The 144,179-nt window shown below is 40.0% G+C and overlaps 7 protein-coding genes and 1 long non-coding RNA gene across 10 annotated transcripts; 6 read left to right on the plus strand and 2 right to left on the minus strand.

Moving 5' to 3' along the window:
- The first annotated feature begins 1,757 nt into the window (after positions 1 to 1,757).
- Positions 1,758 to 10,637, plus strand: LOC106091205 (hepatic leukemia factor). The gene is made up of 5 exons (XM_059369713.1): positions 1,758 to 1,769; positions 1,911 to 1,982; positions 7,704 to 7,769; positions 7,829 to 7,885; positions 9,824 to 10,637. The coding sequence occupies exons 1-5, from the start codon at positions 1,758 to 1,760 to the stop codon at positions 10,607 to 10,609; spliced, it is 993 nt and encodes a 330-aa protein (XP_059225696.1). The 3' UTR covers positions 10,610 to 10,637.
- A 5,313-nt stretch (positions 10,638 to 15,950) lies between these two features.
- LOC106091214 (lysozyme 2-like) lies at positions 15,951 to 16,379 on the plus strand. The gene has a single exon (XM_013257685.2). The coding sequence runs from the start codon at positions 15,951 to 15,953 to the stop codon at positions 16,377 to 16,379; it is 429 nt and encodes a 142-aa protein (XP_013113139.1).
- A 3,279-nt stretch (positions 16,380 to 19,658) lies between these two features.
- LOC106091212 (lysozyme 2-like) lies at positions 19,659 to 20,137 on the minus strand. Its single transcript, XM_013257683.2, has one exon. The coding sequence runs from the start codon at positions 20,115 to 20,117 to the stop codon at positions 19,689 to 19,691; it is 429 nt and encodes a 142-aa protein (XP_013113137.1). The 5' UTR covers positions 20,118 to 20,137; the 3' UTR covers positions 19,659 to 19,688.
- A 2,214-nt stretch (positions 20,138 to 22,351) lies between these two features.
- Positions 22,352 to 22,814, plus strand: LOC106091215 (lysozyme 2). Its single transcript, XM_013257686.2, has one exon. The coding sequence runs from the start codon at positions 22,377 to 22,379 to the stop codon at positions 22,803 to 22,805; it is 429 nt and encodes a 142-aa protein (XP_013113140.1). The 5' UTR covers positions 22,352 to 22,376; the 3' UTR covers positions 22,806 to 22,814.
- A 3,744-nt stretch (positions 22,815 to 26,558) lies between these two features.
- Positions 26,559 to 33,076, plus strand: LOC106091220 (nuclear pore complex protein Nup75). Its single transcript, XM_013257693.2, has 8 exons — positions 26,559 to 26,679; positions 26,819 to 27,526; positions 28,526 to 28,998; positions 29,063 to 29,175; positions 29,243 to 29,475; positions 29,539 to 29,729; positions 32,381 to 32,537; positions 32,636 to 33,076. The coding sequence occupies exons 1-8, from the start codon at positions 26,653 to 26,655 to the stop codon at positions 32,759 to 32,761; spliced, it is 2,028 nt and encodes a 675-aa protein (XP_013113147.2). The 5' UTR covers positions 26,559 to 26,652; the 3' UTR covers positions 32,762 to 33,076.
- Positions 33,077 to 44,116: 11,040 nt separating this feature from the next.
- LOC106091219 (CTTNBP2 N-terminal-like protein) lies at positions 44,117 to 55,537 on the minus strand. Of its 3 annotated transcripts, none has more exons than XM_013257692.2 (4): positions 54,331 to 55,537; positions 50,177 to 50,363; positions 49,972 to 50,108; positions 44,117 to 45,256 (listed from the first exon to the last, which is right to left on the minus strand). In XM_013257692.2, the coding sequence occupies exons 1-4, from the start codon at positions 55,160 to 55,162 to the stop codon at positions 44,607 to 44,609; spliced, it is 1,806 nt and encodes a 601-aa protein (XP_013113146.1). In that variant the 5' UTR covers positions 55,163 to 55,537; the 3' UTR covers positions 44,117 to 44,606. The 3 variants fall into 3 exon arrangements, with proteins under 3 accessions (XP_013113146.1, XP_013113145.1, XP_013113144.1); XM_013257691.2 differs by having other exon boundaries at positions 44,117 to 45,259; XM_013257690.2 differs by having other exon boundaries at positions 44,117 to 45,262.
- Positions 55,538 to 58,135: 2,598 nt separating this feature from the next.
- Positions 58,136 to 65,698, plus strand: LOC106091221 (pre-mRNA-splicing factor syf1 homolog). Its single transcript, XM_013257695.2, has 4 exons — positions 58,136 to 58,291; positions 58,355 to 59,052; positions 59,125 to 60,457; positions 65,088 to 65,698. Exons 1-4 carry the CDS (start codon positions 58,247 to 58,249, stop codon positions 65,667 to 65,669), a joined length of 2,658 nt encoding a protein of 885 aa, XP_013113149.1. The 5' UTR covers positions 58,136 to 58,246; the 3' UTR covers positions 65,670 to 65,698.
- A 65,159-nt stretch (positions 65,699 to 130,857) lies between these two features.
- LOC106094028 (uncharacterized) lies at positions 130,858 to 131,711 on the plus strand. Its single transcript, XR_001222447.2, has 2 exons — positions 130,858 to 131,062; positions 131,124 to 131,711. It is a non-coding gene; the product is annotated as an uncharacterized LOC106094028 (long non-coding RNA).
- Positions 131,712 to 144,179: the final 12,468 nt, after the last annotated feature.

Genomic DNA, 144,179 nt, shown 5'->3' on the forward strand with positions numbered 1-144,179 from the left:
GGAAGATAAAATGTTTTCGATCGAATACCTGAGACGACACTTGAGGTCGAGTGCGAGGCACTGCTCGCAGCGGCAGTCTTGGACTGACGGAATCCTAAAATTGCCGCCTGGAAGATCATGTTATACGGATGGATTAAAGCTAGGGGACAGAGTGGGCCTGGGAGTCTGGGAGATTGGCCGACCATAATACGGACCAGCGGGCGGAGATCCGGGCAATCACGGAATGTGTGAGGTGGTGTGGTACTAACGGGAGAGTGTCGAGTGTGAACATCTTTACGAACAGTACAATTTATGGAAATTGGCAATAACAACCAGGAGGTTAAGATCACGAACAGTCTTGCAGTGTGAGAAGGAGATAAACGCCTTCTCTGAAGACGGCACAATCTGCATAGTTTGGGTGCCGGGCCATAACAGATTAAGGGGGAATGACAAACGATTTGTCGGTGCAGGCCGGAGAACTGCCGTCGATTAACTAGGTTAACCGGATGCCTTTCAGGTCGACTCAGTCTGAGTTAAGGGCGCGTGTAACACTGTGGAGCAGCAAAACAATCGGTAGGACGGCGAAAATTCAATGGGGTCATCCGGATCGTGAGAGAACAAAGCTATTACTGAAAGGAAGTAAGAAGGAGGTCAAATTAGCTTTTGGTGTCATAACGGGACCCATAAGACTACGAGCTCACTTATGCAAAATCGGTGCGGCAAGTGATAGCATGTGTTGGGCATATGGGAAAGCTGACGAGACGTTGGAGCATTTCCTATGTGATTGTGGGGCTTTCGCGGCTGACAGACAAAGGTACTTAGGTGGGGACACGATACCAGACATGAACCAACTTAGGGGAGTGGCATGGAAAACAAAGATTTTGTAAGTAGCACGGAATTCCCAATTTAACACTTCGGGAGATTTGATTCTCTTTCCAGCTTCCTTTGAAGAGCTTGGAATTTCAGTTCTATCCCTATCTGCATCCTTTCACCCGGATTGCTTTCTCGGTCTTGTTGTGAGCTTAGCGAAGCCATGCTCACTACTGCCGTCATCCCACTGTCCTCATATCTCGATTCGGCTGCGATGACTTTTTCATTGACATTGTCGCTGTCTGAATCTCAATGGAAAACGCCACCTTTACTTAAAGCCTGAGGACGAACTGCGCATCCTTGTGGCTTATCCGTCTCTTCCTCGTTCATTAATCTGACGACTGGTTGTGCGCTTGAAGCATTACTCTCGACTACAGTTGCAGGGACGCACACACCTATAGGAGGGCCGGAAATCATGCTAGAGTCTTATGCCACCACCGCGTCTGTTGAGTCTTTGGAGTCTTTTTTGAGCCTACTTCTGAAAGGATTTACAATTTTGTCGTAATAAGTAATACCTGTTCTGATATATAGATATATACAGATATCGTACGCGCAAAAAAATAATTCGTTGTACAAAAAGGCATTTTTTGCCAAGTAACTTCTTCTTTTCTGTAAAACGTTGGAATTAGTTTACGATAAAAGTACATGTTTTTTTGCAGTAAATTCTTACAAAAATGTGTGACAAGTATAAAGATATTTTAACCTGACAATACCTATCATTCTTCACATACAGAATATGTGTACCTAAGAGCTGCTCAATAAACTGACTGATCTTTCGTCAGTCAAAACAAATAGAAAAAAGTTATGTATGAGTCTATATGTGTCACTACCAGTGACGAGCACACAATTGCAATCATGTACAAGCTCATGGGCTTGCTTGGGATTATTTAATGTGTACGCTCACGGTAATGTGCAATAGTGTGAGTAGTTTTGCCCATCACTGGTCTAAAGGCTCAAAACCTCACCTTATTTCTATAGTAGGAGAGACACAGGACAATAATTATTGATACAGTTAACAAATAATCATTTGTGGCTATCAAAACTCTTTTGTCATTAAAAAGTTTTTGGTTTCACAACAAAAGAAAGGTCCTTTCAATGTAGGCGAAGCTGCTGGAATATTCACAATAAACAAAGTTAGTAATGCCCATCAATGCACCGTATATGGCTAACTTTTGGTATGTTGAAGCGAAACGTTATATAGTTAAAATAAAGGAAAAATGTTGTAATAAAAGTATTTTGTTTGCCGTAAATATGTCCCAATAATTTTATCTCTTTTGGGTGTACATTAGCGTAAAATGGCAAAGCAATTTACATATTATAGCAAGCACTGCAAAGTCCGAAAACATGTATTTTGTAGACAGGTCTATCACTCTAAAAACAACTGTCCTGAATCTGTGTTATATTACCTGAACATTATTATAACTTTTTTAACTTATAAAAGTTTTATTATGCCCTCATTTCATTACATGGATTATCTAGCGAAGGACAAACAATAGTAGTGTGTATTAAGAATTCCTTTACATGTACCTCAGCACATACCCATTATTATTATTACTATCAAATTATTTTCTAACTCTTATTACTTTTTTCTATTTCTACTACAACACAATCAATAAACTATTACCCTCACACACACCAAAAAGCAGAACTTGCAATATGGAATGGTGACTCCCTTTCACCACAAATGATAATGTCCTTTCATTTGTTGTAACCAGTTATATGAAGTCCTTATAATCAACTATGACATTACACATGCCAGAAACTAAAAACGTATGTATTATAAATATAGTTAGAGGTAAGTATATCACAGACTGACAATGACAATATTCAACATACACACGTTTACAAATATCCTTACTAGTATATACATATGTACATATATGTGCAAGTTTGTGTATGTAGCAAAGTGTCATGTAATTTACGTGGCAATTACCAGTCAACATTGCGTGATTGGTTGAATCAAAGCCTCTAATAGTTGGGGGTAGTAAACAACAAAAACATATAGAACACCATTCACATATCCCGTCCGACATTTTTACTTGTAAGCCAGTACGCAATGTTTTTGCCCTCCCTCCCAATCGACTATTGAAATCTAAATATGGTGGAGGATATTGTTTTTTAAGGACTTTGTTAGCTTAGAAATGTGTTAGTTATTGTTTAGACGTGATTTGTAATGGTAACATTCTCGCTTGGTGGCTTAGAAACTTTCGTGTGATAATAACGGATATTTGGAATTTCAATTTTATCAGCCTACTTAAAACAAAATGTGCAATACCTCGCTACATCAAAGGAATTTTAACAATTTAGTGGAACCATTTTCATTTTCAACATTTCACTTTCTGAGAACAAGAAATCGTCTTATGTTACCTCCGAACACAGGTAGAGTTCGAAGTTTGGTGAGGTGAAAGATTTTCAAATTGATGTACTTAGTAATCAACAAAGAACGTTTACCGTTATACTTGAAAGAAAATTTGAATTGAAAAGAATTTTAAAGTATATGAAATATGCAATTTTAGTGGAGGAAAAGATCGTGGACCTACCTATTCAAATCGTAAAAAGGTTTCTGTTTAGTGAACTCTTTGTATATAATCAATGGAATTCTTGTGAATACGGATGTTTTTATACCCACCACCGTAGGATAGGGGGTATATTCATTTAGTCATACCGTTTGAAATATATCGAAATATCAATTTCCGACCCTACAGAGTATATATATTGCGGATCGTAGTAAAATTCTAAGACGATTTAACGATGTTCGTGTGTCTGTCCGTCCGTCTGTTGTAATCACTCTAGAGCCTTCAAAAATTGAGATATTGGGCTGAAATTTGGCACAGATACGTCTTTTTGATGCACGCTGGTTAAGTTCTTGAATGGGCCAAATCGGAGCATTTTTGGATATAGGTGCTATATAGACCGATCTCCCGATAAAACTTTATTTTTCATCTGATTTTGCTGAAATTTAAAACAGTGAGTAATTTAAGGCTTCCCGACAACTGATAAAAATATGGTTCAGATCGGACGATATTTAGATATAGCTACCATATAGACCGATCTCCCGATAAAGGGTCTGAAGACCATAAAAGCTTTATTTATTACCCGATTTCGCAGAAATTTGCATCAGTGGGTTATTTTAAGCCTCCCGACATCTGACCTAAATATGGATTAGATCGGTCCATATTTGAATATAGCTGCTATATAGACCGATCTCCCGACAAAGGGTCTGAAGACCATAAAAACTTTATTTATTACCCGATTTCGCAGAAATTTGCATCAGTGGGTTTTTTTAAGCCTCCCGACATCTGATCTAAATATGGATTAGATCGGTCCATATTTGGATGTAGCTGCTATATAGACCGATCTCCCGATAAAGGGTCTGAGCTTCATAAAGGCTTTCACTGAAATTTGAAACACTGGGTTATTTTAAGCCTCCCGATATCTCACGTAAATATGGTTCAGATCGGACTATATTTAGATATAGCTGTCATATAGAACGATCTCTTGATAAAGGGTCTGAGGGCCATAAAACCTTTAATTTTTATCCGATTTCGCTGAAATTTGACACAGTGAGTTATTCTTAGCCTCCTGACACCGGCCTAAATATGGTGCAGATCGGACTATATTTAGATATAGCTGTCATATAGACCGATCTCCCGATAAAGGGTCTGAAGGCCATAAAAGCTTTAATTTTTTATCCGATTTCGCTGAAATTTGGAAAAGTGCGCAGATTAAAGTCTCCCAACATCCGACCAGATCGGACTATATTTAGATATAGCTGTCATATGGACCGATCTGCCGATAGAGGGTCTGAAGGCCATAAAAATTTTATTTTTTAATCGATTTCGCTAAAATTTGAAACAGTGAGTTATTCGTAGCCTTGACACCCGACCTAAATATGGTTCAGATAGGACTATATTTAGATATAGCTGCCATATAGACCGATCTGCCGATAAGGGGTCTGAAGCCAATAAAAGCTTTATTTATTGCCCGATTTCGCTGAAATTTAAAACAGTGAGTAGGTTAAGACCTCCCAACATCCGACCTACATATGGTTCTGATCGGACTATATTCAGATATAGCTGCCATATAAACCGATCTGCCGATAAGGGGACTGAAGCTCATAAAAGCATTATTTATTACCCGATTTCGCTGAAATTTTAAACAGTGAGTATTTCTGAACTTCGTGATATCCAACCTTAATATGGTTCAAATCGGTTTATAATTGGATATATCTGCCAAAAAGACCAATATTTTGTTCTACAAAATTGAATAGTGACATATATATTAGACCACTCAATGTCCGTGTCGAATTTGGGTGCATAAGTTATCCAATTTTCACCGGATTAAGACGAAAGGGGATTTATTTATATACTCGAGGTGCTGGGTATCCAAAGCTCGGCCCGGCCGAACTTAATGCATTTTTAATTGTTTTAATAAAAGTTGACCGGTGAGGTACAATTTTGTGGGTCACCCAAAATGAGTTTAAAATATCACTTCAAATTATGAACAAAACATTATAGTTCGCATAATATGTGTGAAAACGTATAAACTCATCACCATGGATCGCAATAACCTAATTTTAGAGGTCAAGAAGTCAAACCAAGGACTCGGTTTACAAAAGAATATCAAATTTTGGGGCTACGTAGACCAAATTTACTAAAGGGTGATTTTTTTGAGGTTAGGATTTTCATGCATTAGTATTTGACAGATCACGTGGGATTTCAGACATGGTGTCAAAGAGAAAGATGCTCAGTATGCTTTGACATTTCATCATGAATAGACTTACTAACGAGCAACGCTTGCAAATCATTGAATTTTATTACCAAAATCAGTGTTCGGTTCGAAATGTGTTCATTCACCGTAACGTTGCGTCCAACAGCATCTTTGAAAAAATACGGTCCAATGATTCCACCAGCGTACAAACCACACCAAACAGTGCATTTTCGGGATGCATGGGCAGTTCTTGAACGGCTTCTGGTTGCTCTTCACTCCAAATGCGGCAATTTTGCTTATTTACGTAGCCATTCAACCAGAAATGAGCCTCATCGCTGAACGGTGAATGAACACATTTCGAACCGAACACTGATTTTGGTAATAAAATTCAATGATTTGCAAGCGTTGCTCGTTAGTAAGTCTATTCATGATGAAATGTCAAAGCATACTGAGCATCTTTCTCTTTGACACCATGTCTGAAATCCCACGTGATCTGTCAAATACTAATGCATGAAAATCCTAACCTCAAAAAAATCACCCTTTATTAAGATAAGTCCACCATCACCCCCATTTACTACAAAGCAAACCATGTACGGATTCCAATTCTTTCTTTTACATTTGGACCTATTTGCACCCCTTGGTGCGAGGCTGAGCACCATCTAAAAATCCATTTGCTTTATGGGTCGCAGAATACCGACAATTTCTTCAACTTGAAATCCAACATTGTGGAATAATGTTAGATTCTAAGGGCAAACAATGTGTATGTTGGCAAATACAAGGTGCTACAACCGCGTGCTGTATAATGTACTCCTCATGCCTAGAGATGGGTTTCTACCGGGTAAAAATTCAACGCTTGGTCTAATAGTCCAATCTGGTCCACATTCCCAATCTGGACGATACTCAACAAAAAGGTTTAGATGATTACCAAAACGCACTGTTTCAAATTTCATCAAAATCGGATGAAAAATGCTCCTTTTGTGAGCTCAATACTCTATATCGAGAAATCGGTCTATGTGGCAGCTATATTCAAATATGGTCCTATCTGAATCACACTTGAAAGGAATGGGAAAGGGTCTACCAAAACACACTGTGCCAAATTTCATCGAATTCGGTAATAAATGGATCTTTTATAGCCTCAATACCCTATATCGGGCGGTCGGTCTGTAGGGCAGCTATATCCAAATATTGTCCGATCTGAACCACACTTCACAGATATGGGTAGGGGTCTACCAGAACTCACTGTGCCATTGATTGATTTCATTGATATCGGATGAAAAATTACCAATTTATTGCCTCAAGACTTTAAGTCTGGAGATCGGTCCATATAGCGGCTATATATAACTTAAATCTGAATTTATGAGATCAGAAGGTCAGGTTTATATACAAATACAAATATAAATACCCAGCTTTTGGGTATAAATGGGTAAATACCTGGGTATTTACCCAATTTACCGGGTTAATACCTTTTGGGTATTTACCCATCACCCATCTGTACTCATGCCTATAATACTAAATATTTATATTTATAATAAATATTTATAATAAATATTTATATTTATATGGGTTGGTTTTTTTGGAGGCCACCGTAGCGCAGAGGTTAGCATGACCGCCTATGACGCTGAACGCCTGGGTTCGAATCCTGGCGAGACCATCACAAAATAAATTTCAGCGGTGGTTTTCCCCTCCTAATCCAGGCAACATTTGTGAGGTACTAAGCCTTGTAAAACTTCTCTCCAAAGACGTGTCGCACTGCCGTACGCCGTTCGGACTCGGCTATAAAAAGGAGGTCGATTATCATTGAGCTTAAACTTGAATCGGACTGCACTCATTGATATGTGAGAAGTTTGCCCCTGTTCCTTAGTGGAATGTTCATGGGCAAAATTAGCAATATGGGTTGGTTTTTTGGTGGACTGCACCTAAAAAATCCACCAACTGTTCAATACGCAGGCGGATTCAAAGGATGGCGTCCCAATCACACAGCCGCCGACACTATCTGATATACTGAATTTAGTGCTACACTTATTGTCTCTGGACATTTTGTCTAAACAAATTGCTGCGATCACTGTTGTGAGGGTAAGACAACTTTCACTTTGCTTAGATTAAAGTAACAATTTGTAATCAGACTCTTTAATCGAATACTACAGTCGACTCATTCAAACTACAACCAGAACTGGACAGGATCTTCGCTCGATACACACCATGGGAATCAGGTAGCTTTCTTGCTATGCTCAATCCTAGTTCTTTAGAGTATAGACACATGGTCATCTAGTCTGAACAGTTCTGTTTATTAAAAACTGTCTCAGAGAGTATACAATTGACACCACCTTGAATTTCGGGCATTGTATCAATGATAGCACAGTTAATGGAGATGCCAAATTTCTGCATTACGACCAAAGAAAAAGCTTCCTTAACCTCCAACATGTGGTTTGAATAGGTCTATAACCTAATATAGCTCCCATATTCCTTGGTAGCTAGAAAACCTTCTCTGCAGTCATAAAAGGCTGCTTCTGTGGACTTGACCTTGTTATAGGCTTGCTGTTGTCGAAACAGGCGATCTCTACGAATATTCGCCCTAAGATACTTCTCTAGAGTCTGACAGAATACAGATTTATAGCACGGACATTTTTGGATTTCGTATAGCACGGGTTTCCTGCTTTAAGTCTAGTACTAAGTTCGACTTTTAGTCCGAACAACAGTCAAAACGGATTATAAAACTAAGTTTGGCTGGGCCGAATCTGATATACCCTTCACCATGGATCACATTTGTCAAGTTCTTTGGACGATTTTTCTTTATAGCCAGAAACTAAAAAAGGATTTATGGATTTTTTATATGTTTGGATAAGAATTGCGCCTTTTAGAGGATCAAGAAGTATATTCGGGAGATCGGAATTTTTGAGAGATATATCTAGTTTTGGACTGATTGGAACCAAACTCCATACATATGTTGGAGGTCATAGGATAGGTTCTGGTTCAATATTTCAGCCAAAGCGGATAAAAAATTCGCCCTCTAGTGGCCCAAGAAGTACATTCGGGAGATCGGTTTCTATGAAAGCTATATCAGGTTTTAAACCGATTGAAATTATACTCGGTACATCTATTGGAGATCAAAGGCAAAGTCGCCTTGCAAAAGTTCAGCAAAATCGGATAAGAATGGCGCCCTCTAGTGGCTCAAGAAGTTTATTCGGGAGATCGGTTTATATGGGAGCTAGCTATTCCAACCGATCTACATTAATAAGAAGTAATTATGCAAAATTTCAAGCGCCTAGCTCTACTCCTTCTTAAACTAAGGTGCTTTCGACAGAAGGACGGACGAACGGACTGACGGACGGACATGGCTAGATCGACATAAAATGTCATGACGATCAAGAATATATATACTTTATGGTGAAATTAGTATAACTTCATCCAATGGAGGAGCGTATAAAATTGGTGACAAAGAAAATGCGAATACATTATCTAGAAGTAGTACTGAGTTATATGAGCAAAATATACGCTCCGTCAATACATCTTTCGCTTCAACTAATTTCCATTAATAGACAATTTTCGATCAAATGAGCTAGTACTATGCTTTAAGAATGAAAATTACCTTTGTCTCCCTTCATCCTCCTTCATTCGAGATACTTATCTCGTCCTGATGATTTAAGGAGTCGTAATATTGATCGCCCAAAGAATTCTTGACTCAACACATTTTTTCAACAATTCCCGACGAAGTGACAACTTTTTCCGGCGGCACGTTGTTCATTGGAGGGTTTCGTGAGTAATGTGTGAACACGAATAGTTCTAGAGCTTCCTCACTAGACGTTGCCCATACATTCTAGAACTTATCAATGTACCCAATCGTAATAGGTGTGGAGAATAAAATCTTCTGTAGTTTAGATGTCTGGAATGTATCTTCAACGGAGTATTGCAATACTCCGTCCAGGATTTGTTCAGAGGCTTTTCAGCTTGCCCTTATGTTATCCTAATACTGTCTTATAGATGTCCCAGTCCTGTGATGCCCTTTCCACCTTATTGAAGAGTTTTCTACAACCTTTCATTAGACCAACCAGTTATATGGACCATCTGTCCTAGGAAATGCAGGACCCGCATATATGAACGAAGCTTGTAATTTATGATCATCTGTCATTTTTCGACACACTCTTAGAGTATGTGAACTTGTATGTCACTAGAGGCGTACCCACAGATTTCAGTTCTCTTGTAGCATATTTAATGTAATATTCCTTTTTGAAAACAAGAAAAACAATTACCTTTAGACAAAACATAGACTTTCAACCTTCACATTTTTAACATTTTAGATCCTTCACCTTACTACAACCTGCTAAAAGACAATCCACAAATCAATCCTCAATTGGACCCAATTCTACATCACAACTATGAGACAGCAAAAACTCCTCCCACCTCGCCCATATTGGATGTCATGGACAATTCCACATTGGAACAAATACCAATTGAACTGGAAAACACCATGGGATGCCCAAGTCAAAACGAAACAAGTTCGGAAAAATCGCTAAATGTTTCAAAAACTCAAGATTCTTTAATGGATGAAGCAAATCTATTGCAAACAGTTTCTCCGGCAGGTTTGACTTTACCCAACATCAATATCCTACCCCTGCCTGGTTCTTCTGCTGCTCTTTTAAATAGTACTTCGCAACCAGCACTACCAGCTTTTGAATATCTAACACCGGCAGCTCGAAATCTAAGCCCTGTAGATTTCCCCCTGATGGAATTGAATCGTGTGGGTAGCATGTTTCCTGCTTTTTTGCATCGTCGACCTCGTGGTGAAAAGAGACCCATTCCCGAGGAGCAGAAAGATGATAAATACTATGAGCGTAGAAAACGCAACAATGAGGCAGCCAAGAAATCTCGTGATGCCCGAAAGATACGAGAGGATCGTATAGCATTTCGCGCTGCCTTTTTGGAACAGGAAAACTCTTTGTTGAGAGCCCAAGTTCTAGCTTTGCGCGATGAACTGCAAACAATGAGGCAGATATTAAGTCGTAATAATCACAATCAGACAACTGTAATGGGCAGAAGTGCTGGTTTGATGTAGATACAGCATGAAATACATTGCAGAAGGCAATGATGTGATTTTGCTTTGTGATTTTCTTAAGTGTTTCTATTTCATGTGTTCTAATGTTGTTCAATGTACATACTTTGCTTTAACTAAATAGTGAAATATTGTAGAATAAAAATATTTAATATCAAGGTGAGTGGAGACTATTCTACAGGGCGAGGGTACGACGTATATAGGAGTCTATCGATGCTAAGATGTTGTTATTGTAGCAGTGTGTTGTGTTGTGTTGTATCCTTCGTCTGCTTGGTTCCGAGATAAAGGGTCTGAGTTTTGAGATCAAGAAATTCTGGGTCTGGCTGGTCAATTAAATAGGTAACGTGTGGTCCCAGGATACAAGCGGGACACACATCCTGCACGTTGTCATCAACCCTTGCTCTGTAAGAGTTGATGCAACTGCATCTGCTGGATGAGGTAATTGATCCAGAACTACTCTGGTTAGCTGGGAGAGGTCACTTTTCTTAGGTGCGATAGGTAGCGGTAATTCTTCAAGAAAAACATTCACCCATTAGCTATTCACCGCATATACTAACGTGCATGCATGAGACCAGCTTTGTATGCCGCTTCATATAGAGGTTCTCTCTTGTAGCGCTGACTCTCTCGCTCTAGATCAAGAAGATCCACCTTGAGGGCGGCGAATACCTATCCACAAGATGATAATTGAGATGGTCCCTGCGATAACAGTCCAGAAAGTATTGCTTGGGCAGCATGTAGTTAGGTCTTCGGAGGGGAAGGATCTTCGTCTCATGGTGGAGTTGGTTCACGTGAGAACTGAGGAGACTACCCTTCACAGTTCGAAAAGCGGCATTCTGCCAGATCCACCGTGTGTCACATAGCTGATGAGTTCACATTGGCGGGCTGCATAACTTACCACTGACCGGCGAAATGCTTTGTACGTGGTCAACAAGGTTCTTTGTCTGTACCGCAAGTACAGCCTGCAAGTTACTTGAGGACCTTGTTTCTACTTTTGACCTTAACCCAAATTGCAGTGGAATGGGGGGAGAATATGTATGGGCTGTCAAATGTGACAATAAGTATTTTGGGACACTTGAAGGTGGGATTGTCACTTCATCGTCAATCCCTTTCAGCTGCCTAGGCACCTCATGCATGTTTATAGTGACCAATGTGACTGAAGATTTGGTAGCAGCTGCCTACGCACCTCATGCATGTTTATAGTGAACAATGTGACTGAAGATTTGGTGGCAGAAATCTGCAGATCTCTTGCAGCTGCAAATGCAAATTTGCCCATAGACATTCCATTAAAGAATAGGGGCAAACTTCTCACTTATCAATGAGTGCTGTCCGATTCCCGTTTTAAGCTCAATGATAAAGGATCTCCTTTTTATAACCGAGTCCGAACGGCGTGCCGCAGAGCGACACCTCTTTGGGGAGAAGTTTTTACAGGGCAAAGTACCTCACAAATGTCGTCAGCATTAGGAGGGCATAACCATAGCTGAAAAATTTTCTGTTTTATGTTTCTGCCAGAATTTGAACCCAGGCGTTCAGCGTCAGAGGCGGACATTCAAACCTCTGCGCTACGGTGGCCTCCTCTCTTGCTGCTACATAAGCAGTTAGTTCGTTGAGGTAGACGTTTAATCAATCGTAGATGTCAACAATGGGTGGGAGGCTTGACGCCATGATCGTACAATCGTCTGCGTATCATACGATCTCTATGCCGTCCGGAGGGGCCGGAGATATCACCTAGCCATGCGGAGCTCCCTTTTTACACCCTACACCACAACTGTAGTACAGGGTATAAAAACGTTGTGGATTTGTTTGAAACGCTAAGAAGCAGAAGATCTAGATCCATTGATAACTATACCGATCGAATTAGAACCACTTCCTGATTCGATTTAGCTCTGTTCGTCTGTCCTTCTATCTGTCTGTCCATGTATTCTTGTGATCTAGGTGCAGTTCGCATTTATTGTACGATTGCAACAAAATTTTGCACATGTCACTTCTTTGGCCCAAGTATAAACGCTATTGGTTTTGAACAAAATCGGTTCAGATTAAGAAATAGTTCGGATATATATATTTCATCCGATATGGGCTTTTGAAGCTGTAGCAGCCGAAATTTTGGTCAGATCTTAACAAGATTTGGCACGAGGTGTTTTAATTGACGTCCCAATACGTATGCGAATGGAAATTCTCCAACGAGGCTCGGGAGGAGTAGTCCCTCAAGCGTCTTGGGCTACTAGTGAGAGAAGGGAGATCGGTCTGTACCACTCCCCATTACTCGGGTCTTTCCCAGGCTTTAGTAGCGGGATCACTCTGCCCATCTTCTAGACATCGTGTAGTGTAAGAGAGTTCAAAGACAGGTGGGGCCAATTGCAAGGTACTCGACTCCAGAAAGATTCAGATTCGTCAGCATCAGCGATTCCGTTGGGGCCAAACGCCTTGGATGGCATGACGCCACAAATGCCACTCGTAACTTCGTTCACGCTAAATTGTAATGGCTGTCCATCAGACCAGGGATACGACGAATGGCTCTTCTCCTAAACTTGTCACTCGTGAGATGGTTAAAAAATTGACGGTTGAATAACCTGGCAAATCTCTTGTGGTCAGTCACAGTTACTTCGCCAAAAATAATTGAGGTCCTGTCATCCCTTCTACCGGGGTTCGAGAGTGACTTGACAGAAGACCAGAGGTTGCCTAAACCGGTACTTGAGTTATGTTGCTCGAAATGTTCCAGCCACTAATTCCGCTTATGTTCCTTGACTACCCTGTTTATCTTCAAATTCAGCTCCCTGCTTCTGGGGTCCGTGCAAAGAATCCCATCACGCTCGTTTGCGTTACCGCTGCCTGCTCCGGAAAATTAGGCCGTACTTGGGTTATTCGAACGTTATACGATATAAAGCAAGTGGCTGCTGCGTTAATGATGTCGGTAGGACGACGAAAATCCTATGGGGAGATCCAGATTATCAGAAGTTTACGCTATTACTGAAAGGAAGTAAGAAGGAGGTCAGTATAGCTTTAGATATCATAACGGGATACATAGGACCACGAGCTCACTTATACAAAAATCGGTGCGGCAAGTGATAGCATGTCGGTAGGATGATGAGCTTTGGAGCATTTCTTATGTTATTGCCCGGCTTCACGCCTAACATACACCGGCACTTAGATGGGGACATAATACCAGACATGAACATGAACCAATTTAGGGGCATGGTATGGAAAAAATGGATTACTATCCGCATCCTCTTTTCAATCTAACCTTACCTAATGATGTCTTTGAATTTCCTCTCGTCAACTAGCACATTTGAGGGAGGTGTCAGCTTATTGCAGCTGCGATTCTCTCTAAAGCCGAACCAATTGGCCTTCTTCTGATTGAAAAACGGGGAAAAACGGGGCTAAGAGATTTTATAGTCGCGTGGTCGGTCGATGGTGAGTATTATCGGGAAGTGGTCTAATCCCAAAGTAACTACGGTTTGCCAATATACGTCAGGGCATGCAATGGAGATGTCTGGCGAGCTGCTGCACCTCCTTGTTATTCTAATGGGAGCATCCTCATTCATCGAGTAGAGAGTGGAGCCTCCAATCTGATCTGTCAATGGTATGACCCACTGGACGTTACCTAGGGGAAAATGCCATGAAACGTGATGCGCATTAAAGTGTCCTCGAAACAGGTGATTAAAGCCAGGCGGTAGGCCACTGATGTCGAGCCTGCAAACTTGGCCATTAACTGGGTCACAACAACCAACCAGCGGTATTTACACGTGTCACTAAGATGTAAATATTGGCAGTGAACATTGACATTTTTTATACCGTCCACCATAGGATGGAGGTATACTAATTTAGTCTTTTTGTTTGTAACACCTCAAAATATGTGTCCCAAGACCCCATAAATTATATATATTCTTGATCGTCATGACATTTTAAGTCGATCTAGCCATGTCCGTCCGTCTGCCTGTCGAAAGCACTCTAACTTACAAAGGAGCCAAGCTAGGCGCTTGAAATTTTGCACAAATACTTTTTATTAGTGTAGGTCGGTTGGAATTGTAACTGGGCCAAATCGGTCCATGTTTTGATATAGCTGCCATATAAACCGATCTTGGGTCTTGACTTCTTGAGCCTGTAGAGGGCGCTTCGTACGTGGTGTTTTGATATCACTTCCAACAACTGTGCTAAGTATGGTTTAAATCGGTTCATAACCTGGAATAGCTGCCATATAAACCGATTATGGGTATTGACTTCTTCAGCCACTAGAGGGCGTAATTCTTATCCGATTTGACTGAAATTTTGCATGAGGTGCTATGTTATGGCTTCCAACAACTGTGCTTAATATGGCGCAAATCGGTATATAACCTGATGTTATTCTTTGTTTGCCTAAAAAGAGATACCGCGCAAAAGAACTCTACAAATGCGATCCATGGTGGAGGGTATATAAGATTCGGCCTGGCCGAACTTAGATTCCCCTAATTTTTTTTTTATTTCATCTACGGGGGCATTCAACAATGTCAGCACCAATACATGTACAGAGATTGTATATCCCACGTGCCAGTTTCATGCTATATAGGTAAGAGACTGTTTATCGTAGAGTATGCAGCAAATATTTTATGAGGGTCCTTTGGCTGAATAATATTAACTTTTAAGGACTCGTGCTTAACAGGGATTTAAGCCAGTTTGGTATGAATAGAATTTATTTAACTTCAAGAAGGAAACGATCCAAATTGTCTTGAGAGGGTCTTGTGACACCTGATATGCCCGTCCATATCAGCGTCTTAACTTGATGTTACATTGAAAATTGGACTTATGTGCATTATGTTTACCACAGTTGACGAACTAATACAACTCGGCATCTTAAATGAACTCGGCATCTTAAAATGAATTTTAAGAAAAATAAGCCTTCTTTTCATTTAAGAAATAAAATCGGGATATCGTTCCATATAAAAGCCATATAAGCTTTTTGTACCATGTAGTGTAGAGGGAAAACTAAGATAAAAATCATACGATGAATAAAACTTCGCCTTTCATAAAAAAAAAATATTTTGAATGGAGTGATAACAAGTTTTCAATTACACTCCATAATTATAATTTCCACGAATATATTCCTTCTTTTTAATAACCAAAAAAAATATAACCATCCATCATAGTTTAAATTTTATGCTATCACTAAGCTTAAACTTGAATCGGACAGCACTCATTGATATCTGAGAGGTTTGTCCCTTTTTGCATTTGCTATCACCAACCGATAAAACGGCACCCGACCTAAAACGTTTTTTAACCATTTAATGATAAGAGTTTTTCATTTGGAAAACTGGTATAAAAGCCACAATAGAGACGCCAAAAAATTACAGTCGTTAACGTTTCAAAACACAAAATGTTCAAGTTCACTCTCGCTATTTTGGCCGCCGTCCTTTTGGTCGCCCCTGCCTTCGCCGAGGTCTACACTCGTTGCTCCTTGGCCAAGGAGATGTACAAATTGGGTGTACCCAAGGATCAATTGGCACGTTGGACTTGCATTGCCCAACATGAATCCTCCTACAACACCAAGGCTGTTGGCTCCTTGAACTCCAATGGCTCTCGCGACTATGGTATCTTCCAGATCAACAACTACTACTGGTGCTCTCCTCCCTCTGGTGCCTTCTCCTACGATGAGTGCAAGATCAAGTGTGAAGATTTCTTGGTTGACAGCATTGAACCCGCCGTCAAGTGCGCCCAATTGGTGTTGAAACAACAAGGCTGGACTGCCTGGTCCACCTGGAAGTACTGTGATGGTACCTTGCCCAGCATTGATGACTGCTTCTAAATTGGTTTTTGATTAATAAATATACATAAAGTTTAATTTGTCTAAGGTGTTTTTAGTTTTTTAAACTCCATTTCATAAGGGAAGACTGTGGGGTATAGATAAGCATATACGCCTATTTTCCTGAATCCCAGTCTTAGTATCGATTCTTTTACGGTGCTGATTTCCCACCACCAGCTGCTGACGATATTTAGAAGTATTTAATCATTTTAAAACTTATCTACAACAGAGTTGGTATTCTTCCGCAGTTCTCTAAAATCTACGGTCAAAAACCAATAACTTCACATCTGGCGGGAAGTTTTTACTTCTGTTAAAAGGCGATTGCATACCAGGATCAAATCTATGTTATGAAAATTTAGAAGTAGGTTTCGACACAGTGAAACCTTTTAGGAAAATTGCTGAAAGTTTACCTCTATTAGAATTTATCGATTTTCTATCATGAGCAAATTAAAAAGTTTATAAATTTACCGTTCAACTGATCTTACTTCTTGAGGACATATGTAGAAAATGCATTTGTATAACCACCACCGAAAGATGTCATTGCATTTATAACACATCGAAATATCCATTTCCGATCCTACGATATGTATACAGTGAGCGTCATAAGAAGGTGTGCAAAAGCATTTGTTTTTTACTTTGTATACTAAATACAAAAATAAAAGAAATATCTTTCCCGAACAAAGTTCTGTTTAGTAATGAATGTATGTTTAAGGTATTTGGCCAGAAAAAACTGTAAAATTATGTCTTATGTAAATTTTGTTGACGCTCACTGTATATATTGGGTTGCCCAAAAAGTAATTGTGAATTTTTCATATAGTCTGCGATGACAAATTTTTTCACAGCTTGTGACTCTGTAATTGCATTCTTTCTTCTGTCAGTTATCAGCTGTTACTTTTAGCTTGCTTTAGAAAAAAAGTGTAAAAAAGTATATTTGATTAAAGTTCATTCTAAGTTTTATTAAAAATGCATTTACTTTCTTTTAAAAAATCCGCAATTACTTTTTGGACAACCCAATATTTAATCATTAAAAAAAAGTTGTTATTCTTCCGCAGTATCAAATCTATGTTTTTAAAATTTAGAAGTAGGTTTAGACACAGTGAAACCTTTTAGGAAAATTGCTGAAAGTTTACCTCTATTAGAATTTATCGATTTGCTTTCATGAGCAATTTAAAAAGTTTATAAATTTACCGTTCCACTGATTTTACTTCTTGAGGACATATGTAGAAAATGCATTTTTATAACCACCACCGAAAGATGTCATTGCATTTATAACACATCGAAATATCCATTTCCGACCCTACGATATGTATACAGTGAGCGTCATAAGGTGTGCAAAAGCATTTGTTTTTTACTTTGTATACTAAGTACGAAAATAAAAGAAATGTCTTTCCCGAACAAAGTTTTGTTTAGCAATGGAGGTATGTTTGAGGTATTTGACCAGAAAAAAACCTGTAAAATTATGTCTTATGAAAAATTTTTTGACGCTCACTGTATATTATTGATTATCATAAAATTCTAAGCGGATATTGCCTTTCGTCCTTGTCGAAGTAGCCACATATTTATAAGAAGAGATAGCAATTCCCGTCAAACTCCATAGGTGAGCAAGTTTATTCCAGCCCATAAGAGCGATCACCACGGGAATGTTATAACCATTCGTTATTTAAAGCCGCCAATAACTCGGCTCGTCATATTGGGTATCACCGGCACTTAGTATTTAAGCAAGAACCGGTGTCGCCCGGCCTCTCACAGAGATTCTCCAGTCGATACCGCTGATTGTCCGCGACTGCGGCTACTACGTATACGGAGCATTCCAACTATCCGCAACCTGAGCACGCACCCAGTAACTCTCAGCTGAGCTTCCCTTGATGACGATGAAACTCAGAATTCCAACATGCAAGCCCAAAGATCGGAGATTTTCTTTATAAATGAAAAAGGAAAGCCAGAGATAGCAACACACAACAACCACTTTTGGATGCGTTTCGTCATTGGTTAGAAGACTTTTCAATTATGTGAGGTATGATGGCTTCAAGGGCCGTGTGTTGGTATGTTGTATTTGAATCGTATTAATTGCGAAAATGCTTCTATGATACAATTACCACATTAACCACGCTCGACAACCCTGTCTATAAGATGTACTTTTTCCCAATGCATGTGTTTTTGTGTAATTACAGACTTTTTTCTGCGACAATTACACTACTTCCGTGGTACACATGATTTTGTGCATCTGTTGGAAGTTGTATTGATGGCTTCGAACGCTAGACAATGGCAACGGCTCTCGCTGTTGCTCCGTTTGCCCAGGTTCGAATCCCGGCCGGGCTTCGAACGCTAGACATCGGCAACGGCTTTCACTCAATTGGATAAAGGGCAATCATTTTGCTTAAAATTCCATTTGTATTTTTAACTGAATTGTATCTTCAACAAATGAAATGTACCTCTTACCACCGCTTTTCTCTCTGCTGGCTTTTGGGAAACTTCTTACATTTGTGGGAGTTCCAAAAACGAATACAGTCCACTTTTAAGATTTATCTCGTAATTGTACAATTGGATTGGAAATTTGAAGCAATGGGTTGTATTTGATTACCACACATGCTTTGCTCGCAAGATCCAGATTGGACCATATTTGGATACATCTGCCATATAGACGTAGTTTCAATTTAAGGTAATTGGCCCATAAAATGCGGATTCGCTGAAATTTCGAGCAGGGAGTTTAACAAGATTCCTCAATATCAGCGCATTCAGACCTAACCATATTTGTATAGTTGCCATATAGATCTATCTTCCGATATATGTCCTGGCCACTAAATCGTGAATTTATAACCCGATTTCGCTGACATTTTGTGCCAAATATGGCATACAAAGATCAAAATTTTGGTATTGCTGATGGCTGAACGCCTGGGTTTGAATTCTGGCGAGAAGATCAGAAAAAATTTTCAAAGGTGATCATCCCATCCTAATACAGGTGACATTTTTGAGGTACTTTGCCATGTAAAAACTTCTTCCAAAACAGGTATCGTGTTGCGGCACACCGTTCGGACTCGGCTATTAAAAGGAGCCCCCTTATTATTTAGCTTAAACTGGAATCGGACAGTACTCATTGATGTGTCAGAAGTTTGCCCCTGTTCCTTAATGAAATGTTCATGGACAAATTTGCATTGTACTCTAACCTAACCTTTTACCAAACATAAATTTCATATTCAAGTTAGGTTTCAACTACCTGCTAATCCCTATTAAAATTTGGGGAAAACCTAAAACAATCCATTTTTTAAATATGTGTAATTTTTTTATTAATCGAAAATCCTGTCAAAAACCATTTTAGAAGCAGTCATCAATGCTGGGCAAGGTACCATCACAGTACTTCCAGGTAGACCAGGCAGTCCAGCCTTGTTGTTTCAATACCAATTGGGCGCACTTGACAGCGGGTTCAATGCTATCAACCAAGAAATCTTCGCACTTGATCTTGCACTCATCGTAAGAGAAGGCACCAGAGGGAGGAGAACACCAGTAGTAGTTGTTGATCTGGAAGATACCATAGTCGCGAGAGCCATTAGAGTTCAAGGAGCCAACAGCCTTGGTGTTGTAGGAGGATTCATGTTGGGCAATACAAGTCCAGCGAGCCAATTGATCCTTGGGTACACCCAATTTGTACATCTCCTTGGCCAAGGAGCAACGAGTGTAGACCTCGGCGAAGGCAGGGGCGACCAAAAGGACGGCGGCCAAAATAGCAAGAGTGAACTTGAACATGTTGTGCTTTGTTACGATTATAACTGAGCTATTTGGCCAACTCTCACAGGTTTTTATACAAATTTCTCGAATGTTAAATTCTTATCATTATTAAATAAAAAAAATACGATAGAAACGTATTAAGGTTTGATGTCGTCAATATCGATTGCTAATATCAGTTGTTATTTAATATGATGGATGATATTTAGGGTATTTGGACAATTTTATTAATATAAGATATATCAGTTTATAAGATATACATAAGTAATTGTTTGTTCTTTGTCTGTTATACCTATAAACAAGTAAAAGCATGCTAAGTTCGGCCTGGACGGACAAGAATTGAAGCTTTTAAGGACTCAAGAAGTCAAATCAGAAAATCGGTTTATATGGAAGCTATATCAGGTTATAGACGGATTTGGACCGTACTAGACACAGTTGTTGAAAGTCAAAACAGAACACTACATGCAAAATTTCGGCCAAATCGATCAAATATTGCGGCTTCTATGGGCTTAAGAAGTCAAATCGGAAGATCGGTTTATATGGGTGCTATATCAGGTTATAGACCGACTTGGACCGTACTAGACGCAGTTATTGAAAGTCATAACAGAACACTTCATGCAAAATTTCAGCCAAATCGGACAAAAATTGCGGCTTGTAAGGGCTCAAGGAGTCAAATCGGGAGATCGGTTTATATGGGAGCTATATCAGGTTATAGACCGATTTGGACCGTACTAGACACAGTTGTTGAAAGTCAAAACAGAACACTACATGCAAAATTTCAGCCAAATCATACAAAAATTGCGGCTTATAAGGGCTCAAGAAGTCAAATCGAGAGATCGGTTTATATGGGAGCTATATCAGGTTATTAACCGATTTGGACCGTACTAGGTATAATTGTTGAAAGTCATGGCGGAACACCACGTCCAAAATTTCAACCAAATCGAACAAAAATTGCTGCTAGTAAGGGCTCAAGAAGTCAAATCGGGAGATCGGTTTATATGGGGGCTATATCGGGTTAAAGACCGATTTGGATCTTACTTGGCACAGTTGTTTAAAGTCATAGCAGAACACTACATACAAAATTTCAACCAAATCGGACAAAAATTTGGGGCTGCCAGGGGCTCAAGAAGCTAAATTGGGAGATCGGTATATATGGGAGCTATATCAGGTAATAGACGGTTTTGGACCGTATTAAGCACAGTTATTGGATGTCGTAACAGAACACCGCATGCAAAATTCCAGCCAAATCGGACAAAATTGCGGCTTCCAGGGGCTCAAGAAGTCAAATTGGGAGGTCGGTATACATATATGGTAGCTATATCAGTTAATAAACCGATTTTAACCGTACTTGACCCAGTACGGTTGAAATCCGATCGGGAGATCGGTTTTATGGGAGCTATATCAGGTTATGGTTTATATGGGGCTGTATCAATTTAAAGACCGATTTGGATCGTACTTGGCACAGTTGTTGGAAGTCATAGCAGAACACTACATGCAAGAAGACAAATCGAGAGATCAGTTTATATGGGAGCTACATCTAAATCTGAACCGATATGGCCTATTTGCCCAACGACCTACATCTATTGGGTTGCCCAAAAAGTAGTTGCGGATTTTTCATATAGTCGGCGTTGACAAATTTTTTCACAGCTTGTGACTCTGTAATTGCATTCTTTCTTCTGTCAGTTATCAGCTGTTACTTTTAGCTTGCTTTAGAAAAAAGTGTAAAAAAAGTATATTTGATTAAAGTTCATTCTAAGTTTTATTAAAAATGCATTTACTTTCTTTTAAAAAAATCCGCAATTACTTTTTGGGCAACCCAATATACTAAGTATCTGTGCAAAATTTCAAACGGCTAGCTTTACGCGTTCGACCGCTATCGTGATTTCGACATACGGACGGACAGACAGACGGACATGGAATCAATTGCATCAAAAATCGATAACAAAATAAGATTAAAAACACATTTGTTTACGTTTTCTTCACAATCTTATATCTTTTCAAAGACAGTTTGAAAACAATTATCAAAGCTAGGTAAGGTACCAGTTTACCACACAGTCCACCTTTATTGTTTCAATAGCAATAAGGCTCACTTATGTGCCTTATCACTATGTAATCCAACTTCCAACTGAAAATTAAATAAAAAATCATTGTGTCTAAACCACCCATCCATCATAAATTATCTTTGATATGTTTCGGAAACGCTTCTCTTTTATTTTGCTATAAAAGGGTTCATTTTGCTGAAGAATAGCATAGTTTTTCTTTTACTACAATTAAAGCAAAATGTTCAAGCTTACTTTCGCTGTTTTGGCTGCCGTCCTTTTGGTGGCTCCCGCCTTTGCTGAGGTCTACACTCGTTGCTCCTTGGCCAAGGAGATGTACAAATTGGGTGTGCCCAAGAATCAATTGGCTCGTTGGACTTGCATTGCCCAACATGAATCCTCCTACAACACCAAGGCTGTGGGCTCTCTGAACTCTAATGGCTCCCGCGACTATGGTATCTTCCAAATCAACAACTACTACTGGTGCTCTCCTCCCTCTGGTGCCTTCTCCTACAACGAATGTAAGATCAAGTGTGACGATTTCTTGGTTGACAGCATTGAACCCGCCGTCAAGTGCGCCCAATTGGTATTGAAACAACAAGGCTGGACTGCCTGGTCCACCTGGAAGTACTGCGACGGTACCTTGCCCAGCATTGATGACTGCTTTTAAATTGGTTTTTGAGTAAATTAAAGATTGAAAAGAAAATTTGAAGAATTGCGTTTTGTTCCACTACTACGGTATAGGGGGCTATAACTAAGTGCATTTGTTTGTAACTCCCATAAACAAGAGAGATAGACCTATTGATAGGTATGAGGATCGAATCAGAATCACTTTCGGATTCGATCTAGCCATGTCCATCTGTCCATGTAATTTGTAATCAAAGTACAGATCGCAATATCCATTCGGTCATTTTTAAATTTTGCACATACTTTCCTTGCCTATTGTAAAGGAAAGAAATCGTTTCAGATTTAGATACATGAAGCTTCAATCCCGTTTACACGGCTCTTTAAATCCGGATTTAATGGCTCGATAATCTGCTTTCCCTTTATAAAATGAGCTGACGAGAGCCATAAATCCGGATGTAATGAGCAGTGTAAACGGGGTTTTCCATATGTTCATCCGTTTTAGTCTAATATTGCAATATTGTGATCATGTTTCAACAGATCCTAACGTTATTTAGGACGAATGATTCACTAGGACTGTTTGAATTACTGATGAATTTCATAGAAATCGGTTCAGATTTACATATCATTCCCGTATATTGGGTTGCCCAAAAAGTAATTGCGGATTTTTCATATAGTCGGCGTTGACAAATTTTTTCACAGCTTGTGACTCTGTAGTTGCATTCTTTCTTCTGTCAGTTATAAGCTGTTACTTTTAGCTTGCTTTAGAAAAAAGTGTAGAAAAAGTGTATTTGATTAAAGTTCATTCTAAGTTTTATTAAAAATGCATTTGCTTTCTTTTAAAAAATCAGCAATTACTTTTTGGTCAACCCAATATATGTACATATGTATCTATCTTCCAATTTTCACTTCTAGAGCCTTTGTAAGCAGATTTATTAACAAATCCTCGCAAAATTTTGGGCAATGTCTTCTTCTATGACTTCCACTATGGAAAGATCACCCCTCTCGCCAAAAATCTTTTCAAGAGGGCATGTAGACCCATCAGCACAATATGGTTGTGTTCCAAGACAATGATAATGACGAAGATGGAGCAATTTCAGAAGGAGCTGCAAAGCCACAAGTAGAGTCGGAAACTGATGACAGCGAAAGTTGCGATAGTGATGACATGAACGCATAATAACCACGATTCAAAAGGCGACAGTGTAGCTTAGGTTAAGTTGTATCAGATAATAGCCTGGCAAAGGACATCAGAAAAAATTGTCAGCAGTGGTTATCCCCTCCCAATGCTGGCGACATTTGTGAGGTGCTACGCCATGTAAAAACTTCCCCCCAAAGAGGTGTCGCACTGCGGCACTCCGTTCGGACTCGGCTATAAAAATGAGGTCCCTTATTATTGAGCTCCGAAGCGAAAATGTCAACGCCTACTTGAAGTCTGCCCTTTTTAACTTCTTTCGGATGGGAATACTAAATAAATATAACACCCAGGTTTAATCTAAGCCCCTTCCCTCTGACTGTATAAAGCTAACAGACAAAATCTCAAACGAGTTGTTGTTGTAGCAGTTGCCGTGTTCTATCTTTCGTCTGCTTGATTCTGTTGAGTGTTAAGACCCAGGAACTCTGCGACTAAAATGGGGTGCATCCACAGGGATCTCGGTCTGAGTAGAGTGGGTCTGACCGGGCAGTTAAACAGGTGACGTGTATCGTGTGGTCCCTGGTTACAATCGGGACATACATCTTGCATCAATTCTTGCTCTGTAGAAGTTGAGGCGGCTGCATCCGCCGGAACGTAATTGAGCCAGAACTACTATGGTTTGCCGGCGGAGGTCAATTTCTTCAGGTGCAATGGGAGGTGTTCGTTCTCCAAGGACTATATTCACCCGGTAGCTAATAACCACATCTGCTAACGTGTCTGCATGAATGTTGTCTAGACCTGCTTGACACGCTTGATTTAGAGGTTCTCTCTTGTAGCGCTGAATCTCACGCTCTAGATCATGTAGATCTTCCTTAAGGCTTCTGGGCGGTGGATATCTATACACAAGATAGATATCCACCGCCGAATGGGTCTACCCAGTTGAAATTCTTCGTAGTTGAATCTTTTACAATCCTTTTTTACACATCACCATAGAATAAGGGGTACTCCTTCCATCCATCTGTCGAAATAACGATAGCGGTCGAACGCATAAAGCTATCCGCTTGAAAGCGCAGATACTTCTTACTGATGTAGGTCGTTGAGGATTGTCAAGGGGGCTATATTGGTTCTGATTTGTATATTGCTCCCATATAAAATGGTCCTTCGACTTGACTTTTTGAGTCCCCACAGTCCGCAATTCCAACCCATTTGTTGCTCAGAGAGTTCCAACCCATGTGTTTCTCATAGCCATCCTGTACGCCCGAACTCTCACTGGGACTCTCCGCTCGATACCGCTGATTGTCCGCGACTGCCGTTGCAGCTACTCCGTATGGAGCATTCCACTATTCGCAACCTGTGGACGTTAGCTTCTCGTGATAGCAATGAACCCCACACAGATCGGACCTCAATGTTCCGGCCTGTGTGGTGCTCCCAGCTATCCCTTGCCGGGCTGCCGATGTTCTCGTGATGACGATGAACACTACACAAATCAGTTCTGAGGGATACAACCCGTGTGCTGCTTCTAGCCATCCCGTGCCGGGCAAATTTCTTCCCTGTTTTGTAGTGCATCTTTATTTGGTGTTGTCGTGATTTCAATGAAATCAGCCGCGTACTTTCCGCAGGTGCATAAACATTTCCTTTCGTATATTTCAGGTGTATATTTGCAAATCATGATCCCTAAAACGTTTGTGGAAGTCGCCTAGTTCTAGTATTATGTGTAACGTTGCTTCTAGGTAGTGTCTACTCAAATTAACTAACATACAACGGCTCTTCGTAGGCATGGATACATGTACAGTCCACTGCATGATCTAACATCGAGAGTAGTGAATTTGCTAGGGAATATGGACAATTACATAGCCACTGTGTATTTCGAAATCAATGTCCATCAGCATTCCCATGGCCGCTGGTTGTACGAACCGGACAACAAAACACTGCTACAACAACAACCAAGGTACAAGGTACACAGACATCCATCCCATCCTCTATGGACCATCATGCCAATGCTTTTACCTATTATGGCTTCTCTGAAGTACAAAACTTTCTTCTACCAAAAACTTTATTGCGCATTAACCTAAGGCATATGATTTTTCATATTGGAAAGATCATCAAATTCCACGTACCTTTATTTCCGTTTCCTATTTTCACGGGTTTTATGCCTCTAATTTGCACTTCAATTCCACTTTACACATGTTTACACAAACAATTCTTGTAGTAAATATAAATATCACAAAATAATGTATTTTTAATCAACAAAACCATTTTCAGCAACAGGTGTATGTAGTTCTTTTATCAATTCAACTTGCAAACTATTGGCTTCCTTGAATTTTGCGCTTATTTTGAATACAAAACCTATTTACACAGCATGCAATCTAAAGTGAGTCTTGCGACACATCTTAATTTAAGTTGCAAGACGCTGCATTTCGACAAATGAAAGAACTAAATGTGTATACAAATATATCATAACCTCAGTAGAATTATTTGAGGTTGTTTAATGCCTTTTTTCTTCGCTTTTTGTTGCATTTAGAAACATATAAAAGGACTTTCACATTGCTCAAGTTCTCCATTTGCCATATAGAAAACATATGTATATGTACGCCATCAATTAGGTAAAATTCACTAACCATTTCCAGGGTTGTTTACATCTGTCACTTTGCTTTTGAACATCTCTGCTTTTATAATTAGCAAAGCGCCGGTAGAGCGATTGAGGTTTTGTGTTGTTTTGTATTGGTATTTATCAAAGAATTAATAAAATTGCGAAACTACAATGGAGGATGAACAAACTGCTATCTTTGTAAGTATATTAAAGGCAAACACCGCCACAACATATAATAATTGTTGACAGAAAGGTGCTCTCACCTCAAAAACATTTGCCCTCTGTGATTGCACGTTTTTGTTTACACTACCTTTGTAATGCCAATTTTTTTTTGCAGGGAATTGTTGATCCTCTAAGCACCCGCTTTGGCAACACATTGGCGGGCAAATTTGTGCGAGGCAATAAAATTGCCGTCCATCCTTTTCGACCCATCACATCCAGCACACGCGATAATCCCACTGAATATGCAGGCAAAGATCCTGTGCATATTCAAATGCTACAACCCGAATTCATATTCGATGATCCCATACTGAGAAGTCTCATAGCCGAAGCGAATGCCACCTTTGTCACCCTACAGGCACTTAAGCGGAAGGGCTCCAAGACCGACTACACCAAAATTTCACGTACTTATCGCAGTATTATAAGAGCCTGTTTGGAGAAATTACAGGATGCTGCTGTTCTGGCCGATGAAGATACCGCTGAAAAGGAAATGTATCAGCAGTATATATCCATATTTTATTCCATCGAATGTGTTTGGCATCTAAGTGAAATATTGTTCTTGGATCAAACTCCTTCGAATGTGGTGGTGCCACAATTATTGGAATGGGTACGTTTTCATTTTCCCGCCTCGGAACGTATGGCCACTGATTTGCTGTTGATGGGTCGTGATGCCAGCGATAGTGAGGAGTATTGGCCTGCTTTAAAAGGTTTGGTGCTGCAAGGACAAGTGGATGTGGCACGAGCACTTTTGCAATTACATCCGCAGACGGAAAGTGCCGCATTTAAGATGACCGAGCAGATACTGAAGGCAATGCCAACATTTAATGTAAGTTGAGAGAAGTGAAAACTATGTGGTTGTTGTAACTACATATTTATATGGGGAGGTAGCGATACTCGTCAAACTCACATATGAGAGCTAGCTCATTCCGGTCCTTAGGACGCTAGGTTATTAAAAGGCGCCAATAACTCGCCTTGTCATAGAGTATCACAGGCATTTAGTATTTAAGCAAGAAGCGGTGCCGGCCGGCCTCTCACTGAGACTCTCCACTTGATGTCGCTGATAGTCCACAACTGCCGTTGGAGCTACTCATAACGGACCCACTATCCGCAACCTGTTGTTGGTGTTGTTGTTGTAGCCGCATTTTCATATGGAGGTGGCGATCCTCGTCAAGCTCCTGTAGGTGAGCACGCTCGTTCTGGTCCAAAAGACTGATCGCCGCAGGAACATGGTGGCCATTGGTTTTTTAAAGGCGCCAATAACCCGACTTGTCATATCGAGCTTCATAGGCACTCAGTATTTGTGCCAGAGTCGGTGCCGCCCGGCCTCTCACTGAGGCTCTCGACTCGATACCGCTGATTGTCCGCGACTGCCGTTGCAGCTACTCCGTATTGAGCATTCCACAACCCGTAACCTGTGGATCCTCCGGTAGCTCGCACCTAAGCTTGTTGGGACAGCAATGAAAACCACACAGATCCAGGCTGTGTGGTGGTCACAGCCATCCCGTGCCAGGATCCGCAACCTCTGGACAATGAACACCAAACAAATCGGAGCTCAAAGTTCCAAACTGTAGTAATCCGGTGCCATGCAAAACTATTCTAAATTTCTGTAACTATGATTGTCAAAAAAAATTGTCAAATATCGTTATCTCCTCTTACTAGAAAGTGTCTTCCATAACAACTACAGTACTACTGATATGGGTATACAATCAAAGTGTTTTTTTGGGCGTTCGAAAATCAAAAAAGTTTGTATGCCCCCCTTTTAACCTTCTTACCATGTACCCTTTCGAAAGAATATTTATTTGATTTTCTATTTTCCACTTCACAGGTATATGGTGGCTTCTCAATACAAAAATTCCGTTCCCAATGGCAATATTGGATAACCGACACCGAACGTAAGCTTACCGCCAATATTTTATCAATTGAACCTTCTTTGGAGGAACTTGTACAACTTATCATTGGCGATACTCAAACATGGAATACACATATACACAACTCCGACTATTGGTATGAGTACCTGCCGGGCTATTTATTTTATACCAATCCGGCGTGTAAACATTTTGAATTGGGAACAGCAGCCAATTCATGGCTAGATCGTTGGGCCCGCATGAAGACACAACAGGGAAAGGAGCCACAATTGAAACATTTGGATAAGGTTATATTGAGTTTGATGGAGAATGATATGCATCAGGTGATACATGCCATTCAACTTATGGCCGATAATCAATGGTTTGTAACACATCTAACAGATTTGCTGTACAATTGTGGGCAGCTGCAAGTGGTGGGAGAACATCAAATGAAGTAGGTTGCACGATTTCCCTAACAAAAACCAAAAGACTTATAACTTGTTGTTCATTAATTTTAGTGACTGTATAAAACTTAGAGATTCCTTGCTTTATGAATTTGGCAGTAATCTTATGACTCGCAGTTCTTTATGGCAACTGGGCATGGATTACCTACAATACTGTTCAGAAGAAGGTAAAAACCAACCTTGCTTTTACATTCCAAACATATTTCGATTAAAATTTATTTTTAATATCTCTAGGAGTTGCTGCCTTGGAATTGTGCTTAACAAAAATTCCCATTAAAACTGAACGCCAAGCTATTAAAATTTTAGAAATCTGCAATAAAATGGGTTTTTATAATGCAGAACAAGAAATCTGCAAAGTACAAGCAAAACAGTCTTTAGATGAGGAACGCTATGGCAATGCATTGGAATGGGCAATACGTTCAAAGGATACAATTTATGTAACCTCTATAGCAGATTTCCTTCTAAAGGTAAGTAATCTTTATAAAAGCAACTATTTTATTGTAGTGCTGTATTAAATTTGATTATTTTAGCATTATTCGAAAACTGGTGACATGCTGTGTCCGGATATTATTGCCAATATTGGTGCCAAAATGTTTATCTCACCAAGATTGGTATTCTTAGTAAAATATTTTGATTTCTACCAATTCTATAGGAAACGAGATTTTCTGCCAGCCGCCGAACTGCTTGTGAACTTATTGGATTCCAAAATAACGCCAGAATAGTAAGTATCAACATAAACTGGAAGTGTTAATCAGTAAAGGTTAAAAGGGAAAACTTTTCTGTTACCTACGTGTGCTACCAGAGTCTTGTTATATCAAAATTCCTTATAGATATGGAACTTTGGAAAGAAGTTTCATCAACATTTCGCATAGAAATAAAATTGAGGCCCCACACTTATCCGATACAGATTGTACCATACTCGGAGAACGTGTTAATCTTCGTATGCTATAATGGTCAAGTCTAATAATAAGAAGAGATCATTCGTTTTCCTCTCATATTGGTTTTGTTGTTGTTTTAGGAGCCACATTTGCATGTGGAGGTAGCGATCCTTTTCAAGCGTCAAGTCCATAGTACCGATCGCTGTGGGAACATGGTGGCCATTGGTTATTTAAAGGCGGCAATAACGTTATGGCATATCGAGCATCACAGGCTCTCAGTATTTAAGCAAAAGCCGGTTCCGCACGGCCGATATGGCTAAATGTCCGCGGTCACTCCGTATATGAAGAATTCCACTATCCGCAACTTGTGAACTCGCCCATCCGCTCTCAACTGTTTGTTGAGTGCGTTTGAACAAAGATCGCACTTAGACTGAGGATTTCAAGTACCTGGCGCCTTTTTCATTTAGACCTTCTTCTGTTCTGCCGGTGGATTGAGATGCATCGTGGCGGCATGCTTTGTGGGACCTTTTGTATACACGGGCCTAAAATGGATGCGGGCACCGGGACAGTAGTCTTCATGGAATTCCTTGAATCCAGAAATCGGGCCGAATCTTATATACACTCCAACATGGATCGCATTTGCTCTTTGCCCGATATCTCTTTGTAGCAAAAACAAAGAATAATGGATAAGAATGGTTTTGCTATTGGAGCTATATTAGGGTATGAACGGATTTGGGCTATACTTGGCTTTGATGTTGGAGACTATAATAGATGCCATTGTGCAACCATACTTAGCATGTCTGTTGAAGGTCATAGAAAAAGTCATTGTTCAAAATTTCAGACAAATCGCATATGAATTAGATTATGAACCGAGTTGGACCATACTTGGAAGTTTTAGGAAGTTAAAATAAAACACTTCATGCTAAATTCAGCCAAACCGGATAACAATTACGCCCCCTAGAGGCTCAAGAAGTCAGGATCCAAGATCGGTTTATATGACAGCTATATCAGGTTGGGAACCGATTTGAACCATACTTGGCGTAGTAGTCCGAATTTAGAACAAAATACTTTATGCAAAATTTCAGCCAAATCAGATAGAAATAGCGCCCTCTAGAGGCTTAAGAAGCCTACATCGGAGATCGATTCATATGGGAGCTATATCAGTTTTTAAACCAAATTAGACCATACTTGGCGCAGTTATTGGAAGTTAAAATAAGCCACTTCATGCAAAATGCCAGCCAATTCAGATGAAAATTTCGTCCTTAGCGGCTCAAGAAGTCAAGATCCGAGATCGGTTGATATGACAGGTATATCAGGTTATGAACCGATGTAACCGTACTTGGTACAGTTTTTGGAGGTTAAAATAAACCACTTCTTGCAAAATGTCAGCCAAATTAAATAATAATTGCGCCCTCTAGGGGCTCAAGAAGATCCTAAATTGGTTTGTATGGAAGCTATATAAGGTTATGAACCGATTTGGAACATACTTGGCACAATTTTTAAAATTTAAAACAATACACTTCATGTTAAATTTCACCCAAATCAGATAATAATTGCGCCCTCTAGCGGCTCAACAAGTCAATATCCGAAATTGGTTTATATGGGAGCTATATCAGGTTATGAACTGATTTGGACCATAGTTGGCACAGTTTTGGAAGTTAAAATAAAACACTTCATGCAAAATTTCAGCCAAACCGGATAATAATTACGCCCTCTAGCGGCTCAAGAACCGATATCGGTTTATATGGGAGCTATCTCAGGTTATGAACCGATTTGGACCATACTTGGCACAGTTTTTGGAAGTTAAAACAAAACACTTCATGCTAAATCTCAACCAAACCGGATAATAATAGCGCCCTCTAGCGGCTCAAGAAGTCAAGATCCGAGATCGGTTTATATGGGAGCTATATCAGGTAATGAACCAATTTGGACCATACTTGGCGGAGTTATTGCAAGTTAAAATAAACCACTTTATGTAAAATTTCAGATAAATCAGATAATAATTGCGCCCTCTGGCGGCTCAAGAACTCAAGATCCGAAATTGGTTTATATGAGAACTATATCAGGTTACGAACCGATGTAGACCATCGTTGCCATAGTTATTGGCAGATAAAACGAAGCACTTTAGCAAAATCGGATAATTGAGCCCTCTAGATGCTCAAGTAGTCAAGATCCCAGATTGGTTTATATGACAGCTATATTAGGTCATGGGCCGATTTAAACCATACTTCACACAGCTGTTAAGAAGTCAAGATCCAAGATCGGTTTATATGACAGATATATCAAAATATGAACCGATATGGCCCATTTACAATCCCAACCGACCTACACTAAAATTTCTAGCGCCTAGCTTTACTTCTTCAAAAGTTAGCGACCTTTCGACAGACAGACGGACGAATGTCATGACGATCAGATAGAACACAATAAACTGCTACAACAACAACAACCATATTTTCAAAATGTTTTATTAATATTCTCTATCTTCCCATTTCAGTTTTTGGCCATCACTGCTGATAGACACCATTCCCCTTTTGGAATCTAAAGACCCCAAAATTCTATCCAAAGAAACTTGTGCCATTCTTCATCATTTAGAATCCGAGCTTGTGCCGCTGATTGAAAAGAAAAAGAAACGTTTGCAAAAGTTTCCGGATGTAAGTCTAAGCTAGACATTAAGATGCAAAATGTCTATCAAAAAAACGCGAACTAATATTTGAAAGCAACATTCATTGTTTTCTTGGTTTTCTTTCAGGAACCCGTCAACATTTTAAAAGATTATCGCATTGAGAATATTGAGGAAATTATAAATCTGCTGCGCTTGGCTTGCGCCCGAAATCTATCGCGGGCGATTATAATTGAAAATACCATGATGGGTTAAATATCTAGATGACATTTTTATCATAAGTTTTTTTTTATTAATTTATACTTTAGGTATTCATTCTTTTTTTTAATAATGATGTATTTGTTTGTTTTTCATTAAATTCTCCTTTTTGGGCTAATAAATTGTCACAAAATGTTTACAATGTACTTGTGTGTGTCTGTGTTATTTCCTGGTGTACACATACATTTATAATTTTCTTTTTGAAAAACAAAGAGGATATTATCAGAGAATACACTGGCGTTCAAAACTCATTACACATTTTATGATCATTTTTGTAGTACAAGGTTGATTTTATTTTTTTCTTTAGTCAACAATTTTTAATTCTACATGAAACTGTTCCTTTGGATTTTTTTTGGGGTAACTGCCTTTATAAAATTCTATACATTTATTTGAAATTTCATTTTATAGTCCTTTAATCTTGTTTTTATTTTTCATATTACTTTGTTTAATGGTTTTTTCTTTTTGTCTTGGTAGGTATATTTAGTTTTTTTAAATAGGAAATAGCAAAAGATAGACATTTTCTCAAATCATTTATGTATGAATGTATGTATATTGGCGTTCTGTTGCTCATTCTATAGAAAAGTTCCTCTAATGTCCTCCTAAAACAATAATCTATAAATATTTTTTTTTATTGTTTATTTACCCCTGTTTCAAGGTATTGGAAAATCCTAGTTTTTAGTTTTTTTTTTATTTCTTTTTTATGAAGAAATCATGTTTTGTTGTTTGATTTATTAAAAAAAAAAATAAAATACGTTTCGTTTTCAAATTAAACACGATTTTCTACAATAGGGGGAATATGAACTAGAGATTAAAAAAAAATTTTCATTTATAATACAAAAAACATATCACTAATGTACTGAATAATTGAAAAATTGTATTTATTCATTTTTTAAACAATACACAGGGGATGTCCCCTATGTATGCTGTACATTCTGCTGGCGAAGTTAGGTATGGGAAGAAGGAAAGAAAAAGAAGTAGTTATTGACATTCGTCTTAAATTTCTGGATGTCATAGTTTGTGGGAAAGACATCAGCCGGAAATCGATTCCACATACGAACAGGGGGAAAAAGAATTAGACCTATAGTGCATGGTGCAGTCAGCTGGCCAATCAAATACAAACGGTTGTGAATTCCTGGAAAGTCTTGTATTTCTGACAAACATCCTTATGTCAGTAATAAGAAGGCGTATATCAGTGTAACACACACCATGAAAGTATTGATAGAACAGTGCCACGCATCCTAAACATTCCAACGTTGTTGAATACCAAACTTTCCGCTTTCAATTTTCATCACTCTTCTTAGGGCAAGGTCGAGTATATCCAAGGATGCTTTGGGAGCACCTGCCCATAAATGTGAGTTATATTCCGGCGTGATGTAGGCAATATAGTCATTGAGAAAATCGTGCACCGCTTAAGAAAGCCCGAGCATTTGGATGCTGCTTTCGACTACATGTTGTATTTTCAATCCCAGAACAACAAGAGCGTACTATAACTCAATATCCATACCGTCCATAGATATTGATGATTGTGAAGAGGCCGCGAATCGTTTGTGGGACAACAAACAGCACCCATAGCAGGCAGCTATATTGAAATATGTTCCGATTTGGACCAAATTCGGCACGGACATTGAGTGGTCTAATAAATTCAAGTCAATGTTCAATTTTAGTTCAATATTGGTCTTTTTGGCAGCTGTATTCGACCGATCTGGACCAGACACTGTTGTCGAAAAGTCTAACATGGTCACTGTTCTAAATTTCATCGAAATCGGACAATAAATGCGCCTTTTATGGGGCCAAGACCTTATTTCGAAAGATCGATCTATATGGGAGCTATATCCAAATTTGGACCGATCTGGGCCGACTTCAAGAACGATGTCGAGGGGCCTAAAACAACTCACTGTCCCAAATATCAGCGAAACCGGACAAAAAAGTGCGCCTTTTATGGTCTCAACACCCTAAATCGAGAGATCGGACTATATGGCAGCTATATCCAAATTTGGGCCGATCTGGGCCAAATTGAAAAAATATGTTGAAGATCCTAACACAATGCATTGTCCCAAATATCAGCGAAATCGACCAATAAGTACGACTTTTATGGTCCCAAGACCCTAAATCGAGAGATTGGACTATATAGCAGCTACCTTCAATTCTGGACCGATCTGGGCTATATTGAAATAAAATTTGTTGAAGGACCTAACTCCCAAATTTTAGCGAAATCGGACAAAAAATGGGCCTTCTATGGGCCCAAGACCTTAAATCGAGGGATCAGACTATATGACAGCTATATCCAAATCTGGACCGATGTGGGCCAAATTGATAAAAGATGTTGAAGGGCTCACTCTCAAATTTCAGCAAAATCGGATAATAAATGTGGCATTTATGGACCTAAGATCTTAAATCGGCAGATCGGTCTATATGGCAGCTATTTTCAAATTTGAACCGATCTGAGTCGTCTTCAAGAAGGATATCGAGGGGCTTAACACAACTCAATATCCCAAATATCAGCGAAATCGACCAATAAATACGACTTTTATGGTCCCAAGACCTTAAATCGAGAGATTGGACTATATAGCAGCTACTTCAAATTCGGGACCGATCTAGGCTATATTTGAAATAAAATATGTTGAAGGGCCTAACACAACTCACTGTCCCAAATTTAGTAATCGGACAAAAAATGCGCCTATAATGGTCCCAAGACCATAAATCGAGAGATCGGTTTATATGGAAGCTATATCGAAATCTGGACCGATCTGGGTCGTCTTGAAGAAGCATATCGAGGGGCCTAACATAACTCACTGTGTCCTAAGTTTCAGCGAAATCGGACAATAAGTGCGCCTTCTATGGGCCCAAGACCTTAAATCGAGGGATCAGACTATTGTAAAGGGTGATTTTTTTGAGGTTAGGATTTTCATGCATTAGTATTTGACAGATCACGTGGGATTTCAGACATGGTGTCAAAGAGAAAGATGCTCAGTATGCTTTGACATTTCATCATGAATAGACTTACTAACGAGCAACGCTTGCAAATCATTGAATTTTATTACCAAAATCAGTGTTCGGTTCGAAATGTGTTCATTCACCGTAACGTTGCGTCCAACAGCATCTTTGAAAAAATACGGTCCAATGATTCCACCAGCGTACAAACCACACCAAACAGTGCATTTTTCGGGATGCATGGGCAGTTCTTGAACGGCTTCTGGTTGCTCTTCACTCCAAATGCGGCAATTTTGCTTATTTACGTAGCCATTCAACCAGAAATGAGCCTCATCGCTGAACAAAATTTGTCGATAAAAAAGCGGATTTTCTGCCAACTTTTCTAGGGCCCATTCACTGAAAATGATTTGCAAGCGTTGCTCGTTAGTAAGTCTATTCATGATGAAATGTCAAAGCATACTGAGCATCTTTCTCTTTGACACCATGTCTGAAATCCCACGTGATCTGTCAAATACTAATGCATGAAAATCCTAACCTCAAAAAAATCACCCTTTATATGACAGCTATATCCAAATCTGGACCGATGTGGGCCAAATTGAAAAAAGATGTTGAAGGGCCCACTCTCAAATTTCAGCAAAATCGGATAGTAAATGTGGCTTTTATGGACCTAAGATCTTAAATCGGCAGATCGGTCTATATGGCAGCTGAACCGATCTGGGTCATCTTTAGGAAGCATATCGAGGGGCTTAACACAACTCTCCCAAATCAACCGATAAATGTGACTTTTATGAGGCCAAGACCTTAAATCGAGAGATCGGATTGTATGGCAAAGTAAGAGTTGTATTTAATGCCTCAAAGAAAACGTCTACTGGCCATTCCAAATTTGTGGAACGGAGTTCAACAAATAGTCTATGGGCGAATTCGGCGTAACAGAATGTGGGTTCCACAATTATTTTACCTTCTATCAAGGTGGATTATTAAAGGTGTGGTTTGACGCGAACCGCTGAAAACAGCCGGTTAGTTTGACGGCATTAAGATGTCAGTTCTGTGTTTACTTTCGCAGCAACCCACCCCATTTATTTACGTTTTCTTTGTTTGTGTATCTCTTTCTCTCATTTTACCTGAACATGTATACAAATGAGCGCAAGCTTCCAGAATTGTGGAACGGAGTTCAACAGATAGTCTATGGGCGAATTCGGTGAAAGAGAATGTGGGTTCCACAATTATTTTACCTTCTACCAAGGTGGATTAATAAAGGTGGTCTGACGCGAAACGCAGAAAACAGCCGGGCAGTTTGACGGTATTAAGATGTCAGTTCTGTGTTTATATTCACAGCAAGCCATTTCATTTATTCACGTTCTCTGATTGTTTATCTCTTTATCTCATTTTACCTGTACACGTGCACAAACGAGCGCAACCTTTCTCTCATTTTAGCTGCACACGTGCACAAACGAGCGCAAGTTTCTTTGGTTGTTTTAAGAACAATGTCATTTTTTGACCTTGATGACGAGATGGCGAATTGCACCAAATTATTTGTGGTTGTTTTACAAATGAGACCACCTTTAATTGTTTTGTCATGGTCTTCTACGTAAAATTTTTTAAAATTGGTTCTAAAAAACGGTTAACGATCTACTCTGTTATCGCATAATAGCGATAACATCCAGAATAACTTTACACTACAATCTATCTAGTATATACGACTTGCACTGGATAGACAAAAATAAACACAACCGCTGTTTATGAGAGAAATGATTGTTGTTTTATTTTAGTCCTATATATATCATTACACGTGTTATCGCATGAACTCTTGTTATCGATGTCTGCGATAACATGACAATGTTTTATTTTAGTACTATATAGGACAAAACGCTTGTTATCCCATAAAATCTTGTTATCGATGTCATTCGATAACATGACAATACAACTCTGTAAAGAAATTCTATCCAGTAGATCTAAATAGCATTGAATAGAGTGAAATTAAAAGACGTTAGAAGATATGATGAGTAAAATCTCGATGCTATTTGATCGATAACGCACCAGGAAACCCTGAAATGAAAATTTTCCAACAATTTTACCTAGGCGATAATTGGTTCTTTATGTGTCAAGCGTTTTATAATATATTCTTAAAATTAGCACAAAATTCATGGAATAACTTTCGTCTAATGAAAAAAAGGAGTTCAATTATTTTTTGTTTTGTTTTGCAGTAACATAATTATAACAAATCAATATTTAAACATTTTTTAAGTCATTCTTTATTACAATCACTTTTTGTTTTGACTTAATATAGGAAAGTACAAGTACTTAAAAACACAATAATAGCGTTCATACAGGCAGCTTATGGCTAATTAAATAAACATAAAATAAAAAAAGAGTATCTAAATTATAGCTGCTTTAGTATTTTTGTGTTTAAGGAAAAAAATATCTTATAATACTTAAAAAAAATGGAGTTTCTATAATTTTCATAATACAGATTTGTTTTCTTTTGTTGTTTTTTTTTCTTTTTATAAAATTTCAAATAATATTAAAACAAATTAAAATGTACAAAATACACATACAATGATTTACAGAAAAAGAATCACTTTTTGGGACAGAAGAAATTTTTGAAATGAAATTGTGTAGATCCTATGGAAAACATTCTTCATTTATAACAGAAAAATCTTATAAAAATCCTACGCCTATTCGACAGACAATAATTTTTGCGTTTTTAAAAAATTCGTTAAATAAACTATTTTGTAAATCGGCGGACTTATCTGTAAAATAGGTTATTATTATTATTTTAGCGGTTACAAAACTCATGGCATGATCCTAAAAAATGCTTCGCTGTAAGGTTAATTTAAAGAAATGCCTGAAAATGATAGAACGAAACTAATAAACCCGCTATGGGTACATTGGCTGCAAAGAAAATGCCTACAGAGGAAATTTCTTAAAATTCTGTAAATAACACCCTGAATTGGCCTGGTTAAAGTATATTTGGACTAGGTAAGGTTAGGTATAGCTCGCAGTTCTTAACAGACTCACTTAGATAATTTTTGGTCCATTTTGATACCACAACAGCAACAAACCAAGGCCTCCTGTGGGAATCGAACCCACGACTCCTGTACTGGTAATCCGAGCACGCGACCAACTCAGCTACCGGGGCGCCTTATATTTGCACTTATCCTGTTAAAACGAATCGAATTATTCAGAAGTCTTAAAAGTCCAAAAATTCTACCAAGGAATTGAACCTCAAACTCATTACTTTGAAACAGGCACATTATCTTTCAGATATGGTGTTTAGGATATACAATAGAATATTAACAATTTTATCTACCTCGGTAATCCTATCGACAGTATGGTCTAAGCCAGACATAGATGGACGAGGGGTAAAGAACGATCGTGGTGCGCCAAAGATCGACTCTTCAACTGGGACAATTATGTAGTCTTGGGATGACTGCAAGAATATAGCAGATAGCTAAGGTAGGCGAGTGGATCAGTACGTTGAGTGACGCTCTCTTTGGTAGGCGGCGAAAAGCTAAGCCAATTAAGGTCAACTGGTGGACCCTTGGAAACGAAGCGAAGGAATGTTAGGCATCTTGCAAAGCTATATAAAATAGCCAGAACTTCTAATGCTGCTGCTGCGGCTACAAGCTGACAACGTATAAGCGCAGGCTTGTTAGAAACAAAGAGGATAATGTATAGGAGCTTTGTACAAAACAACAGAAATGAGCCAGGGCCACTTGTTCAGTTTTCTAGAGGGCAAACGACATAGACTTCTTGGGACTTCTTTCCTAATGCGGATAATCATGAACAGGTAACCAGTATGATGATAATAGTGCCTGCTTTATGTTAGAAAAGAGTAAAGATAGTAAAATGTCCGCGAGCCAGTATGGATTCAATCAAAGCCAGACATGGATGGTAACCATGGCGGTGGTCCCACGCGAACAGTTACAGTAAGTTTGACGGTATATAGATGTCAGTTCTGTGTTTACATTCACGGTATAACGATGTCAGTTTTGTGTTTAGATTAACAACAAACCACCCCATTTTTTTGCAAATGATATAGACTTCTTTCCTAATGCGGATAATCACGAGCAGGCATCCAGTGTGAAAATAATAGTGCATACTTTATGTTTGAAAAGAATAAAGATAGTAGAATGTCCGCGACCCAGTATGGATTTTATCAATGCCAGACATGGATGGTATTCAAGGCGGTGGTCTCACGCAAACAATTACCGTCAATTTGACGGTATTAAGTTGTAAATTCTTTATTTACATTCACTGCAAACCACCCCAATTTTTTGCACGTTCTCTCTATTTGTCTTTCTCTCATTTTACTTGCACATGTACACACACGAGCGAAATTTTCTTTGGTTGTGTTGAGAACAATGTCATTTCAGATATGACATCTTGATGTCAAGATGACGGATTGCAACGTATGATTTGTAGTTGTTGTACAAATGAGACCACTTTTTACATCCGCCTTGGATGGTTTCAATTTACCGATGTTAAAAAGCCTTTAAAAGGCCATAAAGGATCATGTCAAATACATTCTCATCTGTTGTATCAAAAAATGGACATGTGTGCGACTAGTGGTCCTGCTGAAGCCCCCTGATCGATTAATTGTTTGGAAAGATTCGAGATAATAGATAATGGCCGCTGATTCAAAAACGAAAGGTTGCATGGCACGGATGTTATGACTGGACAGATGTGTAAAAGCAGTTGGAAAGCCATACCAGGTCAGTCAATTCTCTACCGGTGTATTGAAAAAAGTTATTTCTCTTGTACTTGGAATTGTGACCGAGTTGTGATTCTGCTGAAGTCTCCTTATCGATTGAAGAGCAATAGAGGGTTGATGTCCCAATTTCAAATCTTTTCCCACATTTACAAAATTATTGGATAGAAAAAAGAAGACAAGATATCGAGGTCTACATACCCGTTTCAGCTTGGGTTCCATGATGGGAAACAAGTACTGTGGATCCGTGGATACATGTGCAGGACTGTGTGAGCAAGTCGAGAGCCAAATATGTGTTTGACATATTTGCCTATTCAGGGTAAAGGGTACTCCCGAGGATGGGTGAAATATGTTGTCGGGAATTTAGTCTTTGGCGCAGAGATGCATATTTAGAGTTTTACATGGCCTAGTACTCCACAAATGTCGCAAGCACCAAGAGGGGATGACCACCGCTGAATTTTTTTTCTGACTTTTTCGCCAGGACATTAGTATTTCCGTATATTAGTATATCATTAAGCTAAAACTTTAAGCGGACTGCACTGTTCTGTTCCGTATTGGAATGTTGATGGGAAATTTAGAAGTTTATCCCAGTTCCTTAGTGGAATATTCATGGGTAAATTTGCAGTAGATTATTTTATTCCTTACGTCAAATAGCCCACATTAAGGTCTAGCTGCCATATAGACCGATCTTGCGATTCAATGTCTTGTGTTCATAAAGCGCTCCTAGATATCCACACCAGATATGATCCAGAACCAGATGTCACAGAACTCGATATACGAGGAAATATATTGGTTAATATTTCGGTCACATTATTTGAACTAGCACAATAATTGACATCATTTTCACTTCGCAGATAAATATCACAGATGTGATCTCGGCACGGGATGACTATTGGATCTCTAAGTTCCGCTTTATGTGGTGTTCAGCGTCATTACGAGAAGCTCAGATGCTCTATATACGGAGAAGCTGTAACTGCAGTCGCGGACAATCAGCGGTATCGAGAGGAGATGCTCAGTGATAGGACCGCCGGGAGCGGCTCTTGCTTATATCTGAGTGCCTATGATACTTGATATGACAAGGGGAGTTATTGGCGCCTTTAAATAACCAATGGTCATAACGTTCCTATAGGCCCTTTCGAACGAAGCGAGCTTGCTTACATATGGAGCTTGAAGAGGATCGCCACCTCCACATACAAATTTGGTTACAAAAACAACGGATATGGTAGTATTTGATGTCGAGGTGCTCTGTGATGGTATACCACGTTTTTTACCAAACTTATTGCGCTTAAATTGTTTCAATTTATAGTTATGGCACTGGACACTGAAGATTCATATTTTTCAATAGTTTTTGGAGATAATCTGTTGCACACTTCAGCTTTTTTGCTATTATGAGCAAGAATTGTCTGCTTTTTGGACTCGTATGAAACAACTACCATTATTAACCTATATCCTGTTTATCACTTTCGATGCATAGTGTCTTCACCCAAATCCGCATCTGCAAAGCAACTGATTAGTTCTCCATTCCTTTTGTATTGCAAACTGTTGTTCTGTGTTGCACGTTAATGTTTCAGAACTCGCTTCGCTGCATTAATATGTTCGTTGTGGGCATTATTATTACGCTGCTGCAGTTTATGTGGGAAGTTTGGCCCCCATTTTCTAAAAGGTATGTTCGTTGGAAAATTTGCATTTGCTTTAGCCTACTCATCGAATGCAGGATATCAAAAGACTTGTTTATTGCAATGTATAACAGCGATCCTATCAACGACTCAAACTCTGTCTGATCTGGTAAATTACAATCATCGTCTTCACGCTACACCTGAAATGTTGGGTCTAGTGGCTTACCTTGACTTTCCAATATTCAATTCAATTTCAAGCCATAAAACGTATTTTGCTCCACCCTTGATAAGTGTGCGGATGATATGTACCATGTAGATATATTTGCATTTAAAGTTGAATTGCTATTGGCCGTATCAATCAAAATCGAAGTATAAACTACAAACAAATTTGCAACAGCATTTTATAATATAGTCCGGCGACGCGGGACATGAAGACTCCAAATAAATATATGTATTAGAGACGACACCCTGCTTAAGCAAGAAAATCATGTTAAAGATCTCCATGGACAAGATAGTTTTTATGAGTTGGATAGTTTATATGAGTATGTCAGCTAAACGAATGATGTGGGTACATTTGCATTTAAAGTTAAATTGGTTTAAGCCAAACTCATATAACAAGATATTTTATATGAGTTGAGTAGCTTATATGAGTGGGCCAGTTAAACGAAAAATGTGGGTACATTTGCATTTAAAGTTAAATGGGTTTGAGCGTATAAATCAAAATCTAACCCTTTATATCTAGTTAGAAGAAATGCAAGTTTCTTAAAAAATGCTAAGCATGTCAATGAATACGGTGTAGGAGATTATCAATTGGAGAGTTTATAAAGGGTGATTTTTTTGAGGTTAGGATTTTCATGCATTAGTATTTGACAGATCACGTGGGATTTCAGACATGGTGTCAAAGAGAAAGATGCTCAGTATGCTTTGACATTTCATCATGAATAGACTTACTAACGAGCAACGCTTGCAAATCATTGAATTTTATTACCAAAATCAGTGTTCGGTTCGAAATGTGTTCAAATTTTGACAAATTTTGTTCAGCGATGAGGCTCATTTCTGGTTGAATGGCTACGTAAATAAGCAAAATTGCCGCATTTGGAGTGAAGAGCAACCAGAAGCCGTTCAAGAACTGCCCATGCATCCCGAAAAATGCACTGTTTGGTGTGGTTTGTACGCTGGTGGAATCATTGGACCGTATTTTTTCAAAGATGCTGTTGGACGCAACGTTACGGTGAATGAACACATTTCGAACCGAACACTGATTTTGGTAATAAAATTCAATGATTTGCAAGCGTTGCTCGTTAGTAAGTCTATTCATGATGAAATGTCAAAGCATACTGAGCATCTTTCTCTTTGACACCATGTCTGAAATCCCACGTGATCTGTCAAATACTAATGCATGAAAATTCTAACCTCAAAACAAATCACCCTTTATAAGTCGGCCTTTAAAACGAGTCATGTGGATAAATTTGCATTTCAAGTTAATTGGTTACATCAAAATAAAAGCCAAATTTTCTAGTTAGAAGAAATTCAATACTCTACTTTCAATATGAAAGTAGAGTAACCATTTACAAAGAATGAGTGACATTAGCATGAGTGACTCTCCTTCACTTGTTATATCAAAATCAGATGAATTTTGAGAGAATAACAGGCGATTTGGAAGAATGAAGCGTTAAAATGACACAGCCCCGTTGCCGCAGTATAAGGTCCACAGGACCCTGTACTTTTTGTATGGAATTTTATTTGAAAAGGCTTTTTTTTAAATTGAACAAGGTCTTCAGAGACCTTGAAAAAAGTCCCCAGGGACCTTCTCACTCGCCGGATTCATGTGGATATATTTGCATTTAAAGTGAAATTGGTTTGAGCGTCTACATCAAAATAAAAGCCTAATTTTCTAGTTAGAAGAAATTCAATATGATTTAGAAATGCTAAGCATGCCATGAAAGTAGAAAAACCATTTACAAAGAATGAGTGACTCTCCTTCACTTGTTATATCAAAATCAGATAAATTTTGTGGGAATAACAGCCGATTCTGAAGAATGAAGCGTTGAAATGACACAGCCCCTATAATTTTACTTGTTCCCTATGTGATTTTGCCTGTCCCCTATGATTTTGCTTGTCCGATAAATTTTTGAGAGAATAACAGCCGTTTCTGAAGAATGAAGCGTTGAAATGACACAGCCCCTATGATTTTGTTTGTCCTAGGTGTAGCAAAATTTCTTCTGCCCCCAAAAATATGTGTTAAGACAGTATACGCTATAAAAGACTAAAAATATATCAATAAAGAGATTACATCCACAATATTTGTGTGTGTGTGTGAGTTTGGGTTTCCAATTGTTTTGGAATAATTATTCAAGATCTAAATGTTTGTATACGTAGGTGTACGTACGCATGTATGTATGCCTATCATTTTTTTTGTTTCCTTTATATATAAAGTAATTTGAGAGAGTATTATTGTTGTAGTTGTTGATGTTTTTCTTTGTTTTCCAGATTGGTAAACGATTAATATTTTGTTGATGTTTTTGTTGTTGTGGTAATTTTTTGTTTTATATATATGTATATGTGTATGCGTATATATAGTTTTCTAATTAATTTTAGCATTACTAGTAGCTGTTGAGGCGGCAGCCGCTACACTTGCAGCAGCACCCGTTATCGAACCCAAACGCGATAAGGATGGCTCACGTTTTGGCGGTACGATAGGCTTGTTGGGAGGAATGGGTGGTGGAGCACCGCGAGCCCCAGACGGTGGCACTGTGACTGGTGGCACCGCTATGGGAACCGGATGCGGCGAAGGAGCTTGATCAAGTGAGTGGCCAGCCGCAGCAGCAGCTGCTAATGCTGAATATTTACCACCGGGAGCCCTTTGTATTGTTGCCGTTGGCTGCATTTTAGGAGGTGATGGTGATGGTGGCGCCGCTGCCATCGCTGCGCCCGCCACCACCGATGATGTGGAAGCAGGATTCAGATTTAACGGTGTTGGTATGACATTCTCACCGCCCCCAGTGTGTGCTGACGCCGCCGCAATTGCTGATGTTTGCTGGGAGACTGGTGTGGCCGCCAATTGAGGTAAAGGTGCTATAGTAGGAGCTGTAGCCACACCCGCACGCAGATTTTGTCCAGGGGCAAGGGAACGAGCAATACCAGTGGTGGGACCTGATACAGGGACACTAGATACAGTAGCCGTGGGTTGTACAATTTTCGCTATATTAACCATAGATGTGGCACATCCATCTTCTGCTACTTTAACACAGAGTTTAGGTGGATGGGAGGAGAACAAAAAGCAAACAAAAGGAAACAAATAACAATTAGTTATACAAGGTATAGCCTTAGATGATATCGCCACAAAATCTTCGAATGAGAACAAGAAACACTAGACTTCTTTTATATGGAACTTAATAATAACAAGTTAGATAGTAGTCGAGAAAAGAAAGGTAGGAAAAGAAGAATAAGGACGTTTTTTCGCTTACAAACAAACAAACGAACAACATAAATATAAAATGTCAATGGAATAGTGCTTCTCATTACAATAATAAGGGAGTGAGTGATAGAGTCATTTAGTTATAAGTCATTTTAGCATGTTCAACAACCCTATAGTAAAGTGTTATACTGTACTACTGCAATACAATATATTAGTATATTTTTAGGTTTATTAGTATATTTTCAGGTTCAAATAAACGTTTTGTCCATAAATGGCGCCCTTTTCATCTGATCTCAAAAAACATTTGCAATAGTTAGGGGATTTGGCGCTTCAGGAAATAAGAGAAAATTTGGAATAGCATATTTTATTCAAAAATTAGTACAAATAGAATTCAAATTAGATTTTTTCCCGGCACGGGATAAGTATGAGCGCCACACAGGTTGGAACCTTAAGCTTCGATCTGTGTGGTATTCATCGTTATCATGATAAGCTTAGCTGGAAGGTAGCAGGCGCGTCCACAGGCTGCGGACAACGACAACAACAACCCTCCTTAACTGTACTACTAGTTGCTGAGAGGAAACTTGGAGACATCATTAACACAGCAGCCACTCGCTTTATAGCTGCCGGTCGAATACCCCAAGTGAGTCTTAACTTCCAGACGCAGGCTCGCGTGATGGTACTAGCAGACGAGCGTGTCAAATTCACGGACCCCACTTAACACAGGATCAGCGAGCTGAATCTGGAAATAAACTGGGTAGTCGACGAACACAAGCGGAATTTGTGGCTGTAACGCATGGAGAAATCTAACTTAGGTACCGGTTTAGGCAAGCCGTGGTCTACTGTTGAGTCGCTCTAGAAGGGACTTAACTGTCATCCTTTCTACCGAGCCCCGGTAGAAGGGATGACAGTACCTCAGTCATTTTTGGCGACGTAACTGCGACTTACCCGAAGAGCTGCATCAAGTTGTTCAACTGTCAATTTATTGAGCATCCCGATAGTGACACAGCTAGGAGGAGAGCCTTTCGTAGAATTCGTGGGGGCCTAATGCCATGATCGTACAATCATCCTAGGTAGAATTTAAACAGTGCCCGAGATATCACCCCGCCTTGGGAAACTCCTTGTTTCACTCTGTGGTGTTTCGATTTCTTATCCCTAAATTCCAAATCCGACTAACGACCACACACATGTTGGCGATATCCTCAAATAGTTTGGCATGGCTGACCATGTCAAATGCCTTTGATAGATCCAGAGCCACGAGGACCGTCCTCTCACGAACCGAAGGACGGCCATCACAATTTTCTGTGGACGAAGTTACGAATGTCATCCGTGCCGCCTTATAACTGTTGTTATTGTAGCAGTGTGTGGTACACTGAGGCGGCAGGCTTTGCCGATGAAGTACTCCATCGGGTAAATACCATAGGATTGACATTATAATCCTATACAAAATGCAATATAGGCCCTTGAACATTCCCTTAAGGAACCAGGAGCAAACTTTTTACATATCAATAAGTGCTGTACGATTCAAGTTTATGCTCAATGATAAAGTGTCACACCTCTTTTGTGGAGAAGTTATTACATGGCTGCGATACCATTTTTTCAAATGGCATAGTACCTCACAAATGTCGCCAGCATTAGGAGGGGGAAACCACCGCTGAAAAATGTTTTCTGATGTTCTCGCCAGGATTCTAACACAGGCTTTCAGCGTCATGCTAACCTCTGCGCTACAGTGGCCTCCAACTCTAACCCTATGCAAATGCAAATTTTGCCCATGAACATTCCATTAAGGAACAGACCGATCTCCCTTCTCTCACTAGAAGCAAACGCTTGAGGTACTACTTCCGTTTGCCAAGCATAAGCATCAACTTCGTAGACTGCATAGCACAACAACTGCTTTGCATGACATCATCGCACACATTTGCCCAGTCCAAGTGATAGGACGGTCCTCGTGGCTCTGGATCTATCGAAGGCATTCGACATGGTCAGCCATGCCAAACTATTTGAGGACATCGCCAACATGTCCCTCCAGCCAGGTCTTGAAACGCAGGGTGCCGAATTATCTGTGTGGTCGTCAGTCGGATGTAGAATTTAGGGATAAGAAATCGAAACGCCGTAGAGTGAAACAGGGAGTTCCCCAAGCCAGTGATATCTCCGGCACTGTTTAACTTATACCTACCTCAATTTCACCCTCTCCAGACAACATAGAGGTTGTATCACATGCGAACGATTGTACGATGATGGCATCAGCCCCTTACACATTCTCCCCACATGCCCCAGCCACAGGTCAAGTCAATTGTCGACAGTACTTGGAGCGCAGTCAAATAAACCTTTTTGACCACTCACGAAGCATTAGGCCAGTAGTAAGTTATGCAGCCCTCCAGTGAGCACTCGCCAGATATGTGACACACAGTGGAATACTATTCAGATCTGTCAGAATGCCGAACTGTCGAACTGCGACGGGCTGTCTCCATAATTCTCACGTGAACCACCTCCCATCAGAAGACAAAGATCCTGCCCGTGCAAAGACATAACTACGATATGCTGTCCAAGCAATACCTTCTGGGCTGTTATCGCTGAGCTCTGCCCAGAAGCCTCAAGATGGATCTTCATGATTTAGAGCTAGAGCTTCAGCGCTACATGAAACAACTTCTAGGTTAAGCAGGTCCGGACAACATTCATGCAGACATGGTAGCGGATGCGGTGAATAGCTACAACGTGAATGTGGTTCCACCATCCATTGTTACTGAAGAAATTGACCTCCCCCGGCAAACCAGAGTAATTCCAGCTCAATTACGATTCGGCCTCCTTTTCTACAGAGCAAGTATGGATCGCAATATGCAGGATGTGTTTCCCGAATGTGGCCTGGGACCACACAACACAGGTTACCTGTTTAACTGCCTAGCCAGACCTACTCTACTTAGACCCAGATCCCTCTGGACACACCCCATTTTAGTGGCAGAGTTCCTGGATCTGGTTATTCAACATAACCAAGCAGACGAAAGATAGAATACAACTCGCTGCTACATAACTAACTAAACGCCCCACCCTAAAACCCCCAAAATGGGTATATAGATCGGTACAATATGGGTCTTAAATGAAAAATATCTGGGACTCGAGCACGAATCTCATATAGAATTCGTAGGTTAAGTATCAGGAGCCCGTGGCGCTCTCAAAGCTTTCTGTAAGCTGAATAAGTCAAATAAGGCGACTTGTGCATGAGGCATCTGTTTCTAAATATGAACGGATATTGCGGATCTCCAAGCGATCTGCGTAACGCCAATTCGACAAACGGATGGACTTGATTCGATCGGCTAACAAAACAGAAATACTCGTCTCTTTAGACAATAAAGGTTGGAAAACCTCCGAGTTGTTTGTAAAATTCTTAGTCCTTGCAAAGGTACTTAATCCATCGCGGGGGTACTACGGTACTCATCGGGTGGAAAAGGTACTAAAAAGTACTAAAGTACTGACTTTTCCATCCCTGGCTGCAACTGCAGTCGCGGACAATCAGCGGTATCGAGAGGAGAGTCTCAGTGAGACGCCGGGTGGCACCGGTTCTTGCTTAAATACTGAGTGCCTATGATGCTCAGTACGACAAGGCGAGATATTGGCGCCTTTAAATAACCAATGGCCATATATACCGGAACAAACTTGATCACCTATAAGAACTTGACGAGGATTTTTGTTAACCATCACCACAGATATGGTGATGGGTAGGAAAAATTCAGATCGGACGAACATAATGCCCTTTGTATTTCATTTTAACTAATTTTTTTCCATTTTTTAGCCAGAAAGCAATACAACTATATGGCCATATAACAGTATAACACTTTGCAAATGAGTTGTTGTATGCGCTAAAATGACTATAACTATAATGTCTATATCTATTTTCACTCCTTTCAGGTTTCATTGTTTTGGATTTTCTTTTAACTAAAACTAAGAAAAATAAAATTAACTAAAACTAAATAAAGAAAAGTGCTGGTGAATTTTGTTTTTGAATGATACAAGACACAGAATTATGCGACAAAGTTCAAACTGACAAGGAGGGGAAAAAGTAATGAAATGAAGAAAAAAATTAAAAAAATCACCTTGTTTTTTATACATTTTTCAGATATCTTGGATTTTGGTATATTTTTTGTCGAGAGAGAGATAGTTTTTGGTTTAAATATTTTTGTGGTTTTTGTTTTGGCAATTTGGGGTATTTGATTGTCAGGGGTTTTGTTTGTTTTTGTATTTTTTGGTTTTGGTTTTTGTTTGGTTTAAGGAAAAAAGAAGGTGAAGAAGCATAAGAAGGAGTTTTTAATTAGGTTTTATTTAATTTGTCTCTTTTTTGGTAGTTTTATAACAAAAGCACTTTCAGTATTTGTTACTTATTTTTTTTTTTTTTTGTTAACAAAATATTTCTGTATTAAAGAAAATCAAAAAGTTTCAAATAAAATTAAATAAATTCGTTTAAAGCTTTTAAAAAATGTACTATTTTTTTTTTTTGAATTGAAATATTCACAAACAATTTCAATTTAAACTCTTAACTTACCACTAAAGGCTCTTGACTTTGCTGCCGTGCTGCCACCTGCCAATGTGGCGGCATTTTGTTGCAATTGCTGTTGATGCTTTTTTAAAGTTTCATTTTCGGCACGTAACGTGATCAGCTCTTGCTCCAGCTCTTTGACTCTTTAAAAAACATATGAAATGTTAAAATATTGTCTTTTTGCTTATCAGTGCAAGATTTGTATACCAACCTCAATTCTTCTTTTGCTAAACTTGCTTTAAGAACTTTGCGTTCTTGTTCAAAAGCTGCCTGTTGCTTTTCCAACTCCTCTTCCATGCGCAAAGATTTTTTACTTTCCTCTTCTAGACCTTCGGCTATGGTATCGGAACGTTGCTTTTCCTCTGCTAATATTTGAGCAAGATCCTCTGAACGTTTGCCTAAAGGAACAAAGGAAATATATTTAGTTATTGTTGTAGCAGTGTGTTATAAACGGCAGCCCTTGCCGATGAAGGACTCCATCGGGTCAATTCGATACGTACAACCGGATGCCATGGCATTGCTCAAGTTTAGTTAACAGAAAAGGTAAGAGGTCAAGCGCCCATATGGCTGATTTGGCAACGTACTCGGCTTACAAGTGCGGAGTGACTCTGTTCAATTCGCATAAAGGCTTTGGAATAACAATGGAATACAAATTGTTGAAGAGAGACTGTTACGAACTGTTACCTAGCTTTACGTTTGGGTGAAATGGGTAGGTCACTATGAAGAGTGAATACCCTCGGAGGCCATACGAGACAATAACACTTCTGGTTATAATCCCGCAATTTTTATAAAGGGGAAATTCACCGGAAGGGAGGCCACCATAGCGCAGAGGGTAGCATGTCAAATCCTGGCGAGACCATCAGAAAAAATTTTCATCGGTGGTTTTCCCCTCCTAATGCTGGCAACATTTGTGAGGTACTATGCCATGTAAAAACTTCTCTCCAAAGAGGAGTCGGTCTGCGGCACGCCGTTGGGACACGGCTTTAAAAAGGAGAACCCTTATCATTGAGCTTAAACTTGAATCGGACTGCACTCATTGATATGAAAAAGTTTGCCCCTGTTCCTAAATGGAATGTTCATGGGCAAATTTTGAAATATGCAATTCATAAGGACACAACAGGACTATTTTAAAGACTTAGGCAAGAAGATGCAAAGGCTGAAAAAGGTTCAGAACAAATCCTTGTTCTTGTTGTAGCCACATTTGCATTTTGAAGAAGCGATCCTAGCCAAGCTTCTACAGTTTTGAAACTCGTTCCGGTCCATGGAAACGATTGCCGCGGACATCTGATACCCATTGGTTATTAAAAGGCGCCAATAACTCGCCTTGCCCTATCAAGCATCATAGGCACTCAGTATTTAAGCAAGACGCCATGCCATCCGGCCTCTCACTAAGGCTCTCCACTCGATTGTCCGCGACTGCAGTTGCAGCTACTGCGTTTGGAGCATTCTAATATACGCAATCTGTGGTAGCTCACGGTTAATATTCTCATGATAACGATGAACCCCACACAGATCGGAAACAAAAGTTCCAACCTGTTCCAGAAGATCCTATTACTACGTTGAGGTAGTGTCAGAAATCACTAGGACCAGATAATGTAACACCGATGGAGCTAAATTCTGTGTCCGATAAACTAGCTCTCTGGCTCTACTTCTATCACCATTACATATATAAAGGGTGCTTTTTAGCTATTATCTTTTTGGCAACACTGTTTTAAACAGCTCACGAATCGTCTTACAAACGAACAACGCTAGCAAATTATTGAATTTTTTTTAATAAAATGCGTGCTCTGTTAAGAATGTTCATCGCGCGCTTCATCCATTTTACGACGAAGAGCATTTTTGGCTCAATGGGTACACAAATAAGCAGAATTGTCGATTTTGGAGTGAAGATCTGCCAGAAGCATTGCAAGGGCTACCAATGCATCCAGAAAAAATTCACTGTTTGTTGCGGTTTATGGGCTAGTGGCATCATTGGACCGTACTTCTTCAAAGATAATGCGAATCGTAACGTAAGTGTGAATGATGGAAACTACCGTGAGACGATATCTAATATTTTTTTTTGTGCTAAATGCAAAAGCTTGACTTGGATGACGTGGGGCTTCAACAAGACGGTGCCACATGCCACACAGCACGTGTAACAATGGACTTATTGAGAGGCAAGTTGGGTGAACATTTTATTTGACGTTCGAGACCAGTCAATTGGCCGCCTAGAGGTCGTGAGGTCGGGGCTATGTTAGAGCTCATGTCTATACAGACAATGGCTCTTCAATTAACGCATTGCAAATTGCAAATTTTGTCCATGAACATTCCACTAAGGAACAGGGGCAAACTTCTCACACTTCAATGTTTGCAGTCTCCTTTTTACAACCGAGTCCGAACACCGTGCCGTAGTGCGACACCTCTTTGGAGAGAAGTTTTACATGGCATAGTACCTCACAAATGTTGCCAGCATTGGAAGGGGAAAACCATCGCTGAAAATTTTTTCTGATGGTCTCGCCAGGATTTGAACCCAGGCGTTCAGCGTCATAGGCGGTCATGCTAAACTCTGTTCTACGGTGGCCTCTCAATTGACGCATTGGAAGACAATATTGAAGCATTTTTCAGACGGTTTGGGATCGTATCATATGTAGACGATTCTCAGAGATGCTTAGAGACGTCTCAGGCAACCAAAGGGACGCAGCATGAACATCATACTAAAAGCAACTGAACTTGTTGTTGTTGTTGTAGCAGTGTATTGTACGGTATGTACAACCGGCTGCCATGGAAGTGTACTTGTTGTCCTAGATTTGCTTTAGGACTCCAAAGCCAGTATGGCATTCCATCCACTCGCAACCGCTTACCAAACTAAGCAAAATTGCAAATTTATACGGCTGATTGATTACGTAAGGTAAATACCACACAAGCGAGGGGATAACCACCGCTAACAATTTTGTTCTCGCCGGGATTTGAATCCAGTTGTTCAGCGTCAAAGATGGACATACTAACCTTTGAGCTACTGTGGCCTCTAAGCACGTCTATCAATCCAAGCCAAGGGGCATGCTTTTATTCGCTTCACTTGTTGGGGAACGGAGCGCCTACTTCAGCTCTATGGGTCAAAGTTTTCGCTTGAGAGTGCAACAACAACTGGCATGGCAGTCCCGTGGCAGCCGGTTGTATGTACCGGATTGGCCCGATGGAGTCTTTCATCGGCAAAGGCTGCCGCCTCAGTGTACAACACACTGCTACAACAACAATAAGAACCGGCAAGGGATAATTGTGGGCATCCAACAAGCTTTGACTTTGAGCTTTGATCTATGTGGTGTTCATACTTATCACGAGAAACTTAGCTGGGAGATACCGGGTGCGTCCACAGGTTGCGGATAGTGGAGTACTATTGTACATAGGGTGTAGTTGCAATCAAAGTCGCGGACAATCAGCAGTATGGAGTGCAGAGTCTCAGTGAGAGGTCGGGAGGCACCGACTCTTGCTTATATACTGAATGCCTTTGATGCTCCATATGACTAGGCGATTCATTGGCTCGTTTCATAAGGAATGACTATCCTGTTTCTGCGGCAAATAGTCCTATGGACCGAAACGAAACAGTACCAGCGATGGGATTTGAGCCACGGCCTTCACGCTACACTCAACACTATTCTCTATAAAAGTCAGGCTGGAAATCGTGACAAAAAAAGCACTCTGCTTGAGCCTCCTAATCAAAAGCAGCACCAGTTGTTCTACTGAACTTGTAGTTAAGGTCTAGATTGATTTGATTTCTTCCCGTTAGAGATGTGAATGATAGTTTCTCAGGCTAATCTTCAATAACTGCAGAAATGTTTCCTGATTCCTAAACCGCTCTTATTTACTTTTAGCTTCAGCCTGTTGAGGCCATAGTATACGACTCCCTAAGACTTTTCTATTGCGTCGTAGTATTTCGATTTCTTTACAGTTCACGCTCCACTTGCTAACAGATGCAGACCACCAATCACTCGAAGGATACTATTTTTTCTCAAACCCACGGCAGCCGGTTGTTCGTACCGGATTGACCCGATGAAGTTCTTCATCGGCAAGGGTTGCCACCTCAGTGTACAACGCACTGCTACAACAACAACATAATCATTTTTTTAATCCCAAATGACAGGATAAACTTTAGCGAAAACAAGTATACCATTTTTGTGCTTAGAGTGACTTGGAATGACGAGACGGTCTAAATGTTATCTCACATTAAAATGTCTACTTGTTTTACTTTTCTTTTAGGCAACTGAATTAAAAACGAACTGTAAAAAAAACTACGGTCCACCTAATATTATGTCCTCTCAAATCTGATGCCAATTGTTTTTTTTTTTTTTTTTCTTGCCTTAACTCAATTTTCTTAAACTAAACACTTACCCTCTTCAATGTACTTCATCATTATCTTCTTTCGTTCTGCTATCAACAGCAACACTATCTGTTTCTGACGATTCCTCTCAAATTCCAGAGTTTCCTGTAGTTTTTTTAACTCTTTGTCCAACTTCTTGACCTGCGCTCGTTCTTCTTCTAGTTCTTGTCGCAATTTTGTGCGCTCCATCTCCAGGCCATAAGTAATATCATCACCCTGGGCCGTATCATGTTCATGCTTTCGCTTCTCTTCCTCCAGTTCTTGCAGCATGCGTTGATTATTCTCCAATGACTCGGTAAGTATGTTGACCATACGCAAATGTGTTGCCCTCTGTTTGTTGACCATTTGATATTGCTGTTCCATTTGTTGCTCAATTATTTGGCGCACCTCCATCTCGGCCTGAGCGGCCTGTGTTGATGATTCTCGTGATATTAGATTGCCCGAAAGCGCTACCTTATCTCGAAATATGGCTGCATGGGGGTCATTGGGTTGCAGCCTCTTGGTTTTCAATTGAGAGATGTATTGTTTGACACGCTCATTGCGTAATGCTGCAATTACTACATCACGGGCTTGCAATTCTCCCTCGAGATAGTATAACATTTTTACCAATTCACTGTGTGGAATCTCGGAGTGGCCCGGTGTCTTGAGGCCGCCACTTAAGCCGGGTTTCATTGTCTGAAATTCATGGGCAGCACTAACAGTGCCACCGGCACTGGAATTACCCAGCCCACTGGAGCCTCCCGGCAAGCCATTGTCTAGGGAGTGGTCAGCCGCTCCTCCTCCTATGAACCTTGCTGTGCCGCTGTTCTCCGAGGCAAACGGATCATTGGCATTTTGTTCCATTCTCCGGCGCCGTATAAAACTCAAACAGATCCTTTTGAAGATTTGTTTTTCGTTCTTATCAAATTACATGAATGTGGTCGTCACTCTGAATACCCTCGATGAGGTCGGTTTTTTCTTCTTTCTTCTTCCTTGTCTGAATGTGTGTCTGTGTGTTTACTTGTCTATGTGTACAACCCAGTTCTGATCGATGGTGATGGATGCAATATTGCATGCACAGAAAAACATTGAGCTATTTTAGCAACACCATTGTTTTCTCTCTTTTACTATTGCAGTTTATGTTGACGTTTGGTTCTTCTAAAAATAAAATAAGTTTGAAAATTTTTGCAAAACTTTGTCCGAACTTTTTTGTCTTATTTTTATTTATCCCCTCTGTACACAATATTCACGAGTAATGGGTAGTGGGTATTCATGGCGGTCGCATACAACCCTGCATTTTGAGATAACCCATGGCAAATAAAATATCAAGGGTGGTTTACATGTTGCTATTTGTTAGGCTCAATAATTATATGCTGTCTCACGGAAACAGCTTGTTTCAACCGGTATAAACGTGAAATTACACACAGGGCTGACAGACGTGACATTAACTGTTCTTTGTCTGAACTAAATTAATTATATATTTTAATACAACAGAATAAGATTTGCTTAAACTATAAACATTTAATTTTTATACTCTCCACCAAAGGATGGGGACATACTAATTTCGTCATTCCGTTTGATACACATCGAAATGTTGATCTGCGACCTAACAGAGTATAAATATACTTGATCGTCTTGACATTCTAAGTCGAATTAGCCATGGCCGTCCGTCTGTCGAAAGCACGCACACATTAAAGGAATAAAGCCAGCCAATTGAGATTTTGCACAAGTTGTTGTAGCAGTGTGCTGTACACTGAGGCGGCAGCTCTAGCCGATGAAGGACTTCATCGGGACAATCCGGTACGCACAACTGGCTGCCATGGGGTTGCATAAGTACTTCCTATTAGTGTAGGTCAATTGGGATTGTAAATGGGCCATATCGATCCATATCTTGATATACCTGCCACATGAACCGATTTCGGATCTTAACTTCTTGAGCTTCTAGAGGATACAATTCTTATCCGATTTGGCTGAAATTTTGTATGAGGTGTTTTGTTTCGACTTCCAATATTTGTGCCAAGTTTGTTTCAAATCGGTTCATAACCTGATATAGCTGCCATATAAATAAGACTCGGATCTTTACTTTTTCAGCTTCTAGATGGCGCAATTCTTACCCGATTTGGCTGAAATTTTCCGTGAAGTGTTAGTTTTCATTTCCAACAACTGTCATACATAATACAGTTGTTGAAAATGAAAATTCCACATCGGTTCATATCTTGGTACAAAATTGCAAATTTTGCCCATGAACATTCCACCAACAGGGCAGGGCACTGTAGTGCAGAGGTTAGCGTGTCCGTCTGTGACGCTGAACGTCACAGAGAGAGAGAACATCAGAAAAAATTTTTGGTGGTGGTTTTCCCCTTCTAATGCTGGCAACATTTATGAGGAATTATGCCATGTAAAAACTTCTCTCCCAAGAGGTATCGCACTGCGGCACGCCGTTCGGACTCGGCTATAAAATGGAGATCCCTTATCATTGAGTTAAAAACTTGAATCGGACTGCACTCATTGATATGTGAGAAGTTTGCCCCTGTTCCCTCATAAATTGGTACAGCTGTCATAAAAATCGATCTTCAGTTTTAAATTATTGAGCATCTAGAAGGCACAATTACCTTACGAAATTTTGCACGTAATGTTTCGCTGTTGGGCTCAACAGCTTGAAGTATGTTCTAAATCGGTTTATAACCTGATATAACTCCCATATAAGCCGATCTCCCGATTATACTTATTGAGTCTCTAGAGGGAACAATTTGTATCCTATTTGGTTGACATTTTGCCAAACGATGTAGGTCCCATATAAATCTCCCGATTTTACTTTTGAGCCTCTATAGGGCGCAATTCGTAGCCTATTTTCCACAATGACTTCTTCCATGGTCTACAACATCCAAACCAAGTAAAGTCCGAATTGGTCCATAACCTAATATAACTCCAATTGCGTAGCAATTGTTAACCATTATCCTTTGTTTGCCTAAAAAGAGAAACCGGGGAAGAACTTGATAAATGCGTTCCATGGGTACATAAGATTCGTCCCGGCTTCATGAGACATCTATAGGTAAGAATCGGCAGAACATCCGTCGTAAACATCCAGAGTGCAGCGCCTGGTCTAAGCCTCCAAATCCTTCTTAACGATGTGCGACAGGAGTAGGCGTATTCAGTCCCATTTTGATCCCTTTTTTGACGCTCTTCCTCTAGCTTTGTTTCTGTCAAGAATCTGGCCCAAGTACTTTAAATTCGGAGCGAACGGCATCTCTTCCGCATCTTGGAGAAAATGTCGTGTGACATTAAAAAAATGGGCAAACCACCATATTCTCTATCACCGTCCCACAATTGCGAGCTTAGATCCAGGCACGTATTCTTACTTTCATCCTGGAATTTTGTGGGAGCTGAATTCTCAAACTCTCAAAATATAGCTTACCCTCACGCACTCTCCTGCTCTCTTAAATCTGGATTTACTGAGGGGTTTAATGATTCCTTATACAAATTATATTGAAATTTGTAAAAGCGTTTTTTTTGTGTCTCTGCTGAAGAATTATTTGGTCATGAAAATTTAAACCCGTTAACACTGCTCTTTAAATCCGGATTTAATGGCTCGATCATCCGTTTTTCCTTTTTACAAATCACCTTAAATCCAGATTAAATGAGCAGTGTAGACGGGGTTTTACGCCAAAGTTAATCAAAAAAACATTTTGTCACGTATGAGCAGTTCAGATGTTCTTCATTGACTGCAAAGCAAAATGGCCAATATTTTTTCATACATCCAATAATGCTATGTCAATATGACCACTGTTTTGTTTGTGCATCAGCTGTTATGTGACATGTTTTTGACAGATAAACGTTTTTAAGCATTGCTGTGGACGTCGTTTAATTTCGCCGATTTTTTTCTGTTTAATAATATTTAAATAAATAAAAATATTTGTTAGAAAACAGCTTAATAAGTAACTTTTCGTAATGACTATAAACACCGCTACATCCTTATCCATGGAAATTGAATTTGTGAGTATATTTGCAGCATGCAAGCAACATTTTCTGTAGCATTGTTTTGCAATTTCCCTACAGCCGGATGAAGATATTCCCTACGAAGAGGAAATCCTACGCAATGCTTATTCTGTGAAACATTGGCTGCGTTACATAGATCACAAATCCCGGGCACCCAACAATGCCGTGAATATTGTCTACGAAAGAGCTTTGAAAGAATTGCCTGGAAGCTATAAAATTTGGTACAATTACTTGCGTACTCGAAGGAAGCAGGTTCGAGGCAAATGCATCACTGATGCCATGTATGAAGAAGTCAATAACACCTTTGAGCGTGCACTTGTATTTATGCATAAAATGCCACGCATTTGGATGGATTATGGTACATTTATGACATCGCAATGTAAAATTACACGCACTAGACATGTTTTCGATAGAGCTTTACGTGCTCTGCCTGTCACACAACATCATCGCATATGGCCTTTGTATTTGAAGTTTGTTAAGAGATACGACATTCCTGAGACGGGTGTAAGAATTTTTCGTCGCTATTTGAAATTGGCTCCCGATGATGCAGAGGAGTATATTGAATATTTGTTAAGTGTAAATCGTTTGGATGATGCTGCCCAACAACTGGCTAGCATTGTGGACAATGAGCACTTTGCCTCAAAGCATGGCAAGTCAAGTCATCAACTTTGGACAGAATTGTGTGAGCTGATATCGAAAAATCCGGATAAAGTACATTCGTTAAATGTGGATGCCATTATAAGGGGTGGTCTTAGGAGGTGAGTATGGAGTGAGAGGGCGAATCTAAATCCTGGTTATTCTTGCATATTTTCTTCTTTCCGCCCCTTTAGATATACTGATCAACTAGGTCATCTTTGGAATTGTTTGGCTGACTACTACGTACGCTCTGGCCTTTTCGATCGTGCCAGAGATATCTATGAAGAAGCCATACAAACTGTACGCACAGTACGTGATTTCACTCAGGTTTTCGATGAATATGCCCAATTTGAGGAACTTTCTTTGAATAAACGCATGGAAATAGTAGCCAATGATCCGGATGCCACAGAGGAAGATGACATAGATGTTGAATTGCGTTTGGCGCGTTTTGAGCATCTCATGGACCGACGTCTACTGTTGTTAAATTCCGTGTTGCTGCGTCAAAATCCTCATAATGTTCATGAGTGGCACAAACGCGTTAAGTTGTATGAGGATAAACCCCATGAAATCATCAACACCTATACAGAAGCTGTACAGACAGTTCAGCCTAAGCTGGCTGTGGGTAAATTGCACACACTTTGGGTTGAGTTTGCCAAATTTTATGAATCGAATGGTCAAGTAGATGATGCACGTGTTGTTTTCGAAAGAGCCACTGAAGTTGAGTATGTCAAAGTGGAGGACTTGGCCAGTGTTTGGTGCGAATGGGCTGAAATGGAAATACGCCAAGAAAACTTCGAAGAAGCCTTGAAGCTTATGCAAAAGGCCACAGTTATGCCGAAGCGCAAGGTGGCCTATCATGACGACACCGAAACTGTGCAAATGCGACTTTACAAATCTCTCAAGGTGTGGTCTATGTATGCCGATCTCGAGGAATCTTTTGGCACTTTCAAAACTTGTAAGGCGGTCTATGATCGCATTATAGACTTGAAAATTTGTACGCCACAAATTATTATTAACTATGGCCTCTTCTTGGAGGAACATAATTACTTTGAAGAAGCTTTCAGGGCCTATGAAAAGGGCATAGCCCTCTTTAAGTGGCCTAATGTTTATGACATATGGAATGCTTATCTAACAAAGTTCCTCAAGCGCTATGGCGGCTCCAAATTAGAAAGAGCACGTGATTTATTCGAGCAATGTTTGGAAAATTGCCCACCGGAACATGCAAAATATTTCTATTTGTTGTATGCCAAATTGGAGGAAGATCATGGTTTGGCTCGTCATGCCATGGCTGTGTATGATAGGGCTACCAGCGCAGTTAAACAAGAGGAAATGTATGACATGTATAATATTTTTGTCAAAAAGGCTGCAGAAATTTATGGTCTGCCACGCACTAGAGAGATCTATGAGAAGGCCATTGAATGTTTGCCGGAGGAGAATATGAGACACATGTGCGTACGTTTTGCTGAAATGGAAACCAAATTGGGAGAGGTTGATAGAGCCAGGGCAATATATGCCCATTGTTCGCAGGTAAGTCATAGATATTGACAATAGATTTGATAAGAGGGCGGAGAATAAAACTGATGAAAGGGGACATTTAAGAAATTATTTGCTTGGCAAGGGTACTTCACGTACCAAATTTTAGAGTTTCAAGAAGTCACAACTATTCATGGATATATGTGGATCGTCTTTGAGTTCATAATTGTTCTTTACAAATCCAGTTTCAGTCAAATTGGAAAATAGTTGAGGTTCTAGGTGATTATGCTGAATCGGCATATTTAGGCGCGATATCTAGATAAATACCTATATAGGCAATATTTACTAAGTTTGCCAGGTTGGCTGCCAAAAGTGTTATTTATTCGCCAAATTATAGCCAAACTGGTCATTGAATGACTATTTGAGGACAAAAGAAATCAGATCTGTTTGTGGACCTACATGGACCTTATTTTGTTAGTGTTTTGAGTTTACAAAAGTACTTAACACAAAGTTCAGCCAAATCATTAGAGATTCTAGGGACTTAAGAATTTCGATTATAAGACTGGTTTATGTGGGAACCTTTCAAAATATAAAACTCCAGACTTCCAGCCGGATTATGGTATATGGGAGCCTAATCCAATTATAAGACAATGTGGGCTTTTTGCAGTGGAAAACGCAGGCGAGGATTATGGGATTCGTGGACCCAGTCGTGATAGATCAAAAAAGGCATTACGTTGTATTCGTGGTTCCCCAGCTCCTGTTCAACCACCTTAATTAACCGTCGCTGTAGTGTTCGTCGTTCTCACGAGAGGCTTTTCTGGGAGCTACCGGGAGCGTTTACAGGTTACGGATAGTGGAAAGCTCCATACGGAGCAGCTGCAACGGCAGTCGCGGACAATCAGCGGTATCGGGTAGCGAGTCTCAGTAAGAAGCCGGGCAGCATCGGCTCTTGCTTAAATAGCCGATGCTGCACTTGGGGTGCCGGTCTGGTCTCCTAAGCGTAGTAGAATAATTCAGATCTATCGGAATGCCGCTCTTCAAGAGACAAAGCTCCAAAAGGAGACAAATATGATACCCTAGAGAACTATATGCTGTCTAAGCAATACCTTCCTGGCTGTTATCGCAGGGCCCATCCTAATCATCACCTTCTGGATGGGCATCCACCGTCCAGAAGATCTAGAGCGAAAGGTTCAGCGCAACAAGAGTGAACCTCTAGATCAAGCGGCATATCAAGCGGATCTAGACAACATTTATGGCCACTTTGTTCCGGGAAGAGGTTGCTCACCCACAGGAACTTGGCGAGGATCGCCAACTTGACATGATAATGTGGCTACAACAACAACAATGACCAGGTGAATGTAGTCCTTGAGGAACGACCTCCACTCATTGTACCTGAAGAAACCGTAGAAGTTCTGGCTCAATTGCGTTCCGGCAGATGCAGCCGCCACAACTCCTACGAAGCTAGGGGTGATTTCAACGTTCGGGATGAGTGTCCCGATTGTGACCTGAGACCACAAGTGACATGTTTAACTGTCCAGCCAAACCTACCTAACACAGATCCCTCTGGACGTACCCCATCTTAGCCGCAGAGTCCATGGATCTGAATATTCAGCAGAACCAAGTAGTCGAAAAATAGAATACACCACACTGCTATAACAACAACGTCATTCGCATCTGTACGTTTATTTTGAACAATTTACCAAGGTCCACAATCAGTCTATGGATACATTTATTGTTCCTGATGCCAGGAAAATGGGTAGAGCCATCCCCCTACCTAAGCCTCTGAAGGAAGCGAGCAAGGGAGAATCGATAACCCTTATCTCGTCAGCAGTTAAGAGGCTTAATGCACCATTCCCATCTCTGGACATATTAGCGAAAGTCCCAAATCAGGTCAAACTGTGCCATAGAACAGTTCACGTAATACTTGACCAACCGAAGGTTATTTACACCATTGGCCACGCCACGTTTTTAAAGAGTATCATCAACACGTAGACTGCGGAGGTATGACGGCATGTAAAATATTGACCACAAACTATCCCAAAATATTTGGTGTCACATTTGTCCATGCCCCAAGCGCTGCCGGCTAACAAGTTAAGTATCTTGTCCCTGAATCAGAAGAAAAAAGACCGTCGACGGAGTTCTTTATCCATCCAGGTAGTAAATCGGGGTTCATGAAAACAACTATTTATGCATCTACACAGCTCATCAAAACATTGCCCTAGCCAGGATTGAACAGTAATCGGGGAGAAAACACCGTCCTTTTTTTCGCACACATGTAATTCACAAGTCATCTTTTCGTTGAGTTTGGGAGACATCATTGAAGAGAGTTGGCTGATTGCCCTATCGAATGTCTTCAATTCGCAGAACTACGAAAGCAATTCTTCACTCCGTATTTTCTAATACAGACCGTGACTATTATCTGCAGTGAAGGCGTTAGACAATGTTAATTGAGCTGTGTAGGAGTAGCATCCCATGAGTATTCGAGAGAGAGCCCTTAACCTGCAATTTTCTAGGTCTGTGTGTCATAACTTGCTTGGCTTGGATATAAATACCACTCTTGCCTCTGCCCGGCTTTCGGAGTATATGCAAGTCTTAGGCACGCTTTGAAAATACAGGCCAGTTGGGACGTCAGATAGTTCGCCTCCTTCTGCAGTAATGCCGGAAATATTCCATCACGTCCGTGAGACTTAAACGGCTTCTTTTACCTCAAGGCTTCTTTTACCATAAATTCTGTAATAATAAGTCTTCGATCAATCTCATTATTCCAAGATTCGGGTGTCTCCGTGAGAACCGTTGTTTCATGTGGAAAATGCGTTTTATCAAAAACCTCAACATGTCCTCCGTTGCCTCTGCTCTCACTCGCATGTCGTCTACTAACGTTGCAGGATGGACATGGGTTTTTTAGAGAAACTTTTTCATCTTGGCGGCGTCATTAACGCTATCGACCTTTTCGCAGAAAAGTTTCCATGAGGCACATTTTGCCGCTCTGATCGTCTTATTGTATTTCTTGAGCCGTGCGTAATACACCTCCCCTATAAACTTCCACTTTTTTACGACGTGCCTTCGTTAATACATTCCATTTTAGCCATTCCAACACTTCTTTTATTCGAGGATAACATTTGATACACTGATCCGGTATTCCCAAATGCAAATGCAAATTTGCCCATGAACATTCCATTAAGGATCTGAGGCCAACTTCTCACAAATCAATGAGTGCTGTCCGATTCAAGGGACCTCCTTTTTATAGCCGAGTCCGAACGGCGTGCCGCAGAGCGACACCTCTTTGGGGAGAAGTTTTTACATGGCAAAGTACCTCACAAATGTCGTCAGCATTAGGAGGGGATAACCACCACTGAAAATTTTTCTGATAATCCTGCCAGGATTCGAACCTATTCGTTCTACGTCATAGGCGGACATGCTAACCTCTGCGCTACGGTGCCCTTCGATCAGGTATACCTAGTCTCATTTTTACAGCCCAGTCCGAATGGTGAGTTGATGGACTTCTCTGGACATGTTTTATGTTCTCGCCGGGATTACAACGGAAAACATTATTCGTTGGGTGAACTTACCAATTTAGAGCGCCCACCTGCATACACGTAGCCTTTCTATTCCAGAACTCTATTTACAAATCATCTATTCCAAATTTTCTAATGTTATAACTGTTCGATCAGGTGGGCTTTGGGGTGTACTCTAAAGATCTAGAACTGGTCATATCAAAAAGGTTACCCGACCACTGCAGTGTGTATCAAGCAGAGATCCTTGCAATTAAGGAAGTGGTGGAATGGCTAAGACATAATGTCATTACGACGATTGGCATAAATATCATCTCAGACAGCCAGGCAGCCAGGCAGCCATTAAATCCCTGGAAAGCGTATTTCTAAACACAAAAACCACCCTCGACTGTCGCAGATCTCTCAACGAGATGGCTAAACAGTTCAAATTTCACCTGTTCTGGCTACCGGGCCACAGTGATTTCCCAGGGAATTGTAAAGCGGATGAGCTTGCGAGACTAGGAACTACCCTACACATTCCAGGGATACTGGAATCAGTGGGTATGCCTCTAGCGACATGTAAGCTAAGTTTTCAGGACCAGGTCCAAAGGACAACGAATGATAGATGGGCACAAAGAGGGGGCTGTGAGCATTCCAAAGCTATGTGGCCTAATCTAGACTTGAAAAGGTCTACTGCTTTGCTGTCATTTGCTAGAACTGACATCTCAGTCATTGTGTCCGTCATGACAGGTCACTGTCTAATCCGAAAACATGCTGACAGACTGAAGATTGCCAGCAACGACTTTTGCAGAAGCCGTGAGGACATCCTAAAAGAAGAGACTTTAAGTAGAGACACTTTAGGTTCTCATTTCTTTGAGAACCTGTCTGATTTAGCGGATGTGTACATTTGCAAGTTATTGGGCTTTTTAAAGCGATCTGGATGGTTCAATGGTAGGAACTAGAAGGCATCTTCCTTCTTCTGTTCCTGTGATATTACAATGGACGAAAACGTCTAAGTCAGATTGATGACAGACTGCCACTTAAACCTAACCTAACCTAACTGTTCGATAAATAATGACAGACTTTTTGTCACTTTTGTTTTTTCCCATCCCACTATGCGTCCGATTAAACTTCCTTAGAGCATTGGAACCTTTTTACTAATCATAATTTTTGTCTCTTTTTTTTTCTTTAAGGTTTGTGATCCTCGCATTACCGCCGACTTTTGGCAAACTTGGAAAGAGTTTGAAGTGCGCCATGGCAACGAAGACACTATGCGGGAGATGTTGCGTATCAAACGTTCTGTTCAGGCCACTTATAATACCCAGGTTAATATGATGGCAGCTCAGTTTATGACCTCAGGCAATACGGCAGCAGATGCGGCTGGTTCCGATGCTATGCGACAATTGGATGCCAGAGCTAAAGAGGTTGCAGCTGCAGCCAACAATCAGCAAGCTAATAAGCCACCAGCCCCAACACCAACTAAGCCACAAAATGCCAGCAACATAATGTTTGTGCGTGGCGAAACTCAAGGTGGCTCTGCCAAGGATAAAGTGGTTAATCCAGATGAGATTGATATTGGTGACAGTGAGGAGGAGGAAGATGAAGAGGAGGATGACGATGGAAATGCTAGTGAGACGGAACGAAATGAAGCAGCCACACGCAAGGATGATAATGATCTGATTATGAAGAAATTGAGAATCGAACAAAAGTCAATACCGGCCAAGGTGTTTGGAGGTCTCAAAACCAAGGCCAATGAAGATGAGGAGGATGATTAGATAGAATGGATAAAAGCAAAAAGAATACAAAAAAAGTTTCAAAACACAACAACAAATAAAGACTTTATAAAAAACTTTTTTTAAGAAAAAAAAAGTGCGGCATGGACTTTTCAACTCTTATTTCATGACAAATCACTTGGGTCTTATTTTGTTTTCCTGTTACAGTTGTTGTTGAACCATGGGGCAGCCATCAATCCCTTTGCTTTACTACATCAGCCTTATTTATTTCTATTTTGAAGAAAACCCAACTTTTATGATTCGCTTCCCCTTTCTTTTGGGCTGTTTGTTTGTTTGTCTGTGTTAACATTATTTCCTGCTTTCCATTCACTTTACAATGGAGTCTGTTTTTGTCTTCTTTTTCTGGGTCTGTTTCCGGTCTTGTGTGTTATAAGTTTTGTGATCTATGTTCACATGTCTCACAAATTAACCTAAATCTCAGCCATAGAAACATGGCGGTTGACATGCATATTAAAGTTGCCACTGTCTTTGCAAGGCAAGGACATTGTTCGGTAGACAAATGCAAATGCAAGTGTGTGAATAGGTGTGCGAGTATGTGTGTGTGTGTGTGTGTGTGTGTGAGAGTTTAGCCTTAAGTATGCATTTGTTCATTTCATGCACATGGCCCATGCACATGAGTTTGGCCCTCTAGGACGTTGGGTCGCTGATAGCATGGAATGTACAGCTGATGCTTAAAATCTCTGTACAAGACAAGCCGCAAATTATGCTACAACTAGTACAAAAACAACAACAACAACAATAACGACAACATAGTAGCACATCCCAGCAACTTATTCTGCTGCAGTAGCCCAACACATAACAAAATATGAAAAGAAAGAGCCTGGGCGAGACAATGTTGCTAAAGAGCTGGCTGAAGCTCTTCTGGTATTTCTCAGCCTCCTTTTTGTTGTTGCCATTCCTTGCTGCTGGTGATAGGGACATGTTAACATTGTAATACATTGTTGCATCAAGCAAGTCCTTATAATGCAAGATAAAAGTTCCGGATAATAGCAAAACAAAAGGGGAGGACGGGCGATGGATTGTGCAGGAGGCGAAACAATGAGGCATTAACACAAAACTGGTAAACAACACAGTCTGTAAACATTTTACTTTTGTTTGGAGGTGGAGCAACGAGGATTTAGGGAAATGTAACACAACTTTTCCATACTTACATAACATCAATTAACGTAGAAGGTTGAGGCTCATTCAAATTTTGGAAATTGCTTTGGTGTTTTGCTGCTTGGAAATGACGAAGGGCAATTTGTGCGATTAAAGTCCTTGACACATTACAACACAAATCCAAGAATTGCTATTTGATGTTGCATCAGACTCATTTTGGCATTAGGTCCAGGCGAATAGATTTGTCCCTGTTCAAGGCTAAAATAACAAATGAAAATATCATTGAGCTGCTGGTTCCAAATGAAAGGGTGTCCCAATACAATCTATGGTTTCAAGGAACACTTTTCGATAGTATTCGGTGCATGTTTTAATTTGTGTGGGGCTTTCCTTTTTATACTCACCACCATAGGATGCGGGATATACCAATCTAGTCAGGAGGCCACCGTAGCGGAGAGGTTAGCTTGTCCGCCTATGACGCTGAACGTCTGGGTTCGAATCCTATCGAGACCATCAGAAAAAATTTTCAGCAGTGGTTTTCCCCTTTTAATGCTGGCAACATTTGTGAGGTACTATGCCATATAAAACTTCTCTCTGAAGAGGAGGAGGAAAAAGGAGGCCCCTTATCATTGACCTAAATTTGAATCGGACTGCACTCATTGATATGTGAGAAGTTTGCCCCTGTTCCTTAGTGGAATGTTCATGGGCAAAATTTGCATTTGCAAAATTTGCAGTCATTCTGTATGAAACACATCGAAATATTGATCTAAGACCATAAAAATATATATATTCTTGATTATCTTGGCATTCTGAGTCGATCTTGCCATGTCCGTCTGTCTGGTCGTCTGTCGAAATCACCATAGCGTTCGAACGAATGAAGATATCTGCTTGAAATTTTTCACAGAAATTTCTTAACAAAGTAGGTCTTTGGGGATTGCTAATGGGCCATCGGTTTCGATTTGGATATAGACGTCATATACACCGATCCCCAGTTTTGACTTCTAAAGTCCCTAGAGACCTCAATTTTCATCCGATTTGGCTAAAATTTGGCATAAGGACTAGGATTCTGATGTCCCATATCAGTGCCGAGTATGATCCAAATTGGTCTATAAAATCACATAGCTCACATACAAACCGATCCCCGGAATTGACTTTTTGAGCCCCTAGAAGCCTTAGTTTTTCATCCGGTTTGACTGACATTGACACAAGGGATTCTGTTCCGACTTCCAACATAATTGCCGAGTATGATCCGAATCGGTCAATAAACTGGTATACCTCCTTCTAGAAGCCTCCATTGTCATCTAAATTGGCATAAAGTCTTTTGTTATGACTTCTAACATCCATGCCAAGTATGATTTGAATCGGTCTACATACTAATACAGCCCCTATATAAACCGATCCCCGGATTTGACTTCTTGAGCTCCCAAAGGATTTCATTTTCAAGACTTCTGAAAATGAAATCAAATCCGATCCCCGGATTTGACTTCTTGCGCCCCTAGAAGCCTCAATTTTCAATTGGTTTAGTTAGAGTTTTTCCCAAAGACGTGTGGTATGACTTCCAGCGTCCGTGCCCAGTGTCCGTGTCCGTGCACCTTAAAAACCGATTCCCCGATATGAGACCATAGCAGCCGCAACCAATTCCTGAATTGATTGTTGTAAAATAATTCAAATACGAACTGAGTTAATAAAGTAAAATTTCTGCGACGTCATGGTGGTGGGTACCTCAAATTCGGTCCGGCCTCGGGCCTGAATCCGAGGATAGTCCACTTTCTCTACAAAAGCGTGATTATACCTATACTTACTTACGCCTCAGTAGTTTGGTGGACTGCGATGGAGAAAAAGTGCATTGTTGGGATAATACAACAGGTTCAGAGAACATGTTGTCTAGGCGGAGCGATGAGGGTCACGACCACCAGGGCACTGGAGACGACTCTAGAAACCCGACTCATTGATATGAAGCAGCCACAGTGCGGCTGTGAGACTTAAGGCGATGGGAGAATGAATAGAGGAGAGAAGCAGGTCATACATTTGTCCCATTAGCCGAACGTAAAATAGCGTTCCAAGCGCCTCAATTTTCTGCGCCCATTCTAAAATCTCTTACACCAAGTTTCGAGGGGTCTCCCACCACTTGATATTTCCATCGAGCTCTTGGTCGTTCCGGTTTGCGTGTACCACCGTAATCGCCTTCAAAAGACTGTTTTGCTGGAGCTTCTTCATCCATTCTGACAACTAGACCTAGCCAACGCAGCCGTTGTATAGTGTATACGTGTTACTATGCGATCTTCGTCATATAGCTCGTGATTCATACGACGCCTATATTCTCCATTAACTCAATAACCATATATTTTACGAAGAATATTTCTCTCAAACACTCCAAGCACTGCCTCGTCTGCTTCCACAAGTACCCATATAACAACACGGGTAGTATCAGTGTCTTGTATAGTGGAATCTTCGTCTGTCGAGAGGTGACCTTGTCTTGAATTGACGGAACTCCGGTATTGTCATCTGGGAAATAATGCTATACAGATGGATCAAAGCTAGAGGACAGAATGGGCCTGGGGGTCTTCATTTTGAACTCAGGGGCTGAGATCTATTTGCGACTGCCTGATCAAAATACTTTCCTGCAGGCAGAGATCCAGGCGATCACAGAATGCTTGAGGTGGTGTGAGAACGTCGAGTGTGAGGTGGTGCGAGAACGTCGAGTGTGAACATCTTTACCGACAGTAAACTGGCCGTCAGGGCAATAACAACCAGAACGGTAAGTTTTGGAGTGAAAGAAGGGATTAAGGCCTTATCTGAGGACGGCACAATCCTCATTATTTGGGTGCCGGCCCATAGCGGAGTAAGGGGGAATGAAAGAGCAGACGATTTGGAGGTGTTGGCCAGAGGTCTGCCGTCAATAAACTTGGTTAATCTGAAGCCTTTCGGGTCGACACAGTCCCAGTTAAGGGCGTGGTCGACGAACGGAACAGTGAAACAGTCGGCAGGACGGCGAAAATCCTATGGGTAAATCCAGATTGTGAAAAGACGAGGCTATTACTGAAAGGAAGTAAAAAGGAGGAAAACAATTAAGGATTTTGTAAGTACCACGCAATTACTTACTTATATTTTCTTATCGAGGTTACTTTAGGGGTGTTTAGAGGAGTGCCAAAACGCACTGTTTCAAATTTCATCAAAATCGGATAAAAAATGCTCGTTTTTTGGACTCAATACTCTATATCGAGAGATCGGTCTATATGACAGCTATATCCCAATATGGTCCAATCTGGACGATATTCCACAAAAAGGTTTAGATGGGGGCCAGAACTCGCTGCGCCAAATTTCATCAAAATCGGATGAAAAATGCTCTTTTTATACCCTCCACCATAGGATGGGGGTACACTAATGTCGTCAATCTATTTGTAACTACTCGAAATATTCGTCTGGGACCCCATAAAGTATATACATTCTTGATCGTCGTGCCATTTTAAATCGAACTAGCCATGTTCGTCCGTATGTCTGTCGAAATCACGCTAACTTTTGAAGGAGTAGAGCTAGCCACTTGAAATTTTGCACAAATACTTTTTATTAGTGTAGGTCGGTTGGGATTGTAAATGTAAACCAAATCGGTCCATAACCTGATATAGATGCCATATAAACCAATCATGGGTCTTGACTTCTTGAGCCTCTAGAGGGCGATTTGGCTGAAATTTTGAAATTGATATCACTTCCAACAATTGTGCGAAGTATGGTCCAAAACGGTCCATAACCTGATATGGCTGCCAAATAAACCGATCTTGGGTCTTGACTTCTTGAGCCTCTAGAGAACGCAACTCTCATCCGATGTGGCACAAATTTTGTACAACGGCTCCTCCCATGGCCTTCAACATGCGTGTGCAATATGGTCAGAATCGATCTATAGCTTGATACAGCTCCCATATAAACCGATCTCCCGATTTGGCTTCATGATCCCCGAATCGGACTATAACTTGATATAGCTCCACCTCCGTCCTTATTCATTATTCTTTGTTTGCCTAAAAACAGATACTGTGCAAAGAACTCGACAGATGCGACCATGGTGGAGGGTATATAAGATTCGGCCCGGCCGAACTTAGCACGCTCTTACTTGTTATGGACTCAATTCTCTATATCGGGAGATCAGTCTATATGGCAGCTATATTCAAATATGATCCGATCCAGACCACATTTGGCAGGAATAGGTAGGGGTCTAGAACACACTGTGCCAATTTTTTATTGAATTCGGGTAATAAATGGATCTTTTATGGTCTCAATACCCTATATCGGGAGATTGGGTGGTCGGTCTGAGGGCGGCTATATCCAAATATAGTCCAATCTGAACCGCACTTTACAGAAATGAATAGGGGTCTATTCATTCATAAATTGGGATGAAAAATGACCAATGACCTCAAGAAGACTTTAAGTCTGGAGATCGGTCTATATAGCGGCTATATACAACTCAAAAAATACGAAATCATCATACAATACAAAGAATACGAAATCATCAAAAAATTTTTGAAATAATGTTTTTATACCCAAGATATCTGCAAAATTATAAATACTCAGCTTTTTGGTATAAATGGGTACATACCCGGGTATTTACCCAATTTACCTGGTAAATACCTTTTGGGTATTTACCCATCGCCCATCTCTATGAATGAGGTATCTCCAACTTAACTTGAATGAGGTATCTCCATCTCTATGAATGAGGTATCTTTAAGTGTCGAAAAAAGTTGACCTCTTATATTTTTTACGTACGGGAATAAAAAGAAGTCATTCGGTGCCAAGTCAGGACTGTATGGCCGATGACTCATTAAAATGAGGTTTTAAGTGCTCAAAAATGCAGTTTTTTTATATTTTTGGAGCATTTCTTTCGTTTTGGAGTGAACTACGACCTCGGTTGAATTCAACATACCATCGTCCTTGATGGAGCTTCATCGCTAAAATTGAATTAAGTTCATTGATGCACTTTTGTTGAGTAAATCAACGTCGAAAGTTGTAAAAAATAATCGCACGAAAATGGTCACAATTCCATTTTGTGGGTTACTGTAAACAACACAAATAGCGCTCTCATGTCAAAACGTTCTGAGTACGTATAACCTCAAAAATGACAAGCTTTACGATAGAGCTGTCAGTTAGCAGATTCCAACACAGGGTTGTCTAACCCTCGATTATTTACATATGTATACATACCCCCATTTCCCATTTGACCAGCGCTACAAATCATAAAATTTTCCAAAATTTTTACATAACTACATTGTTTTTCAAATGAAATGTATTGCTCATTTCCGAGTTTTACTGTCGTTTATGGGCTTCATAACTGCTTTGCCACATTGCCGATCATAGCCATTTTATCTTTGGGTAAAAAGCCATTTCCATTGTCATTGTTGTTAGCTCCACCCAATTTTCTCCACACTGAAAGAAAGGTCAACCACAAAATATTTCTGAAATCAACTTATATAAAACTTGAATAATTTTCACAAAATTTATTGGAAAATGTTTATCAAGTACGAGTACAAGTAAGAGCGTGCTAAGTTCGGCCGGGCCGAATCTTATTTACCCTCCACCATTGATCGCATTTGTCGAGTTCTATGCGTAGTTCTTATTCAATATTCTATGTTTGTCTAGATCTCTTTACTGTTATGCTATTGGAGCTACATATATCAACTTATAGTCCGATTCGGACCATAAATGAATGCTGAACATTGTAGAAGTCATTGTGTAATATTTCAGTTCATTCGGATAAGAATTGCGCCTTGTGGGGGTTCAAGAAGCAAAATCGGGAGAAAGGTTTATATGGGAGCTGTATCAAGCTATTGATCGATTCAGATCATATTAGACACGTATGTTGAAGGTCATGAGAGAAGCCGTTGTACAAAATTTCTTCCAAATCGGATGAGAATTACGCCCTCTAGAGGTTCAAGAAGTCAAGATCCCAGAGCGGTTTATATGGCAGCTATATCAGGTTATGGACCTATTTGTGCCATACTTGGCACAGTTATTGGAAGTCATTACAAAACACCTCATGCGAAATTTCAGTCAAATCGGATGAGAATTGCGCGCTCTATTGGCTCAAGAAATTAAGACCCAAGATCGGTGTATATGGCAGCTATATCAGGTTATGGACCGATTTAAACCATACTTAGCGTAGTTGTTGAAAGTGATACCAATACACTACGTGCAAAATTTCAATAAAATCGAACGAGAATTGCGCACTCTAGAGGCTCAGGAAGTCAAGACCCAAGATCGGTTTATACGGCAGCTATATCAGGTTATGGACCGATTTAAACCATACTTAGCGTAGTTGTTGGAAGTGCTACCAAAGCACTTCGTGAAAAATTTCAATAAATTCGAACGAGAATTGCGCCCTCTAGAGGCTCAAGAAGTCAAGACCCAAGATCGGTTTATATGGCAGCTATAGCAAAACATGGACCGATTTGGCCTATTTACTATACCAACTAACCTACACTAATAAAAAGTATTTGTACAAAATTTCAAGCGTCTAGCTTTAGTCCTTTGAAAGTTTGCGAGCTTTCGACAGACGGACGGACATGGCTAGATCGACTTAAAATGACATGACGATCAAGAATATATATTCTTTTTGGGGTCTTGGACGCATATTTCGAGGTGTTACAAACAGAATGACGAAATTAGTATACCCCCCTCCTATGGTGCAGGGTATAACAAGTAAAAGCGTGCTAAGTTTGCCAAGCAGAAACTTATAAATCTTAAACCGTGGATCAAATACTTAGGAGTGATCTTGGATAGGAAACTAATTGGAAGTGTCTCATTCAGGGATGTTGGACACTATGTAGACGAGCCGTAGGTCTCGGATTCACGCCTTGGACGAGGATAGTCCACTGGATCTACAGGAGCATGTTTAGACCAATACTTTCTTACGCCTCAAGAGTTTGGTGGATTGCTATGGAGAAAAAGTGCAACATAAGGACCATACCGCGGGTTCAGAGAACATGTTGTCTTGGCATAGTAGGAGCGATGAGGACCACGCCACTAGGGCACTGGAGACTATTCTACTTATCTGACCCATTGACATATAGATTAAGTGTGAGACAGTCACTGAGGCTATGAGACTTAAGGCGATGGGAGAATGGATTGAGGATGTGAGTGGCTCATACCACCGCGGTATAATCAATGCGACGAAAGAAAATCTGGAAGGAAGGGAAGAGGTTTCCGATCGGATACCTGAAACGACACTTGAGATCGAGTGCGAGGCACTGCTGCCAGCGGCACAGTCTTGGATTGACCTAGGGTTCTGTCAATCCAAGACTGTGCCGCTGGCAGCAGTGCCTCGCACTCGAAGAGGTTTCCGATCGGATACCTGAAACGAAACTTAAGATCGAGTGCGAGGCACTGCTGCCAGCGGCACAGTCTTGGATTGACCTAGGGTTCCGTCAATCCAAGACTGTGCCGCTGGCAGCAGTGCCTCGCACTCGACCTCAAATGTCGTTTTAGGTATCCGATCGGAAACCTCTTCCCTTCCTTCCTTGCCATCCATCATGTTACACGGATGGATCAAAGCTAGAGGACAGAGTGGGCCTGAGGGGTCTACATTGAGAACTCAGGGAATGAGATCTGTTTTAGATTGCTGGCCATAATACGGTCCTGCAGGCGTAGATCCTGACTATCACTGAATGCTTGAGGTGGTGTGGTACTAACGCAGAGTGTGAACATCTTTACGGACAGTAAAATGGCTGTAAGGGCAACAAAACCCAGGAAGGTAAGGTCTCGAACAGTCTTGCAGTGTAACAAGGAGATTAACGCCTTCTCTGAAAATGGCACCATCCGTATCGTTTGGTTGCCGGTCCATGTGTAGGACGGCGAAAATCCTATGGAGTGACCCGGATCCTGAGAGGACGAGGCAATTACTGAAAGGAAGTAAGAAGGAGATCGGTATAGCTATTGGTATCATAACGGGACACATAGGACTACGAGCACACTTATTCAAAATCGGTGCTACACGTGATAGCATGTGGGGAAGATGAAGAGATGTTGGAGCATTTCCATTACCCGGCTTTCTCGGTTAAAAGACATCGGAACTTAGGTGGGGACATAATACCAGACATTAACCATCTTAGGAGAGTAGTATGGATAACAATTAAGGATTTTGTAAGTAGAACGGACTTCCTAACTTAAAACCAGTAAGGAAAGGCAAAAGTCGGTCGGTGCCGACTATATAATACCCTACACCTACCCTATAAATACAATGTGGGAACTATATATAATTCTGAACCAATTTTGATGGACCTCGGCGGATGTTTTCCAATGGGTTACTAAAGATGTAATACTACGTTCAAGATGTAATAACTACGGTTGCAAAGGACAACAAATTACCCAAAATCTGATGAACGAATATATATGGGAGCTATATCTAAATCGATTTTGATCAAACTTCTTAGATATTGTAGAAGTCATCGAGGAAAACGTTGTGCACAATTTTGACAAGATGGGTCAATAAATGCACTTGCTGTGGCTTTAGAAGTGAAAATCGGGCGATATACATATATGACAGCTATATCTAAATCTGAATCAATTTCAATGGAATTCAGCTGTAATATTAAGAGTCATAAGAAAATCCCTCCTGCCAAATTTAACAAATGGGCACTTTATTGTAATATTTCTCAAAATCGAACGAACATATATGTGGGAGCTATACCTAAATCTGACCCGATTTCGACCAAACTTAATAGATATTTTGAAAGTGTTCGGGGACAGCGTTGTACAAAATTTTGAAAAGATTGATCAATAAATGCGCTTGCAGTGGCTATAGGAGTGAAAATCGGGCGATATATATATGAGAGCTATATCTAAATCTAAACCGATTTCCACGAAATTCGCCAGTAATGTCGAGAGTCATAAAAAAATTCTTCTTGCCAAATTTCGAGAGAATCAGTTAACAAATGAACATTTTATTGCATTATTACTGAAAATCGGACGAACATATATATGGGAGTTATATCCAAATCTTAACCGATTTTTTCCAATTTCAATAGGCTTCGTCGCTAGACCGAAAACCATGACTGTACCAAATTTTAAGGCGATCGGATGAAAACTGCGACCTGTACTTTGTACACAAATTAACATGGACAGACAGACGGATGAAGAGACAGACAGACGGACATAGCTAAATCGAATCGGAAAGTGATTCCGAATGGATCGATCGATTATCAATGGGTCTATCTCTCTTCCTTCTGGGTGTTACAAACAAATGCACTAAGTTATAATGCCCTGTACCACAGTAGTGGTGTAGGGTATACAAATTTTCTTTCTCGAGGTTACTTTGGCATGGGGCAGATTAATATTCGCACCCTCTCTTCAACCTAACCTAACCTACACCATGGATCGCACTTGTCAATTACTGTGCCGGGTATCTCTTTATAGTCAAACAATGGATAATAGACAAGAATTGCTATGCTATTGGAGCTATTTCAGATTATGGACCGATTCGGGCAATACTTAGTTTGTATAGTAGAACTTATTGTGCAAAATCGGATAAGGACTGTGCCCTTTAGGGGCTCAAGAAGTACAATCGGGAGATCGGTTTATATCGGAGCTAGAGGCTCAGGAAGGCAAGATCCGAGAACGGTTCATATGACAGCCCCCTTGAGGCTCAAGAAGTGAAGATCCAAAATCGGTTTGTGCAAATTTTCCCATGAACAATCCATTTAGGGGAAAACCTCTCACATATCAAAGAGTGCTGTCCGATTCAAGTTTAAGCTCAATGATAAGGGTCCTACTTTTAATAGCCGAGCCCGAACGGCTTGCCGCAGTGCGACACCTCTTTGGGGAGACTTTTTTTACATGGCATAGTACCTCCCAAATGGGAGGTACTGATGTCATCGCCAGGATTTGGACCCAGACGTTCAGCGTCATAGTCGGACATGCAAACCTCTGCGCTACGGACTTTCTTATATCATCTTCTTGGGAGAACACAATATGTCTAGTGTTTTCGAATGTGGCGGTTAACCATCGTGTTTTTTCTTACATTAGGGAAAATGTTTTTTCTGTGTGTAGTACAGCTCATTGGCTTGGTGACAACTGACAAAAATTGCCACGCCAAGCAATGTTTAGTCTCCACGAATTTTGCAATTCCTAAAATTTTCCAGCAGAAGGATACGTGCAGAAGATAATTGTAGACCAGAAAAGAAACACAGCCAAAAAAAAAAATACAACTCGAGAAATCTAAAAACAACGAAGCGGAAAATCTAATGGAAATGCTCAAATGTTCATAGCGCGCAGTAGAGATGATAGACTCATAAACACAATTCATGGTAGGCTGGCTTATCGCGGCCATAGTCAACTCACAAAATGGTTATTAAACACATAGACCGCAGCCAGGAAAGCGTAGAGCAAGAAACAGAACAATTACCATTCCAACCACCCACCGGCAAAAACGTTTTCCAAAGTGTCAAAAGAGGCGATGAGACGTGGCTTAATTACTTTGGAAATTTGCTTCAGTGTTTAAAGGAGGACATTTTTCCTAAAAACGTTGGGGTTTAATTAAAACGCGCTTTAATTTGAGGAACAAGTTATCCTTAACTCCGCATACTTCAACCACTGGGTTCGCACTTCACCGCCAATTATGAAGGCAGCAAAAATTGGGTCCTCCACCACTACTTTAGCACTTCAGTTCGAAATTTGGAAAATTGTTCGAGTTGAGCATTTTCTTCCGCTTTGCACTTCATTAAACAGCGACAATCATTATTTTGCGTGGAAGGAGAGCAATGGCATTTCCTGCCACTAATTAGAGATGACTTCTTGAGTCAATGTCTTACTGCTTGCTGCCTGCAGAGTCTTTTTGTTTTCGCCGCATTCGAGTCAAGTGGAAAAAATAATACTTTAACAATTTGCCTTCCCATGCTAGTGAGAGCTTCAAAATATTTTCATTATAAGTATAGTACTATGTCTCACTTTGGGGGATGTGTGGGCGGCAGAGGGAAGGGCCTGAAGCATGAAAGTGTAGGTGGCAGCAAATAAAATTACATAAATTACACTTGAATGTCGTCGCAAAGTTTTCATTGAAAAAAAAAAACGAAAAATTCACCCAACCCACACCCAAAACGAACTCTGAATAGAATAGGAAACACTTCATCACCACAAGTTGACGACTTGAAAATATTAATGGGAGAGGTGGAGCCGTAAGTTTGGTCAGAACAAAAAAACTAAGGAAATTTTGTCAAAATTCCATTTCTATAGGAGATTTTGTTAAAATTTCATTTCTATAGGAAATTTTTATCAAAATTTCATTTCTATAGGAAATTTTGTCAAAATTTCATTTCTATAGGAAATTTTGTCAACATTTCATTTCTATAGGAAATTTTGTCAAAATTTCATTTCTATAGGAAATTTTGTCAAAATTTCATTTCTATAGGAAATTTTGTCAAAATTTCATTTCTATAGGAAATTTTGTCAAAATTTCATTTCTATAGGAAATTTTGTCAAAATTTCATTTCTAAAGGAAATTTTGTCAAAATTTCATTTCTAAAGGAAATTTTGTCAAAATTTCATTTCTATAGGATATTTTGTCAAAATTTCATTTCTATAGGAAATTTTGTCAAAATTTCATTTCTATAGGAAATTTTGTCACAATTTCATTTCTATAGGAAATTTTGTCACAATTTCATTTCTATAGGAAATTTTGTCACAATTTCATTTCTATAGGAAATTTTGTCAAAATTTCATTTCTATAGGAAATTTTGTCAAAATTTCATTTCTATAGGAAATTTTATCAAAATTTCATTTCTATAGGAAATTTTTGTCAAAATTTCATTTCTATAGGAAATTTTGTCAAAATTTCATTTCTATAGGAAATTTTGTCAAAATTCATTGAAAAAAAAAAACGAAAAATTCACCCAACCCACACCCAAAACGAACTCTGAATAGAATAGGAAACACTTCATCACCACAAGTTGACGACTTGAAAATATTAATGGGAGAGGTGGAGCCGTAAGTTTGGTCAGAACAAAAAAACTAAGGAAATTTTGTCAAAATTCCATTTCTATAGGAGATTTTGTTAAAATTTCATTTCTATAGGAAATTTTTATCAAAATTTCATTTCTATAGGAAATTTTGTCAAAATTTCATTTCTATAGGAAATTTTGTCAACATTTCATTTCTATAGGAAATTTTGTCAAAATTTCATTTCTATAGGAAATTTTGTCAAAATTTCATTTCTATAGGAAATTTTGTCAAAATTTCATTTCTATAGGAAATTTTGTCAAAATTTCATTTCTATAGGAAATTTTGTCAAAATTTCATTTCTATAGGAAATTTTGTCAAAATTTCATTTCTAAAGGAAATTTTGTCAAAATTTCATTTCTAAAGGAAATTTTGTCAAAATTTCATTTCTATAGGATATTTTGTCAAAATTTCATTTCTATAGGAAATTTTGTCAAAATTTCATTTCTATAGGAAATTTTGTCACAATTTCATTTCTATAGGAAATTTTGTCACAATTTCATTTCTATAGGAAATTTTGTCACAATTTCATTTCTATAGGAAATTTTGTCAAAATTTCATTTCTATAGGAAATTTTGTCAAAATTTCATTTCTATAGGAAATTTTATCAAAATTTCATTTCTATAGGAAATTTTTGTCAAAATTTCATTTCTATAGGAAATTTTGTCAAAATTTCATTTCTATAGGAAATTTTGTCAAAATTTCATTTCTATAGGAAATTTTGTCAAAATTTCATTTCTATAGGAAATTTTGTCAAAATTTCATTTCTATAGGAAATGTTGTCAAAATTCCATTTCTATAGGAAATTTTTTCATAATTTCACTTCTTTGGGAAATTTTGTCAAAATTTAATTTCTTTAGGAAATTTTGTCAAAATTTCATTTCAATAGGAAATTTTGTCAAAATTTCATTTCTATAGGAAATTTTGTCAAAATTTTATTTCTATAGGGAATTTTGTCAAAATTTCATTTCAATAGGAAATTTTGTCAAAATTTCATTTCTATGGGAAATGTTGTCAAAATTTCATTTCTATAGGAAATGTTGTCATAATTTCATTTCTTTGGGAAATTTTGTCAAAATTTAATTTCTTTAGGAAATTTTGTCAAAATTTCATTTTTATAGGAAATTTTGTCAAAATTTCATTTCTATAGGAAATTTTGTCAAAATTTCATTTCTATAGGAAATTTTGTCAATATTTCATTTCTATAGGAAATTTTGTCAAAATTTCATTTTATAGGAAATTTTGTCAAAATTTCATTTCTATAGGAAATTTTGTCAAAATTTCATTTCTATAGGAAATTTTGGCAAAATTTCATTTCTATAGGAAATTTTGGCAAAATTTCATTTCTATAGGAAATTTTGGCAAAATTTCATTTCTATAAGGAATTTTTATCAAAAATTTCATTTCTATAGGAAATTTTGTCAAAATTTCATTTCTATGGGAAATTTTGTCAAAATTTCATTTCTATAGGAAATTTTGTCAAAATTTTATTTCTATGGGAAATTTTGTCAAAATTTTATTTCTATAGGAAATTTTGTCATAATTTCATTTCTATGGGAAATTTTGTCAAAATTTCATTTCTATAGGAAATTTTGTCAAAATTTCATTTCTATAGGAAATTTTGTCAAAATTTAATTTTTATAGGAAATTTTGTCAAAATTTCATTTCTATAGGAAATTTTGTCACAATTTCATTTCTATAGGAAATTTTGTCAAAATTTCATTTCTATAGGAAATTTTGTCAAAATTTCATTTCTATAGGAAATTTTGTCAAAATTTCATTTCTATAGGAAATTTTGTCAAAATTTCATTTCTATAGGAAATTTTGTCAAAATTTCATGTCTAGAGGAAATTTTGTCAAAATTTCATTTCTATAGGAAATTTTTTCAAAATTTCATTTCTATAGGAGAGCCATCTAAGAGGCCTCTGAAGGACGCAAGCAAACTGGAGGCCACAGTCGATCTTATCACGTGATGCCTGAACGAGGCCTTATTGAAGGCATGTCCCGAAAGAGTACCTCCACGTAGAATCAGCCAGTCATGGTGGTCACCGGAGCTGAAGGTGCTCAGGAGGGAGAGTAGAAGGCTTTTTGTAAGGTCAAGAGAAAGAACACGGCAGAGAGCTGGGACGAGTATCGCGACGCCTTTGGCAAGTTCAAGAAGGAATGTAGGCCTCTTATCATTGAGCTTGAACTTGAATCGGACTGCACCTGTTCCTAAGGGGAATGTTTATGGGCAAAATTTGCATTTACGATGAAGGATTATAGGCCTATTAGTCAGTCATCGTTTTTGCTGAAAACACTGGAAAGACGGATTGACGTGGAGGTCATAGGGGGATTGACGCAGTAAAACTTCAGTGGGGTACAACACATATACCACAAAGGTAGGTCGGTGGAGACGGCCTTTTACGAGGTGGTACAGGAGGTCGAGCCTCCTCTCCGACAGAAGGAGTACACTTTGGCGGCCCTATTGGATATTGAGGTCGGTGGAGACGGTCCTTTACGAGGTGGTACAGGAGGTCGAGCCATCTCTCCGACAGAAGGAGTACACTTTGGCGGCCTTCTTGGATATTGAGGGGGCCACCAATAATGTGAAGAAAGTACCGACTGTCGACTGGGAGATAGTGTGGTCAGAAGGCGGGAGACCAGAGGAACGCCTCAAGGAGGGGTGTTCCTGCCGATTCTATGGAACCTTGTGATTAATGAAATCCCGATGGATCTTGGTGGGGATGGCACAATGATTATCGCTTATGGGGACGACGTCGTGCTGCTGGTTCGAGGCAGCTTTTTATCGACGTTCAGCGAGATCGTGGTAGGGTCGCGTTGGGCTATCAGAAATGGGTTGAGGATCAACCCAGGGAAGACGAAGCTGGTGCTCTTCACGCGTAGATATATGATACCGGAGTTCCGACTCCCGTGTTTGGACGGGGTCACCTTGCGGCTTTCGAAGGATGCGAAGAACATAGGCATAGTCCTCGATTCGAAACTGTCCTGGATAAGGAACACCGAGGAAAGAAGCCGTAAGGCGCAGTGTGCTTTTTATTTCTACAGTAGGATGTTCGGTAGGAAGTGGGGTAACCCCCAAGATAATTATTGCATGTATAGGTCCATCGTAAGACCAGTACTGACATATGGAGCACTAGTCAAAATTTTAATTTCTCTATTTTGTTTCTATAGGAAATTTTGTCAAAATTTCATTTCTATGAGAAATTTTGTCAAAATTTCATTTCTATGGGAAATTTTGTCAAAATTGTCATTTCTTTAGGAAATTTTGTCAAAATTTGATTTCTATAGGAAATTTTGTCAAAATTTCATTTATATAGGGAATTTTGTCAAAATTTCACTTCTATAGGAAATTTTGTCAAAATTTCATTTTATAGGAAATTTTGTCAAAATTTCATTTCTATAGGAAATTTTGTCAAAATGTCATTTCTATAGGAAATTTTGTCAAAATTTCATTTTTATAGGAAATTTTGTCAAAATTTCATTTCTATAGGAAATTTTGTCAAAATTTCATTTTTATGGGAAATTTTGTCAAAATTTGATTTCTATAGGAAATTTTGTCAAAATTTCATTTATATAGGGAATTTTGTCAAAATTTCACTTCTATAGGAAATTTTGTCAAAATTTCATTTTTATGGAAAATTTTGTCAAAATTTCATTTCTATAGGAAATTTTGTCAAAATGTCATTTCTATAGGAAATTTTGTCAAAATTTCATTTTTATAGGAAATTTTGTCAAAATTTCATTTCTATGGGAAATTTTGTCAAAATTTCATTTCTATAGGAAATTTTGTCAAAATTTCATTTCTATAGGAAATTTTGTCAATATTTCATTTCTATAGGAAATTTTGTCAAAATTTCATTTTATAGGAAATTTTGTCAAAATTTCATTTCTATAGGAAATTTTGTCAAAATTTCATTTCTATAGGAAATTTTGGCAAAATTTCATTTCTATAAGGAATTTTTATCAAAAATTTCATTTCTATAGGAAATTTTGTCAAAATTTCATTTCTATGGGAAATTTTGTCAAAATTTCATTTCTATAGGAAATTTTGTCAAAATTTTATTTCTATGGGAAATTTTGTCAAAATTTTATTTCTATAGGAAATTTTGTCATAATTTCATTTCTATGGGAAATTTTGTCAAAATTTCATTTCTATAGGAAATTTTGTCAAAATTTCATTTCTATAGGAAATTTTGTCAAAATTTAATTTTTATAGGAAATTTTGTCAAAATTTCATTTCTATAGGAAATTTTGTCAAAATTTCATTTCTATAGGAAATTTTGTCAAAATTTCATTTCTATAGGAAATTTTGTCAAAATTTCATTTCTATAGGAAATTTTGTCAAAATTTCATTTCTATAGGAAATTTTGTCAAAATTTCATTTCTATAGGAAATTTTGTCAAAATTTCATTTCTATAGGAAATTTTGTCAAAATTTCATTTCTATAGGAAATTTTGTCAAAATTTCATTTCTATAGGAAATTTTGTCAAAATTTCATGTCTATAGGAAAATTTTGTCAAAATTTCATTTCTATAAGAGAGCCATCTAAGAGGCCTCTGAAGGACGCAAGCAAACTGGAGGCCACAGTCGATCTTATCACGTGATGCCTGAACGAGGCCCTTTTGAAGGCATGTCCCGAAAGAGTACCTCCACGTAGAATCAGCCAGTCATGGTGGTCACCGGAGCTGAAGGTGCTCAGGAGGGAGAGTAGAAGGCTTTTTGTAAGGTCAAGAGAAAGAACACGGCAGAGAGCTGGGACGAGTATCGCGACGCCTTTGGCAAGTTCAAGAAGGAATGTAGGCCTCTTATCATTGAGCTTGAACTTGAATCGGACTGCACCTGTTCCTAAGGGGAATGTTTATGGCAAAATTTGCATTTACGATGAAGATTATAGGCCTATTAGTCAGTCATCGTTTTTGCTGAAAACACTGGAAAGACGGATTGACGTGGAGGTCATAGGGGGATTGACGCAGTAAAACTTCAGTGGGGTACAACACACATACCACAAAGGTAGGTCGGTGGAGACGGCCTTTTACGAGGTGGTACAGGAGGTCGAGCCTCCTCTCCGACAGAAGGAGTACACTTTGGCGGCCCTATTGGATATTGAGGTCGGTGGAGACGGTCCTTTACGAGGTGGTACAGGAGGTCGAGCCATCTCTCCGACAGAAGGAGTACACTTTGGCGGCCTTCTTGGATATTGAGGGGGCCATCAATAATGTGAAGAAAGGACCGACAGTCGACTGGGAGATAGTGTGGTCAGAAGGCGGGAGACCAGAGGAACGCCTCAAGGAGGGGTGTTCTTGCCGATTCTATGGAACCTTGTGATTAATGAAATCCCGATGGATCTTGGTGGGGATGGCACAATGATTATCGCTTATGGGGACGACGTCGTGCTGCTGGTTCGAGGCAGCTTTTTATCGACGTTCAGCGAGATCGTGGTAGGGTCGCGTTGGGCTATCAGAAATGGGTTGAGGATCAACCCAGGGAAGACGAAGCTGGTGCTCTTCACGCGTAGATATATGATACCGGAGTTCCGACTCCCGTGTTTGGACGGGGTCACCTTGCGGCTTTCGAAGGATGCGAAGTACATAGGCATAGTCCTCGATTCGGAACTGTCCTGGATAAGGAACACCGAGGAAAGAAGCCGTAAGGCGCAGTGTGCTTTTTATTTCTACAGTAGGATGTTCGGTAGGAAGTGGGGTAACCCCCAAGATAATTATTGCATGTATAGGTCCATCGTAAGACCAGTACTGACATATGGAGCACTAGTCAAAATTTTAATGTCTCTAGGAAATTTTGTCAAAATTTCATTTCTATAGGAAATTTTGTCAAATTTCATTTCTATAGGAAATTTTGTCAAAATTTCATTTCTAAAGGAAATTTTGTCAAAATTTCATTTCTATAGGAAATTTTGTCAAAATTTCATTTCTATAGGAAATTTTGTCAAAATTTCATTTCTATAGGAAATTTTGTCAAAATGTCATTTCTTTAGGAAATTTTGTCAACATTTCATTTCTATAGGAAATTTTGTCAAAATTTCATTTCTATAGGAAAATTTTGTCAAAATTTCATTTCTATAGGAAATTTTGTCAAAATTTCATTTCTATAGGAAATTTTGTCAAAATTTCATTTCTTTGGGAAATTTTGTCAAAATTTAATTTCTTTGGGAAATTTTGTCAAAATGTAATTTCTTTGGGAAATTTTGTCAAAATTTAATTTCTTTGGGAAATTTTGTCAAAATTTAATTTCTTAAGGAAATTTTGTCAAAATTTCATTTCTATAGGAAATTTTGTCAAAATTTCATTTCTATGGGAAATTTTGTCAAAATTTCATTTCGATAGGAAATTTTGTCAAAATTTCATTTCGATAGGAAATTTTGTCAAAATTTCATTTCTTTGGGAAATTTAGTAAACATTTAAATTTTATAGCAATTTGTTGTTTTCATGTGTTAATTTTACCCAGCCTTACCATACCACCCTCCTTTTTGCAATTGCCTTCATGGACTGCAAATGCAATCATAAGTCATTTGTCTATTATTATAATTTGTTAACATTTTATATAAATTGTCTTTTTGCACCAACAACTAAAAAAAAGCTTAGTTGTATGGCAAAGTTTTACACTAAATATTTGTACGTCTCCTTCAACCCTCTCTGTGGAAAATCATGTAACTTTCATAATTTTAAGCCCTATGCGAATACTTCAATTTTTTAGTGCTGCTATGCGAACGATCTAGCACCACAGCCATTGATGTCAGTCAGTACATGGAGAATGCCATCATCACCATTGAAGCTCCAATGACTTCGGTGCTGTTCAAGCCATTTGCAAAGAACTTGAAACTTTGCCGATTTTTTATGCTCGCATTCAATGGAATGCCCAAGAATAACAGCATAAGGAGTAGGGCAAAAACAACAACAGCCAAATTATGGCAACATTTTCATTTATTTCTCAAAAAGGCGAAAATAAGCCAAAACAAAAAAAAAAAAAAAAACAGAAAAGAAATTCCTAGTAGTTGGAAATTTGAGTAATGAGTTTCAATTGCTATGGCGCTATATGCCATGCACGGAAGGAGGTATATGCGTTTACCGGGCGTTTTGAATTTTCCTCATGCTGCGATGATGCAACAGCAATCGCCAAGTGATTCTAGTGCCATCACATCATCGCCATCAGCGGCAGCAGCAGCAGCAGCATCATCAACTTTATCGAAGAAGCCATCATCATTAGGATAGTCGCTCTTATGGCAATCATGGCTGGGGTTGGCTTTAGCTTTTCTTCTTTGCTCCCTCACAATCATATGCAGCAATTTTGCTTGCTCTAAGGAGAGCGGGTAGATTATTATTACGGCGTAAGGGGCTGGGATTTCATTTCAAGATTAGTTTTCGGAATAGGGCAGATGCAGGAAATATTGTCCAATAGAAGACAAATGGCAATGCAAAAAAGACAATGGTTAATCTCCATGAAGAGGGGAGTTCAAGGACTTGAGTCCTTAGGGGTCCATGTTTATTGGTTGCATTAACCAGAACAACTTAAGAAGAGCGTGAATATTTCAGCTAAACTTGAAACAAAGTTGTAATCCTGACACTTTGCTAAAGTACAAAAAAAACTTTGCAGCTAATTAAAATAATTAATAAAAACCCATTTTAATCAAAGCACAGTGGTCGCAAAACAGAAGAGATGAATGAATCGAATATGAATTGAAATTAAGTTTTTACAAAAATTTCTATAGACAGGAAAATAAAAAAAAAAACAAGTAAGAGCGTGCTAAGTTCGGCCGGCCGAATCTTATATACCCTCCACCATGGTCGCATCTGTCGAGTTATCTGTTTTTAGGCAAACAAAGAATAATGAATAGCACGGAGAAGGAGCTATATCAAGTTATAGTCCGATTCGGGGCTAAAGGAGCAAAATCGGGAGATCGGTTTATATGGATTGATTCTGACCATATTGCACACGTATGTGGAAGGCCATGGGAGGAGCTGTTGTACAAAATTTGTGCCAAATCGGATGAAAATTGAGCCCTCTAGAGGCTTAAGAAGTCAAGACCGAAGATCGGTTTATATAGCAGCTATATCAGGTTATGGAATGATTTGGACCATACTTCGCATAGTTGTTGGAAGTGATATCAAAACACTATGTGCAAAATTTCAGTCAAATCGGACGAGAACTGCGCCCTCTATAGGCTCAAGAAGTCAAGACCCTAGATCGGTTTATATGGCAGCTATATCTGGTTATACACCGATTTGCGCCATACTTTACACAGTTATTGGAAGTAATAACAAAACACCTCATGCAAAATTTCAGCCAAATTGGAGAATTATGCCCTCCAGAGGCTCAGGAAGTCAAGACCCAAGATCGGTTTTGGCCCATTTACAATCCCAACCGACTCACACTAATAAAAAGTATTTGTGCAAAATTTCAAGTGTCCAGCTTTACACCTTCGAAAGTTAGCGAGCTTTCGACAGACTGACGGACGGACGGATGGACGGACAGACAGACGGACATGGCTAAATCGACTTAAAATGACATGACGATCAAGAATATATATACTTTATGGGGTCTTAGACGCATATTTCGAGGTGTTACAAACAGTATGACGAAATTAGTATACCCCCCATCCTATGGTGAAGGGTATAAAAACAAGTAAACGCATCTAAGTTCGGCCAGGATGAATCTTGGGAACCCATCACCATGGATTCGCTAAAAATGTATACAAAAAAAATTAAGTTGTGGGGCATAATTTTATTCTACAAAACAAAACTTCTGTCAAATCAGCAAAATTAAAGCTTCTAGGAACCGAACAAGGATGATCGAGAGACCAGTTTACATGGGAGCTATATCAGGTTATAGACCGATTTGGACCGTACTTGGCACAGTTGTTGAAAGTCATAACAGAACAGAAAATTTCAGCCAAATCGGACAAAATTGCGGCTTCCAGGCGCTCAAGAAGTCAAATCGGGAGATAGGTTTATATGGGAGCTATATCAGATTAATGACCTATGTGAACCGTACTTGGCAAAGTAGTTGGAAGTCATAACAAAAACACTACATGCGAAATTTTAGCCAAATCGGACAAAAAATGCGACTTGTAAGGGCTCAAGAATTCAAATCGGGCGGTAGGTTTATATGAGAGCTATATCAGGTTATAAACCGACTAGGACCGTACTTGGCACAGTTAATGGAAATCGTAAAAAAACAGCAAGTGTAAATGTTCAGCCAAATACGACAAAACTTGCTTCCAGGGGCTCAAGAAGTCAAATCGGGAGATCGGTTTATATGGGAGCTATATCAGGTTCTTGACCGATTTGAACTGTACCTGGCACAGTTGTTGAAAGTCATGAAATACTACATGCACAATTTCAGGCAAATCAGACAAAAATTGCGGCTTCCAGGGGCTCAAGAAGTCAAATCGGGAGTTCAGTTTATATGGGAGCTATATCTAAATCAAAACCGGTATGGCCAATTTGCAATCTCCAACGACCTACATCGATATTAAGTATCTGTGACAATTTTCAAGCGGCTAGCTTTATGCGTTCGACCTTTATCGTGATTTCGACAGACTGACGAACGGATATGGCTAGATTGATTCAGAACGACGAGACGATCAAGAATATATATACTTTATGGGGTCTTAGACGAATATTTCGAGGTGTTACAAACGGAATGACTAGATTGGTATACCCCCATCTTATGGTGGTGGGTATAAAAATCCTGGAGAGCGATATGTTTAAACAAGTAAAAACGAGCTAAGTTCGGCCGGGCCGAATCTTGGGTACCCACAACCATGGATTCCGCTAAAGATTTGCCATCAGACTCACTTAGAGGTTTTCGTTCATTGTGACACCACAGCAATAGAAGAAGGAAGATGCCTTCTAGTTCCTACCGTTGAACCATCCAGATCGCTTTAAAAAGCCCAACAACTTGCGAATGTTCTTAAAGAAATGAGAACCTAAAGTGGAACTCCTTCTGACTCTCAGTACGGGACACACACACAGATGGTGTTCTATAGTCTATACGTCTTCGATGTCCTCACAGTTTCTGCAAAAGTCGTTGCTGGCAACCTTCAGTCTGTCAGCAAGTATGGTTTAAATCGGTTCATAACCTGATATAGCTGATATATAAACCGATCTACGGTCTTGACTTCTTGAGCTTTTAGAAGGCGCAATTCTTATCCGATTTGGCTGTAATTTTGAATGTGGTGTTTTGGTATCACTTCCAACATGTGCGAAGTATGGTCCAAATCGGTTCATACCCTGGTAAAGGTGCCATGTAAACCGATCTTGGGTCTTGACTTCTTGAGATTTTAGATGCAGCAATTCTTATCCGATTTGGCTAAAATTTAGCATGAGGTGTTTTGATATGACTTCCAAAAACTGTGATAAGTATGGCGCAAATCGGTACATAACCTGATATAGCTGCCATATAAACTTATCTGGGATCTTGACTTCTTCAGCCTCTAGAGAGCGCAATTCTCATCCGATTTGGCACAAATTTTGTACAACGGCTTCTCCCATAGCCTTCAATATACGTGTGCAATATGGTCTGAATCGATCTATAGCTTGATACAGCTCCCATATAAACCGATCTCCCGATTTTGCTTCTTGATCCCTGAATCGGACTATAACTTGCTATAGCTCCTCCTCTGTCCTAATTCTTATTATTTGTTTACCTAAAAAGAGATACTGCGCAAAGAACTCGACAGATGCGAACCTTGGTGGAGGGTATATAAGATTCGGTCCGGCCGAACTTAGCACGCTCTTACTTGTTTTTTAATTGAAACCGATATTATTTTCACTTTGTTTTTCTGTGTAGAGTTCAATTTGCATAATGATTCAAATTTTTTAGCCACTGTTTAATGACGAATGTTTGTTTTAGCTAATTGGGTCTAAAAGTTCTTGCCTGCTTCTCATTTATTCAGAGTTAAAATTTTTGGCCAACTCTAATCTTAAATCATTTTTCCCCCTAATATCTGTATGGTTTTTTAATTGTTTTTGCCCTGGTGCCATGATTAATGTGTTCACAACATTTTTGTTGATGTTTTTTTTTTTTTTGGAAAATAAAAGGACATTAATTTTTGAAGATTACCAAAATATTTGGGTTAATGCCTGCTAATGTTCATTAGATGGACTCTTTGGTTCTTTGGGATTAGAGCCAAATAAATAGAATAGAGCTGTTAACTATGAAGATGACTTTTTATGGTTGTGGTGACCAAATCGCTCTGTACCATGCCACTCATTTATTTTTTCTTCCTTTGCAGCTTGGTTCATATGGAAAAGTTCACTTGGAATTACGATAATTAGTTTGGTTGGTTCTCTTGTTTTATGAGATGGATTAAATTTAACTTAAAATGTAATCAAAATGGAGACATTGTTTTAGTCGCAAGTCCTTTCGTGGGGTAAGACAGAGTTAGGGGATTTAAAATAGATTAAGTTAATGATTTGAAAAGAGTAACCACAATGGAGAGTAGGTGGTAGTAAGGGATTTTATATTGGGGGAGTTATGTTAGCTATGTTAGATGGTCATTGGTTATTTAAAGGCACCATCAGCTCGCCTTGTCGTATCGAGCATCACAGGCACTCAGTATTTAAGCAAGAGCCGGTGCCATCCGACCTCTCACTGAGACTCTCCATTCGATTGTCCGCGAGTGCAGTTGCCAAGCCCGTTTGAGGCTCAAACGAAGTGTCCATTCACATTTCGAGGATAATAAGTTATCATAATCTCAGGGAGGCTACCGTAGTGCAGATGTTGACGTATCCGCATATGGCGCTGAGCGCCTGGGCTCTAATACTGACGAGAACACCAGAAAAGATTTCTGCTTTGGTTTGCTCCTCCTAAGTTATCATAATCTCAGGGAGGCCATCGTAGTGCAGATGTTGACGTATCCGCATATGACGCTGAACGCCTGGGCTCTAATACTGGCGAGAACACCAGAAAAGAATCCTGCTTTGGTTATCTCCTCCTAATGCTGGCTAAATTTGTGAAGTACTATTCCATGTTAAAACTTCTCCCCAAACAGAGGCCATACTTCAGCAGTGCGACTGTAATGTACAATCAAATCATTATTTGTATCGACAATAGTTGTTGTTGTTGTAGCAGTGTGTTGTGTTCCGTCTTTTGCCTACTTGATTCCGTTGAGTGACCAGGTCCAGGAACTCTGCAACTAAGATGGGATGTGTCCGGAGGCACCAACGATGCGGCACCCAAACGATGCGGATCGCGTCATCCTTAGAGAAGGCTTTAAACTCCTTCTTACAGTCCAAGACTGTTCGTGATCTTACCGTTAATATTGCCCTGATCCCAGCACGGGATAACTATGGCCATCACATAGGCTGGAACATTGAACTTCAATCTGTGTGGTGTTCTTCGTTATCATGAGAAGCTTAGCTGGGAGCTACCGGGCGCGTCCTCAGGTTGCCGATAGTGGAATCCTCCATACGTAGTGGCTGCAACTGCACTCGCGGACAATTACCGGTATCGAGTGGAGAGTCTCAGTGAGAGGCCGGATGGCATCGGCTCTTGCTTAAATACTGAGTGGCTGTGATGCTCGATACGACAAGGCGAGGTGGTGCCTTTAAATAACCAATGGCCATCATATTCTCGTGGCGATCGGTCGTATAGACCCGAACTAGCTTGTTCGCCTATAAGAGCTTGACCAGGATCGCCAACTCCACCTTTAAATGTGGCTACAACAACAATAACATTGCCCTGATGGCCAGTCTACTGTACGTAGTGATGTTCACACTTGACGTCCTCATGTTTACCCCACACTACCTGACGTCCGCAATCGCCCGGATCTCTGCCTGCAGCCCCTTGTTATGGTCGGGCTGTCAAAAACAGAACTCAGTCTGTGGGTTCGCAATGTAAACCTCCCGGCCGACTTTGTCCTTTAGCTTTGATCCATCTGTGGCACGTTTTTCCAGATGGCAATATCAGAGTTCCATCAATCCAAGACTGTGCCTTTGACAGCAGTGTCTTGCACTCAACCTCATGTGTCATTTTAGGTATTCGATCGAAAACCTCTTCCTCGAGCTACCGGGTGCGTCCTCAGGTTGCCGATAGTGGAATGCCCCATACGTAGTGGCTGCAACTGCACTCGCGGACAATCAGCGATATCGAGTGGAGGGTCTTAGTGAGAGGTCGGATGGCACCGGCTCTTGATTAAATACTGAGTGCCTGTGATGCTCGATACGACAAGGCGAGCTGATGGTGCTTTTAAATAACCAATGGCCATCATATTCCCGCGGCGATAGGTCGTATAGACCAGAACTAAATAGCTTGCTCGCCTATAAGAGCTTGACCAGGATCGCCAACTCCACATTCAAATGTGGCTACAACAACAACAACATTGCCCTGATGGCCAGTCTACTGTACGTAGTGATGTTCACACTCGACGTCTTCGCGTTTACCCCGCACTACCTGACCTCCGCGATCGCCCGGATCTCTGCCTGCAGCCCCTTATTATGGTCGGGCAGTCAAAAATAGACCTCAGTCTCTGGGTTTTCAATGTAAGCCCCCGGTCGACTTTGTCCTCTAGCTTTGATCCATCTGTGTTGCACGTTCTCCCAGATGGCAATATCAGAGTTCCATCTATTCAAGACTGTGCCTTTGACAGCAGTGTCTTGCACTCAACCTTAAGTGTCATATTAGGTATTCGATCGAAAACTTCTTCTATTCCATCAGGTTTCCTATCGTCGCCTCGATTATACCTGCTCTTATTTTCTATCCATTCTTTCATCGCCTTAAGTCTAATAGCCGCAGTGGCTGCCTCACACCTAATCTGCATGTCTATTGATCGGACAACTAGAATAGTCTCCTGTGTGTGTGTGTGTGTGGTTCTCATCGCTCCGCCAATGCCTTTAAATGTTCCCTGAACCTGTTGTATTATCCTTACGTTGCCCTTTTTCCCATCGCAGTCCACCAAACTACTCAGGCGTAAGTAAGTTATCCAACTGTTCCTTAGCTTATGGCTTATCCAGTCTCTAAGGACCCGATCCACCCGGTACTGGTCTAAGGATTGGATCAGTGTGTTGGTCCGCACATTTTTAAAAGCCACCTCGAAGTCAATGCATACCGCCAATTTTTACGTCTTGGCATCGAAGGATTATTCTATTTTATGCAAAACCTTGTGCCGGGTAGTCTCCACCAACCTTCCCTTGACATAGGCATGCTGTTTGAATTTGAGCAGTACGCTGGATGTCTTACTTACTGTTTATCTATCTTTCGTCTGCTTGATTCTGTTGGGTGTTAAGAACCAGAAACTCTGCGACTAAGATGGGGAGCGTCCACAGAGGTCTGGGTCTGGTTGGGCAGTTAAACAGGTGATGTTTGTCGTGTGGTCCCTGGTCACAATTGAGACATACATCCTGCACGTTAGCATCTATCCTTGCTCTGTAAGAATTACGGCGGCTGCATCTGCCGGATCGTAATTGAGCCCGAACTACTCTGGTTTGCCGGGGGAGGTCAATTTCTGCAGGTGCAAAGGTAGGCGGTCGTTCTCCAAGGACCACATTCACCCTGTAGCTATTCACCGCATCTGCTACAGTGTCTGCATGAATGTTATCTAGGCCCGCTTGATACTCCTCATGTCCTGGGCGGATTGAAACCACAGCAAATGTGTGCGGTGATGGTATGCGGAGCAGTTGTTGTGCTATGCAGTCTTCGAAATCCATGCTGATGCTCGGCGAATGGAAATTCTCCAACGAGACTCGGGGGGAATAGTCTCTCAAGCGTCTTGGCTACTGGTGAGAGTAGGGCGATCGGTCTGTACGACTCCCCCTTACTCGAATCCTTTCCAGGCTTCAGTAGTGGGATCACTCTGTCCATCTTCCATACCAACCTTGGGGAACTCCCCGTTTTACTCTACTGTGTTTCGATTTCTTATCTCTGAATTAGACAAATGAATGGCGCCCACACAGATAATTCCCTCAAGCGTCTCGACTACTGCTGAGAGTAGGGAAATCGGCCTGTACGACTCCCTCTTACTCGGATCCTTTCCAGGCTTTAGTAGTGGGATCACTCTGCCCATCTTCCAAACATCGCGTACTATAAGAGTGTTCAAAGACAGGTTCAGGACAGTCGTTAGGTACTCGACTTCAGGTTGATGCAGATTCTTCAGCATTAGTGTAGAGATTCCGTCGGGGCCCAACGCCTTGGATGACTTGACACCACGGATGACATTCATAACTTCGTGCACGGTAAATTGTGATGGCTGCTTTTCGGCTCGGAGGCCACGGATACATGAATGGCTCTCCTCCCAGCCCTTTCACTCTCGGGATGCACAATAAATTGACGGTTGAACAACCTGGCGCACCTCTTAGGATCAGTCACGGTTACGTCGCCAAAAGTGACTGAGGTCCTGTCATCCAGTCTACCGGGGTTCGAGAGTGCCGGGATATAGCCGAGTAAGGGGAATTGAAAGGGCAGACGATTTGGCGGTGAAGGCCAGAGAACTGCCGGCAATAAACTTGGTCAACGCAGCCGGGTTAAGGGATTGGGCGACGAATGCGCATGCAACATTGTGGAGCAGCGAAAAAGTCGGTAGGACTGCGAATGTCTTATGGGGGGATTCAAATCGTGAGAACACGAGGCTTTTACCGAAATGAAGTAAGAAGGAGGTCAGTATAGCTATTGGTATCATAACGCGACACATAGGACCACGAGCTCACTTGTCTAAACCGGTGCCAAAGTTACATTGGTCCAAGTGCTCCAGCCACGAATTTCGCTTAGGTTCGTTGACTTCCCTGTTAATTTCCAGATTCAGCTCGCTGATTCTGGGGTTATTGGGTCAGTGCAACGAATCCCATCACGCTCGTCTGCGAGTACCACTGACTGCGCCGGGAAATTGAGCCGTACTTGGGATATTCCACTGGCTGGTATAAAGCGAGCGGCTGCTGCGTTAATGATGTCTCGGAATTTACTCTCGGCAACTACCTTATTTGAGGGGGTGTCAGTTCACTCTCTGAAGCCGACCCAATCGAACTTCTATGATTGATAGACGTTCGGCGCTCAGAGGTTATGAAGTCGGATGATCGGTCAATGGTGAAAATTATGTGGAGGTAATCTTATCCCAAAGAAATGACGGCTTGCCAGGTTACGTCACTCAGGAGATCAGGGTATGCAATGGAAATATCTGGCGAGCTGCTACACCTCCTCCTTATCCTAGTGGGACATCCTTAACACCATGCAAAGCGTGGATCTTTCAAACTGCTCTACCAAAGCTATGCCCCGCTGGTTTTTACCTAGGGGAGAATGCCATGAAACGTGATGCGCATTAAAGTCTCTTAGAACCAGACGATTATGGCCAGACAGTAGCCTTCTTATGTAGTGCTCGTACGATTGGCCATTAACTTGATCACAACTACCACGGTATGTACACGTTGTATAGCTCTATCTCGGCAGTACCGCACTTGACTGCTATCCCCATGCACTTCATGTTGGGGTCACTAGCGCCAGGCGCAGGCTAGATGGGGTATACTGCACGGTATGGTGTAACACGAAGGCCAATCTCCCACCTCCATTCCTTGAGTGATCCTTATGTAGCACATTGTATCCCTGATAACTGTGCAAGCTGCAAGTGTTGGTCAGTTTTGTTTCCTGGATTGCTGCAACCAATATGTTCTCCCGACTCATAAAATCGATTATCTCGTCGATCTTGACTCTCAGACCATTGCAATGTAATTGCAAATAAGTGAAAGTTCGGCCGGGCCGAATCTTAGGAACCCAACACCATGGATTCTGCTAAAATATGACAGCTATATCTAGTTATAGACCTAATTGGTAATTTCAGCAGTTGTTGGGAGTCATAACAGAACACTATATGCAAAATTTCAGTCAAATCAAATGAAAATTGTTGCTTACAGGGGCTCAAGAAGTCAAATCGGGAGATGGGTTTATATTGCAGCTATATCAGGTAATAGATCAATTTGAACCGTACTTGGCTCCGTTGATTGGAGTCAAAACGGAATACTATGTAAAAAATTTCAGCCAAATCGATCAAATCGAAATTATGAACCGATTCGAATCGTACTAGACACAGTTGTTGGGAGTCATAATAGAACACTATGTGCATAATTTCAGCCAAATCGAATGGAAATTGAGGCTTCCAGGGGCTTAAGAAGTCAAATCAGAAGATCGGTTTATATGGGATCTACATCAGGTTCTTGACCGATTTGAAATTTATTCGAGATAGTTGTTGGAAGTCGTAACAGAACACTATTTGAAAAATTTCAGCCATTTCGGACAAAAATTGCGGCTTCCAGGGGCTCAAGAAGTCAAATCGGGAGATTGGTTTATATGGGAGCTATATCAGGTTCTTGACCGATTTGGACTGTACATGACGCAGTATATAACAGAACACTATGTGAAAAATTTCAGCCAACTCAGACAAAAATTGGGGCTTCCAGGGGCTCAAGAAGTCAAATCGGGAGATCGGTTTATATGAGAGCTATAGCAGGTTCTTGACCGATTTGGACCGTAAATGACACAGTAGTTGGAAGTTATAACAGAACACTATGTGAACAATTTCAGCCAACTCAGACAAAAATTGCGGCTTCCAGGGGCTCAAGAAGTCAAATCGGGAGATCGGTTTATATGGGAGCTATATCAGGTTCTTGACCGATTTGGACTGTACATGACACAGTATATAACAGAACACTATGTGAAAAATTTCAGCCAACTCAGACAAAAATTGCGGCTTCCAGGGGCTCAAGAAGTCAAATCGGGAGATCGGTTTATATGAGAGCTATATCCAAATCTGAACCGATATGGTCCATTTGGAATCCCCAACGACCTACATCGATATTTAGTATATGTGCAAAATTTCAAGCGGTAAGTTTTACGCGTTCGACCGCTATCGTGATTTCGACAGACGGTCGGACAGATGAACGGACGGACATGGCTAGTTCGACTCAGAATGTCGAGACGATCAAGAATAAATATACCTTATGGGGTCCTAGATCAATATTTCGAGGTGTTAGAAACTGGCTTGGTAATATTAGGGTTGAGATGCTGCTGTTGCGTATGCTGCCGCACGGGTGAGGCCGGGAGGTCACATTGTCCAACGACGAGTATCCAGAAGGCGACGATGACGACACCTGTGACCCACTGCTGTCTAAGTTCGCACAGCACCTTGCAACATATTCAGTGTGAATATGCTCCTGCAGTGACGTTAGGCCAGAGTTAAAACGGAATGCAGGCGGTTCTGGCAAACCGAACAGAACAAGATTCTGGGGTTCTTTTCAATCCCGGCTCGGACCAGAAGCGTGAGGAGAAGGCACTCCGGGATGTGCCTCTCCCATGACAAAACCGGTAAGGAAAGGCAAAAGTCAGGCGGTGTCGACTTTATAATACCTTACACCTACCCTATAAATACAAAAGGGGGGCTATATCCAATTCTGAACCAATTTTGATGGACCTCGGTGGATGTATTCAGATGGGTTGATAAAATTTCTGTTTGAAATTTCGAGCAAAAGAAATGTGGGAGCTGTATCGAAATCTGAATCGATTTCGAACAAATTTTATGGATATTTTGGAAGTCGTTGGGGTAAGCGTTGTACAAAATTTTAGGAAGATTTGTCTATAAATGCGCTTGCAGTGGGTCTAGGAGTGAAAATAGGGCGAAATATATATATATATATATATATGAGAGCTATATCTAAATCTGAACCGATTTCTATGAAATTCACCAGTAATATCGAGACTCATAAAAAAATCCTTCCTCCCAAATTTCGTGAGAATCGGTTAACCATTTTTTGCCATTTTTTTTGCTGTATTACTGCAAATCGGACGAACATATATATGGGAGCTATATCCAAATCTGAACCGATTTCTATGAAATTCACCAGTAATATCAAGAGTCATAGGAAAATCCTTCCTGGCAAAGAGGACCATTGCGACCTGTAGTTTGTAACCAAATTAACATGGACAGACAGACGGGCAGAAAGACGGACAGACAGACAGAGAGACAGACAGACGGACGGACAGACAGACGGACAGACAGACAGACAGACAGACGGACAGACAGACGGACAGACAGAAGGACAAACAGACGGACAGACAGACGGACAGACAGACGGACAGACAGACGGACAGACAGACGGACAGACAGACGGACGGACATAGCTAAATCGAATCAGATAGTGATTCTGAGTGGATCGGTATATTTATCAATGGGTCTGTGGTGAGTTCCATTGCATTCATGCATTAACAAACTAAATGTAAGTGCATTGGAAGAATAGCCTTGGTCTTTATCTTCGACTTCCTTGCTATGGTGTTCGTTTTGATCTTCAGCACAATGCGATAAAAGGAAATCCTCCATAAGCTACAATGGTGTTGGTCGACTAAACTTAACGCCGTTTTTACTCATTTTTATTATTTTATTTTGGGAAAGTAATTCCTTTTTTTTACTCCTTATCTTATGACTTGCTTAAGTCGCGCTAAACAAAAAAAATATTTCGAGACGTAATAATTTTGAAATCTTTTGTTTTCTACGTCTGTCCTTGCGCCTTACTTTTGAGGTTGTTTTTTTTTGTATTTAGGTTTTTTAATTTTTCCATTTCATTTAATAAATTTTCGTTTATCTTATGCCAAGCTTTGGTGGCAAATGCATACAAACCCGAGCCCAAAAGAAAACAAAAACGAGCCATTTATTAAATTTCCAGTGTACTTTGTTCTAGCCGTTATTATCTTTGTAATCTTTTCTATCCGGTCCCCAGTTTGGTAATAAGCAGAGGTAGGAGCGTCGAACAAACGAACGCTGGCAATGTAAAAATCTCATTTTATTTATCTTTACCTTTAAATGCCGCAGGAGTATGCGTTACAGGAAAATAACAAACCAACCGAGCAGGCTATTTGCCCGCTCCATGGCCATTGCGGCACGTCTTTGTTTTTGTTGCCTTGAGAGCAGTTAAAATTCACACCATCGAATAAAACCGCAAAACCTTTTAATGGTTTCATTTGATGGTCCTAGCTTTGGCTCAGGTTGCGTGCAGGGTAGGTATTGCATATCGGATGCTGTTGGGAGGCTAGCTGTACCTAAAGTTCCTCAACTGGCAAAAGTTAATTATTTCCCCATTAATTTTTGGTCTAAATAGACAAAAAAAAAACACAGAATACAACGCAATAAGCACTGCGATGAATCCTTACTCAGCAACCAATCCTAGCAAATGAAATAAAATTGTAATCAGAAGGATTTCTTGTTGATTTACAGGCATTTTTCATTACATTCCCTGGTTGGATAATGTCATCTACAATGTGGGGTCATTTCGAGTTTGTTATGGCATGGATGTGAGATTTTTTTTGTAAATGTCTAAAACCAAACATATTTTAACTGTCATTGGTGAATGTAAAAATTTCAAATCGTGTTTCAAGCAAGGGTTTCATAAAGTATGCTTAAATAATTGAAAATGCCTTAAATATTTGAATGGAATGAGGGTATACTAATCTCATCATGCTGTTTTTAATACCCAGTTATATCTAAAGCCTCATAAAGTAGGGTATACTTTTGCCCTTCAAGTTGATCTGGTAACAGATTCAGTTAGTTTGCTGGGAAGACATTTTTTCCATGCTGCTGGTATGCAATAGTTGCGGTGACGATGATTCCTTAGAACAATTCTCTTGTGATGGTATCAGTTATCCGCTTAAAGAACAAGAAGGCAGCCGGGGCCGATGGGTTGCCGGCTGAACTATTTAAATACTGAAGATGACACACTAATAAGGCATATGCATCACTTAGTATGCGAAATTTGGCCAAAAGAAAGTATATCTGATGAGTGGATCACTCACGAAAGGTCACAAGGTATGTATGTGTCAAGTTGTAGCATATAACGAATAGGATGTGGATGATGTTATTGGGAGCACAATCGAAGGGAATGCACCTATAGGTTAGGTTTAAGTGGCAGTGTGCTATCAGACTCACTTAGACGTTTTCGTCCCATGTGATTCTACAGGAAGAGAAGAAGGAAGATGCCTTCTAGTTCCCACCCTTGAACCCTCCAAATCGCTTTAGAAAACTCAACAACTTGCTAATTTTCACATCCGCTAAATCAGGCAGCTTCTTAAAGAAACGAGAACCTAAAGTGAAACTTCTTCCGTGTGCTAGTGCGGGACACACACACAGAAGGTGTTCTATAGTCTCTTCTTTTTCGATGTCCTCACAGCTTTTGCAAAAGTCTTTGCTGGCAACCTTAATTATGTCAGCATGTTTTCAGATTAGTTAGTGACCTGTCATGACGGACATAATGACTGAGACGTCTGTTCTAGCCAGTGACTGCAAAGCGGTTGATCTTTTCAAGACTAGATTAGGCCACATAGTTTAGGAATGTCCACAGCCCCCTCTTTGTGACCATCTACCAATAGTTGCCCTTCGGGCCTGGTCCTGCAAACTTAGCTTACATGTCGGTAGAGGCATACCCACAGATTCCAGTATCCCTGGAATGTGTAGGGTAGTTCCCAGTCTTGCAAGCTCGTCCGCTTTACAATTCCCTGGGATATCTCTGTGGCCCGGCAACCAGAACAGGTGAATATTTAACTGTTCAGCCATCTCGTTGAGAGATCTGCTACAGTCGAGGGCGGTTTTTGTGTTCAGAAATACATTCTCCAGGAATTTAATGCCTACCTGGCTATATGAGAAGATATTTATGCCAATCGTCGTTATGACATTATATCATAGCCATTTCACCACTTCGTTAATTGCAAGGATCTCCGCTTGATACGCACTACAGCGATCGGGTAATATTTTCGATATGACCAGTTCTAGATCTTTAGAGTACACCCCAAAGCCCACCTGGTCGTTTAGTTTGGAACCATCCATATAGAAGTCTATGTAACTTCTGTTACCAGGGATATCGTAGTTCCAATCGGTTCTATTAGGAATAATGGCACAGTACTTTTCTTCTTATTAAAGAGCGGCTCAGGTAGGGTGTAATCCACACTGCCTGGAACATCGAACATTTTATCAAGGATAACACAGTGTCCGTAGCCGCCACATGACCAATGATAAAGTCTCCTTAGCCTCACGGCAGTGGTCGCAGCAATCTGTTTAGCCACAATGTCCAGAGGCATTAGATGTAGCATTAAATTCAGTGCATCAGATGATGTCGTCCTTAATGCGGCTGTGATGCACAAACAAGCTATTCTTTGGATCCGGTTGAGTATTGAACAGTAGGTGGACTTTTGAAGCGCCGTCCACCAGACCACAACACCATATAGCATTATAGGTCTGACAACTGCAGTATATACCCCATGCATTGGGTATATACTGCAGTTGTCTGTACGCGGTCTAAACCATGGCTCTCTTGTGGGTGTATGGGGCAAGATTTGCCTTTCTTTCCCTTTCCAAAATGTTGGATTTGAAGTTCATTTTCCTGTCCAGCAAAACACCCATGTATTTTGGAACATTCTCTCCACCCAAGGAGACAGGTACCACTGTAGGCAATTTGTATCTCCTGCTGAAAAGAACTACTTCTGTCTTGCACGGATTTATACCCAGACCACTTTCGGTAGCCCACTTTGCTGTTGCACATAGAGCTGAAGTATATCTCTTAGAGAGCTGGAAAACTTTCCCCTAACAGCAATTGCCACGACGACCACTTTTACGACTTTTCCTTCCAGAGACAATAATTTATTGTTAATGGCTATATTCCAAAGTAGAGGAGACGGTACACCTCCTTGAGGTGTTCCTCTGCTGACCCATCTTTTTAGATCCACAGATCCCAAGCCTGCCGTAATGCACCTTTTGGTCAGTAAGTTATTAATAAACTTTCTTACGGTAGAGTTGATGCCTAGAAACTCCAACTCCTTCATGATTGACATCGGTTTTACATTATTGAAAGCACCTTCAATGTCAAGAAATGTTACCATTGCATATTTCTTGACAGCGAGAGAACTCTCTATGAAGCCGACTAGGTCGTGAAGGGCTGTTTCCGTGGATTTGCCTTTACTATATGCATACTGCTGCCGCGACAGGCGATCTCCAGGGATCTTTGCCCTAAGATATGTTTCTATCAATCTCTCAAGAGTCTTCAGCATAAAGGATGACAGACTAGTAGGACGAAAATCTTACGCCTTCGTGTGGTAAGGTTTTCCTGCTTTCGGAATCCCACGTGTCCCTCCATCCCACGGGTATATATGGTATGCTGATACAAGCAGAGTATATCTCCCTAAGCCAGGGAACCAGTCTATCAGACACAGCTTGTAATTCATCGGGGCCTGGCGACTTAAAGGAGTCGAAACTTCTTATCATCCAAAGGATTTTCGGCTCAGACACAATTTCCCTAATGGCCTCCGACAAATGCATATCAGTGACAACCTCTTCTGGCGCCACGTTGTCCGTTGGAGAAATTCCCGGGAAATATGTATCAACAAGTAGTTCTAGTATTTTCTCACTAGACATTGTCCCTACATTCTCTGACTTCTGGATATACCCAACCGTAATAGGGCTTGAGGACTGAATCTTCCTTAGCCTAGAGGCCTCAGATGTATCCTCCACGGAGCTGCAGAATTCTACCCAGGATTTGTTCTGAGCCTTTCTCAGCTAGCCCTTATATTTTCTTAGCTCAGCCTTATAGATGTCCCAATCGTGTGGTGCTCTTGTGGCTTTTGCTCTGTTGAAGAGTTTTCTGCAGTCCTTCCTTTGACCAACCAGCTCTGGGGTCCACCATGGCGGACGCTGTTTGCCCCTTGGCTTGGCATTAGGGCATGCTGACACAAGCGAGCCATTCAGGGTCTTCGTGATCCGCTTGATCACTATGTCTATATCCTCCGTAGTTTCCACTTCCTTTTCTAGTCTACAAGGGAAAGTGGTGCAGAATTTGTGCCGAAAGTTCCGTTCCGCCTTTCTTCTGTTTAGCCGAGGGACCACTACTTCAGTATTTTCTCCAAAGCTAAAACTAATATAACTGTGCTCATCCAACACTTCCCAGTTGCATATTCTTCCACTTATATCTTCCGATACAAAGGTAATATCTAGTACCTCCTGCCAGTTCCTGGTAATAAAGGTCGGTTTATCCTCTTTATTACAAATCACCAGATTGCAACTTATTATATATTCAATAAGCAGCTCACCTCACCACGTCGAATCCCCCAGCCATCAGGAGGACCTTTAGTGACACCGAAGCGGCCTTACAATGGTGGAGATTTATCTGTAGAAATCGGACCATAGTCTGGATTCAGAACTTCCACCACTGTTGTGTTACCCTTGCCTTCTGATTCCGCCAGGAGTTCATACTCACAGGATTCCTTAGATCTTGTCATGATGAGAAAGCTGTGGAACCACTTTTCCTCAGGACACTGGACACTTGCGGAGTGGACGATTCCTCCTAAGATACTTAACTAGCTGCTACTGTCGAAGTACTTTTTGAGCATACTTGAGTCCAGTCCACCCGGATGACTCATCCACACAGGGCTTGTCGGGTTCCGTTTCAATGCCATCCCCTCCTGTCTCGATTGTGGCAAGGGGATTTCCATCACCTGCGATCCGCCAGACTTTAACGATGTGGTCGATAGTTCCACAGGCAAGTGTTCAGCAGCAATTGCTGAGTCGTCTTCTGATTTCCCAACTCCACCGCTTCTATAGACCTTCAGTTTCAACTTGTTGTATTCGTAGGATATAACTCCTTCAGACTTGTTGAGGTCTGCGAGACAGCAGGAGTTTAGTACGAATACTGCATATCTCCGTTCACCATCAGCCTCATCCAATCTACCAATTTTCCAGTCGGTGGTTGAAATATTCCCTTAGTCTTCCAAGTATAGATTCAAGATCTGGGGGAATCCTTGGTATCTAAGCGTGCGCCATTGGTAGAGAACGAATATCTTCCTTCTTGACTAAATCTAGTGCTGCACCTGGCCAGAACTCACCAATCTTTTTTAGCGCACAACGATAGATCTCAATCAAGCGTCGATCCCCGAAGGCAATTAGTCTGTATCGGCCCCGATACTAGCCTGCATCGTCACAAACTGGAGGAGACGCAGGAAATTCCGCAAAGTCATCGGAGTACACTGATGACAGTCCATTGACTATCCCAATCCAATCATTCCTAGATATGCAGCCCTGTTATTCTCTCTTGTCATCATCAAACTGTCCCTAGCGACATTAGCAACGGTTCTTGGACCCATCTTACTATTGTACGCCCTAGTTCTTTAAGGCATGGGATGCCCTCCAGGTGACTGCAGCCTTTTGGCAGACTGCGGTGCACTTTCTGACCCTTTAGCAGTTATATCCAAATATGGTCCGATTTGGTCCGTTCAAGAACTTAACCTGCGTGCAGCAAAAAGGCTTATTTTTGCCAAATTTCACCTCAATATCTCAACTTTTGAAGGCCGATGAGAAATTACAACAGACGGATGGACAGACAGATAGATAGACAGACACACGGACACCGTTAAATCGTCTTAGAATTTTGGATATTTCGAAGGAAATGGATATTTCGATGTGTTGCAAACGGATTGAGTAAATGAATATACCCCCTATCCTACGGTGGTGGGTATAAAAATTGTTCGGGCTGCCAAAGCTTTATTTGTGGTCCGATTTTCAGAATTCGTGAAAAATTGCGATTTTCTAATCCAGATTGAAAAAAATTGTAAGATAAAAAAGAATAGAGATATCTTCATAATTCTTTTGAAATTTCAATATCTCTTATTTTCTTCCACTGCGCAACGTCTTGAAGATAAAGAAAATAAAAAACTAGTCAGCAACTTAATGTGAAAGCAGGCGAGGTAGTGCTTGGAGTGTTTGAGAGAAATATTCTTCGTAAAATTTATGGACCAGTTTGCATTGATGGAGAGTATCGGCTTCGTATGAACAAAGAACTGTATGACGACGTTAGCATCGTTAAATTTATGAAAATGCCATGTTGAAGGAGCTGAATGAAGAAGCTCCAGCGAAGAAGTCTTGTGAAGGCGATCACTGCGGCACACGCAAACCGTAACCACCAATACTAAATAAAAAGATCAAGTGGTGAGAGACATCTGGAAACTTGATTCTAGAGATTATGGAAGGAGCGCAGAAGATCGAGGTACTAGGAAAGCTATTCTAAGTTCGGCCAATGGGACAAATGTTCTGACATAGCCAATTAAAGTAAAGTAAAGTTTTGGTTTTCATAGGCACCCTTCTATTGAATATATCAAAAATATTCTACTCTATATAAGGTTATTGTTTCTCGACAATATCGTCATTTATTTTCATTTCAACATAGTTAAGGTCTTTAGTCGATAGAGGGGGTCCAAAGATAATTTGTATAGTGAATTCAATCGGCTGTTAAATGGATCATTATCCGATGTAAGTTTCTAGAAAATGTACTATTTCGGAGTGATATCTGAGGAATACAATGAGTGAGGAATACACATCGTGGAATTTTGTTAAAACCGTTTCTAGCAACTCATTGGGTTGCCCAAAAAGTTATTGCGGATTTTTCATATAGTCGGCGTTGACAAATTTTTTCACAACTTGTGACTCTGTAGTTGCATTCTTTCTTCTGTCAGTTATCAGCTGTTACTTTTAGCTTGCTTTAGAAAAAAGTGTAAAAAAGGTATATTTGATTAAAGTTCATTGTAAGTTTTATTAAAAATGCATTTACTTTCTTTTAAAAAATCCGCAATTACTTTTTGGGCAATACATATTTACGATACTCAAGGAGAATGAAGGAGTTGGATAACCTACCATCACCAATAAAATCCAGCGTACTCATTAGGATACGTTCTAGTAGCACCCGGGACGATCTTGAAAGAGAGAGTTTATGAACATTTTAGAAAACAAATAAAAACTTTTGCTCCTTAAAGGCATTAAAAACTCTTAAACTTATGGCCTCTCCATGGCAAGCAAACCAATAAAAGCCCTGAAATGGAAATAATCATTGTGGCCTTACAAAATTCAAACTGAACTCGAAAATAATGCCACATTGAATTCCACTGAAATTTTCGGCAACAAAGCGAAATTATCACACAAAAATACAATACAACGTACATATAAACAGAAAAATGTAAAACGAAAAACGTTTATTTTTGTTGCCTAACGAAGCAAAAAGTTAGTGAAGCGCGTAAAAAAATACCCTCAACAAAAAACACAAAAATTGGGCAATGTTCCGCCAAGAGCCCACAACGAAATGATAGTTTGGAAGCAACAAACAAACGGAACCGAAGGATATCCTTTTCATGTTCCATGGACCACCCCTTGGTGAATGGGACAAAAAACCCTTTCTCCCGCGCGCGCACTCACACACACACACACAATCGAAATAACAAATGATAAAACCACAATTGTATTGAAGTCTATTTTATAACATTTTTCTTTGCAATAGACATGCGGCCAACCACTAACAGGATGAGGCCAATTTAACACCCACAAATGGAAAAAAAAGAAACGCAACAGCAGAAAAACCTGCATATCAAAAACACCACAGGACAAAGAAGAGAATTAAAATAGAAAAAAAGAAAAATTATAATAAAATTTACCTTAGCGTTAAATTAAAATTTTCCCATACAACAGAGAGTATATAATTCATTAGTGTTCAATGGATAAGCGGTGAGCAATGAAATTCTAGTAAGAAAAAACGAAAAAACCTCAACAACAATATTTGTATTGCATTAAAATAAATTTAAATATTTCTTTTGATTATGTTTGCAATAACTTGTTTTTCTGGGATAACCACTTAAACCTCGATTTTGCATCTTTTTTTTTGCAATTCCATTGTCACAGTGTTGGTAAAAATTGTAGTGATGAAATGCTTTTGTCGACCTTGTCGACCAAAACCTTAAAGTATGGGGATATGCCAATTGGTATTCCGTGTGCAACACATTGAAATATTTGGTCCAACTCTATGTTGTATACAAAGAGACATAAGAGAGTGTCCATTGAAAACGATCGAACCAATTTGACTAGTTGAGCCTCTAGAAGACACAAAATTTCCTAATTTGGTTGATATTGGGTATGTGAGAAGTACCTACTAAAAGCCTCCAACATATCCTAAGCCCGGCCAAGACTGCTTTATGAATAAACAAGTAAAAGCGTGCTAAGTTCGGCCGGGCCGAATCTTATATACCCTCCACTATGGATCGCATTTGTCGAGTTCTTTCCCGGTATCACTTTTTAGGCAAACAAAGGATAAAAGAAAAGAATTACTATGCTATTGGAGCTTGATTGAAGATTACACTATACAAAATACTCATACTACCAGTACTGTTATATGGTTCTGAAGCTTGGGTACTTGTGAAAGCAGATGAGGCAGTGCTTGGAGTATTTGAGAGAAAGATCCTTTGTAAAATATATGCACCAGTTTTCGTTAATGGAGAATATAGGCGACGTATGAACCACGAGCTGTATGAGCTGTATGACGACGATAGCATAGTTATACGCATCAAAATACAACGGCTGCGTTGGCTAGGTCATGTTGTCAGAATGGATGAAGAAGCTCCAGCAAAGAAGTCTTTTGAAGGCAAACATGGCAGTACACGCAAACCGGGAAGACCAAAAGCCCGATGGAAAGATCAAGGATGGGAGACACCTCGAAACTTGATGTCAGAGATTTTAGAATGAGCGCAGAAGATCGAGGCGCTTGGAACGCTATTCTGCGTTCGGCTAGTGGAACAAATATACTGTCATAGCCAATTAAACAAAAAAAAAAAAAATATATATGATATTGGAGCTACATCAAGTAATGGTCCCATTCAAACCGTAATTGAATTGAATGTTGGAGACCATAGTAGAAGGCGTTGTGTAAAATGTCAGCCAATTCGAATAAGAATTGCGCACTTTAGGGGCTAAAGAAGAAAAATATGGGAGCTGTATCAGGCTATAGACCGATTCAGACCATATTTGACACGTACGTTGAAGGTCATAGGAGAAACCGTTGTACAAAATTTCAGTCAAATCGGATAAAGATTGCCCTCCAGTGGCTCAATAAGTCAAGATCCCAGATCTGTTTATATGGCAGGTATATCAGGTTATGAACCGATTTAAACAATATTCGGCACAGTTATCAGAAGTCAGAACAAGACACGTCGTGTAAAATTTCAGCTAAATTGGATAGGAAATACGTCCTCTAGAGGCTCAAGAAGTTAAAACCCCAGATCGGTTAATATGACAGCTTTATCAGGTTATGAACCGATTTAAACCATATTTGGCACAGTTGTTGGAAGTCATAACAAAACAAAAAAATTTCAGTCAATTCGGATTAAAATTGCGCCCTTCAGTGGCTCAAGAAGTCAAGATCCCTGAACGGTTTATATGACAGCTATAGCAGGTTATAGACCAATTTAAACCACATTTGGCACAGTTGTTGGAAGTCAGAACAAAATCCGTTGTGCAAAATTTCAGCCAAATTGGATAGGGACTACGTCATCTAAAGGCTCAAGAAGTCAAGGTCCCAGATCGGTTAATATGACAGCTTTATCAGGTTATGAACCGATTTGAACAATATTTGGCACAGTTATTAGAAGTCAGAACAAGACACGTCGTGCAAAATTTCAGCCAAATTGGATAGGAACTACGTCATCTAAAGGCTCAAGAAGTCAAGACCCTAAATCGGTTAATATGACAGCTATATCAGATTAGTGACCGATTTGAGACATATTTGGCACAGTTGTAGGAAATCATAACAAAACTCGTCATGCAACATTTCAGCCAAATCGGATAAAAATTGCGCACTCCAGTGGCTCAAGAAGTCAAAACCCCAGATCGGCTAATATGACAGCTTTATCTGGTTATAAACCGATTTAAACCACATTTGGCACAGTTTTTCGAAGTCAGAACAAAATACGTCGTGCAAAATTTCAGCCAAATTGGATAGGAACTACGCCCTCTAGGGGCCCAAGATGTCAAGACCCCAGATGGGTTAATATGACAGCTATATCAGGTTATTGACCGATTTCTACCAAACTTAGCACAGTTATTGGAAATCATAACCGAACACCTCATGTCAAATTTCAGCTATATCGGATAAGAATTGTTCCCCCTAGTCGTTTGGGATTGTAAATGGGCCAAATCGGTCAATGTTTTGATATAGCTGCTATATAAACCGATCTTGCGTCTTGACTTCTTGAGCCCCTAGAGGGCGCAATTCTCGTCCGATTGGACTGAAATTTTGCACGTAGTGTTTTGATATCACTTCCAACAACTGTGCTAAGCCTGGTTTAAATCGGTCTATAACCTGATATAGCTGCCTTATAAACCGATCTTGGGTCTTGACTTCTTGAGCTTTTAGAAGGCGCAATTCTTATCCGATTTGGCTGTAATTTTGCACATGGTGTTTTGGTATCACTTCCAATATTTGTGCTAAGCATGGTTTAAATCGGTCCATAGCCTGGTATAGGTGCCATATAAACCGATCTTGGATCTTGACTTCTTGAACCGCTAGAGGGCGCTATTTTTATCCGATTTGGTTAAAATTTTGCATGAGGTGTTTTGATATGACTTCCAAAAACTGTGGTTAGTATGGCGCAAATCGGTATATAACCTAATATAGCTGCCATATAAACCGATCTGGGATCTTGACTTCTTGAGCCTCTAGAGAGAGCAATTCTCATCCGATTTAGCATAAATTTTGTGTAACGGTTTCTCACATGGCCCTCAACATACGTATGCCGGAATCGATCTATAGCTTGATTATAACGGCACACCACATGCTCAGGAAGTCAAATGGGGAGATCGGATTATATATGAGCTTTATCAGCTCATGCCAAATTTCAGCCAAATCGCGGCTTGTAAGGCTCAAGAAGTAAAATCGGGCGATCGGTTTATATGGGAACTATATCAGGTTATAGACTGATTGAACCGTACTAGACACAGTTGCTGGAAGTCATAACAGAACACTACGTGCAAAATTTCAGTCAAATCAGACAAAAATTGCGGCTTTCAGGGGCTCAAGAAGTTAAATCGGGAGATCGGTTTATGTGGGAGCTACATAGCTGTCATATGAACCGATCTCGAAGCTTGACTTTTTAAGACGCTAGAGGAAGCAGTTATTATCTGATTTGGCTGTAATTTTGCATGAAGTGTTTCGTTTTGACTTCCAACAACTATGCAAAAATCGGTTTAAAATTTTATATAACTCCCATATAATACGATCTCCCGATTTTACTTCTTGAGCCTCTAGAGGACTTAATTCGGTACCGATTTGGCTGAAATTTTGCACAGTGGCTGTATCTGCGAGCTTTAAAACACATGCCAAATGTGGTCTGAGTCGGTATATATCCGTATATAGACTCCATATATGACTTTTTCTATGACCTTAATATGGTCTGAATCCGTCTATAACCTGATAAAGCTGTCATATAAACTGATCTCCCGATTTTACTTTTTGAGCCGCCACAGAACGAAATTCTTATCCGATTTGGCTGAAATTTTGCACAGTCACTGTTTTTATGAGCTTTAATATACGTGCCAAATGTGGTCTGAATTGGTGCATAAACTGATTTAGCCCCCATATAAACCGATATCCCGATGTAACATCTTGAGCTTCTAGAGGGAGCAATTCTTATCCGATTTGGCTGAAATTTTGCACAACAACGACTATAAGGCTACCCTATTTTGCACAATAACTTCATCATCCAAACCAAGTATAGTCCAAATCGATCCATAACCTGATAAAGGTCCAATAGCATACCTATTCTTATCCATTATCCTTTGGTTGCCTATAAAGACGAAAGAACTTGACAAATGCTATCCATGTTGAAGGGTATATAAGATTCGGCCAGTCAGAACTTTGCTCGCTTTAACTTTTTTTTTTTAACTTTTCATAATTTTGGCAATCATTTTTCAAAATTGTTTTATTTTTTATTCATCCCAAAAGCTCAAAATTTCTCTACGTGCACATTGTTGTCATATGCATTATTAAAATTTTCCACAAGAAATATTTTTGCACTCTCTAAGTGTTAAGTTATTAGAGAAGTACGTGAATATTTCTCAAATTTTCCAAAAAGATCTTCAATAATTTTGCGAAACATACTTTATGGCTGCAGGAAGACTCCCACACATTCCTCACGATTTGAGAAGGGAAGGAAAAAAAAAACAACGCTGTAAAATCCTTTACAAACTAATCTTTATTACCATCACACATAATTTTGGTTTACTACCCAGTTGCAAGCAAGCCTGATCGAGGGGAGGGGCAGGAGTAAAGACAAATCATATAAAAGAAAAGTTATGCAGGAGGTCTTAAGGCAAGGCATAGCGGCAGCACAACACACAAAAAAAATTCAGTCACGGAGAAAAGGCAAGAAACAATCCGACGCTTAATAAAACTTTGTGTTATTTTAACACCATCAACAGCGTCAGCAGCATCAAGAATCAGCAGGATATGTTTTGTTAGCTATCACCAGGATTCATCTACTCCGCCATCACCACCAACTGCAAAGCTCCCACTTTGCTATGACTTGGCATTGCCATACTCAAACCAACCCCAAAATAGCCGAAATGGAAATCTGACTGATGCTGTGACTTATTATCTGTGGCGGCATAACATGGTGAGCCAGCCAGCCAGCCAGCCAGCCATGTCATAAGGATGCTGTTTTTGTGCTGTGCTATGTGCCCATTCCTCAACATCTTGGTTATGGTTGATTCCAGCAGGGACTTACACCCTGCCACCCTGTGCCCCTGAGGCACAATAAATGGCGGCCAAATTCATACACGAAATAAATGAAAAATATGCATTTTGCATAAAATTTTTATGCGCAGCAAAATGAACATGTTTCGCGAAGACAACTTCTCCTTCCAGAAAGGATGTGTTCTAAGTTTTTGCAACCATTACCACTAGAATGTGGAAGGTTATACTTGTATTGTCTATGCGTATGTCACATCTTAAAGTGATCATCTTTCAGAGCCCTTAAGCCATCTTCTGAATCCACCATCACCGACAGCAAACCAACTCAGCGTACAATCAAAATAAGAATTTTAAAAATATTTCTATGCAAAAGTTCTAGAATCGATGTCATGATCTATCGTTTTTGATCTACTTTGTCAGTTTAACAAATACCTAAGTTGGTATACCGATTTATGTGATGTAGGGTTTCCAAAGTTCAGTTTTGTCCAACCCTACTCTTGCTTGTTTTTTTGTTTTATTTAAAAGCACATACAACTCCTTGGAGTTTATGATGAGTAAATGTAAGAATGTTGTTGGAGTTTTCTCTGAGTTCGCTAGCAAAGCTTATAACAGTTCTGCTCTTGTTCTTCTCCTAGTAGTTCTCTCCATCAGAATGTTGTACAAAGTATGAAATGATTTTTTATTCCTTTCCATGGCGCAAGGAAAAAATTGGGAATCGGCTTTAAGTATGAAATATCCATAAAGAGTGTCCTTAATAAGTCTGTCATATGTAAAAGAGTTTTGCATACTATCAAAGGATCTTAAGACAGTGGGGCTGAAACAAAAGCTATTATTCCATATGGTAAATAAGAACCGGAAAGTGAAGAATAGTCGCATCGGAAAACGAAGTTTTAGTTATGGAATATTGTTAAAGCTTTTCAACTTCGGTTTGTCGTGAACCTTTGATGCAGTACATGAACTGGCAAACTAGGTAAGTTGGAACAAGTAAAAAGGCGTTAAGTTCGGCCGAGCTGAACTTTGGATACCCACCACCTCGGGTATATGTGTAAACCACCTTTCGTCAAAATCCGGTGAAAAATACATACCTTATGCCGCATTGCAGCTATATCAAAATATGGTCCGATTTGGACCAAATTCGACACGGATATTGAGAGGTCTATAAGTACAAGTCATTGTTCATTTTCGTAGAACAAAATATTGGTCTTTTAGGTACCCATATACGAATATAGACCGATTCGAACCATACGGATGTCGAAAAGCTTAACATAAGTCACAGTGTCAAATTTCAGCGAAATCGGATTATAAATGTGCCTTTAATGGGTCCAAGACTTTAAATCGAGAGATCGGTCTATATGGCAGCTATATCCAAATCTGGACCGATTTGGGCCAAATTGCAGGAAAATGTTGAAGGGCCTAACACAACTCACCGTTCCAAATTTCAGCGAAATCGGACAATAAACGCGCCTTTTATGGGCCTAAGACCTTAAATAGAGAGATCGGTCTATATGGCAGCTATATCCAAATCTTGATCGATCTGGGCCAAATTGAAGAAGAATGTTGAAGGATACTAAATTTCGGCGAAATCGGACAATAAATGCGTATTTTATGAACCCAGGACCTTAAATCGAGATCGCTCTATATGGCAGCTATATCCGAATATGAACCTATCTGTGCCATATTCCAGGAAGATGTCGAGGTTCATAACTTAACTCACTGTCCCAAATTTCGGCGACATCGGACAATAAATGCTCCTTTTATGGGTACAAAAGCTTAAATCGAGTGATCGGTCTATATGGCAGCTATATCGGACAATAAATGCTCCTTTTATGGGTACAAAACCTTAAATCGAGTAATCGGTCTATATGGCAGCTATATCCAAATCTGGACCGATCTGTGCCAAATTGGAGAAGAATGTCAAAGAGCATAACACAATTCACTGTCCCAAATTTCAGCGACATCCAACAATAAATGCGCCTTTTATGGGCCCAAAACCTTAAATCGAGAGATCGTTCTATATGGTAGCTATATCCAAATTTAGACCGATCTGAGCCATATTCCAGAATGATATCGAGGGGCCTAACTTAACGTACTGTCCCAAATTTCGGCGACATTGGACAATAAATGCGCCTTTTATGGGCTCAAAACCTTAAATCGAGAGATCGGTTTATATGGCAGCTATTTCCAAATCGAGACCGATCTCGACCAAACTGAAGGAGGATATCAAAGGGCCTAACACAACTCACTGTCCAAAATTTTGCCAAAATCGGAAAATAAATGCGCCTTTTATGGGCCCAAGACCTTAAATCGATAGATCGGTCTATATGGAAGCTATATCCAAATCTGGACCGATCTGAGCCAAATTAAAGAAGGATATCGACTGACCTAACACAACTCACTATCCCTAATTTCAGCAAAATCGGATAATAAATGTGGCTTTTATGGCCCTAAGACCCTAAATCGGGGGATCGGTATATATGGGGGCTATATCAAGATATAGTCCGATATAGTCCACCTTCAAACTTAACCTGCTTATGGACAAAAAAATAACCTGTGCAATTTCAGCTCAACATCTCTATTTTTAAAGGCTGTAGGGTGATTTGAACCGACAGACGGACAGACAGACGGACGGATCGGATCGTCTTAGATTTTTACGCTTATCAATCGGAATCGGTCGAAAATAAATATTTCGATGTATTGCAAATGGAATGACATAAAGAATATACCCCATCCTTCGGTAATGGGTATTAATAATTAAGCCGGTTCATGTCTGGTATTGTGTCCCCACTTAGTGCAGTTGCACGGTGGTACAAACGGCGAAAAAATTGGAAATACGTCCATAATGTTTTACCTGTGGGTCTGTGTATCTGGACCACTGCCCACTTCTCCAACTTTCAAGGGGCTATAACTTTTAATCTACTGCACCGATTTGTATGATTTACAACTCTGGAGATTGCTCTATATGGCAGCTTTGCCAATCTCTAGATAAAAAATCTTAAGCTTATAAAATGCGTAATGTTTAGAACAGTTTTTATGCTCAGGTCAACATGTAAAAAGTTACGGATTTGTTTCCAATTTTTCTACGTTTAGCCCACTGTGCGTTGTCTGTTAGCCGCGAAAGTCGGGTAATGACATATGAAATGCTCCAACGTCTCATTATCTTCCCCACATTCTGCATAAGTGCGCAGAAAGAATTTTCCTTCATAGATGTAAAGATCGGATTTGATAACCTTTTGTTCATAAATATTATGAAAAGTTTTATTATATTAATGAAAAAATCACAAATATTATGAAAATTCTTAATGGAGAACAAGTAAAAGCGTGCTCAGTTCGGCCGTACCGAATCTAATATACACTCCACCATAAATCGCATTTGGCGAGTTCTATTCCCGGTATCTCTTTTTTGGCAAGTAAAGAATAAAGAAAACGAAATCCTTTGCTACCGGAGAAATTACAAGTTAAGGTTCTATTCGGACCATATCAGTATCAGTATATAGACCGATTCGGATCATACTTGACATGGATGTTAGAATTCATTGTAGAAGTATTTGTGTTAAATTTCAACCAAATCGGATGGAAATTGAGGCCTCTTGGAACTCAAGAAGTCAAATACTGAGATCGATTTAAAGGCGACTATATCAGTATATTGACCGATACGAATTAACTTGCATGGATGTTGGAAGTCATAGCAGAAGTCTTTGTGCCAAATCAGAAGAAAATTGAGGCTTCTGCGAGCTCAAGAAGTACAATCTTGAAATCAGTTTATATGGGAGTATACCAGAAGTCATATGCGGGGATCGGTTTGTATGGAGTCTTTATCAGTTAATAGACCGATTCGGATCATACTCGGCACTGATGTTGGAACTCAGAACAGAAATCTTTATTCGTACGAATTCTAGCGTGATTTCGATAGACGGACAGACGGACGAACGGACAGACATTGCTGAAATCACTCAGAATTTCAAGACGATCAAGAATATATATATATTGGGTTGCCCAAAAAGTAATTGCGGATTTTTCATATAGTCGGCGTTGACAAATTTTTTCACAGCTTGTGACTCTGTAATTGCATTCTCTCTTCTATCAATTATCAGCTGTTACTTTTAGCTTGCTTTAGAAAAAATGTGTAAAAAAGTATATTTGATTAAAGTTCATTTTAAATTTTATTAAAAATGCATTTACTTCCTTTTAAAAAAGCCGCAATTACTTTTTAGGCAACCCAATACTTTACAGGGTCTTAGGTCAATATTTCGAGGTGTCATCCTATGGCGAAGGGTTTAATAATGGAAGCGGTTGTGGTTGTATACTTGACATCAACGCCTCTTTGCGAATGCGTGATGAATGCAGCGTTTTCCAACTAGATTAGCATAGATTGTATTATCCAGCGGAAAATATGGGTCTTATATCTGTATCTAGAGCGATAGTCAATGAGCATTAAAGGCTTTGATTGTTAAGAGTACACGTATAAAATATAAAGTGTTGGGTCGTTGTCGAGAGGTTTTGAATTGTCTTATCATCATAACCTAACTTTATGCTGGGTTTCTGGATATAAGGATGTTAAAGGTCTTCGCATCATCCTCTGCCAACTATGAATAGCTCCTATTCTATATCCATTCTCCCATCGGCTTAGATTTCATAGCCGCAGGGGTTATCTCATGTATTTAGAATAGTCTCCAGTGCTTTGGTAGGCATGGTCGTCATCACTACACGTATGCCAGAACAACAGGTTTTCTGCACACATGTTTATGTCCTTTGGGTGGAATGTTTTTCCATCGCCTTACACCAAACTGCTACACATAGTTGTTGTTGTTGTAGCAGTGTGTTTAGCACTGAGGCAGCAGCCCATGCCGATGAAAGACTCCATCGGGTCAATCCGGTACATACAACCGACCGCCATGGAATTGCCTAAACACAGTGCCCATTATCTGTGCGCCCTCTCAGTACGCTCTTAGATGTGGCACATCTTGTTTAGTCCAAGACCACTCCTTAGTATTTGACCTTTTCAGATATCGAAATCGTTCTGTGACCTTTGGGTTCCTGGTAAACAGATTATCATTCCGACCCCAAGGTCTAGCCCAGTTGTATACTTTCTCCAAGATCCTTTCGGCCTACGGCATAGTTGTTTCGGAACTCTATTCCTTAAAGGTATAATAACAACGTCTGAGTTATTGACTGCCGTAGCACAGAGGTTAGCGTGTCCGCCTATGACGCAAAACACTTAGGTTTGAAGCCGTCGAGGACATCAGAAATAAGTAAAAGCGTGCTAAGCTCGGCCGGGACGATTCTTGGGAACACACCACAATTGATTCTGATAAAATATGGGAGTTATATCTGGTTGTAGACCAATTTTGGCCGTACTTGGCACAGTTATTGAGAGTCATAACAGAACACTATGTGCAAAATTTCAGCCAAATCGACAATAACTGAGACTTGTAAGGGCTCAAGAAGTCAAATCGGGAGATCGGTTTATATGGGAGACATATAATGTTCTCGACCGATTTGAACCGTACTTGGCAGAGTTGTTCAGAGTCAAAACAGAACGCTATGTGCAAAATTTGAGCAAAAGCGGACGAAAATTGAGGCTTCTAGGGGCTCAAGAAGTCAAATCGGGAGATCGGTTTATATGGGAGCTATATCATGTTCTCGACCGATTTTAACCGTAATTGGGTCAGATGTTGGGATTTATAACACAACACAATGTGCACAATTTCAGCCAAATCCCTCGAAAATTGAGGCCTCCAAGGGCTCAAGAATTCAAAACGGGAGATCGGTTTATATGGGAGCTATATCATGTTCTTGACCGATTTGAACCGTACTTGGCTCAGTTGTTGGAAGTCATAACGCAACACAATGTGCAAAATTTTAGCCAAATCCCTCGAAAATTGAGGCTTTCAGAGGCTCAAGAAGTCCAATCGGGAGATCGGTTTATATGGAAGCTATATCATGTGCTCGACCGATTTGAGTCGTATTTGGCATAGTTGTTGGAAATAATTGCAGAACACTACATACAAAATTTCAGTCAAATCGGACAAAAATTGCGGCTTCCAGGGGCTCAAGAATTCAAATCGGGCGATCGGTTTATATGGGAGCTACATCCAAATCTGAACCGATATAGCCCATTTGCAGTTTCCAACGACCTACATCAACATTAAGTATCTGTGCAAAATTTCAAGTGGCTAGCCTTACGCGTTCGACCGCGATCGTGATTTCGACAGACGGACGGACGGACATGGCTAGTTCGACTCAGAATGTCGAGATGATCAACAATATATACACTTTATGGGGTCCTAGATCAATTTTTCGAGGTGTTACAAACGGAATGAATAGATTAGTATACCCCCATCCTATGGTGGTGGGTATAAATTTTCAGCGGTGGATATCCTCTCTCAATGTTGTGGACATTTTGGTTGTACCATGCCATGTAAAACTTCTCCCCATAGAGGTGTTGCACTGCGGCACACCGTTCGGGCTCGGCTATAAAAATGAGATCCCTTATTATTGAATCTATATTGGAATTTTCATGTGCAAATTTGCAAAAGATTGCATTTATCGCCACTCCCATAGGTGACCAAAATGCCTACCTGTTGCGTGCCCAGAGCCACGTTCTACCTTATCTTTACGCCATGTGACCCACAATTTATCCACCTATTGCTTAGCATGTCTTTTATCCAATCATTATGGACCCGGTGAACTGAACTAAAGATTGGATGAGTTTGTCGTTTGTTAAATTGTTAAAAGCTCCGTCGATGCAAAGTGTTCATATTGGCATCGAAGGATTCTTCTATTCTTCATGCAGAGCGGCCCCCATTAACTTGACATAGGTTTTGAGTAGAAAGAACGTAAGGAATTCTTGCCTAGCCTAGCTTGGGTATAAACACCATCGCCTTCATCTTAGTTTCTGTCAGGGTCATGGGCACATAGCACTGATGTAAATTAATAAGGCCTTTCTGTAATTTGTAGCTAGTTAATAATTCGCCGGAGTAAATCTGAAGACACAGTGTTTTTGTCTCCGATTAGCCACAAATCAACAATCAAATTCATGTTATAACTCATTGCACTATACGTCTTTGCTCATAGTACCATTTGATGTTGTTGTTGGAGTAAACAATCCGATCCTTCTGTATAATTACTGAGACCCTAGAAGCCTCAATTTTTTTCCAAGTCGTACCTCATTTGCCTTGGTATTGTCAACAAGGATATAAGTCATTTTTACTCCAGTATCCCACTGTCGCTTTTGCAATCCACTGTACCAGATGACACAGCCTTGTTATGGACAAATCTGGCAAAACGAGTTAATAAAGAAAATCCATAGAATAAATTGCAAAGCTTTTTCATGGTAAACCCAAATGAAGGGGACAAAAAATACATTTTACTTATGCTGATTTGTATCACTTTACAAATCACCGTATAATAAATGAGATTTGGGGGAGTATCTGGCTATGGGAAGCTTAAAAGCTCAGTGCATGAATGCAAGAATATGCAAGACACAAGAGTAGCATACTTTCAGGGTGTTAAAAGTTAATTCAGATTATATCGGAAATAAAGTATACTTTAGGTTGAAAAAAATAAATTGGATTTGGGGGATTAGAAAATAAACAAAAAATATTTTTCAGGTGGGAGATGAAAACATGCAAAATAACAAAAGAAAGCATTTTAAAAGGGCTTTGTTTGCTTACGTTTGTACACTTCACCCTAGATATTGTGCATTGAAGCATTTTTTATATGTTTTAACCTTTGCCATCACTTGCTGAAAATATTTATTTATACCTCATTGGTTTAGTTTTATCATCGTTAAGCTAAACGTTTATCAAAGTGTAATTTATTAAACACTTATTTCCGTATCGTTACCCTTGCACCCCTGAAAGTATGCTCTTGAAATTGAGTTGTATTTTCTTGAAGAACAAATAACATGAAACGTAGGGAAAAGCAAGTTACAAAAAAACAGTCAAAGACGTCCAACAAAAAAATCCACCAGAAGAACAAGAACAACATGAACACCAACCAACCTCAAAGTATGCAGCATAAAATTGGGAAAATAGTACAGCAAAAGTCAAAGAACCTACAACAGCAGTGGCAGTAAACACTAAACGCAATCAGCCAAAAACAGAAAAAAGAAATAAAACTACGAAACATAAAGTTTTCAACGCATATCTTAACTAAAGTTTAACGAAACAGGCCAAAGATTGGGTTAAAGGCAGAAGAGCACTGAGCGAATGTTGTGCCGTTGAAAGTCTTTGACTCTACCAGTCAAAGTCTTCCAAGATTTTTCGCCTAGTATTTGTTGGCAATTCATCGTCACCATCGTCGTCTGGTTAGTGTTGTGGTGCAAAAATAGCTAAACTTCTGGGTTTGGTGAGTTCGTGAGAAACGCGTAAACTTTTGTTTTTCAGTTGAAACGAGGAGGGAAAAAAACTTTACAATGACTTTTTACAACCTTAAAAGCCACAGTAATAAAAGAAACAACAACAACGGCAACTGCAAGAACAGCGAGAAAAATAACAATAACTGCAATATAAACAACACCAAGTCAAATAATCAAAGCTACAAGTGCACGGAAAAGACCAAATACTATGAAAACGGAACGAATTTCAAATAGAAAGTTTACAATAGCATCAACACGCTTATAATTAAATAACACTCCCTGTCTTGTAAAATTATGAATGAATGAAGAAATCTAGGACTGGTTCTACCAAGACAAGAGTGAAGTTTTCGTTACAAACTGGAACGTTTTTCAAACTTCGGTACGTTTTTCAAAGAAAGTTATGGAAAGCCTAAAAAGGGGATATCATTAAAGGCAAAACCCCCTATAAGTATGCAATATTTTTCTCATTTTATTTTACTTTCAATGCGAGCTTAATGATCGAAGATTTTTTTGCAATAGGAAAAATAAAGCTAGGTGATAGCAGGTGAGGCCACCATAGCGCGGAGGTAAGCATGTCCGCTTTGTCGCTGAAAGCCTGGGTTCGAATCCTGGCGAGACCATCAGAAAAATTTTCAGCGGTGGTTTTCCCCTTCCAATGCTGGCAACATTTGTGAGGTACTATGCCATGTAAAACCCCTCTCCAAAGAGGTGTCGCACTGCGGCACGCCGTTCGGACTCAGCTATAAAAAGGAGGTCGCTTATCACTGAGCTTAAACTTGAATCGGACTGCACTCATTGATATGTGAGAAGTTCGCCCCTGTTCCTTAGTGGAATGTTCATGGGCAAAATTTGCAAATTTTTGTTACCAAAACGCCAACCACGGTATGATTCTTGGTAGAAATTTCATCGGATTCTTTTAGGTGTGAAGGCTACAAGGGACATAAGTTGTACTTACATCGAATCCATTGTGAAAATGCTTTCCGCTACACTAAACAAGCTCGACAGCTAGCAGACAGCTAGCTGTTCTTTTTGAATGTAAGTGTTTGTGTGTTGTAGTTGTAAAATTTTTACGCACGCAACTACATAACTCCCATGGCATACACATGTTTCTGTGCATCTTTCGGAAGTTGTATCAACGGTTTTAAACGCTAGGAAACAGCAACGGCTTTTGCTATTGCTTCGAGTGTGCAGGTTCGAATCTCGGCCTGGCTCCATCCAATATTTCATTTCTTTAGGAAATTTTGTCAAAATTTCATGACGTTGGGAAATTTTTATTGTATTTCCTTCGTATTGCGCAAATTTTATCGGTTTGGAAAAAATCCGACTGCAGATCGTAAGGTTCTCTGCTTCTATAACAAATAAAACAAGTTATGGTCCGATTCGGACATCAATATAAAGTATTCAGCCTAATCGGACAAAAATTGCGGCTTCCATGGGCTCAAGAAGTAAATTCGGAAGATCGGTTATCTGGGAGCTACATCAAGTTATGGACTGATTTGAACGGTACTTGACACAGTTGTTGGAAGTCATACCGGAACACTTTGTACAAGATTTCAGCCAAATCGGACAAAACTTGTGGCTTCCATTGGCTCTAAAATCAAATCGGGTGATCGGTTTATATGGGAGCGATATCCAAATCTGAACCGATATGGCCCATTTGCAATCCCCAACGACCTACATCAATATAAAGTATCTGTGCAAGGGACGAATGAAGGGCGGATGGTGTACTTGAGGAGGATGAGACCTTGATCTACACAGATGGCTCCAAGATGGAGTCAGGCCCTGGATTAGGGGTCTACTCTGATGCACTCAATATCAGTATTTCTCTGAGACTGCCGGACGTGGCAGTTGTCTGTGCCATTGCTATAGCCGCAAGAGAAATTCTGGCAAGAGTTTACCGCCCTCGAAACTCAGAATTTATGTGGACAGAATGGCGACGTTCAAGGCCTTGAGGTCGAGATGCGGGGCGAACTGTTCCTTGTATAGGCTCCGGGCCACGTTTTGACGCGACCCGGAGGGGATTACTGGGCATGAGGGAATTCCAGGAAATGAGAGGGCGGTCGAGCGCACCAGGAGGGGTTCGTCTGCGGCGGGCGGACCAGTCTTGCGGGCGGGTCTTGCCTACGTGCCATTTGTCGAGCTATTGAACACAGTAGATGGGATGGCCAGGGCGGCGTTGATTGCGAGGTGGGATACGGTAGATGGTTGCCGGACTGCGAAGGCGCTATGGCCGGTCATCGACCAGAGGAGGATGAGGGAGTTGCTGGCATTCGATACGAGGCCGATGAGTACTTTGACAGGGAGGGGTCGTAAACGGACACTGTGCCATAGGCCGCATGGAGGCGTTGCCCCGATGAGGATGAAAAGGAGACTATTGAGCACTTGCTGTGTTCCTGTCCAGGTCTGCAGAGACGTCGGCCCTCGTTTCTGGGGAGCCGTTTCTTCTGTGATCTGGGTGAACTAGCGAACGTACCTCTGTTATCTCTCCTGAGGTTTGTGGAGGGAGAGGGATGGTTCCGACGGGGGGTTGCCACAGGCTTCGGCACCTCCAGCTCGGGTTTCTCCACTCCTCCTGTCTTTTTCTTTTATTCGTGTACAACCTCTAGTACTTTTTTTTTCTCCCCTTTCTCTCTCTAGGGTACCACAATGAGCCAAACTGAACTCACCTTTGGTGGGCGACCCATTCAACCTAACCTAACCTATCTGTGCAAAATTTCAAGAGGCTAGCTTTATGTGCTATCGTGATTTCGGACGGACTAGTTCGAATCAGAATGTCGAGACGATGAAGAATATATTGGGTTGCCCAAAAAGTAATTGCGGATTTTTCATATAGTCGGCGTTGACAAATTTTTTCACAGCTTGTGACTCTGTAATTGCATTCTTTCTTCTGTCAGTTATCAGCTGCTACTTTTAGCTTGCTTTAGAAAAAAAGTGTAAAAAATTTATATTTGATTAAAGTTCATTCTAAGTTTTATTATTTGTTTGTTGGAAGTTTTATCAAAATTTCATTTCTATAGGAAATTTATTAAAATTCAACATCCATGGAAAATTTTGTCAAAATCTCATTCTGTTTTCTTTTATAATTCATTTCGAAAACTATCATCATTGGAGCATTTTTGTTCAAATCCCATTAGCCCATTAACAATCACGAACGTTGTTAAGTGCATTTGTACTCTATTTATTGGTTTACATTAAAAAGAGTTGAATACGAAATCCTATTTGCATTTCATGCTATGCACTTTGTTATGATTGATAGTTTCGTTATTTACTATATCTGTATAATTTTAAAACAGTATTTATTTTTATTATTTTATTATGGATTTTAAAACACTTTATATAAAATTTGTTTACAGTACTACAAGCAATAGTTGGTATGTTAAGTGCAGCCATACATTTGTGTACCAACAAGTAAAAAGGTATTAAGTTCGGCCGGGCCGAAATTTCTATACGAAACCACCTCAGACATACAGGGTGGCTGATGAAAGCCGCTACCAAAAAAAATGTAATAACTTTTTTTCTATTTAATAATAATAATTTAATAATTAATTTAATTAATTAATTAATTAATTTAATTAATAATAATTTAATAATTAATTTAATAATTTAATTTAACATGAATAAAAGAAAAATGTATTCCATACACCGAAAAAAAAATGTAGCAATATTCATCATTGTAGCAATATTCATCAGCCACCCTGTATATACTAACCACCTTTTTGTTATAGTAGGTTGAAAAATGCATCATTTATGAACCCATAGCAGCTATCTCCACCACATTCAGGAAGGCTATGTAAGGGTCTAACACAACTCATTGTACCAAATACATCGGTTAAAAAATTCACCTGTTATGGGCCTAAGTACTTAAATTGGGAGATCGGTATGTGTATTGGCCAGCTATATACAAATATAAACCGATATTAACTATATTGAACACGAATGCCGAAGAGCCTAACACAGCCCAAATATCGAGCCTAACACAGCCCGAATGTCGAGTCTAATACAGCCCACTGTGTCAAATTTCAGCGAAATCGAGTAAAAAACGATCTACTCTTTTTCAAAGAACTTGAAATTGGGAGATCGGCTTATATGGCACCTATATCCAAATATTGCCCGATCTTGATCATACTCGGTACGAATGTCGAAAGGCCTAACGCAACTCATGTAGCTAATTTCGGCGAAATCTGTTAATAAATTCACCTTTCATGGTCCATAAATCTTAAATCGGGAGTTCGATATATATGGCAGCTATATCCAAATCTGAACCGATCCGGGCCTTATTGAACATGGATGTCGATGCCTTACATAACTCACTGTCCCCAATTTTAGATAAATCGGACAATAAATTCACCCTTTATGGGCCTAAAACCTTAATCGAGAAATTGGTCTATATGGCAGCTATATCCAAATCTGAACCGATCGGGGTCAAATAAAACAAGAATATCGAGGGGCCTTACATAAATCACTGTTCCAGATTTCAGATATATCAAACTATAACGGAGCCTTTTATGGGTCCAAAGACCCAAATCGAGAGATCAGTCTGTATGGTCGCTATACGAAATTTCTGAGAAATCGGACAATAACTGCGCCTGTTAAGGGTCAAAGACCTTAAATCAAGAGATCGGTCTATATGGAAATCTGGGCCGATCTAGGTCAAATAAAAGAAGAATATTGAGGGCTTAACATAACTCAAAGACCAAAATTTCAGCGAAATCGGACAATAAATACACCCTTTATGGGCTTTAAACCTTAATCGAGAAATCGGTCTATATGGCAGCTATATCCAAATATCAGCCGATCAAGGTTAAATAAAACAAGAATGTCGAGGAGCCTAACATAACTCACTATTTTAGATATATCGGATAATAAATGCACCTTTTATGGGCCTAAAACCTTCATCGAGAAATCGGTCTATATGGCAGCTATATCCAAATCTGTACGGATCTGGGCTAAATTTAGAAGGATGTCGAGGGGCCATAGATAACTCACTGTCCTAAATTTTAAATAAATCGGACAATATGGGTCCAAGACCCCAAATCGAGAGAGATCGGTCTATATGGTCGCAATATCTATATCCGGACCGATCTAGGCCGCAAAGAACAAGGAACTCAGGACGCCTGACACAACTCACTCTCAGAAATTTTAGCGAAATCGGATAACAAATGTGGCTTTAATGGGCATATGCAAATTGCAAATTTGCCCATGAACATTCCACTAAGGAGTAGGGGCAAACTTCTAACATATCAATGAGTGCAGTACGATTCAAGTTTAAGCTCAATGATAAGGGTCCTCCTTTTTATAGCCGAGTCCGAACGGCGTGCCGCAGTGCGACACCTCTTTTGAGAGAAGTTTTACATGGCAAAGTACCTCACAAATGTTGCCAGCATTACAAAGGGAAAACCACCGCTGAAAATTTTTTCTGATGGTCTCGCCAGGATTTCAACGCAGGCGATCAGCGTCATAGGCAGATATGCTAATCTCTGCGCTACGATGGCCTAAGATCTTCAATGGACATAAGACCTTAAATTGGCAGATCGGCGTATATGGGGGCTATATCAAGATATAGTCCGATATAGCCCATCTTCAAATTAACCTGCTTATGGACAAAAAAAAAAAATTTTTTTCAAAGTTTAAACCTAAAATTTCTATTTTTATACTCTACACCACCACTGTGGTACAGGTGGTTGCCAATAATGTATATATATTCTTGATCGTCTCGACGTTCTGAGTCAATATAGCCATGTCCGTCCGTCGAAATCACAATAGCGGTCGAACGCGTAAAGCTAGCTGCTTGAAATTGTCCACATATACTTAATATTGTTTTAAGTCATTGGGGATTGCAAATGGGTCATATCATCCAATTTGGCTGAAATTTTGCATGTAGTCTTCTGTTATGATTTTCAATAACTGTGCTAAGTTCGATCCAACTCGGACTATAACCATATAAACCGATCTTACGATTTGACTTCTCTGTGCCCCTGGAAGACGCAAGTTATTTCCGATTTGGCTGAAATTTTGCACGTAGTGTTTTGTTATGACTTCTAACAACTGTGTGAAGTACGATCCGAATGGGTCTATAATCTGATATATAAACCGATCTCCCGATTTGACTTCTTGAGCCCCTGGAAGCCGCAATTATTGTCCCATTGGTTGAAATTTTGCACATAGTCTTTTGTTAGAACTTCCAATAACTGTGTCATATACGGTCCAAATAAGTCTATAACCTGATATAGCTCCCATATAAACCGATCTCCCGATCTCTCGATTTGACTTCTTGAGCCCTTACGAGACTCAATTTTTGTCCCATTTGGCAGAAATCTTGCACATAGTGTGTTGTTATAACTTTCAACAACTGTGCCATGTACGGTTCGAATGGGTCTACAACCTGATATAGCTTTCATTTAATCCGATCTCCCCATTTGACTTCTTGAGTCACTGGAAGCCGAAATTTTTGTCCGGTTTAGCTAAAAATTTGCACATGGTATTCTGTTATTTTTTATATTTTTCGTCTTGAAATTTGGTAGAGGCATGTTTTTCGGCCTAGAGACGAAGCTCATTGAAACTGGAAAAAATCGATTCGGATTCGGATATAGCTCCCATATATATGTTCGCCCGATTTTGAGAAATATTGCAATAAAGTGCTTATTTGTTAACCGATTCTCTCGAAATTTGGCACGAAGGATTATTTTATGACGCTCAACATTAATGGCGAATTTCATTGAAATCGGTCCAGATTTAGATAGAGCTGCCATATGTGTATATCGCCCGATTTTCACTTCTAGAGCCACTATAAGCACATTTATTGACCAATCTTGCCAAAATTTTGTACAACGCTTAACTTGATGACTACTACAATATCTATAGAGTTGGATCAAAATCGGTTCAGATTTATATATAGCTCGCAAAAAATATATTCGTCAGTTTTTGGGTAGTTTGCAATAACGATGTCATTTGTCAATCGTAGTTACTATAGTTTGAACATATTTGCTCGAAATTTGATACGAATTGTTTGATAACCCATCTGAGAACATCCAGCAAGGTCCATTAAAATTGGTTCAGAATAAGATATAGCTGCCACTTTGAACTTATAGGTTAGGTGTAGGTTATTATACAGTTGGCACCGCCCGACTTTCGCCTTTCCTTACTGGTTGAAGACTGTAGCGTGATTTCAACAGACAGACGGACATGGCTAGATCATCTTAGATTTTTAAGACGATCAGGAATATGTATACCTTACAGTGTCGCAAATGGATATTTCGATGTGTTGCAAACGAAATGACAAAATGAATATACCCCCATTCTTCGGTGGTGAGTATAGAAAGGGAATAGAAACTGCAACACAATCTAATAGCTAGGTATGAGTAATCTTATGTCAAGCAACGATGGACTCATCTATTCTTCCTTTATATTTGTTTGTCCAGGGAAACCTTTTTAGCTCGAAATGAAGGATTTTATTCTCTTATGTCTCTACTTTTGTGAATGATTTATCTCAATGTAATTCAACTAAACCGCCATATGAAGAGTACAACAAGTTCGTTGCTTACTTATGCCACCATGAACCCAATAGTGATCAGAATTCTCCAATAAACACAAATGCGGTAGAAAAAACAAACTGCACGTGCTTTATTTCCGTACAGCAGGAAACAATTGAAAGCCTGCCTAACTCAACGTAAAATTTGTGCTCCCGGCACCTTTATCGATGTACCATTTTATAAAATGGTACACGCAAATACCCATACTACTACGAGTACTATGTACAACTGCGATTGCAAATACTTAACAACAACAACAATCACAATTATAATTGTACTACAACATTCAATGGTTAAAAATAAAAAAAAGAAAAATGTTAATAACAAATGGCAAACAACAGACAAGTGACCAACAACATGGGGATGGGGTCAAAATACCGAATTAAGCCAGGAAACGTGCTTTTGACTGTATGAGGGGCATTACTTGATTTTAGTAGACCACTCAGTAAATGGTTGCAAGGCATATTTTGCAATAACCCCCTGATGGCTTTATGATGATTCTTGCAACAACAATGCCATATTGCAAAAAGGGGTTGAATTGCATTGATATGGAACAGGAAATGTGAGAATAAGCTTAAGCCAGGTAAGAGTTGACTGTTGGGCAGTCAAATGAACTTAACAAAGGGTGACAGTTTTTCATTACCATTGCTATAAAGATTCTAGGACTTTTGCATGTAGCATTGGATACGCTGTGTTAAAAGGTTGGCAAATATTTGAAGAAATTTGCAATAGTTTGCCTAATGTGGCTACAGATGTGATTAGTTTGCATTATAGAATGGAAAGGAGATAACTTTAGTTGGTCCATTTACAGACATTTGTTTTCACCTAACCAACACGCAGGGGATGTCCCCAATATAAATATGTGGTACATTGCGTTGGCAATTAGGAAAGTAGTAGTTATTGATATTCGTCTCAAATTTCTGAACGTCAATGTCGGTGGGAAAGACACAAGCCAGAAGATGATTCCGCATACAAATGGTTCGGGCGAAAAATGAATTTTCTCGGTAATGCATGGTTTGGTCGACTGGCCAATCAATTACAAACGGTTGCGAGTTCCTAGTAAGTCTTGTATTCCTGGTGAACATCCTAAGGTCAGGAATAAGAAAGTAACGATAGAATACTACAACTCTATCCATATTTCGACGATGTTCGAGAGAAGCAATAGAGTTGGATACTCTACTGTCCCCAATTAACACCATTGCTTTCCGTTGAACCTGGTCAAGTAGCTCCAAGGATGATTTTGGAGCTCTTGCCCATATATGAGAGTTATATTCCATCCTCGGCCTGATGTAGGTAGTAGGTAGATATTGAGAAGATCAGAAGAGGTAAAATTCTTTCTGCATCGCTTGAGAAAACTCAAACACTTGAATACTTTTTTCGACACTTCGAACACGGACATCACATTGTATCTACATGCCCAGAAAATCAAGAGCATCTGACTGCTCAATATCTATACCGTCGATAGATGGGTCAGTGATTCGCTTGTGAGACAAGAAACAGCACCGCATCTTCTGTGCGCTAAAGTCTACACTGTTCATTCTACCTCACTCGGAAATGGCCAACAAATCCTGGGAGAGTGTCTCATCCATAATGCGTCCCTGTCCACAATTTCTTGAGGACTAGGTCTATGGTCGGAGGAATATCAATGACACAGACTACTATCATCGGCAAGTGAGTAGACTGGATTCTAAGTTTGACCCAATAGATCGTCAATGAAAATAATAAACAAGTAAAAGCGTGCTAAGTTCGGCCGGGCCGAATCTTATATACCCTCCACCATGGATCGCATCTGTCGAGTTCTTTGCGCAGTATCTCTTTTTAGGCAAACAAAGAATAATGAATATGGACGGAGGAGGAGGTGGAGCTATTTCAAGTTATAGTCCGATTCGGGGCTCAAGAAGCTAAATCGGGAGATCGGTTTATATGGGAGCTGTGTCAAGCTATAGATTGATTCAGACTATATTGCACATGTATGGTGAAGGCCATGGGAGAAGCCGTTGCACAAAATCTGTGCCAAATCGGATGAGAATTGCGCTCTCCAGAGGCTCAAGAACTCAAGTTCCCAGATCGGTTTATATGGCAGCTATATCAGGGTATGGACCGATTTGAACCATACTTAGCATAAATGTTAGAAGTCATAGCAAAACACTATGCGCAAAATTTCAGTCAAATTGGATAAGAATTGCGCCCTCTAGAGGCTCAAAAAGTCAAGGCCAAAGATCGGTTTATATGGCAGCTATATCAGGTTATAGACCGATTTGAAACATACTTGGCACAGTTATTGGATATCAAAGCAAAACACGTCGTGCAAAATTTCATTCCAATCGGATAAGAATTGCGCACTCTAGAGGCTCAAGAAGTCAAGACCCAAAATCGGTTTATATGGCAGCTATATCAAAACATGGACCGATATGGCCCATTTACAATACCAACCGACCTACACTAATAAGAAGTATTTGTGCAAAATTTCAAGCGGCTAGCTTTACTCCTTCGGAAGTAAGCGTGCTTTCGACAGACAGACGGACGGACGGACAGACGGACGGACATTGCTAGATCGACATAAAATGTCGCGACGATCAAGAATATATATACTTTATGGGGTCTCAGACGAATATTTCGAGTAGTTACAAACAGAATGACGAAATTAGTATACCCCCCATACTATGGTGGAGGGTATAAAAAAGAGTAGGGGAAAGGACAAGGCCTTTTGGCCCTAGAGCAGAACTTTCGTAGGGAAAATATTTCCAAGCCCCCTCGATTTCTGAGCTTCTTTTCCAATTTCTGAGACCTAGTTTTGAGAAGTTTTTCTCCACAAGGTCTCTTCATCAAAAGTTCTAGTTGTTTTTGTTGGAGGCCACCGTAGCGCGGAAGTTAGCATGTTCGCCCATGAAGCTCTACGACTGGGTTCGAATCTTGGCGAGATCATTAGAAAAAAATTTTTTTAGTGGTGGTTATCCTTTCCTAAAGCAGGCAATATTTGTTACATAAAAACTTCTACCCAAAGAGTTGTCGCATTGCGGTACGCCGTTCGGACTCGGCTTTAAAAAGTAGCTAAAAGCTTGAATTGAACAGCGTTCAGCCATATGTGGGAAGTTTGTCTCTGTTCCTTAATGAAATGTTCTTGGGGAAATTTGCATTTGTTGTTGATGTAGTGTATCAGCCAAATCGGACAAAAATTGCTGTTTCCAGGGGCTCAAGAAGTCAAATCGGGAGATTGGTTTATTGGGAGCTATTGGGTTACCCAACAAGTAATTGCGGATTTTTTAAAAGAAAGTAAATGCATTTTTAATAAAACTTAGAATGAACTTTAATCAAATATACTTTTTTTTACACTTTTTTTCTAAAGCAAGCTAAAAGTAACAGCTGATAACTGACAGAAGAAAGAATGCAATTACAGAGTCACAAGCTGTGAAAAAATTTGTCAACGCCGACTATATGAAAAATCCGCAATTACTTTTTGGGCAACTCAATATATCTAAATCTGAACCGTGTAACTACTTTTCCATGGTGAAGAATTTTTAACTACCCCAATAATAATGTACTTGCACTTATTGTACTTGAAGAAACATAGAAGCCTTTTGGACTCATTTATTTACGAAGAAACGTAGAAGCCTTTTGGAATATTCAGTTTGTATTATTTTCTTGTCAGTTTAGAAAATTTTTATTCTCATTTTGAAACTTGAACATCTAAGTTGTGTTTTAATTATTTCGGAGAAATTTTGTGCACATTTTTCTTTTATTAATTTGAATATTGAACGGACTGTTTTGATTGAATAATTAAAAAACGCGATTCATATTTTGCTGTCCAGATAATAAAATTCAAAAGAAGGCCAAAATTTCGCTATCGCTCATAAATCATTTTCTCGCTAATTTTTTTTTACCCGTTTCAATTTTGTGGTAAGTTCAATTGACCATTAAGGATAAGACCCATATTTACACTGATCTTTTGATTTCGCAGGAATCCGTTGATTTGGTCAATTTTAGTGGTCGAAAACCGCTACCCGGAGTTTTTACTCCGAGATTATTGCTTTTTATACATTGCCGAAAAGGAATCTTAAATTTCACGCCAGACTAAACATTTATGGACCACATCTTTAATTAATTAAAATATTAGCCAGAATCTCGTTCTTATATATATCTGGATGGGTTCCAAGACATAAAATCTATCATGGATGTTTATCGCTAATATGACCTAAACACATTTTGGACAAAATCGTATAAGTTCCCGTTTAAAACCATTGAGACGTTGTTTGCTGCCGTAAATCTGGCTTAGATTAAGCTTTAGTTAAATATAGTCATCATTTTAAAAAAATCCACTCTCAACAATTTTCCCCATATCTACATCATTTGAGCTATGCAAAACTGAAATATCACCTTTAATATCAATTACTAAGAATTCGTATTTGGGACAATCCCGTTGTCGCAGGCCTGTGGACAGCGCTGGATATAAATGGTAAGTCCAAGTAATAACGACAGTAAAAGAATTACATTTCGTTTTGCATTGGCTCAACCAAACGAACACATCATTTTCGTACACACTTTTGTTCATAGTTTTTCTTTATAATTAACTAATCGTGAAATTTACATATTTTATTTTCCCCATCTTTCTTTATCTATATGTCCAAGATACATTTCTTTTACTTTTATTCGTAAACTGTAAAATATTATTAACTTTTTATTGAAATTTTCACTAAACTTTTTAACTTGGCAATATTTATTTTCACCTTAATAAATAGATATTAAGATGTTTTAAACTTTTGTTTTTGATTATTCATGAAAGGTAAAGGGCGTTAGGTAGAGGATATATGGGCTAACGATGGAGTTCGTTAGTATTGGTTGGGAGGATAGAGATCAACTGGCGGCAGATTGACATCTCATGCTGCATTTCTTATCATCATCGTCCTAAATTTCCTGTATATCTGCTATTTCCGTATCTTATTCCCTTCTATCTCTTTTTCTCTAAGAGCTACCATTTATCTTTACTTTTATGGCAACGCATCCGAGCCTACTTCTGTTGAGGAAGAACCGCCCCAGGACTGAGCACGGCCGGCGTCAAGAAGGTAGCCATTCTCAGCGGAAGTAGGGCCCTTCGTGGTGGATCGTTACAACCGATATAGCCCATTTGCAATCCCCATTGTCCTTCATTAATATTAAGAATCTGTGCAAAATTTTTAAGCGGCTAGCTTAACGCGTTCGACATCTATCGTGATTTTGATAGACGGACGGACATGGATAAATGGACTCAGACCGTCGAGACGATCAAGACCATATTTCCTTTATGGGGTCTTAGACAAATATTTCGAGGTGTTACAAACGGAATGACTAGATTTGTATACCCCCATCCTATAAAAATAAATCAAAAAAAAAAATTGGTAAAATTGATTGTATGGTAAAACATGCCAAAACACAGGATTTAGCATATAAATGATCAGTATTTAATGGACAGTGTAAACGTGCTTTAAGCAGTAATTTACTGGTTTTAATCTTCACTAATGCCTCTTCATGTACTTTCATTATAACTTTCATTAGAGTGTCAGCAAAAATATACCTCTAAAATAGTTTACTAGAAAATTTTGGTTTTAGAAGTATGTACTTCTTGTTCTTATTTTCCTACACAATAGCAAAGGTACATACCCATACATGCTATAAATATTTGACACATACATGCGTTCACACACATTGAGTTCCATTGAAAGTCTGATTTGGGGCTGCTGATTATGCATGTGCAAAAATTTGAATGGAAATATTGTTGTGCCACTACCAAACCACTATACACTGCCACATAAGCTTTCCTCATTTACACATTTGAACAGGGTTTTCTTTGAATTTGTGGATGTGTGTGTGTGTTTGTGTGTATGTGAACAAACACATATCTACACATGTATTTGTAATCATTGCACAATATGCCTTTTTGTAAAAGCTTCGACTTCTATATGCTCAGCATGTGGATATACACATGCTTGCATTTGTATTTGATATCACACATACACTCATACACACCTACAAATGTACTTGTATGTTCATGTGATGAAAAGAACTAACATACACAAACAAATGACTTCATTTTACTTGATGTTGTTGAGTTAATCACAAAACTTTTGGGTAACAACGGGTAACAACCTTTCTAAAAGTTTTGAAAGTACAACGTGTAAATATTAAAGTGGGTCATGTTATTATAGCATCAAACATAGGATGGGGTATACCGACTTTGTCATTGCATTTGTAACTCATGGCTATAGTGGACTGAAATCTTATCTTATATATAAAATTCAGTTTGTGTTAGTTTGTTTGCTTGTATGTTTGTTTGTTCAGAAACGGCTGAACCGATTACCTTGAAATTTTCACAGATTGTGTAGGTTGGTCTGGAAGGATACATAGGCTATATAATTTTTTGATATCGGGAGGGGGGCGGACCCTCCCCCTTACCCCAAAAGTACTATCCAAAAATAAAAGTGCACCGATCGGGACAATATGGTATTCAAATGCAAGGTATTCAAGAGTAGAATAGGATTTTTAAAATAAAAGTCGGGTCCAAGTACCCTGGGGGACTGTGCCAGCTCCAAAACTCTTAAAATAGGCTGATTTGAGGATCATGACAATATAGGTATCAAATAAAAAGTACGCGGGAGTATATAACGAATCTGACAAACAAATTTATATCGAAGTATAGAGGGTCATTATTAGAATAGGGGGTCATCATTAGCCAATTACGGATATATGAGACTCGGCTTGTTTGTTCGGTATAGACTGTAAAACGGCAGAACCGATTTCTCGAAATTTTCGCATGTTGTGTAAGTAGGTTGGTCTGGAAGGAAACATAGGTTATATGTTTTTCCGGTATCAGGGTGGGGACGGACCCTCCCCCTCATGTCAAAAACACAAAGTGGATCGATAGGGACAATATATGTATCAAATGAAAGGTATTGGAGAGTAGAATTCAAATATGGTATAAAAATTTGTGTCGAAGTACCCATCGGGCCACCCCAACCCCAAAACTCCCCCAAACAGATAATTTAGACGTTCATTTCAATATGGGGCTCAAATGAAATGTATTCGGGAGTAGATTTCGAATCTGGCATACAAAATCAGATCGAAGTATAAGGGGTCACGCCACCCCTCAAAAACACCATTAGACCCATTATGACTACAGGACACTTGGCTGAAGCGATTTTCTTAAAATTTTCATAGATTGTGTACATTTGTCTGGAAGGAAACATAGGCTTAATAATTTTTAGATATCGGGTGGAAGCGGACCCTCGCCCTTACCCCAAAAACGCCACCCATATCCGAAAGTGATCCGATGGGCACAATAAGGGTATCAAATGAAAGGTATTGGGGATCAGTAAACGAATATGGTATTAAAATTTGGGTCCAATAACCAGCGGCCCCTCCCCAACCATAAAACTCCTCTTAACAGAGATATATTCGAAGCTCATGTCAATATGGGATTCAAATGAAAAGTATTAGACAGTAGATTACAAATATGGCATACAACAATAGGTCCAAGTAATGGGAGGTCGCCCACCCCCAAATACCCCCAAATGGGCATATTAGCCGACCATGGCTATATGGGACTTAAATGAAAGTTATTAGGGAGTAGATTACGAATATTACATTCAAATTTGCGTTCAAGTCTAGGTGGCGCTTTTTCTTTCAAAAATAAGTCAAATAGGTTGATTGATGCATTTTACAATATGGGACTTAAATGAAAGGTTTTCAAGAGTAGAAAACGAATTTGATATCCAATTTTGGAGCCAAGTGTTTTGGGGTACGCCCTAAAGCACCCCCTAAACTGAACTTCATTTTCGTTGGGAATAAAGAACGAATTTGATATCTATTTTCAGTGCAAAGTGACGATGGCCGCCCCAGCCTCAAAACACCCTCCAAACGGTTCATATTTCCCGGCCATGGCAATATGGGTCTAAAATTAAAGGGAAGTGCAGCAAGAATTTGATATCCCTGTTTGGGTTGAAATGTCTGAGGTTCTCCCCTAATGAGAACATTACCCTAGGAAAGTCATTACCATCAGGAACCGAGAAGGAGCAAATTCTCACACATCAATGAGTGCTTTCTGATTCAAGTTTAAACTCAATGATATGGGACCTTTTTTATAGCCCAATCCGAACGGCGTCCCGACACTTTTTTGGGGAAAATTTTTTAAATTATCCTGCATGGCATTGTACCTCACAAATGTCGCCAACATTAAGAGGGGATAAACACCGCTTTGTCCGATGTTCTCGCCAAGATTCGAACGCATTCAGCGTCGTAGGCCACAATTGCACGAATTCGATATCAGCATTCAGGACGAAGTGTCCCCACCCTAAAAAGATATTAGAGAGTTAAAGAAGGCGCTGCGGAGCGGGCCCGGTTCGACTAGTAAAGTATATATTTTGAAAGTCATGTCATACTGGCTTTATTTGACCATGTTCGTCCGTCCTCCAGATTTGTGAGAGCTAGCTAATTTTTGAAGAATTTAGGTTAGGTTTAGGCCCTACACACGTTTTCGATTACATATTCTGCATAGTTACGCCCGTAATTCTAAGTGTCCCGTTATGATACCCTAAATCATACTGATCTCCATCCCGCTTCCTCATAGTAATAGTCTCGTCTTCTCACTCGATTCCCCCATAGGATTTCTCTCCGGGTTTCTCCCATGGGGATTTCGTCGTCCTTCTTATAGTTTCAATGTTCAACGGTGCAGTGTGGGCGCTCGTTGCCCACGCCGTTAACTCAGACTCAGGTTTGACATTCACAAAGCGTAACGATGGCAAGCCCGGTATTAGAATAGCAGATATAGCTCCCATGGAGCCCATAGAGGCCACCGTAGCGCAGAGGTTACAATGTATGCCTATGACGCTGAACGCCTGGATTCGAATCCCGGCGAGAACATCAGAATAAATTTTCAGCGATGGCTATCCCCTCCTAATGATGGCGATATTTGTGCGGTACTGTACCATGCCATGTAAAAACTTCTCCACAAGAATGTGTCGCACTTCGCAAACCGTTCGGACTCGGCTCTAAAAACGAGAGCCCTTATCATTGAGCTTGAACTTGAATCGGACAGCACTCATTGATATGCGAGAAGTTTTCCCCTTTTAATGGGCAAATTTTTAGATATAGCTCCCATATAAACCGATCTCCGATTATAACTTCCGATCTTCGATCGTGATGGAATGCTGGCTATAACTGCAGTTAGGTTAGGTTAGGTTGAAAAGAGGGTGCAGATATTAATCCGCCCCATGCCACTATGGACATACACCTAAGCCAATAATCGGCTTGTTGTGCGCTCTAAAAACTATAAAATAACCTCTAAAAAGAAAATTTTAAGTTAGGAATTCCGTGCTACTTACAAAATCCTTAATTGTTTTCAATGCCACTTCCTTAAGTTGGTTTTTGTCTGGAATTGTTTCCCCACCTAAGTGTCGGTATCTGTTGGAGCGGAAAGCCTCCAACGTCTCATCATCTTCCCCGCAAGCCCTACACATGCTATAACTTGCCGCAACGATTTTACATAAGTGAGCTCGTAGTCCTATGTGTCCCGTTATGATACCAGTAGCTATACTGACCTCCTTCTTGCTTCCTTTCAGTAATAGCCTTGTCTTCTCACGATTTGGAACCCCCCATAGGATTTTCGCCATCCTACCGACCGTTTCGCGCAATATTGCAAGCGCATTCGTAGCCCACTCCCTTATCTCGGACTGCGTCGACCCAAAAGGCTTCGGTTTAACCAAGTTTATTGACGGCAGTCCTCTGGCCTTCACCGCGAAATCGTCTGCTCTTTCATTTCCCCTTACTCCGTTATGGGCCGGCACCCAAACGATGTGGATTTTCCCATCCTCAGAGAAGGCGTTAATCTCCTTCCTTCAGTGCAAGACTGTTCGTGACCTTACCGTCCTCTCCTTCCTTCCATCTCCTTCCTTCAGGGCAAGACTGTTCGCGACCCTACCGTCCTGGTTGTTATTGCCCTTATGGCAATTTTACTGTCGGTAAAGATGTTCGACTCGACGTCCTCGCTTTAGCACTACACCACTTCACGCATTTAGTGATCGCCCGGATCTCTGCCTGCAGGACCCTATTATGGTCAGGCAGTCTAAAACAGATCTCAGTTCCTGGGTTCACAATGCTAACCCCCAGGCCCACTCTGTCCTCTAGCTTTGATCCACCCGTGTAACATGATCTTCCAGATGGCAATACTAAGGTTCCGTCAATCCAAGACTGTGCCGATGGCAGCAGTGCCTCGCACTCGATTTCAAGGTTCATCTCATGTATCCAATCGGAAACCTCTTCCCTTTCTTCCAGATCTCCTATCGTCGCCTCGATTATGGTATGAGCTGCCATACCATATGAGCTGCTCCCATCCTCAATCCATTCTCCCATCGCCTTAAGTCTCATAGCCGCAGTGGCTCCATTTTTCTCCAAAACAGTCCACCAAACTACTGAGGCGTAAGTAAGTATTGGTCTAATCACGCTCCTGTAGAGCCAGTGGATTATCCTAGGAGTCAGGCTCCATTTCGAGCCTACGGCCCGTCTACATAGCGCCCAACATCTGTGAGCCTTCGCAGTACGCAGTTATATTTATAGCTAGCTTGTTTGGACCATTCAAGTATAGGTAAGATGATAGTGTCTGTCTGTCATAGACTTACTTTGTAGTCCTTTCTGATACCATAGCAGCGACACACTATGAACTTTGGTCTGTCGCTAATGGTGATCGAACCTACAGTCCCTGGGATATTCAAAAATTACACTAAATAGCTTTTCCGTTACTTTATAAAGTTTCGAATCTCTTTTTTTTTCCTACCCATTTCATTCTACATGTTTGCAAAACTTGTCATTCATGGTAGGCATGTGTTTGTGTGTGTGCACTTAGATTGTGTGAATTTTTGGTATTTTATGTGGACATTTACATTTGTATTTCATTTGTGAAAATGTGCTGAAATTTCTTCATTGTTAATGTAAATGTCCACATCTCTTTGTTTCCTCCAAACCACTCAGACGGCTTCTATTTGTTGTTAGTGCAAATATTTTGTTCTTTTTGGGTTATTTCAATACACTCAAAGAAAATGGAAATAATTAGAAAATCTTTGTAAAAGCAAAGGAAATCAGTTTAGCAAATGAGAAACAATATAAAGGAAATATTGGCCAGGGAATAAAGGGAATTTTGGTCATTTTATTCGGGTTGAGTTATATTGAATTTCTTAAATATTTCTTATCATAGATCAACCTGGTGTTTCCTCTGCACGTATTACAAAATGTCTCTGCAGATCGTTGTTGTTGTAGCCAAATTTTCGTGTGGAGGTGGCGATCCTTGTCAGGCTACTGTAGGTGAATAAGCTCGTTCGGGTCCAAAGGGCCGATCTACGAAGGAACAGGGTGGCCATTGGTTATTTAAAGTCGCTAATAACTCGCCTTGTCATATCGAGCATCATAGGCACTCAGTATTTGTGCAAGAGCCGGTATCGCCCGTCTTCTCACTGAGACTCTCCGTTTGATACCGCTGATTGTCCGCCACTGCCGTTGCAGCTACTCCGTATGGAACATTTCACTATCTGCTACCTGTAAACGCGCCCTGTAGCTACCAGCTAAGATTCTCGGGACCGCAGTGAAGACCACACAGATCGACCTTAATATCCCAGCCTGGGGGTACTCACAGCTATCCCGTGTCGTTATAGATCGTTATTTACTCAAAAAAAAATGAAGAATAACTACAATAGTGTTATCAACTAGACGGTTGATGATCTGCATTTGTTTCCAGTGGACTGGCAGATCTAGATTCCGAAATTAGGCTCCGAATGTTCTCCAAAGACCCATCAGCTGCGGCGGTGGTTTTAGATCGTAGCATGTTGTCTGGCGGTCACCGTAGCGCAAAAGTTAGCATGTCCGCTTATGACGCTGAACGCCTGGGTTCAAATCCTGGGGAGAATATCATAAACAATTTTAAGCATTTGTTATCTTCTCCTAATGCTGGCGACATTTGTGAGCTGCTGTATCATCTGGCATGGCAGCCATATTAAAACATCTTCACAAAGAGATGTTGCACTGCGGCACACCGTTCGGACTCGGCTAAAATACGAGGCCCCTTATCAATGAACTTGAATTGTACAGCACTTATTGATATGTGAGAAGTTTGACCCTGTTCCTTAATGGAATTTTTATACCCACCACCAAGGTTTGTATAGGAGCTATTGGGTTGCCCAAAAAGTAATTGCGGATTTTTTAAAAGAAAGTAAATGCATTTTTAATAAAACTTAGAATGAACTTTAATCAAATATTCTTTTTTTACACTTTTTTTCTAAAGCAAGCTTAAAGTAACAGCTGATAACTGACAGAATAAAGAATGCAATTACAGAGTCACAAGCTGTGAAAAAATTTGTCAGCGCCGACTATAAGAACAATCCGCAATTACTTTTTGGGCAACCCAATAGCTCCTATACAAACCTTGCAGCCTGGCAGAGGCAAGGGTGGTATTTATACCCAAGCCCGGCAAGGCAAGTTATGCAACACCAAAGGCCTAAAGACCTCAGGCTTTACGACCTTTCTACTCAAAACCATGGAATGTATTGTGGACACCATGATGAAGAGTAGGACACCCCGCGAATTGCTCAAATACAAACAGCATGCCTATGTCAAGGGAAGGTCGGTGGCGACTGCCCTGCACGAGGTTGTGCATAAAATAGAAGAAGTCTTCGATGCCAAAACGTACACCTTGGCGGTATGCATTGACATCGAGGGGCTTTTAACAATGAGCGGACCGACACATTGATCCAAACCTGAGACCAGTACCGGGTCAACCCGGTCCTTAGAGACCGGATAAACCATATGCTAAGGAACAGGTGGATAAATTGTGTGTCCCATGGCATAAATATAAGGGAGAAAGTAGTACAAGGCACGCCACAGGGGGACATTTTATCGCCTCTCCTATGGGCGATCACCAAACAAGACCTATTACGGATGCTGACTAAGGAGGGATTTGAGATCGTCTGCTATGCAGACGATGTTTTAATACTTCTTAGGGGTAAGGATCCGAATCAGTTATGCAGAAGGGCTGAAAGGGTCTTGCATATGGCATATGACTGAGCTAGGCCCTGAGGTCTCAATGTTAACTCAGAGAAGACTGAAATATGTCTGTTCACGAGGAAGACGAAAGTGGGCCAATTTAACGCACCACGTTTCCTCAACGAAACGATGGGGTATATATAGGGGTTTATATAGGAGCGATATCTGATGGGGTCAAATACTGGGGCGTGAATAGGAAACTGAACTGGAAGTGTCACATTCAGGAGCGTAGTGAGAAGGCTCACAGATGTTGGGCACTATGTAGACGGGCCATAGGCTTCAAATGGGGCCTGAATCCGAGGAGAGTCCACTGGCTCTACACGAGCATGATAAGACCAATACTTACTTAAGCCTCAGTAGTTTGGTGGACTGCTATGGAGAAAAAATGCAACATAAGGACCATACAACAGGTTCAGAGAACATGTTGGCCTGGCATAGGCGGAGCGATGAGGATAACGACCACTAGGACACTGGAGACTATTCAAGATATCCGACTCATTGACATACAGATTAAGTGTGAGGCAGCCACTGCGGCTATGAGACTTAAGGCGATGGTAGAATGGATTGAGGATGGGAGCAGCTCATACCATCGCGGTATAATCGAGGCAACGATAGGAAACCTGGAAGGAAGGGAAGAGGTTTCCGATCGGATACCTGAAATGAACCTTGAGGTCGAGTGCGAGGCACTGCTGCCAGCGGCACAGTCTTGGATTGACGGAACCCTAGTACTGCCGTCTGGCAGATCATGTTACACGGATGGATCAAAGCTAGAGGACAGAGTGGGCCTGGGGGTTTACATTAAGAACCCAGGGACTGAGATCTGTTTTAGACTGCCTGACCATAATACGGTCCTGCAGGCGGAGATCCGGGCGATCACGGCATGCGTGAAGTGGTTTGCAGTTAAGGCGAGGACATCGAGTGTGAACATCTTTACCGACAGTAAAATTGCCATAAGGGCAATAACAACCAGGACGGTTTGATCAGAAACAGTCTTAGAATGTAAGAAGGAGATAAGCGCCTTCTCTGAAGATGTACACAACCCTCATCGTTTGGATGTTGGGCCATAACGGAGTAAGGGGAAATGAAAGGGCAGACGATTTGGCGGTGAAGGCCAGAGGACTGCCGACTTTGGCCTTCACCGCCAAACCTGTTATCCCAAAGTCTTTTGGGCCGACGCAGTCCGAGTTAAGGGCTTGTGCGACGAATGCGCATGCTACCATGTGGAACAGAGAAACGTTCGGTAAGACGGCGAAAATCTTATGGGGGGACCCAGATCGTGAGAAGACGAGGCTATTACTGAAAGGAAGCAAGAAGGAGGTCAGTATAGGTTTTGGTATCATAACGGGACACATAGGACTACGAGCTCACTTATGTAAAATCGGTGCGGCAAGTGATACCATGTGTAAGGCATGCCGGGAAGATGATGAGACGTTGGAGCTATTCCTTTGTCATTGACCGGCTTTCGCGTCTAACAGATACCAGCACTAAGGTGAGCGGTGTTGAAAACAATTAAGGATTTTGTAAGTAACACGGAATTCCTAACTTAAAATTTTCTTTTTAGCGGTTACTGTATAGTTTTTAGAGCGAACAACAAGCCGATTACTGGCTTAGGTGTATGTCCATGGGGCGGATTATTATCTGCACCCTCTTTTCAACCTAACCTAAGGGCGTGGGCAGCGAACACTGTGGAACAACGAAACGGTCGGTAGGAATGCCAAAATCCTATGGGATGATCCGAATCCTGAGAGGACGAGTCGATTACTGATGGGAAGTAAGAGTGTGGTCATTATAGCTTTCGGTATCATAACGGAACACATATGACTACGAGTTCATTTATGTAAAATCGGTGCGGCAAGTGATAGCATGTGTTGGGCATGCGGGGAAGATGATGAGACGTTGGAGCATTTCCTTTGTCATTGCCCGGCTTTAGCGTCTAACAGATACCGACACTTAGGTGGGGACATAACACCAGACATGAACCAACTTAGGTGAGTGGTGTTGAAAACAATTAAGGATTTTGTAAGTAGCACGGAATTCCTTTTTCGAGGTTACTTTTTTAGTATTGAGAGCGCACAACAATCCGATTACTGTGTTAGGTGTATGTCCATAGTGGCATGGGGCGGATTAATATCCTCACCCTCTTTTCAATCTAACATCCATGGTGAGTGTTGTCAAAATCGGTCTATAACCCGATGTACCGACCTCCCGACTATTCATCTGCGGCCCCTAGAGGTTTCAAAATTTTGGTTTGCAGGAATTTAGTACAGCTATTCCCTTCAAAAAAGTTCATTTTCGGAAATTTTCTGTTGAATCCATAGTGGTGGGTTTTAAAGATTCTGCCCAACTGAACACCTTTTTACTTGTTATAACCTCATCTTTCTTTACCCACTTTGCATGAATTTAGTTGATTCCATAACCTTTCACAAAGCTAGGCAATATTCTTGACCATTGCTACCATAAGCCTTTTCCTGTTTCTTGGTAACCTAAGGAATTTTCTCATACCCTCTGTGTGTCTAACATGCCAACTTTTTACCCTTAAAAACGTACCAAAGACCTTTTATGGCCCATTAGTTTTTCTCCAAGTGTGTTGAGCATATTTCCCACAACCCCAAAATGGTTCTTCTTCAAATAAGAGAAATTTGCATAATGCATGATTGGGAAAGTGTTTATTTTAAGCCCACTCCAATCCACTTTACTCTGTGCCATACCCACAGAAACCAAGAACCAACCCTTTTTACCCACAAAAAATTAACACAATTTTCCTGCTAAAACTCTAAGCTTCCTCTACCTCTTACCCCCCCCCCCCCCAAAAAAAAAAGGAATGGATAATGAATATGGAAACAAAAGGAAGCCACTTTCATAATAAAACAATTTAGTTACAAGGACGTTGATTTTAAATGACAGCAAATAATCTCCGCCCTGGAATTAAAACCACATGAAAAAGTCGGGGAAAGCAAAGCTACCAAAAATTTCACATAGCACCCATCCAAAAATGTTGGCTCTTTTAAAGTTTTACAAAACTTAATAGTTATTAAACCTTTGCAGGAAATTCCAAAGACAGAAAAAGCCCAAGTTAACCCCTTTGAGTTGTGGTGGCCATAGTACATGCAGGCGTGAACATTACAGAGTTTCAGTAATCACCCAAAGCGGGCCGGATGAACAATGCTTACTTATATTTAAGTAACTTTGGCCATTGTTAAATGCCACTTGGGCTCCTCGAACTCCCAAATCCATGGCCAGCCAATGCCGTACAAACCCTGCCGTACCTTGTGGGCCACACAACTGCAGGTAGCGGTTATGAAGCATCCAAGGTGGCCAAATAATCGCTACGAACAGAACAAAGACAACTGGCGCAGTTCAAATAGGCGGCAAAAGCCAACAACAAAACAGTCCAACAAGCCAACAACGAACGGGGTCCAACAATGACAATAATAACTCGCAAATGCCATAAAGGTACACAGGAATGTGTTGTTCGCAAAGATTTTTTGTAGTTGCACAGAGTTAACAAGAGCCGTAACATCGAGTGTGACAACGACAAGGACGACAACGACACTAAAGGGCGGCAGGCAACAACATCCGCAAGGACAATAATGACTACAACAATAGCAAATAACATCAGCACCGGTAGCGGCAACAGCAACGACATCATCGTCATCATCGTCATTGCTGGATAAGCGACTTAATTCCAACACGCCCGAGAAAAGTGTTATTAAGGGAATTATGATTGCATTTTTAAAAACTTCAGCTTAATAAAAGTAAATTTCGACAAAAATGAAATTTACATAAATTTAACATTACGTCTATTCGGCAAAAGGAAGAGAAACGGAGGGCAGTGCAGCATTGTCGCGACATAGGAGTGATGGAATTGGGATATGATAAGGACCATAAGTCCTAGATCGAAAGGGCGCAAGTATTGATTAGCAGCTCGTATCAGATTACTTCAAGGGGATGAGACAGCCCC

Source organism: Stomoxys calcitrans, chromosome 5 (assembly GCF_963082655.1).
Source record: "Stomoxys calcitrans chromosome 5, idStoCalc2.1, whole genome shotgun sequence".
NCBI classification, from domain to species: domain Eukaryota; kingdom Metazoa; phylum Arthropoda; class Insecta; order Diptera; family Muscidae; genus Stomoxys; species Stomoxys calcitrans.

Bases quoted from the DNA above. Each gene is read 5' to 3' on its own strand.
- LOC106091221 (XM_013257695.2), top strand. From the start codon at position 58,247: ATGACTATAAACACCGCTACATCCTTATCCATGGAAATTGAATTT. The intron at 58,292-58,354 runs GTGAGTATATTT...ATTTCCCTACAG, and splicing joins TATCCATGGAAATTGAATTT to CCGGATGAAGATATTCCCTA. The intron at 60,458-65,087 runs GTAAGTCATAGA...TTTTTCTTTAAG, and splicing joins TATATGCCCATTGTTCGCAG to GTTTGTGATCCTCGCATTAC.
- LOC106091205 (XM_059369713.1), top strand. The intron at 1,983-7,703 runs GTTAGTAATGCC...CGAATACTACAG, and splicing joins GAATATTCACAATAAACAAA to TCGACTCATTCAAACTACAA. The intron at 7,886-9,823 runs TGAATTTCGGGC...GACAAAACATAG, and splicing joins GTATACAATTGACACCACCT to ACTTTCAACCTTCACATTTT.
- LOC106091212 (XM_013257683.2), bottom strand. From the start codon at position 20,117: ATGTTCAAGTTCACTCTTGCTATTTTGGCCGCCGTCCTTTTGGTCGCC.
- LOC106091215 (XM_013257686.2), top strand. From the start codon at position 22,377: ATGTTCAAGCTTACTTTCGCTGTTTTGGCTGCCGTCCTTTTGGTGGCT.
- LOC106091220 (XM_013257693.2), top strand. From the start codon at position 26,653: ATGGAGGATGAACAAACTGCTATCTTT. The intron at 26,680-26,818 runs GTAAGTATATTA...TTTTTTTTGCAG, and splicing joins ATGAACAAACTGCTATCTTT to GGAATTGTTGATCCTCTAAG. The intron at 29,476-29,538 runs GTAAGTAATCTT...TGATTATTTTAG, and splicing joins TAGCAGATTTCCTTCTAAAG to CATTATTCGAAAACTGGTGA.
- LOC106091219 (XM_013257690.2), bottom strand. From the start codon at position 55,162: ATGGAACAAAATGCCAATGATCCGTTTGCCTCGGAGAACAGCGGCACA. The intron at 50,364-54,330 runs GTAAGTGTTTAG...TTGTTCCTTTAG, and splicing joins GATGAAGTACATTGAAGAGG to GCAAACGTTCAGAGGATCTT. The intron at 45,263-49,971 runs GTAAGTTAAGAG...TCTGTGTTAAAG, and splicing joins AAAGTCAAGAGCCTTTAGTG to TAGCAGAAGATGGATGTGCC.
- LOC106091214 (XM_013257685.2), top strand. From the start codon at position 15,951: ATGTTCAAGTTCACTCTCGCTATTTTGGCCGCCGTCCTTTTGGTCGCC.